The sequence below is a fragment of the Phragmites australis genome, chromosome 6 (genome assembly GCF_958298935.1).
Source record: "Phragmites australis chromosome 6, lpPhrAust1.1, whole genome shotgun sequence".
Lineage (NCBI taxonomy): Eukaryota > Viridiplantae > Streptophyta > Magnoliopsida > Poales > Poaceae > Phragmites > Phragmites australis.
The window spans coordinates 33,906,958-34,051,136 of record NC_084926.1 but is presented as its reverse complement, the minus strand read 5'-3'; the positions used below and the strand labels follow the sequence as shown (position 1 = coordinate 34,051,136).

General features: G+C 44.5%; 5 protein-coding genes, 1 long non-coding RNA gene and 1 pseudogene across 10 annotated transcripts; 3 read left to right on the top strand and 4 right to left on the bottom strand.

Moving 5' to 3' along the window:
• Positions 1 to 88,932: 88,932 nt before the first annotated feature.
• On the bottom strand, positions 88,933 to 92,602 carry LOC133922275 (uncharacterized). 2 transcript variants are annotated; one of them, XR_009910430.1, is made up of 6 exons: positions 92,412 to 92,602; positions 91,326 to 92,275; positions 89,720 to 91,248; positions 89,474 to 89,611; positions 89,337 to 89,402; positions 88,933 to 89,265 (listed from the first exon to the last, which is right to left on the bottom strand). It is a non-coding gene; the product is annotated as an uncharacterized LOC133922275 (long non-coding RNA). The 2 variants fall into 2 exon arrangements; XR_009910431.1 differs by having other exon boundaries at positions 91,332 to 92,275.
• Positions 92,603 to 92,950: 348 nt separating this feature from the next.
• LOC133923147 (uncharacterized) lies at positions 92,951 to 96,303 on the top strand. The gene is made up of 7 exons (XM_062368587.1): positions 92,951 to 92,974; positions 94,618 to 94,770; positions 94,935 to 95,162; positions 95,209 to 95,283; positions 95,751 to 95,903; positions 96,010 to 96,135; positions 96,256 to 96,303. The coding sequence occupies exons 1-7, from the start codon at positions 92,951 to 92,953 to the stop codon at positions 96,301 to 96,303; spliced, it is 807 nt and encodes a 268-aa protein (XP_062224571.1).
• A 4,896-nt stretch (positions 96,304 to 101,199) lies between these two features.
• On the bottom strand, positions 101,200 to 101,919 carry LOC133922274 (large ribosomal subunit protein eL27x-like). Its single transcript, XM_062367523.1, has one exon. The coding sequence runs from the start codon at positions 101,784 to 101,786 to the stop codon at positions 101,376 to 101,378; it is 411 nt and encodes a 136-aa protein (XP_062223507.1). The 5' UTR covers positions 101,787 to 101,919; the 3' UTR covers positions 101,200 to 101,375.
• A 6,422-nt stretch (positions 101,920 to 108,341) lies between these two features.
• LOC133920595 (plasma membrane-associated cation-binding protein 1-like) lies at positions 108,342 to 109,792 on the bottom strand. Its single transcript, XM_062365200.1, has 4 exons — positions 109,571 to 109,792; positions 109,380 to 109,469; positions 109,116 to 109,203; positions 108,342 to 109,025 (listed from the first exon to the last, which is right to left on the bottom strand). The coding sequence occupies exons 1-4, from the start codon at positions 109,679 to 109,681 to the stop codon at positions 108,610 to 108,612; spliced, it is 705 nt and encodes a 234-aa protein (XP_062221184.1). The 5' UTR covers positions 109,682 to 109,792; the 3' UTR covers positions 108,342 to 108,609.
• Positions 109,793 to 123,406: 13,614 nt separating this feature from the next.
• Positions 123,407 to 125,582, top strand: LOC133920594 (serine/threonine-protein kinase AGC1-5-like). 2 transcript variants are annotated; one of them, XM_062365199.1, is made up of 3 exons: positions 123,407 to 123,438; positions 123,731 to 124,478; positions 124,638 to 125,582. In XM_062365199.1, the coding sequence occupies exons 2-3, from the start codon at positions 123,766 to 123,768 to the stop codon at positions 125,494 to 125,496; spliced, it is 1,572 nt and encodes a 523-aa protein (XP_062221183.1). In that variant the 5' UTR covers positions 123,407 to 123,438; positions 123,731 to 123,765; the 3' UTR covers positions 125,497 to 125,582. The 2 variants fall into 2 exon arrangements, with proteins under 2 accessions (XP_062221183.1, XP_062221182.1); XM_062365198.1 differs by lacking the exon at positions 123,407 to 123,438 and having other exon boundaries at positions 123,549 to 124,478.
• An 800-nt stretch (positions 125,583 to 126,382) lies between these two features.
• On the bottom strand, positions 126,383 to 133,824 carry LOC133923146 (L-gulonolactone oxidase 3-like; annotated as a pseudogene).
• A 637-nt stretch (positions 133,825 to 134,461) lies between these two features.
• Positions 134,462 to 143,112, top strand: LOC133922273 (inactive poly [ADP-ribose] polymerase RCD1-like). 3 transcript variants are annotated; one of them, XM_062367520.1, is made up of 9 exons: positions 134,462 to 134,907; positions 138,812 to 139,879; positions 139,965 to 140,206; positions 140,294 to 140,373; positions 140,583 to 140,711; positions 140,802 to 140,897; positions 141,590 to 142,358; positions 142,462 to 142,634; positions 142,753 to 142,891. In XM_062367520.1, exons 2-9 carry the CDS (start codon positions 138,927 to 138,929, stop codon positions 142,753 to 142,755), a joined length of 2,445 nt encoding a protein of 814 aa, XP_062223504.1. In that variant the 5' UTR covers positions 134,462 to 134,907; positions 138,812 to 138,926; the 3' UTR covers positions 142,756 to 142,891. The 3 variants fall into 3 exon arrangements, with proteins under 3 accessions (XP_062223504.1, XP_062223503.1, XP_062223505.1); XM_062367519.1 differs by having other exon boundaries at positions 134,463 to 134,907; positions 142,462 to 142,656; positions 142,753 to 143,112; XM_062367521.1 differs by lacking the exon at positions 134,462 to 134,907 and having other exon boundaries at positions 139,197 to 139,332; positions 139,422 to 139,879; positions 142,462 to 142,656; positions 142,753 to 143,112.
• The last annotated feature ends 1,067 nt before the right edge of the window (positions 143,113 to 144,179 follow it).

Sequence of the window (144,179 nt, the reverse complement as noted above, 5' to 3'; positions counted from 1 at the left end):
TACAGTTCAGCAATACATCTTTAAAATCAGGATCAAGCACATATTGTTCTTTTATTGAGTCAAGTCCAAAAATTCTATAATCAAGTTGGGACAACAAAGCATATCGTCTAGACAAAGCATCAGCAATTATATTATCCTTCCCTTTCTTGTGTTTGATAACATAAGGAAAAGATTCAATAAATTCAACCCACTTAGCATGTCTACGATTCAGATTATTTTGAGAACGAAGATACTTAAGCGATTCATGATCTGAATGTATAACAAATTCTTTAGGCCACAAATAATGACGCCACGTCTCTAAAGAACGTACAAGTGCATACAATTCCTTATCATACGTAGAGTAATTAAGAACAGGGCCATGCAATTTTTCGCTAAAGTATGCAACGGGCTTACCTTCTTGCATCAAAACACCTCCAATGCCAACTCCACTAGCATCACATTCTAGCTCAAAGGTCTTACCAAAATTTGGAAGTTGCAGCAATGGCGCATGCGTAAGCTTGTCCTTCAAAGTGTCAAAGGATTCCTCTTGTGCCTTACCCCAATGGAACACCACACCTTTCTTTGTCAACTCGTGTAAGGGGGCAGCAATGGCGCTGAAATCCTTCACGAAACGACGATAAAAACCTGCAAGTCCAAGAAAACTTCTCACCCGTTTGATGTTTTGGGGCACCGGCCAACTCTTTATGGCTTCAATTTTCATCTCATCCACCTCAATTCCATGTGGAGTAATAACATAGCCAAGAAAAGAGACTCGATCCGTGCAAAAGATGCACTTCTCAAGGTTACCAAATAAACGTGCATCACGTAAAGCATTAAAAACAACACGTAAGTGATCCATATGTTCATCCAAAGACTTGCTATAAATCAATATGTCATCAAAGTAAACCACCACAAATCGTCCAATAAAAGTTCTTAAAACCTCATTCATCAAACGCATGAAAGTGCTAGGTGCATTAGTTAAACCAAAAGGCATTACTAACCACTCATATAATCCGAATTTAGTTTTGAAAGCTGTTTTCCATTCATCTCCAAGTTTCATTCTAATTTGGTGGTAACCACTACGCAAGTCGATCTTTGTAAAAATTACAGAGCCACACAACTCATCAAGCATATCATCAAGTCTAGGAATAGGATGGCGATATCGAATAGTAATGTTATTGATGGCTCTACAATCAACACACATACGCCAAGTACCATCTTTCTTAGGAACCAAAATCACAGGAACAGCACAAGGACTAAGGCTCTCACGTACATACCCGCGGTCCAAAAGCTCTTGGACTTGCCGCTGAATTTCCTTGGTCTCCTCGGGATTGGCTCGATACGCAGCACGATTTGGCAATGTTGCTCCCGGGATCAAATCGATTTGATGCTCTATCCCTCTCATAGGTGGCAGTCCTGGGGGTATCTCAGCTGGAAAAACATCCTCATACTCCTGCAAAACGTTAGTGACAGCAGGAGGTATCGAACTAATAACATCATCAAGCGAATACAAAACTCGTTTGCAAACCAAGGTGTAGCAAATATCATTATTAGAAATTTCAGCAAGGTCACTTTTTAGTGCAAGCATAACACCACCCTTCAATTTTATGCCCTGTACCTTAGAACTAGGTGCAGACTTATCCTTTTTAGGTGGGTAAAGAGAATTAGCAACTTGCTGATTTTCAGATTTAGTATCACGCAAATTAGCAGCTCATTCTTTATCAGCTTGTACAATTTCAGCAGGGGTCATAGGAACCAAAGTAATTTTCTTTCCTTTATGCATAAAAGTATATGTATTACTTCTACCATGGTGTATAGCATCATTATCAAATTTCCAAGGTCGACCCAATAAAAGTGAGCAAGCTTCCATAGGTACCACATCACAGTCAACATAATCAGCATAGGAACCAATGGAAAAAGAAACTCTGCAAGTTTGTGTTACCTTAGCTTTTCCAGCATCATTAAACCACTGAAGATTATATGGATGGGGGTGTTGGCGTGTGGTCAAGCCAAGCTTCTTGACCAAATCTGAACTCACCAAATTATTACAACTACCTCCATCGATGATGACACGTGCTCGCCGATTTTGGATGACGAAGAAAATCTGGAACAAGTTATGGCGTTGCAGCTTCTCTGGTTGTTGTACCTTTGTGCTGAGCGCCCGCTGCACAATGATGCTCCTATAGGTCGCTGTGTCATCACTGCCCAAGATTTCGTTGCTCTCCTCAACAACTGGTTCTTCTTCTTCTTCAATGTCAGAGGCGCTGATGTACCCATCTTCCGTTGCAATGTATGCCCGCTGACTTGGGCAATCCTTCTGCACATGACCGAATCCATGGCAGTGACGGCATTGAATGCCAGAGGTGCGTCCCGTTGATGCAACAGAGGAAGCACTCTTGGAAGGTCCCTGCAAAACAGAATTTTTACCTGAGCCCGAAGGTCGTGTAGTGACAGGATTTGGTGCCGTAGCTGCTTGTTGCTTGCTCGCTGGTGAGGGAGCCCTGTAAGTGGATGGTTTGGACAGCCCAAATGATGGTCCTGTGCGCGGCGTGTATGTGGTGCTGGCCTTGTACTTGCCCTGCTGCTCACGCCCCTGCAACTCCTTCTCTGCAAGCATAGCAAACTGAAACAACTGGTTGACATTGTTAAATTCTTTATAATCAATAATATCCTGGATTTCACGTCTCAAACCCGAATAAAATCGACAAATAGAATCTTCGTTTCCCTCTACTATGCCACAACGCATCAAGCCCTTTTGAAGCTCACCATAATAATCCTGCACAGATTTATCTCCCTGTTCTAAGCGCATCAATTTCTTACGCAAGTCTCTATGATAAGATGGGGGAACAAATCTATCACGCATAGCAACCTTAAGCTCTTCCCATGTACGAGGTGTGGCACCATCTGCAGCTAAACCAGTCCACCAAATAATAGCAAAATCTTTAAACTCACTAGTGGCTTGTCTAACTCTATGTTGTTCAGGTACTTGATGGGCACTAAATTTTTGCTCTACTGTCATCTCCCAATCAAGATATCCCTCAGCATCATAATGTCCCGAAAAAAAAGGTATAGTAAATTTAACCTTAGCATAAGGATCTTCAGGAGCTCGATTATACATACCTCGATGGTGGTGGTGATGTGGAACGCCACCCATACCTGTGGTGTTAGTGCGAAGACGACGCCGTAATCTGTTTTGCAATGTCGCCGCTGGATCAACATTAACATCGTCATCATACAACTCATCACCGGTGTTGCTTCCATTCACATCTTCGTTGTACACAGGACGGTTTTCCAAAGCATTTACCCTGTCGGTGAGCTCGGATAACCGTTTGTCCACCCGCTCAACCGCGTTTGCGAGTTTCATCTCAATTATCGCTTCAGTGACAGCCTTGATGACTGTCTCCCTCATCTCCTTCTGAGCATTGTCTACAACAGCTTGTAGCTGCTCTTGGCTGACACACTCCTTGAAGTCATTTGGCGTTTTATCTCCTTCAACTGACATTGTGGAAACAAACACAACAACAAACAGTGAAGGTTATCCCTAATAATCGTACTACAAAGATGGAGTGGTGCCTCTCAATCAAGATCAGCAAAGGTAGACACCTTACCAAGCTCTTACCAGGGTTCTTACCAGCAAAGCAAAGGATACCTGGAAGGCGTGCGAGCGATTGCAGGGATGCAAACCAGTGCTGTTCAGAAGAATCTGTGGGGCTTGGAAGGCACACAAAGAGAACAAATATGTATATGTGGAACACAAATCAGAAACAGATAGTAATGCTGAATTATAGTCCCAAGTACTTGTTCTCGTTGCTGGCCTAAAGTGTTGCAAGTACCAAGTATGTGTGTTAAACAAGGTGGAGAAACAAGTATGATGGATAGCAAGAGCAACAGAAACAAAGAACTAAACAGCACACGCTAACACAGCTCACTTTGCCCTTCTCTATGTGCTCCTCTAGATATTGTTCCTCTTTTGCCCCTCTCTTTTTTCTATTTTTTTGGGCTGTCGTTGTTTTTTTGGGAAAATTCAACTTTTTCTTTTTATTTTTTTGATATTTTTTTTCACTTAGGAGCACACAAGAGGGAACCACAGAAAATTTGAGCTTAAACAAGTGAAAGACGTGACCTGTAGAATTTTCTGAAGTTCAGCCGTAAAATGAGAAAAATATTTGGAAATTGAAAACTCAAACTTCGGAGGCGAATTTGGGAATTCTGATTTCGCCGAACCCAGCAAAGCGGGGGACGAACGGATCCGAAACGCTGTTTCGATGCGAAAAACTCTATGACTTTTCTGAAAACGGAGTTCGTATGCGAAAGTTATGCCCGATTTGAGAAACGACTCCGAATTAGAGGACAAAACGGGAAGAAAGTGGGGAAAATATGTGACGGAGGCTAGGGTTTGATGGAAACGGTGGGGGAAAATACACGAACTGGACTCTAACACGACCTAACCAGCAACAAGACCTTGACCAGGACACAAACTCAACACGACGAACTCTGAAACTGAAATATGCAAAAGCTAAAGGCGCGGAAGGGTTGTAGGACAGGAAAAAAAAACGATATGGCAGTGGACTATGGAACGAAGGCGAAAACACTCGAAACTAAGGGTAGATATGAACCTGACGGTATACCTGAAGCTCTGAATACCACTTAATATGAACAAGGGTTCCCGATCTTCCGAAAGGTTCTGGTAACTCTCGATTTGATGGAAACGAGACACAAGTCGATCCGGCTTCCGAACAACACGATCCGAAACCCCGCAATCGCAGCACCACGTCTCCTCTGGTTATCAACCGGCGTTGCACGGTTGACCTCGCCAAGAAGGCTAAAATCCTTGCCTGCGAATCGAAGAACACAAGCAAGAACAAGGAAGAATGCAACCAAATTGCAGATGAATGATTAATCTAACGAGTTGGGGTCTCACAAACCGACGAAACGGCGAAACTGTTCTTGATAGAATAATCTAAGCAAAACCCAACCCTAATTAGGGCGGCGGCTACTGTATATAAAGGATTAGGGTCGGCCAAGGACCCCTGGACGTGTCCCTAATGGACTCCAACACGATACATGGCCCAACGGACCAAAAACGGTGACGCAGCACCGGGACAGATTCTGGACGCTGACTTGTTTCGACGTTTTCCGTTGACTCAGAAGGAATTTGGACCTCAAACCAACGCCATTGGTTTCCTTATGAAATTATCTTTCCAACCATATGTGAATCGTCGAAAACGGAGTCCGGATGCGTCCTGGACGTCCGTTTTACTGCTCGCTGGTCCTGGAGGTCGAGGCTGATTCGGACTCGAGTTGGACTGGACCTCCTGCTGTTGTTGGACGTCCTAGCTGCTCCTCCACGCCTCCAAGCCTTCCTCTATGTGTCTCCTTGTCCTCTCCATGATTCCTAACCAACACATAATCATTAGGTAGTAATCTATTCTCAAAATTATATAAAGAGTTGCTTAGGAACGAGCTCACCTCTAAATTTAATTGTCGTGCGCGAGCTCTTGTGATTGGACCTTGAAAGTTCAATGGAGGATCATTGTATGTATCCGAGGGAGTGATGTCCTCATCACAAGGAGCAAGGCAGAGGGTTCTGGAAAGAAGAAAGAAGAGGAAAAAGAAGGAAGAAAGGAAGGGGGAAGAAGAAAGGGAGGAGAACATAGGAGGAAGAATAGGAGGAGAAGAAGTGGAAAAGGAGATTTCACGGGATTCACTAAAATCCGTCATCAATCTGTGATCCCTACGTCGAGGGTAATTTCCGTGTTGATAAATATACGGGAGTAACTGTGATGTCTATCACTAATAGAACTTTGTCTGTAGAGCGTCTCTGAGCATTCATTTATGAAGGGCAAAAGCAACTTATGGTCATCTCTAGCTAATAGAATGCATTTGAAATTGCCAGTGTCATGTTGTGAAGCCATTTGGGACTAAACCGGTGGACTTATTTAGCTTATTGCAAGTCACTGGGAAGTGGGGTGCTTAATGAAAGATGTCTAAAATGGTTTATGTTTTCAATGTATAGCTCAAGAGTTATAGCTAGTTTACGAACTGGAGCCTAAAAGCAAAGTCATAGTTCTGTGTATGCGGGATTTTCAGGCGTAGGAAGCATGTAGTTGTTTTGTGTGTTATTGTTGTGTCTGTGGCATGGAGAGTGTGCTTGTGCTGGTAGTAGTACTTCTAACCGTGCTTAGGCAAGCTTCATTCACCTTCTTCGGGAAAAAGCAAATAACATAGGGGTGTGATCGATGCTATATTTATATTTATGTCTTAAATCTTTAATGTATAAAATAGAGTACACACCAGCCAGAATAATAACATGGTTTACCTTCAAGCTTGCCCATATTACGTTTTGTTGAATGTTAAGCTTTATGATGAGTTATGCTTTTGTTTATGTCTATGGTGAAGACATCCGATGTGGATGAATGTGGTGAGACAATAGCCTTGGACGCGCTGCCACCACCACTCGCATCCACTGCTAGAGCGTGTACGAGCTTGATAGATAGGTCCCCTCGCCCTCGCCCTGGCGTGTCTCTCCCACCGCTGCGGGAGGCGAAGCGGTGGTGGTGCTGGTGCGGCACGGGCAGAGCACGCGGAACGTGGAGGGCCGCATCCTGGGGAGCTCCGACATCTCCGTGCTCACGCACAAGGGCGAGTCCCAGGCCGAGACCTCCCGCCAAATGCTCCACTCTGACTCCTTCGACGCCTGCTTCACCAGCCCACTCGCTCACTCCCGCCACACCGCTGAGATCATCTGGGAAGGACGTAATGAGGACCTCATCTCGGACTCCGATCTTCGCGAGATCGATCTCTACTCTTTCCAAGTCGGACTTTGATATGCATATTGGGTAATCTATGCAATGCTTGGAGGGTGTTTTGGGGAATGCCTGACCAGTTTTGTCATTCGCTTGCTGCTTCCTTGTTGGATGCTTGGAAAATGCTTGTGGAAATGCCTTAGTGTAACGAGCAAGATTTGTGGAAGGTGCTCCTGATATAGTCTTTGCTTTCTCATGATCAGGTGTATGCGCTGCTTTTAGTAGAGGTATGTTTGCCTTCTTGCAGCCCATTTTTGTCATTTGGCTATACTGAGATTGTCTTCTTATATTTTCAGAGACAAATCAGAGAATATGCTTTCTGAATGGGAGTCCTGATGAAGTTATCCGCAATTTATTTTACAACAAGAATACTGAATCGCTCATTACCGTGTCAGTATATTGTTTGGAAAATTTCAGTGCTCTGCGATGCAGGATAACTCGAATAGAGTAAGATTTTGGTTCCATATGTTTTGTTAATGCAGATTTTTTGATCCTGTCATCTTTCTTGAACTCCCTTTGTACCTTGTACCATATATAGCTCTCAGGGCTCTCTGAATAATCCAAACCCGAGATCATTCCCCTACTTCTAGTTCTTTCATGAAGTTTGAACAGCTGAAATAATGTGGACAAATAACAGCAGAACGTTAGTGGGCTGTGCTTTTACAATCCATCCATACTATCAATGGCCCGTCCAAAATTGGGTGTACATAGCTAAAAAAATTGTTCAATAACCGCGATAGCACAACCCCGCCGAGCCGTGCCCTACTGCACTGGCGCCACCGCGGTCCCCCAAGCTATCGTTCGTGCCCGCGCCTTTGCCACGCTTGCACTCTGCCGCGACCGTGCCTGTCGCGCTCGCCTCGCCTCGCCTCTGCCCACCATCTCCATTCTCAACTCGTCACTCGTGTAATCGTGCATTCATTTACCATTTGGGGCTTTAGGCATTGGATTGGATCAATGGATTGACGATTTTGCCGGTGGCCACTCCATACAGGACATAGGAGCCGATTGGACCGGTCGCCGACGGTTGGGAGTTGGGCTACGTCGGTTAGGCTGTCAGGAGTTGAGCTTGGCTACCAGAGAATACATATAGTTAATTTTATTTGCAAAAAAATTATTGTACATCTGTAGACCCTTGACCTTTAATGGGCGTGCCCCTACATACTATATATGTATATCTCAATATTTGAGTTCCTTCTCTCATTGTGTGCACACGCGTGTGTGCATGTTTATATAAACTGAGGGGTCAAAAAGCTATTGAACTAATCATTATTCATTAACATTGATCCAACTGTCATTAATCAGATACATCTAATTCATTTCTCCATCTCATGCTCTCATTAATCTTAACGAGGGTTTAACAAAACCACGGGACTTACAAGTAACTAAACAAATGAAAATATTCCTCTGAATTGTTTTTCAACACCTATTCATGCATAATCAGATGAGAAATGGTTAGATGGATCTTCCCAGCCGTAAAGTAATCTTGTGGCCCCCAACATCGCAAGTTTTGAGCATTAATCAGATAAGAGATGAATGATGCTCGCTTTCTGATGTAACTGATGGATGCACGTTTCAAGAAACAAAAAGATAAATATAGCCGCTGCCTGCTGGATGCATCCAGTCTCCATGAATGTTTCAACAAATCAATGACAAGTGCCATGTTACATTTCCAGCGACAATTTATGAATATGTCAATTTGGAAATAAGATCCGCTAGGGCCTAGGGGTGGCAAGAACGAATTACCAATTTCTTAGAAAGTAGAAACTCGGACCAAAGTTGCACAGATAAGATGAATAAATTTTGCCTTCACCTGGGCACATTCCATTGCGACAATGAATATGCTATGACATTGATCCGATGCATGTAATCATATCCCATGTACAAACTGTGGCTTGCATACTGCCATTTCACTATCTGTAATCCATGTCACAACATTTATGTACTGTCTAGTCTATTTGGGATGAATTATCCAGGAGAAATAGAACCATCCTACTGCATAAAAGTCAACCACGTCATTTCTTGAATGAAACCATGATGTTTCTGCAGAACAAGGTAATGGGGTTTCTTTTTTTTTTTGTTTATCTTCCATATGGCACAGGATGGCACTGTTTCAGGGATTTAGAATGCTGAGACATACCATCCCCATATTTTCTAAGTATTTCTAGCTCTAATAAAAATTATACAATTGAACTGGCATTGTTTTTTTAGTTTTCAGCGAAAACTGGCCATTCATTTTTTTAGTTCTTGAACCACATGCTGCAGTTACAGTCTCTATGACTCCAAGTTATGCTGAAAACTGCATGGGCACCTTGAGACTCTGTTAACGTTATTTATGAGAGCAACGCTTTCGGAGGATGTACTCCCTCAATTGTGTACAAGCTAGCGCATAGCTCGGTGGAAGAGCAATCATCGCTAAAAGTGGCAGGCCAAGATTTGAAACATATAGGGTCTATTTGATTATCTGTATGGCTCAGCTTGGTTTGTATATAGTGAGACAGGCTAAGTTGAGATAGGTTAGAGAGATGTAATAGAGTTTATTTAGTTTGTATGTGCTCAGTCTGATCGAGAAAAGAGTGTGTTTGGTTGGCTGTATGGGTATATGTTGTATGAGATTGAAATAAAAAATAAATGTTAATATGATGTTTATTTTACATAAATACACTATATAGTACTTAATTTATCATATTAAAACTTAATCCAATTTAAAATATATTAATATGAGCTAATACTCGCTAATTACATGCTAATCACGTCACTGTGCTGGTTTGGCCCGGGAGAAACGGCGGATTCCGGCGTTTCCCAAGCGAGGCCGCAACAGTGTTTTGCCCACGCGTCCGCCCAGAAAACCAAACAGCCGGGCGCCTGCAGGCGGTGCAGCTAACCAAACACGTCATTAGTGTCTAAAATAAAGCTAGAAGTACCTATGGATTCTATTAACTTGCAACTGAATTTTTTCGCAGTGTAATCCTTGCAATGCATCAAAGCCATAGTTGCAGCTGTTAACTTACTCCTTATCTGAATGACTTCATTTTTCACTCTGATGTGTGTTGAGATAGCAACCTTGCCAAATATGAATGAATGAGTCAAGCATGTTACATAAATGCAGAGGCAGTAAAATACGTCAAGCAAGAGATGTGTTGAGGTGTGGTAACATGAATTCGAAATAAATTGGATGATGCACAAAACTTCACCTATGCGAATAACGCTGCTCTCTCTTTCCCTGTATATATAAATACAAGTTGGCAGCAAGGTCCATGGCTCCATTCACCCACATATCATCGGTATCACCACTCCATACAATAGGCAGTGAACATCTAACGAAAGGAAACAATGAGAGATGGACTGTAGAGATAAAATAACATGCGGGAATAGGAGAAATCAGGAAAGACACAACAACTGCAATGTAAATCTGGGCAGCCAAGTAATCTGTAGAATCTGTGAGACTCCTAATCCTGAGGCACGAGCATTCGTTGCACTTCAACTGTGATCTTTTGAATGTGGCGTGCCCTTGTGCTGACGGTCACTTGTAGTGTCACAGAGGTTCGTGAATTGGTAGCCGTGCAGCGCTATTCCGCTAGTATATTTGTCACCTCTAGTGTCACAGTGATCTGGCACCTTGTTGCTTTAAGCCTTTAAATAGTTAATCACTGTAAGAACTTCGGCACGGTGTAAAGACACTCGCTTAAATTCAAAAGATCATTTACGATTTCATATGTAGCTCAGCACCAGTAACAAGAGCTGAAAATCTTCACTTGCGTCGTCCATCTCTTAACCAAATTAACTACGCTTGTGAATCCGTAATTTTTGTATGCTATAACTGCAAGCCATGCATTTTTTTTATGCTATACTGACTTTTAGATGTAGCACTATGTCTCCAAAAATTTCAAGCAAATTGAAATAGGTTAATTTTCGACTAAAAGCTTCAGAGGTCCTGTCAACGGTCTTCTGAGTCTTTTTGATCAAGAAAGGACATCGGTATTTTTTTCAAATACGGCTCCTCGTTAGCTTTGAAAGTATAGATAAAATGTCGAAATATGACTTCATATGTATAAGTTATGACTGTTTTATCAAATAGTGCACGAAAAACTATTTTGATGTACAATTTCGAAAATTTATAACCTTTTCAAATGGAGTCAGATGGAGACAAATTGTAACACTTGATGAGATTTACAACTTTGCAGTTGTCAACTTTTCATTTGAAATAATTTTGATGTCTAAATAATAGTCAAAACTTTCAATTAACCAGGGTTAAAAGAAAAAAAATATCACATTGCTCTCAGTAATCAGTGATAGATGAGATGGTATGAAGACTACGTGCAAGATGAGATATCATGGGTTCAACTATCAGAACAACATGTGGGCATAGTTCGCGTGAAAACACTTGTAACTTGTGTGACTTATGAGTTGTGACTGTGTAGTCTAGAGGGGCTGATGGGGGGGGGGGGATATTATTTTAAATTTTTTCATTTCCAAATATATTCGACTATCACTGCCGGTTTGTAACCTAAACCGGAAGTGATAATTCTATTACTTTCGGTTCCAAAACCAGCAGTAATACTACCGAGTATCACTGTCATTTAATCACTGTTTTTAAATCGGTAGTAATGATATTTTCTGTAATAGTGTCGAGCAAGCAACAAGAACTGTGTGTGGATAATGCTCCATATTTCCTATGTAATTGCTTGCTTGAACAATGTAATCCTGCTATACCTATATAATTGAAAGCTCCTGCTCTCTCTCTCTCAAAAAATAAAGTTAGATCGACTGGGTCCTGGCCAAAGATTTAGAGTATCATAATCGTGACAGACTTTCACTGTGTACTAAAAGGCAAATCACAAAATCTGATGAGCTGATCCATAGTGCAAATATAAGCACGTGACCATGGCAAAATGGCCCTTGTCCCTATCTTTAAATAGCCTGGCTCCATGTTCGTTGCAGAAACAAGCACCCTCCCAGCAACCATATGATATGGGATAAAAGAGATTGCCATTTGCAAGCGAAGCTCGCGTCCACAATGCCTCGCCGTTCTTCATAGCACGATAAATGAGATGGCCATTTGCATGCTAAGTTCGCTTCCACAATGCCACACCGCACGCACGCATCGTCTATTCCTTGCCATGCGTAGTACTAGGAATTACTAATGGTTTAGGACTAGGAGGCATTGGGAATTTAGCTACTACTTCAGTTGTTTTTGTTCGAATGAGAAGCAGCCACATAGGTGAACATTTTTCAATTTGGTGTGTTGAACATCCGTGATACTGCTGGCTTCATGGGGCTATGGATACCATTGCTCTATGGGTCACGACAACGGCCACGCCTGCAACACTCACCATTCACGCATGGTGCTTAGCAGCGGCAAAGAGGCTTAGGATCATCATCCCCGGAGAATCTTTTCTGACCTTTTCTTTTTTTCCTGTGCTTATGTGCTTATGAGATAGAAGCAAATCTCATGATGGTTGGGTTAAAAAAAACTGTTTACATTAGAGTATACTTGGAACAGGGGAATCACCTTCCATTGTGGCTCTTGGAACGGCAGTGGTCGACTGGTTTTCCTTCAGTACTTTCACTTGCAAATTATCGATTGCAGACAAAATTTATCTGGTTAGAAGAAAATTGCAGGATATTTGTATAACCAGGAACATGTAGTGCTTCTTTTTGGCCTTGGTCCTCTGTACATCACCGTGAGCACGCGGTTCTGCAGGAACATGAGTTCTGCATACGAGCCCTGCTGTAAATCATCATAAGATGCATCTTGCAGATGGCAGAGATGTTGAATGATGTTGAATGCATAAGAAACATGGGAGATGAGTTGGTCCCTGAACTCACCGAAGTCAGGCGCCACAACGGATCGGCCATACTAATCCATCTATGTTATTCCACTAATCATCAATATATGCAGCTAATTAAAAACGAGCGCTCGATTGAAACGCCGTTTTCAGAGCTCACAATGCAGTCCGCCGACCGGAGCAGGTCATACTTGGCCCGGACGGCGTCGAGGAGGCCCGTCCTCTCGGCGTCAAACCGGTCTCATGGCTTCCCCTGCTTGCCGCTCCAGTGCAGCAGGCTAACGGCGCGGCCACCGCGATCCGGCCGGCGAGGCCGAGCTGGTTCCACTTCCGCGATCCGGCCGATGAGCACGAACAGGAACGGCGGCAACGATATGATCAGCTAGTAGATGCGCACCAGATTCTGCAGCTCCGTCCACTCCTCGATCAGCGCCGTACGTGTACACCATGCGAGGTAACAATCAAGTGGGCACGAGGGTTTGGAGCGGTGGTGGCAGGACACAACGGTGGACAGGAGGCGGCGTCGTCGTCAGGGAGGCTAGCTGTATCCGGATAGGGATGCATGCCGCGTCAATCCTTCACTTGTGAAAAAAACCCTTCCCCAATTTATATATGCTCAAAAAACAAAGACTCAAAGAAACTACGCGTCTACGTCCCGTTGTTCAATCAGGGATTAAAATTTCGTCAAAATTTCGGTGAAATTTTGTGAATTTTAGAGGATAACAAAATATCTAATTCCGATTTTTTTCACTGACATGTAGGACCCACAGAGCATAGAAAAAAATAACAAAAATTTTGGTGAAATTTCGCGAATTTCAGTCTTTTTACCGGTGAATAAAAAAATTATAAAACGAAATTGAACTCCCTAGTTCCATCAGTACACTGTTCTATATCACCAACCCTTGCATAAATTGAACATGTCCGGTCGCTATCACCTATAAGTAGGAAAGACAATTAGATATTGATAAACTAAATAGATATGTGGTTAAGTTATGTCGTAATCTATAAATGTAAGACACGTGATATGTGTATGCAGACTCGCCCCATGTGAGGGCTAAGTTATAAGCGGATTTTGCACGTTAGGTGTTACACTCTTCTCTTAATTTGTTACAACCCTTGGCTAGTGAGGATCACCAAGACGTGAGCTAGCAATTCGGAGCAAGAAGCTTGACGTGAGGAGTGTCAGCCGTCGCTATCATCCGGTGTTTAGTGGGAGTCCCCCCTGCCACTTAATCCAGTGTACAGTGGGAGCGAACGAACGCACGCAAACATGGTAGCACACGAGAGCGAGAGCGATGTTGTTGCACTGCCTCAACTCAACAACTTTTCTGGGATTACTTGATGCTATTTAACAAACAAACAAAGCAACTAACTCCTAACTAATCAGGCCACGAAGTCGTTGCACGATCCGGAGATGAAGCGTGTCATCCCACGCTCGCCACAGCCTAGAACTCGTGGTGACCACGCCTTGAACTCGGACTCGACGTGGACGCAGCACGTCTCAAATCCTCCACACGTGCACGACTCGTACAATCGCAAGATCGTGCCCCTCTAATGAACAAGATTTATTTGCAACAATTCACTCCCTAAGCTTATGCATCACTTTGGTGTCGATCATCCCAATCTTGGAGCGGAGCTCCATGAACTTGGCCTGCTCGAGCGCTTTGGTTAGGATGTCGACCAGCTGACCATCGGTGCTGACGAACTCAACCGCGAGCTTCCCGTTCTCCCTGCACTCCCTAATGTAGTGAAAGCGAGTGTCTATATGTTTACTCCGATCATGAAAAACAGGGTTCCTGATCATAGAGATGGTCGACTTGTTGTCGATCCGTAGCTCGACAGCCTGCGGTGCTTCACCCTTGAGTTCGCCGAGTAGTCGTGCGAGCCATACCCCCTAGCAAGCAGCAGTAGCATCCACAATGTATTCAGCCTTGCACATTGAGAGCGCGATGACCTTTTGCTTCTAGGATTGGAAGCTGATCAGGCTCTCGCCAAGGTAGAAGAGCACACCTGTTGTGCTCTTCCGGGTGTCCACATCGTCGGCCATGTCTGAGTCGCTGTAGCTGATCAACCGCACCTCCGCCGTGGTCCTCGCAAACTGGCAGCCGTAATGCACAGTTCCAACGAGATATCGGAGCACTCTCTTCACCGCAGCCAGATGCTCGGTCGTGGGTGTCTCCATGAATCGACTCACATAGTTGATAGAGAATGCTAGATCAGGGCGAGTATGGATGAGGTACCTGATGATGCTGTGAAACTTCATGGCATCCACCGGGGGCGCCGAGCTCATCTTGCTCAGCTTGGAGCGCGGTTCCATGGGGACACACCATAGATTGCATATGTCCATGGTCGCCTTGCTAAGAATCCGTTCCGCATACACTAATTGGTTCGGTGTGATCTTGTCGCCGCTCTGCATCACCTTAATTCCGAGGTAAAAGCTAAGCAGCTCGAGGTCAGACATCTTGAATTGCTCCTTCATTTTGAACTTGAAGCAGTTGATCTCCTCGCCTTGGCTCCCGGTGATGATGAGGTCATTAACGTACACGCCCACCAACAGATGTGTTGAGCCATGACCGTGCACGTACATGACGTGCTCCGAAGTGCTCCGTTTGAACCCGAGAGCAAGCAAGATGCTGTTAAGCTTTGTGTTCCAAGTTCTGGGTGTCTGATGAAGCCCGTACATTGCCTTGTCGAGCCTCAAGACCTTGCGTTCTTGCCCGTCGACGACGAAGCCTAGAGGTTGCGCTACGTATACCTCCTCCTGCAGCTCCCCATTGAGGAAAGCAGACTTAACGTCCATGTGATGGACAGCCCACCCTTCATGAGCAGCGATGGAGATCAGCATACGCACTATTTCCAACCGCACCACCAGGGCGAACACTTCATCGAAGTCGATACCCTGTCACTGCACATACCCCTTCACCACCAGACATGCTTTATGCTTGATGATGGCACCGGAGGAGTCCTTCTTCAGCTTGTATACCCACTTCAATCCGATGGGACGATGACTCGGTGGGAGATCGACGAGGTGCCACATTCGGTTCTCCTCCACCACGCTTATCTCCTCTAGCATTGCCCTGTGCCATGCTTGATCGCTCTCGGCCTCGGTGAAGTTTGATGGCTCCTCAACGGCAAGCAGGTACAGCTCATCATTGTCGAGTGAGCGTTTAGCTTGCCCGATTAGCGATTTTGCTCCATCGCCCAGCATGTTGTCGACGGTCCGGAACCGCAGGGGTATAGAGTCATCATGATCCTTTTCGATAGCGTTAGTGTAGCCCGTTGGTGGCATGACGTACATGATGCCATCCATATGCACTGGGTCTGGAGCGTGACCTACAACTGGTTGTGTGGTGGCCACCGTGTCGTGGTCTTCAGGCAATGCGCTCCTTGTTTGAACGGAGCCTAGCGCCGCATAGGGTGGAGAATCGGGCACAACGTAGTCCGTGTACTCCACCACAAACTCGCTTAGTGCCGCTGATGATTCCTTGTGCTAGTGCCCCAATTCCACCACGTGCCCTCGTTGAACACCATGTCCTTGGTGATTTGCACGCGCATTGTGTTCAGATCAACCACACGGTACGCCTTTGCACCCTCCTCATAGCCGATGAAGACCATCATCTTGCTTTGATCATCCAGCTTGCGCAGATGCGGCTTGACCTCCCTAACGTGAGCGACGCATCCGAACACACACAGGATGTGCATGTCTAGCTTCCGCCCATGCCACACCTCAAATGGAGTTCGCCCATCCACGCTCTTAGTGGGTGCCCAGTTCAGCAGGAAGACCGCGGTCATGACCGCCTCTCCCCAAAATTCTGGTGGCATTCCCTTTGCTTTTAGAAGACACCACCATGGCCACCATCGTTTGATTCTGTCGTTCCATGATGCCATTTTGCGGCGGCGAATAGGGAACGGAGTGATGTCGCTAGACGCCATGCTGTGTGCAGTGCTATGCGAATTCAACCGAAGTGAACTCGCCTCCATGATCCGTGAGGAGCACCCACAACCTCCACCCTATCTCGACCTCCACTCTCGCCTGGAATTTGATGATTGCCGCTGGCACCTCTGATTTGGCGGCGAGAAGATGAAGCCACATTTACTTACTGTGATCATCAACCAACAGTAAGAAATAATCCTTCCCTCCATATGACGGTGGCGAGATCGGCCCGAAGAGGTCCCCATGGACGAGGTCGAGCAATCTGTCAGCCTGGTACTTTGCCTGACGTGGAAACGACGCTCATTGCTGCTTCGAGGTGAGACAACTATCGCAAAGTTGATCCACCTGCTTAACTATGGGCATCCTGTGCACCATGCCATCCCACGCCAGCTTACGGAGGGTGTCGAAATTGAGGTGTCCATAGTGCGCGTGCTAGCGCCACGCCTCATCGTCATGATAAGCCGAGAGACATACAGGCTTGGCGATGGTGAGCTTGTTGGTGTACAAGCGGTTGCACGCATGGTTCACCTTGGCGAGCAGACGACGTTGCTGATCACGTACACGCAGAACCTCGCTGTCCATGAGCACCTGAAAACCATTCTCGTCCAGCAGTCTAAGGCTGACAATGATGTTTTGCAGCCTCAGAATGTTGTAGACACCCGTCAATGCCCGGTGGCGTCAGTTCTGGCACACGATCAACACTGTACCATACCCACGGATCTCGACCACACTCCCGTTGCCAAACTTGACCGAGCTTGTGATGTTGGTGTCGAGCTCGGAGAATACGTCGCAGCGCCTGGTTATGTGGTTGCTTGCGCCTGTCTCAAGGTACCAAATGTCATCATGTGGATCCTCATCGTGCCCAAGGTATGCCTGTGCCTGTATTTCCACGAGCTCGATGCCCTCGCCAATGACCTATGTGCTCTCAATCAAGGCACACACCTGCGCCATGAGCAACGATGGTTCATCGTCATCAGCTTGGGCAAGATTGGCATGGTCGGTGTGCTTTGGTTGGCGGCAGTCCCAAGCCCAGTACCCTGTCTTGCTGCAATTACGGAACTTGTCGCTGGCACCGTCCTTGCCATTGCGCGCGCCATCCTTGGACTACCGAGAGGACTTGCCTTGATGGTAGTTGTTGCCCGCGGACTTCACCCCACCGCCACTGGAGCCCTCCCCGGCCTGACGCTGCTTGTAGCGAGCCAGTCATTCCTCCTCACTAAGGTACAGCTTGCCGCCGTTGCTCGCACTCCCCGACGATGGAGCCTCGAGCTTGTCACGTTCTTCCACAGCCCTTAGTCTCCCGGCGAGCTCCTCAACCGACAACGTCGAGAAGGGTCTCGATCGAGAGAGCTATCTAGGAGAGCCGCGGTGGTATGCTCTGCAGAAACTTCCTCACCACCGTCTCCTCATTGCGCGGCGCACCCAGAGTGTTGAGCTCATTGGCGAGGCTGGTGATGCGGATCGTGAACTCATCGATAGAGTCCCTGTCATGGAACTAGAGCGCATCGAATTCGCGGTGCAGCGTCGCCGCCTTCGCCTTGTACACACGGTCAACTCCGACATGCTGGGTCTTGAGTGCGTCCCACACGCGCTTGGCTGAGCCCTTTGCCGCGAGAGTGCTCATCATCTCCGATGGCACAGGTCACAGAATTGCCTCAAGAGCTTTCCGGTCCTCCTGGAAGTCAACGTTGCCGACGCTGACAGCTTCTCAAAGCCCTCTAGCCTCGAGCATTACCTGCATCAACACGACCCAATCGCCATAGTTTGTGCACGTCAGTGTTGGGTAGTTCGCCGTGCCGCCCACTTCCTTCACCACCCGCTGATGTGCCACAAGATCTCGCGTTTTGTTGTTACGGCGACAGGGTATTTGTGGTGAAGGCGATGGTGAGTGGCGGCGTCCACTGCGTGGGGGTGTCTTTGACCCCGTTCCATGAGTGGACGTTGACATCACGGCCCCTTCGGCAACCGGCTCTAATGCCAATTGTCAGCCATCGCTATCGTCTGGTGTTCAGCGGGAGTCCCCCTCCCCCCCCCCCGGTCGGTTATCCAGTGTATAGCGGGAGCGGACGAACGCACGCGAACACGGTAGCACACGAGAGTGAGAGCGATGTTTTTGCGCTGCCTCCACTCAACAACTTTTTTGGGATTACTTGACGCTATTTAACAAACAAACAAAGCAACTAACTCCTAACTAATCGGGCCACGAAGTCGCTGCATGATCCGGAGACGAAGCATGCCATCCCACGCTCGCCACAGCCTGGAACTCGCGGTGACCATGCCCTGGACTCGGACTCGATGTGGATGCAGCATGTCTCAAGTCCTCCACACGCGCACGACTCGCACAATTGCAAGACCGTGCCCCTCTAACAACTAAAGGAGTAAACACACTGATGCACAAGATTTATTTGCAACAAGGAGGAAGAAGAAATGGGGAAAAATTCACTGTTACTTTTTCCATACTGTGAACAGGAATACAACGTCCGGTTATAAACCCCTAAACACTCACACCGCCCTGTGGTCTCCACACACGCCAACAGCAGCCAATCCTCAAACGACAGCTACGCCCCTATAGCGCCAGCCTCTTCTCTTCCTCTGTTCTCCCTCTGCCACTGCAGCCACCGGCTTCCCGCGCCTGACATAATTTCATTTATGTTCATAGATAAAAATTAATCAGTCACGCTGCAACATTGCATTTTTCTTTGAGCAAATCTATGGTATTGTTCGCTAGTGGTTTTCGCCGGTGCTTTAAAGTCAAGCACGGTTAAAGGCATCTGTAACAAATTCTACGCCATACTTGATTCCATGGGAAAAAAAATCCTTTACATGGACGTAACAAGAAAATGAATCCTCTCTTGATTCAACCCGAATGAATACAACCACGCCTGAGAGCTTTTAGTGATTATATATGGTATGCAACAACTCAAAGCCATTAAGCGTGGAGAGGCTACAAGCAAAGAATAGGAAAACACGCATAGCAAGGGGTCTGAGTTCCACAGGCATACGTCCGGAGTGCCTAGAGGCCTCGTGATGTGCGTGTTGGGAACTGCAGTGCTAACAATGGATCAACTATGATTCAAGTTGGTTAAAAAAGTTAGAATTTGACCTGAACTATATATGATCATTATCACAGAGTTGAATACATACCCTTTTCAAATTCTGGCCATGGAGAACACTTTAGATGAAGAGCTTATACAAGACTTCAAGAATTTTGTTGTCACTTCTTTTTTTTTTGAGAAAAAAAAGATTGTTATCGTTAAATATTTTTCTTGATAGGGTTATAGGGCAGATTGTACTGTTTGCTTTGGCTCCATGCGAAGGAACAAATTGACTTTCTGGTCACCAAATTTGAAGTGAAGTCTGTGAACTTTTAGCTTCCTTACATGCTGCACTTGCATTTTTAAAAATTATAGGCATGTGAAATAAAACTAATTGAATGCTGAAAAGAACTTTTCCTGTGCAAATAATGCTTTATATATACGAGGAGGCAGGGAGCTTCATTGTTCCATTCACCCACACTTCAATATCAGTACTCCTTGTATGGAAGATGTTAGAACATCAAATGGATGGGGAACAACTAAACACAGGAAACAATGAGAAACGGACCATAGAGAAGTAATAACACGCGGGAATAGGAGACATCAGGAAAGAAGCAAAAATAGCCCTGTATGATTTTCCTGCTGAATTTGTTCCTGAGGCTCAAACAGCCGTTGTACTTCAGCTATGCTGAGTCTCAGGTCGCCTCTAACCCGTACGGCAACCCGTGGAACTCCAACGGCGGCATTGTGGCTCCCGACTGAGTCCACTCACCTATGAGATGGCATCTACAGCACCGGTGCGTGGCATGCAGCCGCACGTACAACTCCAAGCTCACGTGGGTGAAGGTACGTAACCAGTGACGGAGCTTGGAGCCAAATCTAGGGGGGCCAACTGCTACAGTGCTCCGGCAGGAGGTGGTTCAGCGAGCGCGGAGGCTCTGGAAGGCGGCGGAGAGGTGCCCAGAAGGTGGCGAGCTCCAGCGGGAGGTGCCGGAAGGCGGTGAGCTCCAGCAGAGAGGTGCCCAGAAGGCCAAACTGCCCAACTGCCGCACTACCTCTGCCATGCTCGGCCGGTGGAGGACATGCTGAACCGCCTGAACGCGAGGAGGAGGGCATCAGGACGAGATCGGAGGGGGGCCAAACTGGACCAAAGGGGCTGTCGGTGGGCAGGAGGGCCGAAGGGCTGGGGGGCCACGGCCCCCCTTGGTCCCCAAGAAGCTCCGTCCCTGTACATAACATTGCAAATGTTCATCACGAAGCAGTTGAGATTCCCATACCGGTTAGGTACAAACCAGCATTGATGAAGTATTAGTGTCGGTTCATAACATTTCAAGCTCAATCAACGATTAAGTCGAGTTGAAGCTGCACTGATACTAATTATTAGTGCCGATACTAGTTACTAACCGACACTGTTACTTCAGAGCCAGTTCGTAAACTTAAACCGGCATTGATATGGGATCCGAACCCAAAATTTCACTTCAATAAACTTTTTTATGTGCGCTTGCCCGATCTTCCGAGAGATAATATGATAAGTCGATTTGGTAAAGCTTCGACGTTGATGATCCAAAGGCTCCGACCAGAACAGATCGAGAACTCTCGCAACCACTACTCTGTGGTTATCAACCGTGCCAAGACGCGATTGACCTCGCCAAGAATGTTTTTCCTGCAAGCGAATCGAGAACACAAGCAAGAACAGGAAGATGCAATCTGAATATTACTGATTACCAATAAAGTGCTCGAGTTTGGGGTTCTACAAACTGATATATAGTGAAACTGTCTAAAACAGAATAATCTAAGTAAAATCCGAGTCTAAACTACGATGGCTACTGTGTATATATAGGGAAACTGAGGAGGTCAACCTAGAGTTATGCAACCCTAGGAACAGGCGTACACAACCTAGACTTCGATCTCGACACAGTTACAAGACCTGACAAGGTCCACAACGGTGACGTAGCACCTTATTTCTTTGACTCTGACTAAATTATAAGGAATATTTGTTTGAGCACAGATCCATTGGAAATGACGCATCATAAGCTTTCAAGTAAGTCTAAGATCGTCTCAATTGGACTTCGTTTGCATGAGTGATGTCCGTTTTACTGACGTATTATCTTGGGACCCTGAGTAGACTTTGGAGTTCGACCAGGACTCAACTTTGACGCTTAGTAGACTTGGACTTCAAGTGATGACATTCAAGTGAGGTTGTGGTGCTTCTCCCAGGTTCCGAAACAACAAAATGACACAAGAATTTAGTAGTAATCCATACAAGAAGGCATGAACAATGAGGAACGAGTTCACCTGGTGGTTTAATTCTAGCGCATGTGCTCTTGTAATTGTCCCTAGTATGATTTGAGGATTATTCGCTCGTATCTGTCACGTCCTGAAATCCGTAATTGTGTGTTTTAATCCTAAAACATGCAATTTCAGCTTCATGTTCCAGTTTGGGTCACTGGAGCACCTCACTTTGAATCAATGAGGTGGGAGAAGGAAAAACTAAGAGAAATAAAAGAGCTAAAAGCAAGTCTGGACTTTCCTCTAGGTAAATGGGGTCCACTTGGGTGGAAAATATCTCTCTATAGGTAGGCAACAACACTCTCTCTCCCCCTAAAAAGCTTGCCCATACGTACTACTCACCCACTCCACCAGATAAGGCTTTTTGAGGAAGCAAGTTGGAGTTGGCTGTCTCTCACTCTTTCTCTTAGGCTCCCTTTTTCCCCTTTGGATCCCTACCTCTGGGAGCAAGATCAAGGTACGTATGTGGTACTCACGTGACCACCAGCTCAAGGACTACTCGTCCATCCAATTCGTTTTCAGTTTCCCCGAAGGAATTCGAGCTGGTTCTGAACTTGTTTGGTGTTCTTTGGGTGAAGCAAGGAAGCAGCAGTTTTTCCTCTCTTCTCCAAGCCATTTTCCGTCGTTTCCTCCTTCAACTGGCGGTCACCAATCTCAGCAAAGGACCTTGGGTGAGTCTGCTAGGCTTCCATGGCAAGTATGCTCATTTTTGGTTGGATAGATCTTGAATCTGGAACTAGGGTTGCAAAGTTCTTCAGTCTGGGAACAAATAAGGATTTATGTGGATTGAGTTAGGAATCATGTTGCTAGACGGTTGAGCAAAGTCTAGACCCTGTACACCCTTCTAGGCATTTTTACCTTTGATTTAGAGAGACTCCCAGGTTAGTTTAGCCTAGTTTTTCCCTTCGTAATAGCTGCTATTCTAGAGCTGCACGAGGCTGATTTTACTGTAGCGCCCAAGTACTGTTCACCCGAGCACCCGGGGTACTGTTCACCCGAGCACTCCGGGTACTGTTTATCCCGAGTACCCGCGAGTACTGTTCATCCCGGGCACCCCGAGCACGTTTATCAGGCTTCGTGATAGCTGATAGCTTGTAAAATTCGTAGTTAATTCGTACGAACTCCAAACTTTATGAGACCACTTGAAAAATTCTGGTTTGGATAGTGTGATCTGGGAAAAGTATTGTCATGTATTGTGGAGCATATTTTTCTTATATGGTCGCATTTCATACTTGCTCATTACATTGCACGCGTTGCTCTCTATAGTGAACGCCGATCCGTCGATCCCGGAGGCCGTGGGCAATCGGGAGGCGTCCCACCTTTCTGATCCAGGGCAGCAAGGCAAGCATCGTTCATATTGCACCGTGTCTACTTGAAAATTTAATATATTATCTACGCTTATGTATACATTGCATGTGTCGGGTACTGAGTTGGGTAGAACCTATGCCAATGCATTATCCCATTTCGGTCACGTGTCATGTGTTGTTCCTAGGAGCCTAGTGGTGTCATCGAGGTCTAATTTTAGTTCGCTATGCTTAGTGGTACTTAGGCTTTCCGGTAGAAGTCGACGACGGCGTCCACCGTTGTCGCGAGCCTAGGACTTATTACTTGTTCACACTTATAGTTGTGTTGATGATGAGTCGGTTTGGTGAGTGGTGAGTTGAGACGAGGTGTGGGCGGTGTTAGGGGTGTCATCTGCTCACGAGGAGTCCTCAGGCAGTTCGGGGAGGAAACCCGGACACCGTAGACCGCTTGCACCGGTTAAGCACCGATCATCGGTGTAGTCGGCTTTAGCACATACCTTACTCACCACATGCTGATATAATGGTAGGTGAGCTGATTACCTTCGCAGACGTGGTCATGTGGGCCTCGTCATAGACGGTGTGAGTCCGGTTTGAGTCCGGGCTTTTAGCGGTATTAGTTTGCTCGGGGAGTAGTTCTAATACCGCCTCGCCGAGCTATGGTTGATCCATATGGTTGGGCCTGGTTGGGAAAGGTTGTCACGGGTACCCCTTGTGTGCATCTTAGCGGGTGGCACAAGTCGTATGGTCCCTGTGTCGTGTGGGTCCAGGAGTATCCCCCTGCAGGGTGTATAACCAGTTCGAACTGTCGCGCTCTCGGTCATGAGCATCGCTATCGCTTATCTCCACCGAGCGACCATGTTTTGGTCGTAGAGTTTCGATGTGGGTTGTGGCATGGTTGGATTGGGTTGGTTTGGTCGGTATGTGGTTGGTGGTTTGGTGGGAATGGTTTGCTTTTATACACTTGTTGTTCATATATCTGTTCTGATCAGTTGGTTGGCAGGGTTTGAGTCGGTGGTTGGTTAAGTCAGTTGCTTACACCTAGAGTCTAGGTTACTTACCGCTTAATGAACTTAAACATGTCTTAATCCTTGCTACATCTTTAAATGCATGATCCTTGGAGTCGAGAATATATATACTCATACTGTGTAAGACTTGCTAGTACCTTCATACTAAGGGGTGCTGCCCTTAAGTTGCTTTCAGGTTCGCAGGTTGGCGAGGAAGAGGCAGTGTTCGGCTACTTTGTGCCTGCCGATCAGGGTGGCAGGCAGGAGTAGCACCTTCTACTCCGAACTCTGGCGCTTGTGGTATGGAGCCTAAGGGCATACGGCTCCATATTCTTTTGTTGTATAGGTTTATCTTCCGCTGCGTAGTTGTTGTTGTTCCTCTTTTGTTGTAAATTGTGGAAGCAGTTGCATGTTTAATAATTGTAATCCAGTTTAATTTTTTGCTCTCTATTAAACTGTGTTGTGATATTTGAGTTGGAAGGCATGTGTTCCGATCCTGGGCACAAAACACGTGCCGGGACTACCGGAATGGTATTCTGGTTAATCGTCGAGGTTGTGATTATGAATAATGATCCTCCTAATGATTAATTAGAATACTATTTGGACGGTTCCTCACAGTATCCGAAGGAGACATATCCTCGTCATCCTCCCCCTCTTGAATTGGAGTCGTTCTCGACTCAAGCTCATCTTTTTCTCCCAAGTATGGTCTCAAATATGAAATGTTAAATGTGGGACTAACCCCAAAATTGACAGGTAGGTCTAATTTGTATGCATTGTCATTTATTTTCTCAATTACCTTAAATGGACCATCCTCTAGGCATCAACTTTGATTTTCTTAATTCTGAAAACCTATCCCTTCTCAAATGCAACAAAACTAAATCACCTAGTTTAAATTTTACTTATTTCCTACATTTATTTCCAGTAATCCTATATTTTTCAGTCATGTGCTCTATATTCTCTTTAGTTGTTTTATACAACTTAAGAATAAATCCAGCACGCTTCTTAGCATTCAAATTAAGTTTTTTAGAAGTAGGCAAATGTAGTAAATCAATAAGAGCACGGGGATTAAGTCCATACACTACCTGAAATGGACTTGCCTTAGTGGTTGAGTATACCGACCTATTGTAAGCAAATTCAATATGTGGTAAACATTCTTCCCACATCTTCAAATTATTCTTTAAGATAGCATGTAACATGGTCGATAATGTGCGATTGACGATCTCTGTTTGTCCATTAGTTTGGGGATGACATATAGTAGAGAATAGCAGCTTTGTCCCTAATTTGTTCCAAAGGGATCTCCAAAAGTGGCTCAAAACTTTGTCACGATCAGAGATGATAGTATTAGGCATTCCATGTAGTCGAACGATTTTTCTGAAAAACAAATCAACTATGTTTGTAGCATTATCAGTCTTGTGACAAGGTATAAAATGTGCCATTTTAAAAAATTAATCCACAACTACAAATATGTTATCCCTCCCTCTCTTTGTCCTAGGCAAACCTAACACAAAATCCATAGAAATATCCTCTCATGGTATACTAGGAACAGAAAGAGGTAGGTAAAAGCCATATGGATTTAAGCGAGACTTAACTTTATTGCAAGTAGTGTAGCGCGACACGTAGCACTCGACGTCATGTCTTATCTTTGGTCAAAAGAAGTGAGTGGCCAACACATCTTCAGTCTTCCTTGCTCCAAAATATGCCATCAATCCTTCTCCATGAGCCTCCTGTAACAAAAAAAACGATTGGAGCTAGCTGGAATGCATAGCTTGTTAGTACAATAAAGCAATCCTTCAATTAGTATATATTTATTCCATGTTTTTCCTTTTTTACAATGTTCAAGCACTTAAGTCTAAATCAGTAGCATACAAGTCCTTAATGGTTTCTAAACTAAAAATCTTATGATCTAGTTGAGATAACATGGTATATCACCTAGAAAACACATCAGCAATCACATTATCCTTTCCTTTCTTATGCTTTATGATATAAGGAAAAGACTCAATAAATTCTACCCATTTAGCATGCCGTTTATTCAGTTTAGCTTGACTTCTAATATGTTTTAGCGATTCATGATTAGAGTGTATAACAAATTCTTTGGCCCATAAATAATGTTGCTAAGTTTCAAGCACACGAACTAAAACATACAATTCTTTGTCATAGGTAGAATAATTCAGACTTGGTCCACTTAATTTCTCACTTAAATAAGCAATATGTTTAACTTCTTGAATTAGCACACCTCCAATTTCAATCCTATTAGCATCACATTCTAGTTCAAAAGTCTTACCGAAATCTAGGAGTTGGAGCAATGGAGCATGGGTGAGCTTTTCTTTTAACAACTTGAATGTTTTTTTCTTGTGGAGGTCCCTATTTGAAAACCACTCCTTTCTTTGTCAACTTGTTCAATGGAGCAGCAATGATGCTGAAATCCCGCACAAATCACCGATAGAAACCCGCAAGGCCATGAAAACTTCTCACCTGTGTGACAGTCTCAGGGGTCAGCCAACTCTTTATGGCCTCGATTTTTGCTTCATCCACCTCTATCCCTATGGAGTAACAACATAGCAAATAAAGAGATTCGATTTGTGCAAAGGTACACTTTTCGAGGTTACCAAACAAACGGTCATCTCTCAAAGCATTAAAAACAGCACATAGATGATCATAATGTAGTTCATGTGACTTGCTGGTGGTTTAATTGTCACGCACGTGCTCTTGTAATTGGCCCTCGTATGATTTGAGGATTATTAGCAGTGTTGCTTGTATCCAAAGGAGTCATGTCCTCATCACTTTTAGCTAGCAAGCCTCATGTCTGCTCTTTCCTATCTCCTCTGCGCCGTGTGCCCATCTCTCCTCATCCTCTCTCTCACTCTGATCCCCTTTGTCCCCTCCCTCTCTCAAACTCCCCTCCTCTCATCTCGTCTCTTCCCATGCCAAATCGCTACCAGGCCGAGCAAGCCACCGCCAAGGTCGCCCTCACTCTAATCCCCTTTTCTCCTCCCTCTCTCGAATTCTCCTCCTCTCATCTGCTCTCTCCCTAGGTCGAATCACTGCCAGGCCGAGCACGCCGCCACTAAGGGCAAGGTCGTCATCTTCCACGGTGACTCGGGGGCGAGGTCGTCAACCACGACGGTGTCTTCTACTAATAAGCAGGCAAAGAAGAATGCTCCATGTCCACGGAAGACATCGTCCAGGCCTCCCGCCTCCTAGACAACGAGATCCATGTCCTCAAGGTATGAAACCCTAGATCAGATCCACCGCGGTTTACCTCTAGGATTCTATAATCTTATCCTGTGTTAGCGTCTGGGTCTGATTCGTTGGGGTTCTCTATTTGTGGTGGCACGCGGGATGAGCTGCATCGGATGAACCTGGATCTAGAGTCATTGAAGGAGAAGATTAAGGAGATCCAGGAGAAGATTAAGCTTAACAAGCAACTGCCCTACCTCGTCGGCAACATCGTTGAGGCGGGATGTCCTGCAGTGCCCTCGATTTCCTCCTATCTTGTTAGATTGCTTGCTTTGGTCTGCATACTTGTTTCTCTAGTTAATATAGGATCATGGAAGTGAATGAGTGAAAAGGATCAATTTTCTTATGCATGTTACTACTCTAGTATCACGTGATTTGGTATGAACTTGCGCATGCTAGCACTTCTGCTTCTGACCTAATTTATTGGTAATTTACTCAACTTTTTGTTCTTATTCATGTGATATTCTTATGTGTTGAAGGACAATTCTTCTGTCAGAAACACTTGTTCCCGTTGTTCCCCTGTATGGACTTAGTTTCTTCAAATATCTAGGGGTAGCTCGTCTTTGCAGTAGTAATTATATAATTTGAGTCACTATGATGGGTGACAACTGATTTGGAGAGTATGTGTTGTTCTGAAGACCTCCGCGAGACAAGTGAAAAATATTTTTCTCTGTTCATTTGATTCCTATCATTGACATCATACCCCTTTCATTTGGTTTTATTCCCACATTATTTTAGTTGATGATTGTACCCTATGGTGAAGGTATTAATTTTCTAAAGACTACCGAAGCTAGAATTCTTTTTTATTGTTCAATGTAGTTTAAGCGGAAGGTTCTTGTTGGAAACAAGAATTTATAACCAGAAGTTTGTTTTGTATCATTGTAGTGAAGTTAGTAGTAATTTGTAACATGTATCGGTGCGGTAATATGTATCGGTGGCTTTTTTTGGACCTGTTATATGTATTAGTGCTGAGTAATCATGATTATCCATGATTTTACTTTTTTTTTGGAAAATGGCAACACTGTTGGCTCATGAATGAAACCGGCACTGGTAGTCTGAGTTTTAGTGCCAGTTCTTTGTTATGGACCAGCACTGATACTCATTATCAGTGCCGGTTCACAAACCGGCACTGATAGTCATGGACTACCAGTGCTAGCTCAAAAACACCACTGATGGCATTTTTGAGCCAGCACTGATGACCCTTTCTGTAGTAGTGCTACATGGAACTTGCTAATTGCTATGTATTTGTTTGACTATCTATCAAATCATCAACGTAATGATTGTCACTATATCGTCTACTCAAGTCTCACTAAGGCACTGTTGGGTGAAAATAGACCAGCCTGCGGACAGCGGTTAAGGATTCTTATCAAAGGTCCCTCCAGGAGCCTTTGGTCTCTAGACTCTCACCAGGAGGCCTGGTCTCCGAAGGCTGTACACCCTTTCGGACCCACCCCTCCGGTGGCCATGTCGCCCTCCCGAAGCTCGAAGATGCAGAAGGTCTTCAGAGATAATATTAGGGAAGAAGGGACACTCCCTGCCACCGACCTGACATGAAGTGACAGACGATTAATGCTAGTGCAAGTAGTGCTTATCCTGACACTCCAGTGCATGGAGGTCATCCTGACACTCCGGGGAGTGCGGTGTCGGGCCGCAATTGACAACCAGCTCACCCCCAGGGTTGCTTGTACCACAATAGTTGCTATGGTAGATATTTATCTTCTATGTAGGGTTAAAAGTAGTTATTCAGAATAAGGCCATGTAATTCAGCCAGGTCGTAGATATTTGTACATGGTGATAACTTTTACACTAAGCTACGTAGAATCGGCCATGGACCTCAGAGGCAAGACGGGGCGGGGGGGCGGGCAGAGGCAGAGAGGCACACACACACAGAAATACAAGAACACAAAGACACATAGTGATACACCCTCTACCCCGATTCAGGCTACTATCAATACATTTTTGGGGTGTCCTTTCCTCTCAAACTTCATCTCCAAGCCTGAGTCTCCTCCTTAGAAGAAACTCTCATTGTACTTGTTAGTGCAAGATGATCTCTTGCGCCAACAGCGCGCTGTCCATGGGGTCTCGAACACCGAAGTGCTAAGAGAGGTTAGGACATCACCAGAAAAACCACCAAAACATTAGCTGTAGTAGCCATATCCACCATTGCAACCATATGCATGGCTGCCACAGCCAGGAACAACATGCGCACCCGCCAGGCCCGTAACTGTGTGGGATGGCGTTCCTCCAGCCTTTGCCAACCCAGAACCTTGGGTTGGTATGGAGGCTCAAGACGGCACGGAGGCATTCCAACATCTGCATGGTCAAGACCTCACCACGCCAGGAGAGGTCATGACCGAAGCTGCAGCCAAGCAGGCGGCCTTCCAGTGGTTTTGGACGGTCGAACCCAGGGGTATTCCTGTTAGGGCTTGGTCCCAAAGTATCTCTTTCGACAGCACCAGGGATGCCCCAGGTGAGCCAACATCTTCGGAGAGTCTGTCCGCCCAGTGTCCTCCTTGGGCCCCTCAGGCGAAAAAAGGTTCCGAGGAGGCACAGGGCTCTGGAGTGCGTAGACCCCGCCAGCGCCCCCGACATAGTCCTCGTGACACCAAGTGCACAGGAGACCCCAAGTCCACCCCATCCAAAGAGGCGTAGTCGGAGCCACTCTAGTCCTGAGAACTGGTTCACAGGACGACCTCTTCAATCTCCCCCAAAGGGAAAGATGCCCTGGTGAACCCACGGGCCCCAGGGCACGCAGCCCTCATTAACGACCTCAACGTCAGCTACAAGCTCCGGTACCCCCAGAGGCATATTGATGCATCCAGCACGGATTGAGGCGTGGTCACAAAAACAACGACTGCCGAACCCTCACAACCTTCCAGGAGGAATACTTTGGAAGACAAGCAGGATACCTAGCCATAGAGGGAGCCAGCGAAGGACGGCGTAGGGGTCATAAGCCTAAGGCTGTCTCCCAGGCAAATCTCTGGCCCTCTGACCCCGCTCCGTCACCACCAACTCTGCCACTGACAGTACAATATCGCAGCGACAAGGACTGAGTTGGAGAATGCCTCTCTCAACCTAGCTAAGGGCCGAGGGGGTCGAGGACCGCCTCTCCCGGTCTAGCTTTTAGCTTCGCCTCTGACATGCCGTTGCCAGGCTCCGGATCGATTGCCTTCGGAGTCGGCCAGCGGCTAAGGGCCAAGGGAGTTGAGGACCGCCTCTCCCGGCCTAGCTTTCAGCTTCGCCTCTGACATGTTGTCACCAGGCTCTAGACGGATTTCCTCCGAAGCCGGGCAACGGCTAAGGGCTGAGAGGGTCGAGTACCGCCTCTCCCGGCCTAGCTTTCAGCTTTGCCTTCGACATGCCATCGCCAGGCTCCATACGGATTGCCTCCGGAGCCGGGCAGCGGCTATGGTCTCAGCCAGGAGTTTAGTCTAGTCAATTGAGATGACTGGCTGTGACCATCATACTACGCTTCAAAAACCAACCTTCTGCTATCCTTCGGACATGTCAACTTCAGTTGTGTCGAGGGCATTGAAGGCCACCGGGCGATCGTTCACCACCAACTACTGGTGTAAACATGGCCGTGAGCTCGCCCTTCGAGAGGCAGAAATCAAGCGCCAATGAGTACATTTTTTAAGCTCTACTTTTGAGATTTTTGCCACCTGCGTATTCATGGACCCTTTGTTTTGTAGGCAAAAGCGAAGGATGACCCTTCCGCCAGAGCAATGACCAAGGAAGCCAAAGAAAATGAGAAGGTGTGGAGAGTGCGCGAAGCGTTGTTTTGGGTTTTGAATGTTTGGTTACCAACTAAAATATATTGTAATATATACGCTTTTATTTATTGTTAAATGTTTTGACTATCTACGCTCCCTGCGCAGGTCCTCCCTTCGGACACTGCGCAGGGAGCCAAAGATGTTGTTCCCATACTGTGATGCGGGAAATTTTTTATGTCTTGGTCTTGCTGGGATTCCTTCCATCGTCACCACCCATCTATTGATTTTGGGAGGTACTGGAGAGCGAAGTGTAGGTCCTATGATGTAAGGAATGCCAACTCCAAAGCGTTCTGGAAGTCGTTTAGCCCTTCGGTTTTGGAGATCTGGAAGCCTGAGTGTGAGGTCCATAGGATTGCGCGCGGAGACTTCGAGCCTCCGCATATGTTCGTCGACCCGAAGCCTGAGCCGAAAGACGATAATCATGGATTCCTGCCCTATCAGTTTCAATTTTTCTACCGCCAAGGGCCTTATTCTTTGCAAATAGTGCGACATATCGAAGGCAGGAGCGTTTCACCTACATCTTCATCTACCACTTCTTCATCAAATTATATTGGATCCCTATTGGATCAAACACTGCCTTTTCATGCCAGTCAAGGCATAGCCTTTCAATTTGGCTTTAGCCGATGGTATAAAGATTTTGTAGATCCTGACGTTGATGAATTTGCAAAATAAAGTCGTTAACGTTGAAACAATTATTATCTTCGGCCATTATATATTGAGCTTATCTACTCGGTCTTTCACCATTTTGGACCTTCAGTATCGTGTCCAAATTGCGATCCGAAAAATGCCTTCTCCCCTGACTTTGAAGCCGTAGGGACCTTCAGTAGAAATGCACGTGAAGTGTCATTTGGAAAACGCCCCCCCCCCCCAACTTTGAAGTCGTAGGGACCTTCGGCAGCACCGTGCGCAAAGCGTCATTTGTTGATGACTACTTCTGATGTTGCCTTGACAAATTTACCTTTTGTTTAATCGCTTATTCGTGCTCCAAGGCCTAGTATCTACGATTGATTCCTTAAGGGCAATGTATCTCCCTTCTTGGTTTCGCTTCGTAGTTGCTATTAATTATAAATGCGATTGCACATTTTGTGGCGATGGTTGTCCAGGCTTCGACTTTTATTTTGCCGAATCTTCATTTTGTTTTGTAGACATTGTCCATGTTTCGGGATTAACATTAGGCTTCTTTGTTCGCTGCCCTTTTTTTTGTTACCAAAGGTATCTTGTGCCTTCGGCGTGGGGGCAGGCACTCTTAGCCTCCGACTTTGAGTTGAGAGTTGCGCCGCCTTCTTTTAAGGCCAAGTAGCACTTTGCCCTTTTCTTGCGAAGGTATGTTTTGCCTTTGGTGCGGGGGCAAGCACTCTTAGCCCCCGACTTTTAGTCGATAGGTGCGTCGCCTTCTTAGAGGTCAAACAACACTTCGGCTTTTGCTCCCGAAGGTATGTTTTGCCTTCGGTGCGGGGGCAGGCACACTTAGCCCCCAACTTTATCGAGAGGTGTGCCGCCTTTGAGGTCAAGTAGCAATTCCATTTTTTCTCCCGAAGGTATGTTTTACCTTCGGTGCGGGGGCAGGCACTCTTACCCCCGACTTTTAGTCAAGAGGTGCGCCGCCTTCTTTGAGGTCAAGCAGCACTTCGACTTTTTTTTAAAGGTATGTTTTGCCTTCGGTGTGGGGGCAAGCACTCTTAGCCCCCGACTTAGTCGAGAGGTACACCGCCTTCTTTGAGGTCAAGCAGAAATTCGGCTTTTTCTCCCAATGGTATGTTTTACCTTTGGTGCAGGGGCTGGCACTCTTAGCCCTCGACTTTTAGTCCAGAAGGACGTCGCCTTCTTTGAGGTCAAGCAGCACTTCAATTTTTTCTCCCGAAGGTATGTTTTGCCTTTGGTGCGAGGGTAGGCACTCTTAGCCCCCGACTTTTAGCCGAGAGGTGCGCCATCTTCTTTGAGGTCAAGCAGCACTTCAACTTTTTTTCCCGAAAGTATGTTTTTCCTTCGGTGCGGGGGCAGGCACTCTTAGCCCCCGACTTTTAGCCGAGAGGTGCGCCATCTTCTTTGAGGTCAAGCAGCACTTCAACTTTTTTTCCTGAAGGTATGTTTTGCCTTCGGTGTAGGGGCAGGCACTATTAGCCCCTGAATTTTAGTCGTGAGGTGCGCCATCTTCTTTGAGGTTAAGCAGCACTTTAACTTTTGTTTCCTGAAGGTATGTTTTGCCTTCGGTGTGGGGGCAGGCACTCTTAGCCCCCGACTTTTAGTCGAGAGGTGCACCGTCTTCTTTGAGGTTAAGCAGCACTTCAACTTTTTTTTCCCGAATGTATGTTTTGCTTTTAGTGCGGGGGCATGCACTCTTAGCCCACGACTTTTAGTCGAGAGGTGCGCCATCTTCTTTGAGGTTAAGCACCACTTTGACTTTTTTTGACCATTACACAGATATTCATGTGTGTAACTGAATCATAATTACTTTTCCATAAGGGCGAAGATGCTGCAGAAAGATAGATGCTTTAAAATATGGACAAAGTCAAAAGGTAAGATGTCTTTCTTTGACATTCCATACCTTGACTTTTATGACGAGTTCTTAGCCTGCCTCTTGTCGATTGATGTGCTTCCTTTTTTCGACGGCCTGCAACACTTTCAACGATGAATTATGCATAAATTCAATAAAAGTACACGCTTTCTTGGGGGTAATTCCATATATATTAGAGGGTTTACAAAGGCCGCTGCCTCATTAAAAACCTCACACCCTGATGAAGGGTTCCCCCTGTGAGGAAAAGAGTACAACACCCGAACATTGTTCTGATTGAATTGCAGAAAGAAATTGCAAAAATGCTGCATTGATTCATGTACTTTGCCCACCAATGTGAAGACATCTTCTATGGTTACTACACATAAAACTTGCAAAGGTTGTCAGCATTCCAAGAGTGCGGAAGCTCTTCCCCTTCGACAGTAGCCAGGTTAAAAGACCCGAGCCTTAACAACCTCTTCACCAAGAAAGGTCTGTCCCACCTAATTTGCAATTTTCCCACGGCCGAAGTATTGGTGAGCCTCCGCAGTACCAAGTCTCCAGGAGTGAACTCCTTTGGGGACACTTTCTTGTCTCTCCATCTCCTAGTTTCCTCCTGATATTTGGTCAGGTTTTCGACGGCCTGCATTCTCACCTCCTCCAGTGCATCTTTTGATATTGATTCTTCATTTTGGGCTTATTTAGCCGTGACTCAAAATGATTTATTTTTACATTCCTCTAGAGTCATTGCTTCTCCAAAGAGCAAACGAAATGGCATGAACCGTGTCGGTCTTGTTACCGTTGTTATTGCTTCTTCTCCAAAGAGCAAACGCCACAAGATTTTTTTGGACACTTTTTGATGTTATGTTCACCAGCGGCATCACCTCCACCCATTTTGAGAAGTGGTCGAATGTGACAATGGCATAACGTAAGTTTCCCGGGGTGACTGGTAACTATCCGATAATGTCTATTCCCCACCGCATTAATGGCCAGACTGGCGGTATGAGCTGCGTCTTTGTCAAAGGCCTGCTTGAACCCTTGGCCAAGTATTGGCACTTCACGCAACTTCATACTATGTACTCCGCATCAGAGATAGCCTTCAGCCAAAAGAATCCTTGCCTGAATACTTTTCTAACGAGTGCTCGAGTGCCGATATGCGAGCCACATAGTCCTTCATGTATTTCTCTGAGAAAGTTTTTCCCCTTTGCTTGGGATATGCATCAAAGCATCGGTGCACAAACTCCCATCTTGTACAATTCAGCTCTCATAATTTTGTAGTATTTGCCTCTTTGCGACATGCGCTTCGCCTCAACATTATGTTCGGGCTTGTAGTAACTACGAAGGTATGCCATTATAGGGGAGCGCCAACCTTTGCTCTCAATTATAGTTAACGAGTGTGCCGCCTGCAAAGGGGACTTAACGACTGGCACCTTCAACCTCTGATAAAACACAACTGGCGGTATTGGTAGATTTTACGCTGCGGCCTTTGCAAGGTCATCAGCGTCGAAGTTGGCATTCCATGATATGCTCTTGACTGTAAACCCTAGGAAATGCTTTTCCATGCTTTGCATCGCTGCCATATACTTGACCAGTTATGCTCCTTCGCCTGAAATGTCATTTCAATTTGGCTTGCGACCATTTTAGAGTTTTTCTTGACTAGGACCCTTCGGATGCCCAATGCCCGTGCCTTACAAAGCCTGAGAAGAACTGCTTCGTACTCTGCAATGTTGTTTGTCGATCAAAACTTGAGCCACGCTAGCACCTGAAGCCCCCAGGCTCTGTCACAATACACGGTCCAAACTGGGTCTAACGGTACTTCTTCTGGAGCTTCAACCTGCGGCGTCCAGTCCGTCACGAACTTCGCTACTGCTGAAACTTTATTGTTGTTCTTGCAATGAAAGCTAACATGAATGGTGCAATCTCAGCAACCTATTTTGCAATCCTCCCTATAGCTTCATGATTTTCAAACATGTCGCGAAGTGATAAGGAGGTTGGCACTGTTATCTTGTGAGCTGTAAAATAATGGCGAAGCTTTCGCGATGCCATTACTAGCGCATAGGCCATCTTCTCCATTTCAGAGTAGAACCTCTTCGGGCCTGTCAAAGCCTGCGATACACATTATACCAGAAATTGTTGCAAATAGTCATTTTCTTGCCTTTCTTTCACAAGTACGGCACTTACTGCCGAAGGGGATGCTGCTATGTACAGCAACAACTCAGCCTCAGGATCAGGGCTGGACAGGGCCGTGAGCTTCACCATATATTTCTTCAACTCGTCGAAGGCTTCCTGCTGCTCCGCACCCCATTTGAAAGGGTCGGAGCCTTTTAGCGTTTTGAAGAAAGGAAGGCTTCGCTCAGCTGATTTTGTGGTGAACCAGTTCAGATCTACCAATCTCCCTGCCAGGCGCTGTGCTTGTTTCCTACTCTGGGGAGGTCTCATGTCAATCATTTCTTGAATTTTTTGGGATCTACGTTGATGCCCCTTCTTGAGACCAAGAAGCTCAGCAACCTTCCAGATCGCACACCAAACGCATATTTTTCTAGGTTTTGCTTTAGACCTGTACTTCACAGGTTTTCAAAAGGTTCTCGAAGGTCATCGAGGTGTTTGTCCTCTATGATGCTTTCGACCACTATGTTGTCAACTTATGCTGAGACATTTTGCCCCAGCCGTGACTTCAGCACTGTCTGTAGCAACCTGGCAAAGGTGGCACCAGCATTCCGAAGGCTGAAGGCCATCCTTACGAAACAATATATACTGAAGGAGGTTCTAAAACTTGTTTTTTCCTCATCCTCCTTTGCCATCCAAATTTGGTGCTACCCAGAATATGCATCCAGAAAACTCAACATCTCACAACCAGCAGTGGAGTCCACCAGCTAATCAATTCATGACAGCGGAAAGTCATCCTTTGGACAAGCTCTGTTTAGGTCAGTGAAATCTACACACATCCTCCACTTCCCATTACTTTTATTGACTAGCATTGGGTTGGCCAGCCACTCAAAATGCAATACTTCGCGCACCACTCTAGCATCAAGCAACTTCTGCACCTCAGCCTTCACTGCCTCTTCCCTCTCTTTTGAAGCCTTTCGAAGCTTTTGCTTCTTGGGCTTCGCATTCGGGTCTACATTTAGAGTATGTTGAATTATTTCTCTGCTATCTCCTTGCAAATCCTTCGGAGACTAGGCGAAGATATCTTCTTTGTTGCGAAGGAACAATATCAACCTTCGCTCAGCTTCTTCTGTGATTTCCGCCCTGATGACAACTTTTTTTGTCTGGCCTATCTTGACACAGCAGCACTTTCTTGCTCTGGTCTTATGGTCTATCCTTCGGCATCCTCTATACCTACGGTTGCTCTTCACGTTCTTCAGGAATCACCGAAGGTCCAACCACTACATGGTCATTTTGCCAGCCCGAAGTATTTCCCACTTCAATCCTACGGGCCACTTGTTGATCTCCAAGCACCGTTATGACACCTCCGAGACCAAGCATCTTCGTGCACAAATATACATGGTGTGGTATTACTCCGAATGTATCCAGGACTCCCCGTCCGAAAATTGCATTATAGGGATAGTTGATATCAACCACATCAAAGGTGATGTCCTCCGTTTGGAAGTTCGACTCTTTGCCAAATGACACTGGGATTGCTATCTTTCCCAAAGCATTGATTGCTTTCCCCCAAAGCTTAGCTGTGGGGACTCAACCTGCTGAAGGTCACTTCATTGCAAGATCGTCCTATCTAAAGCATCGACAAAGATGATAACTGCCAAGCTTCCGCCATCTATGAGGATTATGTGCACTTCATTTCCTAAAATATTTGTAGTAATGATGAAGGCGTCCGTATACAGGTAATCTAGAACCCTCATATCTTCCTGTGAGAAGGTAATGGGCACATAGGACCATTTCGAATGGACATAAGTAGGCCCAACACCAACATGGTTAACCCTTCGCACATATTCTTTTCGTTGCCTCTTCGATTCAGTTTCCTGATTAGATCCTCCGGTGATTGCTAACATAACATTGTATGCATGGTTTACTGTGCCCACCGATCTATTGGTTTCTGGAGGGGCTTCAATTTCTGGTGTTGGCGGAGGTGGTGGGAGTTCTCCTTGGAAAGTCATCAGCTGACCAAAGGTCTGGTCCAGTGGAGCCGAAGGCACATGAATATATTGCTATGTCGGCATAGCCATTGGTCGCCACTGGTTAGCGAACATTATGTTTGGGCCACGGGTCTAATTGGATTCCCATGCTACGTCCTGTCTGGAATGTGTGGCATGATGCACAATTATTGCAGGATTGAAGGGTTGTTTCACTAAGCTTTCCTTCATGGCCATGACTTGTGGACACTGCTTATTCCTATGACTAGCACCTTCGCCTTGCAACTCACAGTACAATGTGACCGGGTCCCGCGAAGCCCGTCCTTCTCGACCCCCTTGGCCTCCACGGCCTCTGCCACTCCGACCTCCTCAAGCACCCCCACCTTGTGCTTCGGTGAACTCTTAACTGACCTCGATAGATCTGGAGTCTATCTAGTTTATTTCTTTTTGTTTCGATGTGTATTCAAATGCTTCGGCTTTTTTGACATGCTTCGGTCTGTCTCCGGACTGGCCAACGTTTGTGTCTCTGGTTGATGCATTTGTCTTTAGCGTTTTTTATGCTGCCATCTCACTCTTTCTTCGAAGGTGGTCCAACTCAGGCCTTGCATACTCTTCCATCTTATTGAAGAACTCCTACACACTCTTCGGCCTCTTGCGTGTAAGCTTTCCTACCAAAAGCCCTCCTCTGATGCCCTGGATAGTGGCATCGATGATGGTGTCTTCGCTCAAGCCCTTCGCCTGGCAGCGAACATGTACGAAGAGGTCACTTGAGTGCGAAGAGGTCACTGGCGGTAACCTTCTCTGCTCGATTTCCTTGAAAATTACTATATAGGGCATTGCGCAACTGCTCCCATGATTAAATGGATCTTGGAGGCAACACGGAGTACCACGACCTCGCTATCCCCTTAACCGCTAACACAAAGGCCTTTGCCAGTGTTGTGTCATCTCCTCAAGCGGATTCAACTGCTCTCGAAACTCATAACGAACTCTTTTGGATCTAACTCTCCATCAAACATTACCACCCTAGGCATCTTGAAGCTCAAAGGCCATGGTCGGTTCTGCAAGCCAACAGAGAGGGGTGATCTGCGGTGATTCTGGATCACCCGAGCATGACCTATGCCAAAGGTCCTACGCCAGTAATGCTGCAACTGCTGACGGAGGAGTCATGTGGCAAGTCAGTTCATCTGAATGCTGCAACATGTCAATCTCTTCTTGAATTTTCTCTAGTGTTCTTCTGGCCTCGTCGGCTCGCCGGTGATACTATGTGGCGTTCTGACTCGCTACCAAGCTATCCAGCGTGCGCTTTTTCTACACAATCTGCCTATCCAATTCTTCAGCTTCTAGCCTGGCTGCTCTTTTCTCTTCTGTCTCATCTTCGTCTTCGTATTCTTGAAGTTACCAAGGTCATCCAACTCTTCGACAACATGTGACTTTCCCCTTTCTCCTACCGAAGGCTCGAAGCAGGCCCGAAGGTTAGCTTCTACCCTTTGCACTGCTGCCGCTGCGTCTTCCTGGAGAGCTACTTCATGACGATCTCCGTCCTCTAGGGACACCACATTCACATCATCTTATCCTTGCTGGTTGCTGTCAGCTCCACTGGTCGAAGTGTTGACCGACTCCGACACCACCAAAGGGAGTGTTTTGGCTGAAGCCCTTGCTGGAATCAGCTACTCTGGTAATGTTGACGATGTACCGAGTGGCTTTGTCTTCTTTTTAGTGGCTTGGCTTCGGATTGTTCGATCCCCATGGTTGGCGCCAACTGTTGGTCACTAAGTCACCAAACCAGGGGAAGTCTTCGGCCAAGAGAGAGAGAGCCGATGGCAGCGAGATGCGACACGTGTTTATGGGGAGATGTGTAGTTTCATTAATACGTCACATCAGTTACAGTGCCAGCCTATTTATAGCCCTACTCAACCACTCCACGCCATAATTTACAGCATTACCTCCTAACTGTCACATTCCTGACATATTCGGGGATATTTTGGTACCATTAAGTAAATTTGCACATTTACAGTTATACCCTAGACCGCTACATGGGCTTCGACGGACACCGCGCCTTCGCCTAAGCCCCCATAAGGCCAGTCGCAGACGGGCCTTCAGGGTACCTTCGACCAACCTTGACGCTACATGCCGAGTCACCATTCGGTCTCCGTCCGAAGGCCCGCCATAGACTTCGCGTGCGCTGTTACTTGGCGCCGCAGGTCGACCTTCAGTCTTCGTCCAAAGGGCCGTCTGAGGCTTCACCTGCGCTGATACTTGGCGCCGCAGGTCAATCTTCGGCCTCCGTTCGAAGGCCAGCCAGATGCTTCGCCTGCGCTTCCTGAAACACAACTGCATTATTCGTTAGTGTACGGCCACCAGTGGACTTCGACTCACCGTCCGAAGGAGCATGTGAGACCATTCCCCAACAAGGAGTTAGGAGTCTGGGCCTACGATTTATATTATTGCTAGGCCAAACTTTCACCAAATGATAAAAGTTAAGTCGCAAAAGCTGACAAGTTGATTCAAATTGCAAATAGGCACATGAGAGTATGTGACCGTGGCAATATGGCCTCTTGTCTGTCTCTTTAAATTTTCCATGTCTCTACGTTCCCTGCAGCAAAAAGCACCCACCCAGACACATTATGCCACAGTGAGAATGCGAGCTAAGCTCTCAAGTCGCTTCTTTCATAGAGCGCTCGCATGGTAGAAATTACTGATTTCGGAATGAGAGACATTAGGAAATTAGTCTATACCTTAACTACTGCAATTGGAAGGAACAAAGCCGGGTTCAGGGGAGCAGGGCCGCAGGATGGTTCCGTCGGTGGTGACGGCGGCGTGAGCAGACCGCATCTTCTTGGGGACTCTCGTGGAACATACAAAGACTAGGAGCAGATGAATGCTATTCCTGCTCTTGTGTATACCTTGTATCTTTTCGTGACAAAACAAAAAGTAGAAACTGAGCTGAACTCTCACCAACAATCAAATCGTCTGAGATGTTGATTTATTTTCCGAGAACGCCTGAGACGTTGATATATGCAGGGATGGCGTAGAGTGAAGATCCGTGAATGTATCAATACTCGCCTGCAAGAAATAACACGGCCGAGGCCACGGACAAAATTCCCGGGGCACTACTGAATTCCGTAGGCACGAAAACGTCAAGATGTATTCCACGCACTGCTGATGCTAACATGATGTGCAACTTCGCTGCCGAATCCACAGGCGCAGGCTGGATTGAAGTACGCCTTCGTAAAGAGAGGACATTCCGACGTGTGCCACTTCGATTGCCATAAGCTATGCATCGCCTCCAGGCATTAGGAATTTGGGCATTCATCCATGCATGCCATTTTTAAATATCCAACAACTAAACCGCATTAGTAGTTTAGCAAAAGCACTAGGCGCATAATCTTCATTTCTTTTGCAATTATACACACGTGCTCAGGAAGACAGGAAATCAAGGGAAATACTTCACATGAATTTTGTAACATTTGGCATACAACCACTATGTGAAAAACAAACATGGGTGATGAGTGATGACATTCATGGGTGATAGGTATTCATCACTCCGAACACGTCACTGATGAGTAGTCATTGGTGACGGGTACGAACCCGTCACCAATAATATTCAAAGGTGACGGATAATTTGCTTTCTCTTTGGACTGTTTATTGTCCGGGACGTATCCTCCTCTGATCACCGAACCATCCGATAGATTGTTCAATTTTACTTTCTGAGCAGAAACACTTTGGTGAATGCATTGGTCTCAACACCGGACTATCCGGTGCCTTCTTTCTTCTCTGCTGAGAATACTCCGATGAGTTCAACACGTAGAGCACCGGACCATCCGGTGAGAACAAATCTCCTAGAATTTCTCTAATACAACCAAACTTTTTCCCGGCTGCGATGATTTCTTCATGTACTGCATCCATGAGACCTACTAACATAAATTCTTGATAAATATATTAATCCTATTAATTATACTATAATTAATCACTAAAATCATAATCATAATTTAATAGGATCATTTTCGCTACAGCTTCCAACTGTAATACAACTATTTTTCATATTACAAATGTTCGTAGAAAAAAGGCTGTACGTATAGAAAAAGGAGGCCGGTTTGCCATGATGCAGCCACGACAGTTGATAAAAAGGCAAGGCAGTGAAGTGAACTACATCCATACCCACCATGTCTAGTACGTTCATCACATGTTTACCTTAGCTTTTGGCTACCCTCTGTGCAAGGAGCAGTTTCGCTATTCATTGTGCCCTTTTTTAGAGAAAAGGAAAACAAGAATAGTTTATTTTTCTAAAAAAATCAAATTGGATTAGAATGAGGTTGTTCATCTACCCACGATGACTTTACACTGCTACTGCAGAAATATCAATCCGCACCCGCAATTATAGTCTATTCTTAAAGAACCGATATTAATAATCAAATATTAAAGTATTTGCATATCATTGTAAGATAATCGTCTTTTAAAAAGATAATAATGATAATACAACCGAACAGGGCCGCATATTAGCAGGTTTAGGCTGGACGACCGAACAGGGGCAAAAAATAGGGGCCCCCAAATTTTGCTTAAGTACATACTAAGTAGCAGCTAATTACCATATTAGGTGGGAGAAAACAGTACAGCAGTTAAACAACCTTCATTCGTTTCCTTACACAGGCAGCAAAGCACCTTCCCTGTCCCACCTCTTACTCTCTCTCTAGTTTCCTCACTTCTCTCCCTTCCTCTTTCTCTCTCTGCTCAAGATTGAATCCCGATTGTCTTTAGGTCTGCAACTCGATATCGGATCAAGGTTCCAGCAAAAGCATGTCTTTTCATTTCTGGCTGAACATGAACTTCCATGTGCCGATATCTGAATCTTTATTTTTTTTCTATTTTTGAAGTAGGGAGGCGTGAAGACTACCTTTACTCTTTTAGCATGAACATATAATGTAACTCTAATATAATTTTTGAGCTAGTCATCTCTGTTTTTAATTTTTTTAGTTGGAGCTGTGGAAAATAAGGGTGTTTAGTTTATGCATCTTGTTTTTAATTTAGATTGAAAATAGATATTTAAACTATTTTATTTTATTATATAAACTCTAAATTCTGCATGAATCTCAGAGCTGGAGGTTTGCCAAATATTTTTTAGTATTTGAAAGAAACATGTTGCAGTTATATAATGAAAAAGAAATATATTTTAGTTATCGGTATTTCTCAAATGTAGGGTCTCATTTTTACGATTAGCACTGGGGCCTCAAATTCTTAGGTACGGCGCTGATAGTTGCCACAGTGATAGTTTGGAAGTTGTTCAGGTCCACCTGCCGTGATAGTTTGTTTGGTGCCCAGTATAAAAGATATGGATAGATGAAAGATGGGAATCCTGATACCTTACCATTCCTGTAAGTGTGCACGTATGACTGATATTGTTTTTGAAACACACCCGGCAAGAGAGACGCCTGTTATGTATTAATAAGAGAGTATGTCCGACAGAAAAAGGCACAAGACTTAAAAACAAAGCCAACAAAATGATAGGAAGGGGGCTGATCCGATCTTCCGATAGGTATGGATAAACTCGATTTGGTGGAGTGAACACGACCAGCAACCTGCAATCGCTACACTATAATCTCTAAGTTGTTATCAACCATACCAAGAACACGCCTGACCTGAACACGAAGTTTTTGTCCCTGCAAGCAATCGAAGAACAAGCAAGAATAAACAAGAAGCAATTTGAAATTGCAAATGAGATCAATACAACACAAAGGAGAGGTTTAGTAAACAACAAGTGGTTGATCTAGTTGACACAAGCACGTTGTAGTAGTCTCAACATATGAGGAGAACTAAACTTAACTAAACTTAGATTAGAAAATGGCTGTTACAACCCTATATATGGAGGAGAGCAAAGGGAGGCAGCCACCAGGAGTGAGGAGGTATCCTAAGATTTCCTTCCACCAGGGGAGGGCACCTACAACCTGGACTTGGCCCCCTCTAACTTTTAAGGCTTGAGTTGGTCTAAATAGGTGATATAGCACATCTCTTTTACATATGTGACTTGTAAACTTTGATTCTAGAGATGGGGCTAAATCAGTGGGGAATGTCTCATTATAAGTTTTCTAACAAGTGCTCATACTCCTCCAATGTACTCAGTATGCGAGAGTTATTCATATTTTAAGTTGATGTTGTCAGGCGACCGACAAACGTTACTCTTGTAACCTAAAATTTAACAAAAAAAAAACGTTGCAAATGTGACCAGAAAAAGTTACTCCTGAAAACAGAAAATTTTGCTCTAGTTACCGAAAAACTAGACATGAAACTTGATAGGAAAATATTATTAATATGATAAAAAAGTTACTCCTAGTAACGGAAAATGTTGCACATTTAAATGGAAAACGTTGAACTAGTTACCAAAACATTGACGGAGAATTGTTGCAAATGGGATCGAAAAAGGATACTCCTGATAATAGAACACCTTATTTGCTGAGAAGAATAATATCACGGGACTTAGATAGTAACCCATCCTCAATTGTCAAGTGATAAACTCCTAGAAACGAACTCACTTGCTAATTCAATTGTCGTGTACGAGCTCTAGTAATTGGACATTCCAATGGTGTTGGTGAAGGATTAATTTGTATATCCGATTAAGTGATGTCCCTATCACAAAAGGCAACGAAAGGCAAGAAAAGAGAAAAGACAGAAAACAAGATAGACAGGTAGACCTATTCTCACCGTATGAAGTACCCTAGATGGTGCGCCCCGCAAGGGCCTGAGTCATATGTGAACACAACGTGGTCTCTCAGTTACTAGATAAGAGAAGAATATAATGGTGATAGGATAGGTCTTTATAAGAGATGGATGGCGATAGGTTAACTCTTTATAAATGGCTAAGCCAAGCACTATGCAGCCAGTCGCCATCAATGTATCAGCAAACAAAATGAGATGATCAGTTATGTTTTCCAGTAAAACTTTCGAACGGTATGTTTGGGAATGAAACAAATCAAATGGTGAAAAAAGGAATAACTGAATTTTTTAAAACAGAAATGAAAGGCACACAAATGATCTAGCTTTCACTTGAATAATTTTAAATTTTGATATTCAAATGGCACATTCTTATGTTACAAATATACATATGTACATTGATTTGAGACATGTTTGTTTCCCAAATAAAAGTTCAGTTTGTATCTTGCTTTCTCACTATTTATAATATATTATTTATCAGTTATGTGGTGTTTATCTCGTATAAATATCCATTTTTTCAAGAGAATTACTGGATAGGTATTTCTTTTGAGTCACGATTTGACAAAATAATTGCGAAGAAAGTCTTTAGCCATGATCAAAGAGCTGTGGGGCGTCCTACCAGCACTAGCACCTGCACCTAAAGAGAGTGGCAGGAACAAGACTGTAAGTACAGGAATTTTATTTAACCTTTTTTAATCTAGCATTTTAATAATAACACGTATCGGGTTCATTTTTCATCTTCTAACTTTTTTTTTTTTTTTGACGCCAATGGTCTTGACGTGACCCAACACTACTGTCATGCCGATGCATGTAACGTGACCAGCTTTGCCACGCAGTGTCAAAGGCAAGTCAGTCGACATGGCTGAGGCATTGCCACGCCACATGCTCCAACATGACAGGCGTGGAAAAGGCTAATACACAGGTCACGGGTGACCTCTCCTTTCTACCCGAGCAATTATCAACTTAGTTCTCGCTTGCAGCACTGGAAGTAAGGTGTATAGGTTAAGCCCTTGGAGCAGACGATGCAATTCGGATGGAACACCATAATGGCACAAGGGTGGGTTTGCTACACGCCTAGCGCTAGCTTCCTCCTCCATATGGGGTATAAGATGGCATTGTGTTTCAGTGATTCAGAATGCTGAGATATACCATTCCTACATTTTGTACTGTATTTCTAGCTCATAAAAGTTATGCCTTGAATTAGCAATGTTTTTATTTGGAAAGCCCAACCTTTTTTGAAGTATTGAGTGAAAACTGGCTATTCGTTTTTTATTGAATTCTTGAAACCTGCTGCAAATACCAACTATGAACCTTTTTTGAAGTATTGAGTGAAAACTGGCCATTCGTTTTTTATTGAATTCTTGAAACCTGCTGCAAATACCAACTATGATTCCATGGTATATGCTGAAAACTGTATATGCACCTTGCGACTACCGTCAACTTTATTCATGTGAGAAACACTTTTGAAGGATATTATAAGCACAGAGGTTGCCTGAAGAGCAATCATCCCCAACAGTGGCAAGCCAAGATTTTAAACATGTAGGGTCTACGTTATAGGTAGAAGTATTTTCTTGCGGTTCTTGCTTGCCTTGTATAAGGATTTTTCGTAGTTCTACCTTTTGTTTCCATAAGAAGACTATAGATATAAAACTAACGACCATACTGGGATGATTTGTGTTTCGTCATCCTGATACCTCTTGTCCCATTGATCCTCCCTTCTCATTCATCTAACTACTTGGACAAATGAATTAAAAACTCAAATGAATTAAAAACCACCTAATAATACAAGCTAGCAACTATACTTCATATGTCTAATACCTCTTAACATGGTATGCCAAGCATCGGATGTGGTAGCTATGGAGCTATTCGCCAAGAATGAGTGACAGTTTAGTACTAAACTGTATGATCGATGATTTATATTTATATGATCTTTTATGCTTGTAGTTCCTTCAACATTGAACTGAGATGATATAATGAACTAGAGTTATATGTATCACACGATTCAAACGACCGAGACTTTTCCCCATTGTCTAAAAACTATCTAATACCTCTTATCTTTCTGACTTCCATTATTCTCTTGGCTTCCAGATGTGAGACTATTTATAGCTTTAGGATGCAAGCAGTATATGTTGACCCCATAGAAGTCATCTTAACCATGAACATAAGCTGTCAGGTTGTCTTTGGTGAGGAATCGTTCAGATAGTATTCTAATTAATCACTAAGTTGATCATTTACGTAATCACGACTACAATGATTAACCAGAATACCATCCCAGTCCCGACATGTATTTACTTCCAAGATCAGAACACATGCCTTTACAACAAGCACATCATCACAAGACATAATAAAAAGCGAGTAATTAAATTAAGTTACAAGTCTTTAAATAGATTAAACTTTACAAAAAAATACATAATAAAATATTTACTAGAGTAACTACACAGCGGAATAAGTTACATAACGATAAAAGATGAGTAGCGTCATTTGCCCTAAGGCGGCACCTAAAATATCCACACACGAGTAGAATTGCACTACTCCTGCCCATCGCCAACATCGGCGGGCGTAAAATAGTCAAAAACTAAGTCTTCCTCGCCTGAAAAGCAAACAAAGCACGTAAGTACGAATGTACTCGCAAGACTTAATCCATAGTGAGCACTTATAGATAGCCCGACTCTAAGGAAAATGCGATTTTGATAAAGTAGCAAGGACTCGACCATAAGGTTAAGTGACTTCATATGCAAAAGCTATTTGGACTCAAGTGTAAGCATCTAACCTAACCCAACAACCTTCTATCCTGAGATCATTACCATACCATAATTATAACTTGAATCGTATCAAAACTTCAACCACATCACCATACATTTCCCAACATACCAACACAATCATCCCGATATTGAAAACTCTACGATTGATGCAAATGGACAATAGCATGCTCATAACTGAGAGCGTGACAATTCGAATTATTCTTACACCCTGCAGGGGGTACTCCATTACCCACACGACTTGAAGACCATACGGCTTGCATGACCACACAGGTCCACACAAGAGAGTAGTCATGTCAACCTTTCCCAAATAAGCTCCAACCGTTTGAACATGCACCTCGGCATGCGAGGGTCATCTAGAACTACTCTTAGAGAAAACTAGATACCCCTTCCAAGCCTATTATGCCGACAACACCCGAGACTAGCATGCCAAAATATCACAGCTACATAAGGTATTTGGCTCATCCGTCACATATACGGATACATAGTAAGTACGGACAAGTGATAAAGCCAACTACAACAATGGACGGTGCTTAATCGATTCAAGCGAGTCTATAGCATCCGAGACTCCCTTTTCGAGCCACCTCTATTGCTTGCACGAATCTCATCTCATTCTCACTAACTTACACATCCCATCATCATCATTATCCTTGCGAAATCAAAGTAAGCCCTAAGCTGGAGAACGATGGTCGAACCATTGCTCGACTTCTACTATGACATAAACCTTGCTAAGCATAACGTATTCATTTTAAGTTAGACCATTACGTGATATGAACAACCCAGGTTACAAAGGATCAAGCGATAAACAATGTCAAGGGAGGGTAATGCAACAAATAGGATCTAACCCAAAACCCGATATACGACTCATTGATATGCAAACATACATAGAGTATAACTTATCAATTGACACCATATATGATCCAAAGTAATGGGATGAGAATGCTTAGATGCTTGCCTTGGTGATCAGCTTCATCACAATCCACAACAACGAAATCTGGATTGCCCTCGATCATGCCCGTATTACCCTCTGGTCCTTCGTTCACTAAAGAAAAACATATGCAATGTGATGAGCATGAATGAGGTGTGAAAATATATCCTAAAAGATGCACAATGAATGAGGATGCAGTACAACAAGTTAAGAATACAACAACACACAAACGAACAAAGAAGTTTTGCAATCTGGGTAACATCGGAACTTCCGACTTAATGTCGGAACTTCCGACTGGAATCGGAACTTCCGGCCTAGAAGTAGGAACTTCCGGTCCATCGGACCTTCCGAACCTTTGAAGTTATGGATGTCGGTTAGAAAAATGTTTAATCGGAAGTTCCAGTGCTAGGGTCGGAACATCTGACACTTTACGAAAATGGTGTTCTCGGCTAGAAAAAGGTTTAATCGGAAGTTCCGGTACTAAGGTCGGAACGTCTGGCACTCTAAGAAAAATAGGCTCTCGGGTTGCAACTCTATTCAATCGGAAGTTCCGGTCCCAAGGTCGGAACTTCCGATCGGGTCAAAAATTTTGGATTTATACAAGGCCGTCACTTGGGTTAACTCAAGTGTAAACCGAAACTTCCGATATAAAAATTGGAACTTCCGATATCTTCCAGAATACAACGTTTTGCGAAGAGCTTAGGTCGTTTCGATTTGCATGTTGAATCCTAACCCCTATACACATGCATTGGTACTAACACATTGGTTCTAGACCTCATTTACTCACTCTACAAGCTCAAATCACTAGCTCTACTCATCCAAACATCTCATACTAGCTCCATTTCATCAAGAACAAAATGGTGTTTCACAAAAGCAAGAATACTGCTGAAAAACCTATCCAAAGCCAAACTAAATCGTCCATTCTCACCATGGGAAACCCAGAGAACTTACCCAATGTTCTTGTTGCGATTGGTGACCTTTGGTTGGGGAAGAAATGGAGGAAATGGTTTGGAGAAAAGAAACCAAGGTGCAGAAATTTCAGAAAAAACAAGGTGTGACGAAATTGATTTGCAACTCCCTCAAATCATCATGCATGAGAGAAACTCTTGGATGGATAGAGAGATAAAGAGGTGGGGGTGTAATGGCAATACATGCATACCTTGCTCTTGGATGGATTTGGGGAGAGAAGAGAGAGTTTGAGAGGAGGGAAGAGAGCTGTCCTTTGCTCTGTCCAGCTGAGAGAGAGAGCGAGTGAGGGAGGAGTGGGCTGCTGCTGGTGGCGCCCAAGGGAGAGAGAGGAGGGTGAGGTGTGAGGCCGGCTAGTGGGTCTCACATGTTAGAGAGACATGATGTTCAGCTGTAAAAACATTTCTTTCTCCCCTCATTATCCTTCTCCCTTTGATTTACCTAAAAGACTACGTAAGACCGAAACTAAACGAAAAGTCTAATGTTAATTATTTTCAAAATACCTAACAAATATCAAAACACCAATTAAGATAGCAAGCAATGCACAATGCTTAACAGTTAAACATAATGATTATGAGGTAATGATATGATTAAAGAATTTAGGACGTGACACCTGCTAACTCCTGCACTTTGGTGTAGACTGAGGCAGGAACAAGAGTTTAATTAAAATGAAATGGAGGTAATTCTACCAACTCTCTGCAGTATGTAGTACTATTTCATTCATCTGTTTAGCATGGAAACGGATTCTATGACATTGGGAACAAAAGTCACGAGAGAACGGTAAGTGTGACTTTCCTTCTGCTACAGTAATTAATAGTAGCTATAGTATAGCTGCTATACTACATGCTATGGTGATACATGTTCATTTGGGACTTTTAATCTCCAAGTGACAGGATCCGTTTCCGTCTTGCATATACTACATGCTATGCTCTTGCCGACTGACAACACATTGTACATGCATGCTTTCATTTTCTGCTCCATCATGACAAACAGAAGTTTTACCTTGTCAAGGACTATAAGTGTTAAATTGATCAGTTATTGTACTTGTAACGAATAACAACGTATTGTACTTCTACTGAACTAATTCACCAACATTTGGATCTCAAAATATCTAGAAGTGTAAATAGTGCAGCGAAGAGTCTGTACTTGTCACATTGAGTCCTGGTAGAACAACCTTCGATGGTTGCATTGACAACTCCATCAGGGGTAATAAAGAGAAATATTAGAAAGAAAGTGAATGTGACAAATTCTACCCTATTGAACTCCAAAGGTTAACCCGACTCACACATATTGCATAAAAAAGCTATATACAACAGAAATGCTATTGATATGTTAAGAAACACTATTATTTTACCATCTGTAGTAACATATTGTTGTGTAGTATACCGAAATGATGCCAAGACGGTAGATCAGAAAATGAACAGGTGGTAGAAAGCTTGCAGCTGTTCTCCAGAAGGATTCAACTGTGCTTGTTTTCCAGCACTATACCAGGGTAATTATAGTATGACCCTAAATGTTGGGGTATAAATGGAAAGGGATCAAAGACTAGAAGTTTATAATGGTATGCATATGTACCGGTTATCTATATCTATACTCTACAAAATGGACGAGTTATGGCAGATTTGAATGATCTCTACCGTACATCTTACACGATCAAACGGTAAACAATCAAAATTGGTGCCTTGTCTATCCCCTCTCCTATAATATGGAAAGTCGCAATCAATTAGCTGATAACAATCAACCTACTTTCCACTTGTCATCCTTGATCGTCTTCCTTGATTGCAGCATACTTTCTTTCCTTCTGTCACTATATTTTCAAAACTTAAGTCAAGATAAATAATCATCACATAATGAAAGGCCAAGGTCAATCAATGGTGTTTCCTTTTTTTTCTCTTTCAAAACTATGATAAAATCTCTAACGATTATGCTCTTCTTCCTTCTCTTAGTCTATTTCTAAAATCTGGTCACAGTCTCTGGTCCCTACTACCGTCAACATGGATCAACAAGCAACAACCTCAACTCCAGTCATGCGCCAATCACGTCCTCGGATGGGCATCAGCTACCTCCGCTCATCGGCTCGCACCCACCTCATCAACGTCGGCCACCTCCGTTGATCGATGACGACCATCTCCTCAACACCATCCATCTCCGTATCACATGGCCACCTAGATTCAATCATCGTGTATACAAATCCTTCATTTTTATGCTACATCCTTTTATTTCTTTGGATTGCTACATCATTGATTGATTCCACGTGTGTGAAGCACATGTGCAATTGCTAGTTTGTTAAATTAGAGGCACTACTATAGAAATAGTTTCCAGAGGCAGGTGGTAATCCATTTTCACAGACGTTTAGCCATCCGCCTCTGGTCGAAGGCCTGTGAAAATTGACGTTTTTCACAGGCGCAAAAGAGACCGCCCATGAAAACCTATTACCAGAGGCAGTTTACTTAAGGAACTACCTGTGGTAATAGGTTTCCACAAGCGGTCCTTAAGCGGACCACCTCTAGTAATCGGTTCCCGAATGTTCCAAAATAATCCATATTAGACTAGTCGCTGTTACCCACGCCCTATACATACATATTGTAACCCGTATGGGAAGTTGAGAGGGTTATTGTAATTTTCTTATTTTGTACATAACTCCTCGTATAATCAAGATCGCTATTTAGTGCCTATAGTTTTTTCCCACAAGAGATTTTTACATAAAAATCGTATTTTGTATTCGATCTATCGTTCTTAATTTCTAATAGGCGAGGTCAGCATGCAGGCGACGGTGTGACCGTAGGGTGCGGGCAAGGTCGGTGACATCCTCGTGTGACGCCACGCGCCGGCGAGATCCATGTGTGGGCGACGATGTGAGTGTGGCAGCGTGTGTGCAATGGCGCAAGGGCTTCGCCTTGGATTTGCCTTGAGTCTGGAGTGTGTGGATCTTCTCCTTCGCTGCTGCCTCCTTCTCGACCTTGTATGTCGGTGACACAGGAATCAGGGGTCCCCGAGTCCCAAAGCCAGATCAGCAGGTTGCCACGTGGTGCCCTCTTGCAGGGATCGTCTCCCCGAGGCGCGAGAAGACTAAGTCCCAGGAGAGGGTGCTTGGGGCCATGAACAGTGGCCTCCGAGCACCCGAGTTCCCCGATGACCCGAGAAGACCAAATGCCGAGAAGAGAGCGCTCGGGACCGCGAACAGTAACCCCTGAGCACTCAAATCCCCTGAGGACCCGAACAGCCAATTCCGGGAGAGAGTGCTCGGGGTCGTGAATAGTGGCCCCTGAGCACTCGGCTCCTCGAGGACCAAGAAAGGGCATATCCGGGAGAGAGTGCTCGGGGCTATAAACAGTGACCCCCGAGCACTCGGTTCCCCGACGGCTTTAGAAGTCCTTTGCCGGTGGCCCCCACAGAGGTCCAGCGGTGAGGTGTCAACCAGTGAAAGGCCCGATGCTGCATTTAAGAGGGTGTGTGGCCTGTCACCTCCAACTGCTCCTCCACGCTTGCTGTCAGTCCCTGCTACGGCCCAGCAGAGAGGTGTGGGGATATTTAATGCATGGGTCCCATCCCGCGTCATCCGGCGCGTCTTGGGATAACATCACGAGGCCCAAGGCACCCCGCCTGCCACCCTGCTGTGTCAGACCCGCTTTGACAGAACGGGCACGCCGGGCTGCTCAGTGGCTGCCCGGTGGGCCCTCCCCGCGACGCCCGTTGCAGAACGACATGATGACGAACAGACCGGACAGGGGCGCGTTTTCAACCCTCCCCGTCACTTCGCGCAGCAGCCCATAATGGTTGCTTTCCATTTATGGCGTCTTAGAACTCGCGTCCTCCCTCTCTGGGCACGCCACCGCCCGGCGAATATTTAAGGCGGGGCGGGCTCCCCAGAGAAAGGGGGATTATCTCAGACAAGGAGGAAGCCGAGGAAGAAGACAGAGGTCCAGTACAAGCACAGAAGCTGAGATCACCGAAGAACAAGGAGCCCGAAGCTCTAGGCTAGACAAATATTCTTGTAACCATCGACATCTCTGAGAGATATTCTCATAGCATTTATAGCATACACACAGGAGTAGGGTGTTACGCTCAGTGCGGCCCGAACCTGTCTAAAAACCTCCTGAGTATTTACCGCATTCGGCATTCGATCCTTCCATCTCACCTGCATCGCATTTACGCCCATTTATTTCACTCGCAAAACAGATTCAAAATCATCCCCCGGCCGAATCTCAAAGGGGGTCCCTCCGGATCCCTGCTTGATGAGTTCACCCTCCGACAGCGTCCATGCGCATCTCCAAGAACCACGGTGCTGACTTATGCTGGACACATCCCTTACTGGTAAGCCCTCCTCCCTTTGACGTGATTCTTGTTTCTTTCGGTTCATGTTACTGGAGGAGGTCAGGAAGAGGAGGAGTTCGCATGGCAGACGGTGCTGTTTAGTGGGTAAAAATTTTAGATCTAGTTTTTCAAATATAAAATTTATAATAATTTTTTGGTTATCTAAACTGATTTAAATCGAAAAAGTATTTGACTAAAAAGTTGTAGATATCATCAATAAGTAAATATTTATATAAAGATTATCCCCACCCGAGATCATATAAAAAGTTATGAATTTTTCTTTCAATATCGTCTGCGGGACACGGAAACTGTCAGCACGCAGAGTGCTGACATGCCCTAGGGCCCACTGCCACGTAGTATGTCGGCACATGGTGTGCCAACATATCCCTAGTCAGCGCACCACATACCGATAGGCACCTATTTATACAAATATCAAAAAAATTTATTAGTTTTGTAATTTTTGAATAAAATAATATCTACTATCTACTACTACTACTTAAAATGTTTCTAGTGAATTCGTTCGTCCGCCCCCACCTTCCACCACCTCAATTTTCGTCCGCCCCGCTCCGGCACCTTTGTCCTCTCGCGCCCCGCTTGTCAGTCTCTGCGTCATTGTCCGCCCACACGCTCGCCGTGTCCTTCAACCGCCCGCTCGTGTAGGCCCACATCGCTCCTTCGTCAATCCTTCATCCGCCCGACCGCATCCAACGACCCTTCATCGAAACCCTAGCGCTACGTCTGCCCACTCGCCCAACGCCCCTTCTCCCTATACCTGCGCCCCATCCCCTCCCCGCCGCATCCCCCTCCCCACTCCTACCGGTGCACCATGGCCACAGACGTCAAGAACCGTTGTGGCCGCGCCCCACCGCCGGAGTCCGTGGCTAAGCAGATGTGGATCGGAGGTGACGCGGGCTTCATGGCTGGTGGCGGCACCATACCACCGTGCACCCATGCTCCATGCCGTGAGCTATGAGCGCTATGCCTAATGAGTATGATCGGTCTTCTGATCTATCGGCCGCAACCGGCGCTGTCGATCGAAATGTGGGTCAGCTCACCATCAACCTGCTGATATCCTCGGCGAGGGCGAGACGGGTGGCCTACCTCGACGAACCCTCCGTGCTGCCCTATGCTGGCAACAACGCCTTCAGCCCTGACGCCATCAGCGACCTCGCGCTTGCCCTCGCGCTCGAAGGTTTGGTGGTCGATTCCAATTGAATCCTCTGTGCTGTGCCCTCCGCCTGTTTGATAAATTGTTTTAGTGGCGTTGCTCGCCTGGCTGTTCTGTTAGAACTTGTACTGTGCACACCAACTGTTCGATTAAATATGTTGCCATGCTGCAAGTGTTGTAATTCTTTCGTGGATGTGCACACGGACTGTATGATGAATCAACTTGTTACGGTCTAGAAGAGGGAGAAGGATCATTTAATTCTTCTAAAAAGAATTTACACCTTAAGATAGGAACACACATACGAGCAGTGCGTGAAATGTTGATATGCAATTCAGACTGACCATCTTTCTCTATTTCTCTTGGCAGCTTATGAATCTGCATTTCATAGGCTGGCATTCATTCAGCAAAGATCTCCAGTTATTACAGTATGTTGATCTTAGCCTTTTGTTCTGTCTTGGTAGGACTTAAGAATATGCAGTAGTAATTAGATGTTGTTCACTTTGCTCTTAGCATATGCAGGTTTTCTTGTCAAAACACATTTTGGTTGGGACAAGGAAACTAGATGCAACACCAATGTCACTGTATTTGAGAGCTTTATTCTGTCTTGCTTTGTTCAATTACATGAAGCAAAAAATTGTGTTTTGCTTCTGTTCCTTTTGGAAACATCTTGTTTGGAATTTTTTTATACTTGTGAACCGAAAGGTACATGGAACCTTTTTGCTAATCTGTCTCACTGAAATAAATTAAATAAATTTAGCATCGTTATGTTGATCCATTTTCCCTTTTTTATGTTGGCGAAAACATAAAGAAGTAGTGGGGAAAACTTAAAAAATCACCATGATGTGAGCTATGAGCACGATCCCAAGGTGAAATGCAAGGAACAGATCTAGAGGGGAACTAGAGAGGGTTGGGCCTCACGTCCGTCGGAAGGGTTTATGCCTTGAGCTCAAGGAGGGCTTGGCGACGGAGGGCTTCTTTTGGTTGTCTCCTGTAAAGTCATCAGTGCTTTATTATAGTTACGGGCAAGCACACTTGACTCAACTATATTATGTCATGCAAAATATCTTTGCTTCCGATGCAACGCACGTGCAATTCGCTATTCAATAAAAACAAATATAAATCATATGGTTTGAAACCACTGAAAATTGTGTTGCTTTATGGAAAACAAAAGTATATGAACTGCCAACAATTTAACATATGACTGATAACAACGGTTGTTTCACATTTCGCCTATACATGGACAGATTCCTACTATGAGAAGTTGTTTTGCAGTGATATCCTTCAGGATAACTTAGCCTGTCATGGGCCTTAATACAGGGCCAATATAGTCAAAAGAATCGTCATGCTGGTATCGTGGAGTTAGAAAGAATCCGCTAAATAAATTTTTTGGCTTACTAAATAATGTTTTTGGTAGTCAAAAGAATCCTCATGCTAATTTCTTCTTCACTTACAGGCAATCACTAAATAATGTTTTTCGTTTATTTCTTATGGTTTGCAACAACATCCAACTTGAACTCGCAACTTTCATGTTACCCTGTGCATTGTTTGTGTTTCCGTTACAACTTTCCCTGGGATGTTTCCTACTTACATCGGTATTAAATGCCGGTCACTTCCTTGCAAGTGGAGGACGGTTGCTGTGCTCCCTCTAGCTGATCTTTCTCTAATCTTGATGACTCACTCCTCGCGCTTTGCGGAGCCTACCCAGGCTCCAGGAGGTTGGATCTCTAGGAGGCTGGGACTCCGCCGAAGCCTTGAGATCTAAGAGGCCTTTCATGGGCCCGAAATCCACAAGCACAAGCTGGCTGGGCTAGGGGCGTCAGGGGTCCTCAGTGATGACCCCTCCAACAGTAGCCACTCCAACATCACTAATACAACTCGCATTTTTTCCTAATGCGAGTGTGAATACTGAAGCAATGGTCGATGCTCTAGCGCCGTGATGGATCTATTCCTTATGAAATTATTGTAGAAGTTGGCAGGGCCTCTGGCGGTTCCTAGCTCCGTAGCTGATGGTATGTGGTCCTTTGTTTTGCTTGAATGGTTGTGCAAGGTCCAGTCCAAACGAATTGAATTGACCGTTCGACGTGAGGGGCGACATTAACTGCGACCTGCGATTGATGGTGTGGTTACGCTGTGTGGAGCGATCGTGGGGAGCGGTTGTGCTCTCCCATGATCGTGGGCTCGTGGGCGAGGGAATCGGGGTGTGCGCGTGTTTCCCAGGGGGGAATAACTCATCCCTTATCTTTATAAGGAGAGGGTCTCGGCCAAGCGGCGACTTTTCTATGCAGCTTGTTCTTATCTGCCTCTGCTTTCGGCTGCCCCTACCTTAGCACGTGCACACGTCCATCGGTCACTGTTCTCTCATCTTCTTTGCTGCCTAGCGCCTTTCGCCGCCTCCCAGAGATCCGGATGGATAGTTCTGGTGCCCAGGGTGGAGCCGATATGTTGGTGACGAGTGGGGACCAATGATGCGCGCAGAGCGGCGGACACCCAGGTGGCGTCGATTCTTCTGTCGCTGCCCAAGCCGTCGGTGGGCATGGAGCTCCACCATGCTAGCAGGAAATATTCCCAACAGACTGTCATACTGGGAGGATCCACCATTGGCAACGCTGAGCTCGGTCGGATGGTCGAGGAGGAGAAGATCCCCATCAGATCTGTTGCCCGGGCTCTGTGGGGAAAGGAGGTTCTGAAGCCTCTGGGCCATGAGGCTGTGGTGTTCGAAGCCTTTTTCGACGCGGGTCCGGGCTTCCCAGCCATGTCGCTGCTTGAAGGGGTGCTCCACTACTTCTACATTGAGCTCCCACGGTTCCATGCCAATGCCATCGTCCGCCTAGCCATCTTCAAGTGGGCTATGCGAGCAGAGGGGTGCGAAGGGAGGGTAGACCATTTCGCCGGCCTCCAATATGCGAGTTGTCAACCGAAGACCCAGACAGAAGATGGAGTGATGAAGGCCCTCAGCTTCGGAAGTGTGAACTTCCAGCTCTGGTCGGAGTACTAGGATGCGTTTTTGGCGAAGGCCAACAATAGCCAGTGGTACACCGGGTGGTCAGAGCGATAGTTTTACTATGATGTTGGCTTCTGATCCCCCTCCACTGTACAAACCTCGACATTGAGTACATCCAGACCCCGGTGCCAGATATCTTGGACGCCCAGCTTGCTTCACGGATGATGCTCCTCCAAAGGGTGGCCAAAAGGATGAGCATGCATGATCTCATGGAGGAGTTCACTATGCTGCGCTTCCGACCCCTCCGGGCGGACTGGAATCATGTCTTTCAGCAAGGTGGGGAAGAAGAACCAAATGTGTACTCCGGGCCCACCAATAGTCCTAGTGAGGCCTCTTCATTGTCTAGTTTTGAATCCACAGATATGAAACGTCTTATCCTTTCAGAGAACTGCCTCCTGTTGTAGTGAGCGGTAGAGATCGTGGAGGAGTTCTTGGGCCCGGCTACCGCCGCGGAGCGGAACCAACGCATAAGCATGGTTGGGAGCTGGGAGTAGCACAACTGCATATGCCTTCATCTCGGGGTGAAGGCCCCACTGTGGCCCAACCCGCAGGAGCCAAGGTTGCCGGGAAGCAGAGGCGCAGGATTTCTGGAGCCACGGCCTCCGTGACTTCCACTAGCCCACTCTGAGCTCAGCCCCATTGACCTCTGAAGGCTCGCAAGCCAGCTCGGTGGCCGAGCCATCCAAGACATCGTTGGACGGAGCAAAGAGTTGGAGGCGGGTAAGTTTCACCGGAAGCATAAGCGACCTGACCAAAGATGAGGCCCATCTTGGAGGAGGTGATTGTGGAAAGGGCCTAGCCCTTCTGAACCTTGCTGGCAATGGCCAGACTGGAGGGGGAGGTGGTGAAGCCTCCCTGGATTTCCACGTAAGGTGGGGCCTGATACTCTCTGACAACGAGGAGGTCACATGTCCTTCGTGCCAAAGAGACTGGAGGCATTGGAAAGGCATGTTTCGACCTGTAGGCTTCTATTCTATCATGGTGATGCACAAGGAGTCTTGACTTCCATAACTTCCTGGTGTTTCTAGGAGGCATGGGTGTATACGGGTCCTCAGCCTCCATTTCCGAGGTTACGGGGCCTCAGGAGGAATCAATGATTCCTCCAGAGGTGTCCCAGGTAGTCACTCCAGAGGGTGTGATTTCACCACCATGGTAAGCCGAGCTGATCCACGACCTGATTTTGGTGACCGGTGCAGGTGGCACCGAACCCTCTGCAAGGGCTGCCTCTGTACCTGTTGAGGGGGCCCGGCCTTGATGTCTTCACCCCAGATGACTTCGTGTTACGCTCGGAGGCGTTGAAGGCTTTTGACTCGGCCTCGTCTCTCCTCAAGAGTGGAGAGATTGAGCAGTCAGTGTCCTGGGGTCCTCTGGAGGAAGTGGAGGCGCGATTGGAGGTGGCAGCGCTGCAGGTAGGCAGTTCACCAAAGTTTCTTGGATCCAGCATCTATATTTATCTTTGTAGCTCATCCTATCGTTCCTACACTATGTACTATAGCAACTGATTTTGACGAGAGTGTTGGGGTGTGTGCAGCACCAGGCCCTTGCCGCAACCTGTGACGAGGCTCGAGATGAGGTGGCAGGGCTCCGTCAAGCCCTGGAGGAGGCCAAGAAGCAGGTAGAGTCTATGGAGGGTCGCCTACGGGAGGAGATGGTGCTTCACGAGCGTGAGGAGGGCCTTCGATGGGAAGAGGTAGTGTGGCAGGAACGTGCTGAGGCCACGACACTGAAGACCACTGGAGCCCTCTAGGCTACGGAGGAGTCTCTCGAGGAGGCCGCTACAGCTCGAATGGCTGCGGAGGATAGTGCCCGGGGCTTCGGATCATGGTGGCTGAAGTTCGAGGTGCGTTGGAGATGGCCCGAGCAGCAAATGAGGCACATCGCGTGGAGCGCCAAGTGCTATACGAGCGCTCGTTGGAGGCGGCCCAGGTCACCCATGGTGCATTGAGCGGACTTGGAGCAGAGGCACCGCTCGTACCCTCCGGCCCAGAGGTGCTAGCCTAGATGTTGCGTTGGCTCCAAACGACCGCGGAGGTGACAACCAATGTTTCTAAGGCCTACACGACGTCCGGCTCACGTGTGGCCTCGGAGCTCCAGCTGGTGTTGTTGTACCAAACAGGGATCCATCAATTCGATGCATTGAGGCAGCCATTTCCAGACTCCATGGCCAATGACTTTCGGTCAGAGACACTTCCAGTGGAGATCCGTGCAGCCTCAGAGAGCTTCCACTGGGGTATGGACGAGGCTCGGTTGAGGTGCTACACTGCGGTATATGGCGGCTTGAGTGAAACTGGGTGCCAAAGGGACTTCCCACCTGGGCTCTTCTGCAGGGGTTCAGGATCCCCGCCAAAACTCTCCGTACGTACGGCTGTCATCTGGACATCCTTCTGCTCCGGTCATCGTCCCGCAGGAGTAGTCTTCACGTGCGGATGACGCCTCTCGAGCTCCAAAGTTGGAGGTGTAGTTCTGAGTAGGCTACTTTTTGTTTTCCTTTTCTTCTTACGGGGGGTTGGATACTTAGTGTGCTGACTGCCCTCTCCTGCTTCATGTATTTTGACCTTGTTCACCAAATGGAGCCATGTCGGCCTCCTGCTTGTGATTGTTCATGCTTATGCTGTTCTCGAATGCTCGTGCCCTATGGCTGTCTTGAGTAGGATTTGCAAATAATGGTACGGCAACCCGAGACCAAAAGGGGCTTCACCCACTCTCGGGATGTCGCCTTCGAGGAGGGGTCCAGTGCGTCTAGAGTGTTTAGGGAGCAGCGGCAGGAACACTTTTTTTGCCTCACGACTCCCAGGGGCGCGTGGATTTGGAGGTGGCTGTCAATGTCTTGGTTAAGGAGGAACCGGAGGACCCCCATTGCTTCTATTTCTGCTCCTGCTTTGGAGGTGTGTTTCGTTGAGAAGAACGACTGGTGGATAGCCTGGGAGGCTGCTGGTCCGCCTGACTCTAGGTGTTTCGTTCTTCCACAAGGTCCTGATGGAAAGGTGCCTTCGGAAATCCTCGAGTTTGTCATGGCCGAAGTAAAGGCAAAGGATATGCAAGCTGTGGAGGCTTCGCAGAAGGAGGTGGAGGAGCTGGACTTTTCTGCCTTTGATACGTACCCCTTCCTAGCAAAACCTTTGTCTTCTTAAGCTCGGGGGGACTCTATTTTTGATAGGAGGTCTTCGCGTGGGGGCCCACGCCGCCACTCGCACCACTACACGAGTTGATCTCTAGATCCCAAGGCACCTCAGGGAGGCATGGTGATACAGAGCCCTCCACATCCCGAAGTGCTCCGGGGAGGTGGAACATGCTATCGATTTTGTTAGGCATGGATTCAATGTATGACAGCTAGCGGAGCGCAACATTTGTATGTGAATAAACATGCACTATGTTAACTTTGCTCTTTGCGTTTATAATTTTGATCGTATCGATGCTTTGTTAGTCTCCCCTTACCCAGCCCCCTCGCATTCTGTGGCTGCTAGCGGCCAGGGGTGCAATTTTTTTGGGGATACTTAGTTGCGTTAGGTGCGAGCAGAGCGAAACTCTTCGTTGGTTAGTGATTTTGTGTGTCACGCCTTTCTAGTGCAGAGGCTAGGCCTTCAAGATACCGAAGGGTTCAGACGACTCTGGCACGAAGGCTTTAAGCCCTTAAGATGCCAGAGGATTCAGACCTTTTCAACGCCGAGGCTAGGCCTTCAAGATGCTAGAGGTTTTTCCCCCTCCGCCATGGAGGCTAGCTAGGCCTTCAAGGTGATGGAGGGTCCGTACCTCTCTGGCGCAGAGGTAGTGCTTTCAAGATGCCGGAGGGTTCTGCCGCTCCGCCACGAAGGCTAGCTAGGCCTTCAAGATGGCGGAGGGTCTATAACTCTCCGGCACCGAGGCAATACCTTCAAGATGCCGGAGGGTTCTGTTACTCTTCCACGGAGGTAATGCCTTCAAGATGGTGGAGAGTGTATACCCCTCTGGCACGGAGGCATTGCCTTCAAGCTGCCGAAGGGTTTTGCCACTCCGCCACAGAGGAAATGCCTTTAAGATTATGGAGGGTCTATACCCCTCCGGCACGTAGGCAATGCCTTCAAGATGCCACAGAGTTCTACCACTCTGTAACAGAGGCAATGCCTTCAAGATGGTAGAGGGTCTATGCCCCTCCGGCATGGAGGCAACGCCTTCAAGATGTTGGAGGGTTCTGCCACTCCGCCACGGAGGAAATGCCTTCAAGATAGTGGAGGTTCTATTCCCCTCTGGCATGGAGGCAATGCCTTCAAGATGCCAGAGGGTTCTGCCACTCAGCCACGGAGGCAATGCCTTCAAGATGGTGGAGGGTCTCTACCCCTCCAGCATGGAGGCAATACCTTCAAGATGCCGAAGGGTTTTATACTCCTCCGGCACATAGGCAATGCCTTCAAGATGTCAGAGGGTTTGTACCCCTCCAGCACGGAGGCAATGCCTTCAAGATGCCAGGGGGTTCTGCCTCTCTTTTTTTACATCTCCACGTGCGAAGAGTTTTGATGTCTATGAAACTAAGTTTTCTTGGCTACTGTTTCCAGCGAAAAGCTAGTTGCAGCATAAGTTATGACTAGGTCGGACGACTATGCGGAGGGCTTCTACACATAGTACTTGCAGAGGGTCTCCGCGTTCCAACTATACATATATGCCGCGGAAAGACCCTTCGGTCTTGCGAATGGCCTCGAGGTATCTTCCCTGGTCTGGATGTCAAACTTGGAAGATCTTGTCCACATGTCCAACGACGACATGGGAGTCGGTCTTGATGATGACTCTGGTGGCTCCTAAGGTCCGGGCCTTCCGGAGGCCTAGGAGGACAGCTTCATACTCGGCGATGTTGTTGGTCGTGTTGAACTCCAGGGGGCTGCGAACTTGGCCTGCTGGCCTGTGGGGCGTGGGGAAGATAAGGACCACACCGGCCCCTAAGCCAGCGGCATCGTAAGCTCCATCGGTGTATATCATACATACATCTGGAGGAGGGGTTGTGGGGGGTCCTGTAGGTTCCAGGGTCCATTCGGTGATGAAGTCGGCCAAGACCTGCAACTTGATGGTTGTACGGGCCACAAATTTTATCTCGAAAGGGGCTAGTTCCACTGCCCATTTGCTGATGCGTCCGATCAGCTCTCAATTGCAAAACCATTGGCCAAGCGGGTATGAGGTTGGTACGGTGATGTCGTGGGCGAGGATGTAGTGTCGAAGCCTGCGCGAGGCCATAAAGAGGGCGTAAACTATCTCCTCGAGCTCGGTGTAGCGAGTCCTAGCCTCGGCTAGGGCCTCTGATACATAGTATACAACCCTTTGTGCTGGATGACCCTGACCCTTACTCTCCTCTTCCCGTATTAGGGCAGCACTGAAAGCGGAGGCAGAGGCGGATAGGTACAGGAGGAGCCCTTCACCAGGGAGGCGTATTACGAGCGTTTTGAGGTCAGAAAGGTGGGCTTTGAGGGCCTCGAATGCGGCCTGGTACTCTAGAGTCTACCTGAAAGGTTCGGAGCCCCTCATCGCTTTGAAAAATGCAAGGTTATGCTCAGTTGATTTGGCGAGAGAATGGCTAAGTGCTGCATGGTGGCCCGGCCAAACACTAGACATCCTTCGGATTGGTGGGGGTTGACATCTCTGTGATGGCATGGATCTTGCCAGGGTTAGCCTCAATGCCCCTTCGGGAGATGAGGTATCCCAGCAGCTTGCCCGCCTTGGCACCAAATATGCACTTCTCCAAGTTAAGACGCACACTTGGTGCCCGGAGGTTGTCAAATATTTCTTGGAGGTCGGCGACATGGTCGGTCTTGAGCTTGCTCTTCACAACGATGTTGTCGATGTAGGCCTCGATGTTGTGGCCCAACCATTGTTCCAGGATTTTGTGTACTAAATGGGAGAAGGTGGCCCCAGTATTCCGAAGGCCGAAGGGCATCCGGACATAGTAGTATACCCTGAAAGGGGTAATTAAACTAGTTTTGTTCTGATCTTCCGTAGCCATACATACTTGGTGGTATCCAGAATATGCGTCCAGGAAGCTCAGCAACTCACAGCCAGCGGTGGAGTCCACTAGCTGGTCGATACGTGGAAGGGGGTATGGATCTCAGGGACAGGCTTTGTTTAGCAATGTGTCGATGCACATACGCAACTTCCCATTGTGTTTCTTGACCAGGACAGTGTTGGAGAGCCACTCGGAGTGAATGACCTCTCGGATGATGTCAGCCACCACCAGCTTCTGGACTTCCTCCTTTGTGGCCTTCGCTCACTCATGGGAGAGCTTGCTGAGCCCCTGGCGTACAGGCCTGGCCTTTGGAGCGACCCGAAGGGAGTGTTCGATGATGCAACGGTCAACTTCAAGAAGGTCCTACGGGGACCACGCAAAGACATCGAGGTTGCTCCGCAGGATGGTCAAGAGCTGGGCCTCCTATTCTAGGGCGAGGTCTGCCCTAATTTGGAAAGTCCGATCAAGCTAGTCCGAATGTGTTGGGACATGCTTTACATCGCCCTCCAGTTGTGGCTTCGGATGGCCGTGGTGTTCGGGATGCGCCGAAGGGGGGGTCTTCGAAGATATCTTGGGCAACAATGTGGATGTGGTGGCCATGGAGAGGACTGGGGTGTCCATACTCGATGCGTCTTGCCAAGTCTTGGTCACCGTGCATGGATATCAGCCCCTCGGGTTCGGGCATCCTCAGGCAGAGGTAGTTGTGATGGGGGATGTCTCCGAATCTATTCAGAGTCCACCAACCCAGGATGACATTATAGGCATAGGGTATATCTTCGACGTCAAAGGCAATTACCTCGGTCCACGTTGTAGAGCCTTCACCGACGTCAACCGAAAGCTCTATCTGGCCTAGGGTGTCTAGAGGGGCCCCATTGAACCCCTGTAAGGGCCTGTGGGCTAGAGAGAGCTGGCTCCGTGGAATGCGGAGTTGGTTGAAGGTGTGTATGAAAAGGAGGTCTGCCGAGCTGCCTCCATCGACCAACACCCTCCGGACTTCAACCTAGGCGATGTTGACTGAGATGACCAAAGCATCCAAGTGAGGGAACTTCACATCTTTAGAGTAGTCGGAGGTGAACATTACGGGGGTGTCAGCCCATTCGGGGGCCTAGCGATGAATGCTGGTTGCCCCAACGTGGTTCACCCCATGTGCGTAGTCCCACCGTTGCCATTTCAAGGAGCAGCCAAATTTCCCTCCTCCTATTATGACGAGGACCACTTACCTGGCCCATGGTCCCTCGCCGTTGTATTGCTCCGTCAATGGTGGAGGCAGAGGAGGTAGAGCTAGCTGGGGAGGGTTCTGCAAGGACAGGTGATTAATCTGGCAGCCGTCATTGGTCTGCGGCCTTTGGGCCTCTCGTTACTGGCCCCCTCCGCCACGGTGTGGGTTGACTGCCTCCTAAGGTACTCCTCTCGAAGGTTTATGAGGGTTCGGCAATCTTCGGTGCTATGCCCACATCCTGCCCCGTGCAGACTGCACCAGTTTCCCCCGACCATGGCCCCTAGGACGGGTTGGGTTCAAAGCCCTACAACCTTGGTTGATTGTGGACGCCATGCCTCTATCGTTGCCACCCCTTTTGGACTCCGGAACCAGCAACCTTCTCGAAGCCCCTTTTTGCTGATGGGGGAGGAGGGGCATGTGAGGACCCTGCCAACGAGTGCGACTTCTCGGGCCCGACGCTAGGGGCTGTGGTAACTTGTGAGAGCCTTCAGCGGAGCTTTTCTTCCTCTACACGTGCGTATTCCTCGAATTTGCACATGAAGGCCTCCACCGACCGTATAGGACATCGGTTCAATCGGTCGTACATGGGCCCTTCGGCCAGACCCTGGGTTGCAGCGTCGATGACCAATGAATTCGATATGCCTCTAAGTTGGGCCTTGGTTTGGGAAAACCTCCGAAAGTAATCTGGGAGGGTTTCGTCTGGCTATTGCCTGATGTTGAATAGGCTTCTGAAGGTTAGTGGCTCGACGAAGGTGCCCTGAAAATTAATGCAGAAGAGGTCTCAGAGCTAGGCCCATGTGTAAACAGTCCCAGGCTCTAGTGCCCAGAACCATCGAATGGCTATCCCCTCTAGAGTGAGGGGGAAGCACTTAGCCATGACGGTCGGTCCGCCTCCGCTAGCTTCTATACTAAGGGCGTAAGAACGGATGAATTCATCAGGGTCTGAGTCACCCCTGAATTTAGGTAGCTTCGGGGTCTAGAATCCCTTCGGGAAAGGCACGGCATGCAGGTCTCTCTGCAGGGGGGAGTCATGGTCTTGTAACGGGGCCTCGCGGGTTTGTCGTCGGTGTTGCGGCCCTGGTGGTCTTTTTCTTGGGTGGCATCCTACCTCTCATAGTACTTCTATGCTCGACTCCCCACGGACGACGCGTTGTTGGTGGAAGAAAATATCTTCCACGAACAAGTACGGTGAGGGCACACTCACACGAATGGCTCAAGCTTGGAGAAGAAGTGGAGAGGAAGGAACACCAAATGTGTTGATCGCCAAAAGATTGGTCCCTTGGCTTGACGACCAAGGGTCTGTACTTATAGTGCCATCCAAGGTGTAAATATGCAAGTATACCCTTATAGAGATAGCGATACAAACCATCGCTATCCCACATACACCTAGCCCATTTGAATCGCACGGCATAGGTCTAGGTAGGATGTATTTACCCCTAATCAAAAGATATTATTTATTATGGCAAATACATGGGTGCAGGTGGTCCAAAAGGCGTGGTGCTCGGCCGGTTGCCTATTACGGCGCCGCGCTGCCAAGGTGTCAGGCCGGTTCTCACTCGCCCTGGGATGTCAGGATGGCTCCTACTTACATCGGTATTAAATGCCGGTCACTTCACTACAAGTGGAGGACCGTTGGTGGACCCCCTCTGGCTATTCTTTCTCTAATCTTGATGACTCACTCATCGCGCTTTGCGGAGCCTACCCAGACTCCGGAAGGCTGGATCTCCGAGAGGCTGGGACTCCGCCGAAGCCCGGAGATCCGAGAGGCCTTTGGGGGTCCACAGCCTACAGGCACAAGCTGGCTGGGCCAGGGGACGTCAGGGGTCCTCAATGATGAACCACCATTGTTGTTGAGATCCAAAGCTTAAACGACCTTATGCTTATTTCCATGAAAATCTATATACAACTGAGGCTATTGGTAGATTAAGAAACATTGTTGTTTTAGCATATATAGCAACATATTATTGTGTAGTATACATCTGCAGCAAGGTGCTCATATGGGCCAAGACATCCTCGGTGACCTCTGTTTGAATCCTCTAAGAATGCTACTCAATATTCACGGGCTTGTTCCTCTTCCTCCTCCTATACAACTCACAGTGTTCAGGCCATCCATACTTGCAACCCCCGTAATTGGAAAGTCCTCAAACCCGACCTAGATGCTCAGGGTTTCTGAGGGCAGTGGAGAGGATGTACTTCTCCCTAACATTGGTGAAGGATCCTTGGCTAGCTTCTAGCTGCTTCTCTTTATTTATTTTTTTATAGAACTCTTGGGTCTCACTACTCTTGAAGCTAATCTCGTCACTAGGCGCCATGGTTGCCTTGCCTCGCAACCAATTCCTGGCACGGCCCACAGGAATGATACCAAATGACATTGATCAACCTTCCTTCTCAGCTTTCTCGTCCTCCTTCTACCATCGAACGATTTTCCCCTCATACCCACATGTGCCCAACCTGTGATTGTGTTTGTTACAAACCCGAATATCGTTGTGTTTGATGCTTTCTGCTTTGAACTCTTCTGAACTCTTCAATTCCATAAAGGCAGCCCAATCCTCCTGTGTTATGAACTTTTAGTCCCCAAGCAGCTCCCGATTGCGATCAATGTACTCCCTAACAAGTTAGCTCTTGAATGTCCCTCAAGACTTGTTGATCACACCCCAAAGCTTTCCTCATCACAAGGTTCCTTATATTCTACCGTATCTCCAAATAATTCTCAAGGAATGCAAACAATAGCCTCCGCCTCTGAATGACCGAGGAGCTTCCACTTCTTAAGGAACAAGGGCACCCACTCCCTAGCAATCAGGCCACATACGCGTCAAAAACTGTTCTTCACCATAAGAGGGGTCGTAGGTAGCCCCGTGGTATTGATCCCCGTGACATTGATCTCTGTGATGGCAATTTTGTCTGTAGGCCACTTGGTGTTTGTTCTAGCATGCTGAGCTCGACCCCCTGAGGTGGTTGTATCTCCATGACATCCGTCATCTGAGCGGGGCTATTCTTGAGAGGATGACGACGAAGATTGACCACTTGATTCCATCTAGTTGAACTACATTAGCAAAAGGAGAGAAATAATATGAAGGTAAGCACAATACTGATTTATTTACTAAAAATGTATTGCAACTGAAAATCTATAGCAACTGAAGAATTACAGTGACTAAATAATATGAAGGCAAGCACAATATTGATTTATTTTTCTCTTTTAACCTTACATTCTTGTATTCTGACTAGATAATATACTGTAAAATTATACGTAAGTATTCACCACGTTTAACATATAATGTATCCATAACTACACTATATATATATATATATATATATATATATATATATATATATATATATATGTTCTTTCACCACTTTTTTACTGAACTTTAACTGTAAATTTTTCAACATTTTTATCCATGCACCAAGTAGAATTCATATGCAGACGTATGACACCTTGTAATGTTGTATTTGTATGAGTCTACTTTAATTCCTATTGATATAGAAATGTTTTTTTCCTTGTAGCATGTAGACATGCCCACTAGTAGCAGATATCCAAGCAATTTTGGTGTTCAGACTGGGGCTCTTGTGCAATTTGGCAGCAATATATTTTTACATAACCAACATTCAGTACCAACATTTAGTACCAACTCAGAATGGGATAACGAATTAGAAGCAATAACCAACATTCAGTACCAAGTAACAAGCAATAACCAACTCGGGAATAATTCTACACAAAAAATAGGATAACGAATTAGAAGGCAAACATTTTATCTTTACTGACCGAGAAGAATGGGATAACTCTGAGATTGTAAGTAACCCAAAAACTAATGATGTCTACAGGGTAATATTTTCAACTAGCAAACCCTAGCACTGCAGTGGTGAGGAGGGTCAGAGCAATACCTGACGAGTGTCGAAGGAGGACTATAGTGCCACCAGAGGGGAGGAGGAGGGATAGATCGCCGATGCAGTGGCAGAGGAGGACCTGAGCACCACGGTAGTTGAGAGGACGACGATGAGGATGAGTGCTCGAGCATCGACGCAGTGGAGAGGAGGAGGAGGAGGAGGAGGGCCTGACCGCCGCCACAGTGGAGAGCACGAGGAGGAGTGCTTTGATTTCCGGATTTCTCGGCTAGGGAGAGTCTTTGGAGATGATTTTTCTGAGTCTTTTGGTTCTTCTCAATGCTTAATTTCCCAACCCTCTTATGAGATTTGGATGTGGCATAGGAGACTAGAGCATATGAGTTTTGATTTATTTTCTTGATTGAATGCCCTAGACTTAATCTGAGGATTGCCCAAGCTAAAGTTTGAGAAAAATATTGTTTGTGCTCCATGTCGGCATGGCAAGATGGTTGCCGCCTCCCACTCATCAGTCAATTTGGTGATGACTGAATGACCAGAAGAACTTCTTCATATGGACACTATTGGTACTTCCCGGGTTCGTTCAGCAGGTGGGAAGTAGTATGTACTTGTCATTGTTGATGACTACTCTCGCTACACTTGGGTGTTCTTTCTTATGAGCAAGGATGAAGTGTTCTCACACTTTCGGAGCTTAGCTTTGAGATAGTTCAAGGAACTCCTGGTGCATTGAAAGCAATTCGTGGTGACAATTTGAGATGTCGATGATGAGCAAGCTCAGTTTCTTCCTTGGACCGCAAATTAAGCAATGCAAGCAAGGTACATTCGTCCACCAGATGAAGTACACCAAGGACTTGCTGAAGAAGTTCAACATGAGCGATGCGAAGCCCCTGGCAACACCGATGGCTACCTCGATTGTGCTTGATCCGGATGAAGATGGCGAGGACATAGACCAGCGTGAGTACAGGAGCATGATTGGCTCTCTCCTATACCTGACACCGATAAGACCCAAGACTCACTTTACCGTCTGCTTATGTGATCGCTTCCAAGCGTCACCAAGGACATCTCACCGCCAAGCGATGAAGCACATATTGAGGTATCTCAAACACACCCTTGAGTATGATCTTTGGTTTTCTGCATCTTCTTCTCTCTCTCTTCATGGTTTTTCGGATGCGGATTTTGCTGGTTGTAGAATTGACAGGAAGAGTGCATCTTGTACTTGTCATTTTCTGGTTACTTCTCTTGTGTGTTGGTCTTCTCGTAAATAGTTTAGTATTGCACAGTCAACTACTGAAGCTGAATATGTTGTCGCCGCTAGCTGTTGTTCTCAAATTTTGTGGATGGTTGCTGCTTTGAGAGACTTTAGGTTAAACTTCAAGAGTGTGCCACTCCTATGTGACAACACCAGTGTTATAAGCCTAGCCAATAACCCAGTTCAGCATTCCAGAACCAAACACATAGATGTGATATTCCACTTTTTGAGAGACTACAATGAGAAGGGAAACATTGAGCTAAAATACATATATACCCAAAATCAACTTACCAATATCTTCAAGCCTCTCGATGCTTCCAGATTTGCTTTCCTGAGGGGAGAGCTTGGAGTTTATCATCCCTATTGCATTATGTGAGAGGAAGTTGCAATTGTACATACTCTATCTTTCTTTCGTTGCATTTGCATTGCATCTCATCCTGTAAGATAATCATAGTAGTTGAGCTTTAACTTGTATATATTTAGCATTTTCAGTTGCTAAACTTGAATTTAGACTAAATTGAGTAGTTGTGCGGAGCAATCTTTTAAACATAGGCTCCTCTTGATGCTTTGACATGAATCATTCCAAGCAAGCTAGCGTTCCTAAAGATAAACTTGGCAATTTTTGAATCATGACGACTATGAAATGCAACATTCTTGAGTACCATGTTTGTAATTACTTTGGCTTAGTCAATGCTTGTGTTAAGACTAGTTTGATGAATATCTTGCTATAGGCTTCGTAGATTAAGATAGTAGATTGGGGAACATTGCACTATATTTTCTGTCTTTGTCAAATGTTTAGCTCATGATAGAACCTTAGGGGAACATGTGTTCCTGGTGTCTCAAAGGCACTACTTGACTTGATCTAAGTGAAAACTTGATAATTTGCGCAATTTGATTAATCTTAAGCAATCAAGTCTCTTGTGCTCAAATGAGATCCAATACAGTTGTTTTGAAGCCTCGAGGTGTTCACCGTACCCTGTCGCTTGACACTTCGCTTGGATAACAAACAACTTGAGGATAAAAAGTATAATAATGAAAAATGTGACAAAATGATCAACTCTGTTTTAATCACTTAATCAAACTAAGTTTTGGTTTCATATATGTAAGCGTTTGCAAAGCCTTCTGTCCTGAATGCTTGTTTGCCCAGTTTGAGATTGAAGTTTGCAAGTTCTTAATGCTTGTATTGCCTCGGCACGAGTGGATGCTTATGTGATGATCTAATTTAACATGATTCGGCTATGTGAACCAAAATGAGCCAACAATTCTTAAGTTTAGCTTGTGTAGCTTCATGTTCTTGTGTAACTGTATCTTTTCGAGCATTTGTGCAATTAGGAGCTCCTCATTCCACTCTTCATAGCCCTTTGAAGTTTCTAGCACTTGCATTCATCAATGGGGAGCATTTGAGTTTCCATTGCGACTTTTGGGCTTTTGTGATCTTCTTATGCCAAGTGACATCTTTTTTTGCTCTTTCTTGAGTTCTTGGTCACTTGGATGAGCTTCTTGGGTTTTCTTCAAACCAATTCTTTGTGCTTTGTGAAGTTATCAATGCACTCATCAAGGGGGAGATTGAGAAACCAAGTTGAATTGTGCCTTGGTTCATATGTGATGAGTGATTGACAATGGTGTTGGTTTGGTTTCATGATTTTGAGATTGCATCGGCATGGTTATGTACTACAAATATGATCATAACTAACCAAAGATGCAAAGAAAATGGATTTACCGTGTTTAAACTCTGAGTCCAAGAAAATTTAACACGTCGGATGATCCAGCACTGAAGAAAATGAACTCACTAGATGATGCGGTGTTCATATGCACTACACACCGGAGCATTTCAACGAAGAAGCAAAAATTGAAGTACACACCAGATGGTTCGGCGTTGGCAATCAGTGAACGCTGAAGCTTTTCTTGCAGAGGGGTTGCAAACTGGCTCTAGCAAACTTGTATACGCCGAATGGTCCAGCACTGGGCAATGTGTACGCCGGATACTTCGCCAGAGTAATTTTTCAGAGAGGGTGCAAAACGGGTTCTGGCAAGAATGGATACACTCGATGGTCCGACGATGGGCATGAATACACCTCAAACTATTTGTTGTAGAAAGGATTTCAAGCAGCCTGGTCTGCTGAGTTGAACACATCAGATGGTCTGGCGCTCAAGAGGAGTGAACACCGGATCATCCGGCATTCACGATTTTTTAGAGATGTGTCATTCCTGCAGGGATTTTGAATTCGACTAACTTGTGATGGAGTTAAATGGTGTTGGAAGTTCATGTTTTCTTATCTCATGATGTGTAGGTGGTGGATACATCTTGGTGGTCGACGGTGGGAAGATCGGGGCTAAGCGGGGAGCTTGGTGCCGAACGATCAAGGGAGCCAGGCAGAGTCAAGGGTGATCCTAGCTATACACATGACATGAGATGGAGGATGAAGATAGGGTGTTGACAAAGTCAAGCAAAAGGGATGCTGGTGCAAGTGACAAGGCGGCCCGAGGGATCAGGAGTTGGAGAGACTTGCCGGCGGTCAAGATCACAAGATAGAGTACACGTGTCGTCATTAGAGATGCTTGCATAAGGTGTATGCAAGTGGTTGTGAGTCATGCTTTGAGAGCGTGCAAGGTGGTTTACTGGTTTTGGCGCAAAACCGCAGGAGGATGGAGTGCATGTGGCATCATTGCGAAGCTTGCGTTGAGGCGAAACTAAGTCATGAAGGCATCACGGCCATCAAATGGACGGAGAGAAATTCGGATGAAACTACCCCCCGGTGGTAGGTGGGAGTGCATTGTAAGGGAAGAGCAGTTTAGGGATAGTATTGCTTAAGGGTTAAGCAAGCCTCCTAGGCCTATAAATAGAGGGGTATGGCTGATGAAAACACAAGGACCTTGTAGAGTTTTTGAAGAGTTTTGAGAGCCTTCCACTTGTGATGTGTAGAGAGGGAGAGATGAGTGCTTAGCCTATGTTTAGGTAAGAGCTTTTGTGAGAAAAATACTTTATAATCTGCCATAAGAGGGCGTTCCTCTAAGCTTAATGAAGAGAGTATTTTTGCATATGCTTGAGTTCATCTCCTTCTAGTCTCCTGCTTTTAGATCTCGTGTTTTCTTACAAGTTCTTAGTGTTTTCTAGTTTATTTTCTTTCTCCTAGAGAGCTGCCCGTTTTAGGTTATGGAAGAGGTGTTGTTCTTGTTGCTAGAAGATTAATCATCTCATTTGAGTTGGTCTTGAACCATCTGAACCCTTTAGATCCATCAACTTGAAGATTCCCTCCTTCTGGTGGCTAGTTCTCTTGTGTTAAGAGTTTTTCATTAAGTTTTTGCTTGATTCCTTGTGATATGCCTCTTAATATGGTCTTAACCGGAACCTAGAGATCACATTCATCTAAGAGGAGCGTTGTTTTTGGAATTTTTGTAATTTTCTCTCGTCGCTCTTGCTTCCGCATGTGGTTTTGATTTGCGTTGGGTTGAGAAATAGTAGAAGGCCACCAATTTTAAAATAAATTTATTAAGGCGTCTATCCACCCCTGCCCCCTCTAGTCACCTATCTCAGTCCTACACAATTCTTCATCTTCCAAGGAAGCCTCATTAACAGAGGCCAACGCATGTAGCTGGGCTGTTAGACTGCTCGTGCGGCCGTTGAGGTTACCCGCCAGCTGGAGTCCATCGACGTTTGTGGGCCCTAGTTGATCCTTCACTAGGATGCGAGGAGCGCCACTCCCACCAAGGCCCTTGCTGGCCGCCGAGCCACTGCATGGAGGGCGGTCCAGGGAGGGAGCATTGCCGTGCCGCTATCGTCTATCATCGTCGCTTTCATCATTGCCATCTAAAGGCAACGTCCATGATGATGATGTCAACCAAATACACCAATGATGTCTTCACAAGCGGACCTTCCTCGGCCCTAGTTATCGGCGACTCCGCAATAATGAGGTCTTTGCACGGTGGAAAAGACTCCGGTCGAAAGGTCTAGGCCGAGATCTGGAAGGAAGACAAGTCCTCTCAGGCCGCCATGGAGGGATGCAGCCTCTGAACCCAGCAATACGGGTTAAGGAGCTGTTTTGCAGTTGACAAATCCCAAGCGTGTGCTTGAATGCTGCAGAGCTCCAGCTCAACCAGGAACGGTTGGGAGCGACCAACAGCATGGGCCTACCGGGACCACCATTTCATGAGAAGCCTGAAGAAGGGGGTGCATATCAGCTGGCCACCATTGATGACGCGCTCTGTCGTTGATGCATCCAGCAGAATGAGAAGATAGTCCTCAAAACTTGTACGATGGATCACCATAGCTTCAGCATCGAGATGAAACTAGGCTGCAATCTCCATTGTCACTTCACATGAGGAGGTAGCTGGCCTATTGCCAACGACTGAAATGAATACCGCACGGCTCAGGTTCGCCTCTGCCCAAGCAATGCTCTTGGAGCGGTCGATCACATAGTAAATCCATGGGGTACGGTCCTCAGCGGCTGCGGCAGGCTCTTCAATAATTCAGCATGCCAGAGGAGGGTCTCAGTAGTCTCGACCGTCACCACCCGGGTTAGGCAGGGAAGCGAAGGCACCAGCTCTAGAAGAAGAACGATGGCAGCGAGACCGATGTCTAGGGCGGCCACCACCCTAGGCATTGCTAAACGAAGAAACGCCATTTGCGGGCCCTCCTCCACCCACCTTGTGGATTGTAGCACGTTGGCATGAGCAGAGGGCAGCACCGATGGCATCAAGCGATGCCACACGGGATGCCAGGATCAATGCTGAGGCGCTCGCACCAAGGCCGACCCCAAAGCGCCGCTCGGGCACACGTAGGACCAATGTCCAAGCGACTGGCAACGAAAACATCAGGTGCGCCGCCGACACTCCGCTGCGTGGTGGGATGATGAGAAACAATTGAAGCACTTCCCCCGCAAGTCTTCTGGAATGTGACCACGGACCCTACGAGATGGCCGGAGTTGTCAACATCGGGAGCTTTGGTACTCCACCACTTGCCATCCGCCTGCAACCGGACCATGCCTCGACACAGAGGCGTAGTGTCTCTCAGAGCGTACAGAGGGACGGGAGCCAAGAGGCCATGATGTCCCACATCTAGAGGTGCAGCGCTTCGTTTCCTAGATCGCAGGTAGCCACACGGGAGCTGGAAGGGCCAGCTCAACTAGCGTCGCATCCTGAGGAGAGGACACCATCAAAATTTTCCAATAGGAACACGGGCTGACAGACTTGGGAGGGGAAGGGCTCGAATCACTCCAGCGCAGTTCCTTCGAGCGCCCCGCCACCGGACGCTTTGCCACTTGGGAGAAAGTTTCCGCCAGTGGTGACAAGGGAGAGGGGGAAACTACCGCCTGGGAGGAAGGGAAGGCTAGCTTCAGCAGAAGCACGATTTTGGTGGTGGCTGCCGAGCCTGGAGTAGACGCCGACGTGGGGCTAGTGGAGGTGGTGGCACTAGGAGGCCAAGAGTTGGGAGGGTCCGTCTTTACTATGATTCAAGCCTTGATTAAAATTGACATCATAAGGTACTTTCTCTTCTGACATAGCCAAGGAGGAATATTGTATATGCACAGAACTACTGGCCAAGTGCTATGTCTGTTGTTCATGTTACCAAAAGGATTCATTTCATCCATGCTCAAAGCAAACCTAATGTTCCTCAGTTCTATGGTAAACTCCCCGAATTTCATATCGATGTTTCACCACTACACACAATCAATAGGGTGCCGCAAGTTTGAATCATTCTTACAGCCTCTTTGTGCCAACGAAGCAATTTGGCCTCCTTTTTGTTGGCAAACAAATGCTTCAACTAAGGAATTATAGGAAGATATCACATCACCTTTGCAGTAGGTCATTTGTTTCTATGGGCATCCACCCCATCGTTATGCTGCTTGTATCGAGGGGTTCTACATACTTGGCACGCATGCAAGTCTGCATACTCTCCACGATAAATAATACAGTCTTGCTTGCAAGCATAGATTCTTTCCAATTCCAATCCCAAGGGAAAAATTATCTTATTTGCTTCATATGTGGATGTGGGTAGCAGATTCACATTGGGAAGCAGTTCTGCTAACAGCTGAACATAGCAATGAAACTCTTATCAAACCATCCATTGATTGCCTTCAATTTCAAAAGTAGGAGTACCATATGCAACAACGTGTATTGCTCCTCACAGCCCGGATATAAAGGTTCCTTCGACTGCCACATAAATTCTTGAAATCTAGCAAACTCTCTATCACTGTATTCATCATTCCCCTCGGCATTACGAACCATCTGCTCCAAATTTTCAAGAATATCATCACATCGGTTCATGTAGTCATCAACAATCTCTTCAACATCCCTGTCTGGAATAACTTCATACACATCACACGCAGGCTCCTGCTTCATGCATATCGCCATCAAGGACATTCACGCCTTCTTCTCCATGCTTGGTCCAACATGTATAATTCGGTGTAAATCCACGTATAATCAAATGTGCATGTATATTATGTGTCTTTGGAAACTTTCTCTCATTTCTACAATCAATGTATGGATAGGATATAAATTTCTCATTCATGTTCAACATATTTGCCTCGGAAACACACATGAACCCAGATATGCCATTAAGGAACTCATCACATGTATGATTCTCTAGGTACATCCAACTTCGATCAGCCATCTGCAATTTCCAAAAGTTAGCAATTATTGAATTTTCAACCTAAAGAATTATTTTAAGTGCAAATTTTGGAGGTAATATAATGTAACACCCAGTTTTAAAGGAACTAAAACCGGGCACAACACATGTATGCCAGGAACAACTTTCATACATGCGCTTACATCATTAGTGTTATCATCACAGTGCCAAAGATGCATCGTACTTAACCTTATTACAAAATGACCCGAGGGTCTGAAAGAAAACACAACGGGAGACAAGAGGGGTCTTCAGCGCCAGCGGCTCCAGCTTCCACAGGCGAAGACGTCAACCGGGGGCTCCACAGCCTAGAACAGCAGCTCGGGATCGAAGTCATCGAGGTCGAAGGTACCAGCTTCAAAGACAGCTTCTGATTGGCGGAAGAATGCAGGGGAGAATAACAAGGGTGAGTACAAAAGGTTGTACTCCGCAAGTGCAGGGAAAGTAGGGTATGAGGCTTTAGACAAGAAAAAGGCTTGACAGGGGTTATTAGCACTAAGCAACTAAAACGATGACTTAACCTATACTTCCAACAACAGGCATTCTATTTACTAGGTGCGAAGACACTTGTTATAACCAAAGGGGTTTGACTCGGTATCCCATATCCGGTTACCCAAAGCTCACCAGATAATCCCATTACCTGGCTACCCGACCAACCATACCAAAACCCAGATCCAACTAATCTTGAAGAGGTCCAAGCTCGCTCTTGACCGTGAGCACGGCTGATCGACCAGTTTAATACTCTGCAGAGTTTGCACAGATCCACGAGTCATGATTCCCTTGTTACTCCATACTTCTGGGGTAAGGAGTCGGGGTCTCACTACAAGGCCTTTACAAAACTCCCGCCGATTTGTAGGCACCCACTAAGGTTTCACCGCTAACAGCCGATCGAGTCGCTGCAGAAGCCCCCTCTTGTGCCACATACTCGACCAGTGATGCCCACAGAATCGGTGGTCGCTAATTATTTGGCCAGGCCGTACCCATATAGGCCTCGTGGTTGTACGGATATAACTTGGTTACATGCCCAAGAACCGGTCCTTAGGACCCCAAACAGATACATACACAAACTTGCCATAGGCACCACCACAATCCATCCATTCTGTTGGGGAAGACCTATACCATGTTGCTACAAAAGAATTACCATTTTTCCACCTGGACAGCGTTACATAGTTCATTAATCAATATTAACCATTTTTCCCGCCCGGACAGCGCTAGCATGATCTACCCACCTTTTTAACCCGATACATCAACGGCGACAAGGAAAATATCAAGACAAAACTAGTAAACCCTAGCATGGGATATCATTTTGGACAGCATGCATATTGAAGGATAAAAACTACACCTGCAAGTCCTAAAACTGGTATAGAAATGCTCAAGGGCACTTGCCTTCACCGGGTTGCTGCTCAAAGTCCTCGAAAACTTGGTCTTGGAGGTTGCCGAACTGCTCAGCTCCTAAACGACGGACCGGAAAAACACAAACCAAACAAAACTCTAAGAACAGTATACCAAACAGTACTGAAACTATTCAAAAACTCTACAAAAAGATTCTACACAACGCTACGAACGATTTGACGCAAAAATCGCCAAAATCGGAGCTACGAGCAAAAAGTTATAAGCTTTTGAAGATGTAGGGACTTTACTGCAAATTTTACATGTTTTCCAGAGAGTAAACCGAAATAATTTTATACTGAAAATTGGATTATGACGCAATAAAACAATTACTGAATTATTTCTTAATTGGAAATGACATGGAATTGGTCTACGGGCTTGTGGACCACTGAAAGAGCATCGGTCCACCGGTCCATGGTGGACCGAAGGGGTATAAAAATTGGCCGGTCTAATCCGGGCTGAAGAACCGGGATCCGACGGCCGGGAATCAAAAAGGGGGTGGCGCCGGCGGTTTCAACGGTGGGAGCGGCGGCCGGCGACGACGGGGACAGCGACAGGCTCGCCGGCGATGCGCAAAAGGCGCATCCGGCCACGGATTACATCGGGACTTGGCGCATAGCAACGAGGAGCTCGCGGGGAAACTTACTGCGGGCTTGCCGGCGGCGGAAGAGGTCCGGAGGTGGCCGGTGATGGAGAACGGCGGGCGGAGGTGAGGCGGCTCGGCGGGAACGGTGTCCGACGGCGGGAGAAGCTCCAAGAAGCGCCGGAGTGAGCTCCTAGAGGTCCGGCGGCACCAAAAGAGCGAAGAACGAGCTTAATCGCGGTTCGGTTGAGGAGAAAGAGAGTGGCGACTGAGCTCCTTACCGGCGGCAATGGAGGTGACGGCGGCGGCTTGAATCCGTGCACAAGAGAGAGGGGAAACGGGTATTCGGGTGCGGAACCGAACAAGGATGCCGATGGAGCCCTTAAATACCCGAGAGGAGGAGTGGAACGGCCGGATTTGAGGAGATTCGGCCGGCGGCTCGAATGCACTAAAAACTTCGGTTTCCATGCAAACGAGTGGGAATTCAAGGGGGAAACGGCTCAAATGGAGGGAATAGGGGGCGGCGATCACGGTGGTGTGGTTTGATTGGAGAGTTAAAGCACGGGGAGGCTTCGATTTGAAACGGTCGCGGCGATTGGGGGCGTCGGTGTCCGGTGGCGGGATGAGGAAGAAGGTGAGCCGGTGGCTCGGCGGCTCGGGCGGGAGGGCGGCTCGGCTCGGAGCCGGGCCCACTTGGCAGCGAGGTGGGCGGAGGTGAGGCGGCTCGGTGGGCGCGGCAGGCCGGCTCGGCCTGCGGGCCGGCGAGGGAAAAGGAGGGGCGCGGCCCACGGCGGGAGAGAAAAGGGAGGGGGAAAGAGACGGGTTGGGCCGGCGCGGGGAAGACGGCCCAGGAAGGGTTTTCTATTTTAGAAATCTTTTTCTTTGCTTTAGGTTTCAAACTTATTTTCCAAAATAGATTTTAACTGAGCGAACTCTAGCGAATTTTAGCAAAAATTTCCCACACGATAAAACCTTATTGCAACTACAACGGCATGAATGCGACAAACATTCAACCTACTCCAAATTAAATTTAGAAATTAATTTCCTATAGAGCTAAAATGAAATCCACTTATTTAATTTCTAGCAAAATTTTAAATTATTGCAAATTTTGAAGTTTTGGGTGTTACATATAATGGTCCTGAACTAAAAAAAATACAACATATGTATTTTTCACATAAGCTTGAACAGAAACTCAAATTTGTTTAAGCTATGGTTTTGTGAATCTACCAATTTGGAGTTAAAGAAAATAAATCCTAACATCTACGAATTCCAACAAAGGAAGCTTACACTGCAGAGGATGTTCCAAACAAATCACCCCGCAGAGGAAGCTCAAGATGTGGAGTTTAACAGAAACTCAAATATTTGGACACAATGGTTCTGTGAATCTGCTAGCTACCAATTTGGAGCCAAAGAAGGTAAATACTAACCTCTAGATATTCGAACAAAGGAAGCTCGCTCGCTGCAATGGCAGCTCCAATGAAATCGCCCCGCAACAGAAGTTCAGTCTGCTGTCTAAAGACTCGCGCACGCATCTGTCTGGAAAACTCGCGCCAAAGGGTTGAGACCAATAATTAAGGGACATAGACGGTTATTACAATGAACCATCTATATGTTCACCGTCGTGAAGACAACTGTTAAGTCTAGACGGTTTGTCATTTTCAACCGTATGTGACTACCAAAAAGACACAGACGGATTTTAAAAGAAACTATCTGGGACAAAGTTACAGATAGGTTTTATTAAAACCTATATGTATGTATCCGAGAGACATAGACGGATTTGTAAAAGTCATCTGTGGATGCTAGCACACCCAGACGGCGGGGATGTTACAACCTCATCTATCTTAGCAATCGTCTATGGCTATTTTGTTACTGATATGTCCTAATAAACCATCTATGACACTCCGTCTGCTTTCACTATTTCTGTCACTACTACAGAAAAAGTCATCACTACCGGTTCAAAAATGGCATCACTAGTGGTTTTTGAACCAGCAGGAATAGAGTTATCACTGCCAGTTTGTGTTACGAATTGGTAGTGATAATTGGTCCCAAATCCGATATTTTTGGATGAAAAAATAGTTGCACTCGACGAACGAACCCCCGCACACACGCACACACACACACACTACAGCTATTGTGGTCACTCTTTTTTTGTGAAGGTGGTCACTCTTATTTGAATATAGCAAATTGCGCACCCGTGCATTTTGTTTGATTCAAACCGGTAACCTCCCCTCTTGCGCGGAAGCTTCCTTACCATCTCACCTCACAGTCTTATCTGACGGCTATGTTGAAATTTATTCTGTTGACATTTCCTGCTCAAATCTTTGGACAATTATTTAGGCATCTATATGGCTTTAAATGAAAAAATTATCAACTACAAATTATACATCTCATTGAGATCTACAATATTCGTATAAAGTTTGTCTCCATCCAACTTAGTACGAAAAAGTTTGTCTCCAATCCGTGCACTATTCAGTAAAACGGGCATAACTTTTGCATACTGAATCCGATTTTGACATTCGACCTTTGCTTTCGAAGCTAACGAGGAGGCACATCTAAAAAATTCAGGTTAAACACATGTACCTTTCTTGAGCCCCCAAAAAAGGCTTAGAAGACCCTCAACAGGACCTTTGAAGTTTTTGGTGAACAATTGACCTTCTCCAATTTGGCTGAAATTTTCTGGAAATATAGTGCTACATCTGAAAGTCAGTATTGTGTATATATTTCATCAATCCGAGATACCAAACTTATGATAAAAATCTTTCAAGTTGCAATTTTCAATTTTGTGGCACCGTGTGTGACTTTTTCAATCATTCATACTAGTTTTACATCAAATACAACAATTTACTTTGTGGTCAAGTGCGTGGTTTTCCTTCAATAGTCTTGAAAGATTTTTGGATTTTTGGATTTGGTCCTAATAAACTAGTATGATAATCAAATGCAACATATCTTTGTGGTCAAGTAATATATATAGTTTCAAATAAAAAATATATCAACTACAAAGCTGTAGATCTCATCAAGAGCTACAATTTTTATATAAAGTTTGTCTCTATCCGACTCAGTATGAAAATGTTATAAATTTCCAAAGATATGTAGTATTTAATTATCACTGCTAGTTAATATAACAAACCGGCAATGATAATGCCTCCATTATCATTGTCAGTTCATAGCTAGAACCGGCAATGATAGTATCACTACCGGTTTTTACCAGATGGGCTATTACTGTCATGTTTTTTTAAGAACCGTTAGTGATACTTTATCACTGTCGGTTATTTTCGAACCAACAATGAAAGTAGGGTATGAATGACATTTTCTGTAGTAGTGTGTGGTAATAAACTTCTCCAATAGCACAATTATAGCATTGTCTATAAAACTAATGTAGCCGCACATGTAATAGTATTTAATGAGTTGACTATCTATGGATAAGTAGCTATATTTTCTCTCTCTTCATTCATTTTGTAGGATCAAGAATGATGACTAAAAGGGGGTGAATAGGCACTCAATAAATTTCTTTCGAAATCAATGATCTTCTCCTATTTTAATCACCTAACACACCTCAAAAACTCAAGTAAAAGCAAATAGAAAGAAACAAAGAAAAGAACCAAAAACTTATGACTCTATGGATGGGATAAAAACACAAGGTTCCATTTAAGACCATTCCATGACCATAGTCATAAAAAGCTCACAACTTTGAAAGAAACTCGAGAAGATGACCACCGGATGAAGAAACTCTCCAAGTTGATGACTTAGAAGCAAGGGAATGCGAGACCCAAATTTTACTATTATACGTGCATTTTATGCCCCTAGAAACAAGAAAAATCACTTCACAAAGGTGAAAAAACTGCAGGTCAAAAAGGAAAATGAAATTCACAACAACAAAAAACTTACAAACTTACAAGAGAACCAATAGAGAGAAACTAGAAGGAGATGAATTCAAACACAAGAGTAAAAAAGAACTTCATTTCTTGCAGAGGTCAGCCCTATTTTAAACATATTACAAAGGTTTACATACAAAAACTCATACCTAATACATAGACTAAGCTATCATATGGATGGCATAAGGGGCTCAAAATAGCTAGTTCAAATCCTCACAGAGCCCTACCCCTCTATTTATAGACTTAGAAAATTTAACCCCTAAGTTTCCTAGTTTGTTACCAAAACACCCCTCTCTTGTAGTACACTCCTACTTACCATCAAGGGTATTTTAGTCCATTTCTTGCTCCATCCATCGAACGGCCGTGTCGCCTTCATAACTTAGCTTCACCTCGGCGCAAACTTCTCGATGGTGCCACATACTCCTCCAGTCCTCCAATAGTTTTAAAGCACAACCGTGAAACCCTCTACACACTTCTCAAAGCATGACTCGCCACTTGCTCACACCTTAAGCAAGAGCTTTGATGTCGACATGTGTACTCCGTCTTACGATCCTAACCGTCGGCAAATCTATCCCGCTCCCGATCCCTCGGGTCACCTTGTCACTTGCACCGGCATCCTCTTCACTTGACTTTGTCAACACGCCGTCTTCATCCTCCGTTTCATGCTTTGCTTGACCTACATGTGTACAGCTAGGATCACCTTTGACTTCACCCGACCTCCTTGATCGTCCAATACCAAGCACTCACTTAACCCTGATCACCTATCGTCGACTGTCAAGTTGCATCTGTCACCTACACACTATGAGACAACCAAATATGTTTCTCCCAACTCCAAAACATCTCCAGGTTAGCACAGAATCAAAAACTTCAACTCAGAGCACATCCTGTAGAAAATGTGAACACCGGATATTCTGATGTGTTCTGTTCCTGAATACCGGACCATCCGGTGAGTTCAACTTCATTTCGCACTCAGAGAATTTGCTCTCTTCAAGAAAAGATATGGTGCATTGCTCCCGTGCTCACTCAGCTCATCACCAAACTGTCCGGTGAGTACAACTTATCAGAACCCAGTTTGCATCCTTCTCTGCTGGAAATAGTCCAGTGCACATAAGTAGCCAACACCGGACCATCCGGTGCCCCTTTCAAATTTTACCGCCAAACTGAAAACCTCTGGCATCAGCATCAGCACCACACCAGATTATCCGGTGAAGTCAATTTTTCAGGCACCGGATATTCTGATGAGAACAAATCATCTAGACTCAGAGAAAATCATTCTAATTTCATTCTTCTCCGACTCGAGTTAGTCCATAATCAAAATGCTCAAACCAAGCTCAAGCAATCCAAAACTCAACAAATCAAATTGATAACTTTATCAATCACTCATCATATATAAACCAAGACACATTTTAACTTAATTTCTCACATTCTTTCCTCTACCTACACAAAAATTGGATGTAGTCTCTCTTATAATTAGTTCATATATAAACAGAGGCGGATGCAAGGGGTTAGAGGGCTCTGAAGAAGAGGAAAAGGAAGAAGAGAGAGAGGGGTGAATATGCCCCCTTGACTAACTCATATGCATCTGCCATTGCGCCTTAAGGAAGGATGTGCTAGTTGTTCCGAGCCACCGGAGGGTTGCCATAGAGTGTTTTGGCGTCCTGATACCTACTATTCTCATACGATTGAACACTCACTAAATTCATGCCTGCTTGGTCTTTCACCTACTTGCTAGCACAAGGTAATAGTTACCTCAACAGCTCTTCTCTTCCCTAGTGGCATTTCTCTTTGCGCTTTATTTCTCGGGTCTCAACTTGAGAGAACCCTAGCCTTAAATAGGTCAAAGAGGAGTGAAGTTTTGGCACCTACTGGCTACTACTGCACTTGATTAAATTCCCATTTGTCCTGTGAACCCGTCATTTTTCAGAAATATGTATAAGGGTCCGCCATGCACGTGATTACTACTCTGCTAACAATGTGCATAAATGCATCGCAGAGTCATCAGTTTTTTGTTTGTTTTTTTGGTGATCGGTTTCATCAGGTTGGCATGCCCAAAAGTTGTAAGACAGCCTCCATGCCTCCCAAGTGATTTATTTTTAATCTGACTTTAGAGATGCCCCATGTAATGGGCTACATAACTAAGACAAAAGGAATTCATTATGAATGCATGTTATTTACACATTTATCCCCAAGCATCTGAACGGCTGTAGAGCCCTTGTAGATTGCAAGAAGAAGATATAGCAAACGATTTCAAAGAACTCGAGTGTTATTTTGAGCCAGCTCTCATCCTATGTTGTTCATGTGAAACATTTTATTCTCTCAGTGAATTGATGTCGATGATGCTTCTGACATGAAAATGAAGCCTTTGAATTTAATATGAGAGCAATATGCTTAGGTAGTGATCTTTCTTTTCTTTATGGCTAATTAAATTTTTTTAGAACTTGTGTGTGCCAAACATATATATTAAATATTTTTTGTGATGCAGTTTTTATTCTTTTAAAGAGAAAAGAATATTTTATGCTTGGAAAGATGTGGCCTTTTTATCCTCACAATTGATTGTGCCAGTGGATTTGCTGGGCAGTTCCCGTTTGCTGGCTTACCCCTGGAACAATATTGTTTCAATGCAACAAGAAAAGCACTCTATTCAACACAAATTCAGGCTATTTAAGAATATGGATAATAAGATCATGTTTGGTAGAGCTCTAGCTACAATAATTTTTAAAAGTGGCTATTTCTAGCTTAGGAATTTATAGAGCTGGAGCGTTAGGTACAATAAAAATATTTAGATGAGCTATCTTATTTCTATTTTAGACTAAAAATATAGATTTAAATCACTTTATTTTAATCTACAATCTTAAAATTTGGTGTAGAGTTGAAAACGAGAACTCTGCCAAATATGATCTGAGATCAACCATCACCCAATCATAAAAATTACATCCCACTTTCAGTAGAAGATTACAGATAATTGTTTATCATTGAATAATTAGGGGAACAAGCAGCAGCGAAATTGTGAAATTCAAATAGCATATTCTGCAAACATACGTATATACAAGGAAAAAAATTATTTTACCTCTTGAACTATCGATGGAGTCCGATTTTCCTCCTCAAACTACAGTACCATACATTCAGCACCTTCAAGTATCAAAACCTGTTAAAGTACCCCTAGCCCACTCAAAAGTGGTTTTGCCCCACAGTGGCACTGACGTGGAAGTTGTTTTTACACGTGGGTTTTTCTTTTTTTTTCTGACATGGCAACATCAAAATAAAACTAACAAAAACCAACATATTAAAAGATGGTGGGTCCCACACGTCGTTCACTGCGCCTTTCTTCTTCCTCCCCTGTCGGCCTCTCCCTAAAACAAGAAGGCCACGCACATTAATGGTGAGCTTCGGCATGGACTCAACAAGAGAACCGACCAAGCAAGCTACGTTTACTTACCCACAAAAGAAGGATTCAATCAATGTCCAGATGGACGGATCTACAATCCATGATGGGAGTGATAGATCTAGACGAGAGTTTGTGGATTTTGCTGTGGGAGTGGAGCCCATGGAAATGGCCTCGTTGACATCCCCGCACTGCTCATGGGTCTCAGGGACAGCCTTGGCCATGAAGGAGGATGAGCAGGTATTCCGCTGGAGCGCTGTCGATAAACGTAGTGCCGGCGTAGCTGTGCGCCATCCAGGCCAAGCGGAAGCTGGCGGCAGGTGCTGCGGGGCGGCCGCCACAAGCGCGGCTGGGTGCGCGGTGGCAGCATTGGTCAAGGCAGTGGAGGCCCTCCAGGGCGCGGCGGCCGGGGGGGTGTGGGGATGGACTTTGTAGGCAGCCTACAGAGCACGCCTGCAAGGTAGTAGGAGCAGCTAGCAAACCGTGTGTGCGATCATGGCAGCCATTGGCGCACAAGAGAGTAGAAAATTTTCTTTTTCTTTTGGATTTTGGTGTGCTTTGCTGAACAACTTCCAATTGGGGAGGGGTTCTTGAATGGATTAGGAGGATTGTTAGTAGGTTTTGGACTTCTGTTGATGTTAGGATATGGCATGGAAACAGCTGGGCTCGAAGCCCAATCAGTGGCTGCCATGCATGACTGCACAGGAAGAAGGAAGAACCGGATAGCTTCAGCAGAAGATGTAGAAGAAAGCAAAGACAGTGACACGTGGGTCCCATTATATTTTCTTGATTTAATAGCTAATTTTGTTGGCTGGATTGACAGATGGAAGAAAAACCAATGACGCGGCTGCTTAGACGTCGAAACCACTACCACGTCAGCGCCACCTTCCATCAAAACCATTTCTAAATGAGCTAGGTGTGATTTATCCGGTTTTAATAGTTGAAGGGTGTTAGATATCTGGTATTGTAATTTGAGGAGAAAAATCGAACTCGAATATAGTTCAAAGAGCTAAAATAGACTTTTTCCTTTGGACACATTTAAAAACTGCATGTGTATACTTTAGACTTATGACATGCACATATATTTTTAGTTAAAAAAATATTTGAATATAAGTATTTTATTCTATTTTCGATTTTTTTGCATCTTGACATGCAATACTTATTTATGACCCACTTAAATGTGTGGTAAAAATAGATAAAGCGTTTGATAAAAAAATACATTTATTCGTCCGCACTTAAATGCAGTTATATAAGCAATTTTGTAAATAATCGTAAGCAAATTAGAATGGATCCGTAAGAAATTTAAGAAACAGATTAAGATAATTTAAATCGGATGTTCAACAAATTTTGTGAACAAATTAGAACAATTTGAAGACAATATTAGATCTAGTTGCTACATATTTTCAATAAAAAAATGAGAAAAAATTGTAAACAATTTTACTGCAAGCAAATTTCAAAAAGAAAATTGGTTCAAACTTGCAAGTAATTTACATACTTTCAACAGCAAAACAAGTGTGAAGCATGCACGTGCAGTTTTTATATTTTACCTTTTCCTATATGCAACGGTTCAAATCACTCGAATTATAGGTCATTTCGGTTTGGATCGGACCAGAAATCAACCAAGCTTTGGCCCTTCTCCTTCAACAGATGCAGCTGATGTGCAGTCCATTGAGCCACTGTGACTGGCTCTGCTAGTCATCCCTCTGAGCAGTGGCGGTGTCTCCTCCTCTTCTCAGCCGCCCGCTACCGCTTGCCAGCTGTGGACGGCCATACGCCCGCCTACATCATTGGCCCGCACGTCACGTCTCTTAGATATATATATATATATATATATATATCAAGACAATTAGGGGTCGTTTCTTCTCCCAAACTGATACCTAATCAGCCTCTCTTGTTCCATTTGTTGTGCGATTCGGGAAATTTATTTATTTGCCACTCAATTGGAGGGCCTCTTTCAGGTTGCCATTATTTAGGTATGTAATTATTTTCTTGCCACCCATTCCTCAAATTGATTCTGACATTCTGGCTCTTTAATTCGATTTTGTTGATATTAATATATTTTTCTTTGGATTGGCCTCCATGTAGTGACCAAAATACCCATCTACGCCGGACTACATGTTCTGGTCGAGCCCGTTGGCACAAGACGCAATCTGTTGGTCCGCTTCCAAGTAATCTTCTTCCTCCTTGCTCGCCGTCGCCCTGCCAGAGCTGTGCTGCTGCGATGACCACGCTCCTGTTATGCCACCACAAGCGCTGCAGTACTGCTACGCTTTGTGAAGGACATGTCGCATTTGTCCACTAGCGCACAAAGCTAAGCTTCCAGATCGACGATGCGGTCGAAAGGAGCGGTGACCGGGCTACTGCTGATCCAATGCACGGAGTGCAAGTCGGCTGAAGTGATTCAACTCACGGCAAGGTCCGGCCCTAACAATGGGAGGCTCTTCTTCAAGTGTCCTCATAACCAAAAAGGAGTGAGTATGAAGAATTTGGAAATTTTGTGTTCTTGGGTGGGTTGAGCTAATTTTGTCCTAATTTGACATATTTGTTCTTCATTTGGGTTGGCAGATGCCAAACAAGTGCAATTTTTACATGTGGCAAGAGGAGTACGAAAAATTCATCGCTAAGATGGATGCTTCTAGAGATGCCATGGCAGATCTCGTTGAAGCCAGTGCAGCGACGAAGGAAGCCACTAATTTAGTGAAGGAGGAGGTTTCATCTATTGGTCAAATGCTTGGAGGCCTGATGGAAAACGCGGATGCGATGAAGAAAGAAGCTGAATTAGTGAAGGAGGTCTCAAAGTTTGGTCTGATGCTGGAATCGGAGAAACCATTGTTTGTGCCAGGAATGCTCAATTTTGTGCTCCTATTGTTGATCCTTGTCATTTTCTTAGTCAAGTAGAGCAGCAGTAGAAGTTAAGCAGCAGCAGTAGAGGTAGAGTAGCAGAAGGAGGTCTCAAAGTTTGGTCTGATACTAAATGTATTAGCCTTAGCTTTTAGATGCAATATGCAATGAACTAGCAGTGCTAAATGTATTAGTCAATTTGACATGTGTTTATGGCTGTTTATGGGACAGGAATGTTCTGATAGTGTTGTCTTTCTTCTTGTATACAGTTCAAACCTTTCTTCTATAATGCAAAGGCAGAGCACCTGCCATTTCACACTAAAAAAAAAATGGGCATGGACATGTATGTAACCAAAACAATGACAATTTATAGATTCAGAGATGAGCACAATATAACCACTTAGATAACAAACCATAAAGATCCATCCATTTTGACTTAACATCCAGGTTTTTAGATAAGCTTCCATCCAGGTTCACAATTTCCTGAGAATTAAGCATTACAACACAAATGACATGGTGCCCTCCAGGTCACAGTTTCCTGGGAATTGAGGATTACAAAAGATTACATCCAGGTCACAGTTTCATGGGAATTTAGGATTAAAAAGATTACATCCAAAATCATGCATTCATTTTTTTCCCCTTCTTTGGAGTCATCTTCTTCCTTGCTGGTGTTATGGCTACTGTAGAAGGGGCTGCCATCTGCTGATTTATTCCTTCTCCACTCATTACTAACTGCCTACAAACACATTGCACAAGTTATGAGTCAAGTACATTGAGACTTTTAACTGCGGGGATATGTTTGTTTACCTTCTTGCGATAGGGCCAGGACTATGCTAACTTGTTCCTTCTCCACTCATTGTCAATGTCAATTGCCTGCAAATACATTGATCGAATTATGTGTCATATAAACTATGACTTTGCATTGGTTGGACTGATTTGTTCACCTTCTTATGACAGGGCAATGACTCTGATGGATTGTTCCTTCTTGCGTCTGAGCCAATTTCTACCTTTTGGGTGTTCTAGTACCTACACCCTTTGCGCCTTTCTTTCGACCTATCTGCTGCTCCTTGGCATTACTCTTCCTGCAATTATAACATACAATTCAATTACATGTACACATGGAACTTTAAAGCTGAAATGCAAGTACAATGGAAACTGAAACATGCTAGAATTATATCTCTTCTTTATACCATTATAAGGACACTTTGGTGATGACTCCCTATGCCCCCATGCCTCCACACCTTGGGCACTGCACCTGCCACTTGCCATTGCTCCTCGACTTCCCTTTCTCCAAGCATCCTACAAACCTTTTTTTTTCTGTCTCCCAACTGATCTCTTTGTGAGAAGTGGAAAGACCTTGAAATCAAGATCAATTGTAGGCCATTGTGACTTGTCTGTCAGGGGTTGAATAACTCCAACATATGCATACCTGAACCTGGTTAGTGAGTAGCATGGATCCATATAGTCCTCCATCCTAAGGTTTCTGGATGCGGTTATCAATGCTAATGCATGTGGGCATGGCTTCCTAGAAATTTGCCACTCCCTGCATGTGCACTCATGCTTCTCAAGGTGCACTACATGTCTAACCATTCTTTGCTCCACAATGGTCTCTGCCACCTTTGCAGTGTCTTTAGCACCCTTTGTGACCCTCACGTGCCCTAATCCCCTAGTCATTGCATTCAATTGTGATATCGACACAGAAAGCATGGTACCTTGTAATCTCTCAGCTATCCTTCTCCTTTTCTCAAACTGTTGCATTATCATAGCCCTCAATGTGTCAGCAAGCTCACATATTGGGAGGTTCTTGATGTCCTTCACCCACTTATTCCAACACTCTGCTAGGTTGTTGTTGATATAATCACATTTGATTGCTTCTGAGAATCTGCACCTTATCCAAATGAGGTTGTGGTGCTTAGCTAACCATGGTCCTACAGATGGCTCAGCTTCTAGTATGACACTCATGTAATGATGAAACATGTCAGCTCTCCAAGCCCTAGCTGCAGGATACATGTTCCCAAAAACTGGTCATTGGAACCTCTTAATGAAGTTTTGCATCAAGTGTCTAAAACACTCTCTATGCTCTGCCCAAGGGTACACTTTCTTCACAACATTCTCTAAACCCTTGCGTGCATTAGAGCTTATTTCTAGATCAGGTGGATTGAATATGGCCTGCTGCAGCTGCTTCATAAACCAAGTCCAATTCTCCTGTTGTTTTTTAGTCAAAAAAAGCCAAATGCAACTAGAAACATCCAGTTGTGTCCATCTAGAGCTGTAGCTGAAGCAAGATGTCCATTCCATCTGCCATTAAGGGTTGTGGAATCAATATTCAAATAAAGTCTACAACCATTAAGGAAACCATCAATGCATGGTTTGAAGCAACAAAAGAATTTATCCAAGTAAACCTCGTCATCAACTTGCTTTACAGCTATTCCAAGACTTCTGAGCTCAACCTCTACCTTGAACCTATACAACATTTCAAAACTCTCTTCCCATGATCCAAAAAGCCTCTCTGCAGCCATCTGTCTACCAAACCATATAGTTTCATATGATAGAATAAATGTGTACTTCTCCTCCGATCTTCCTTTAGTTCCTTAGCTCCAAGGTTTGGGTGCTTCTTTAGTATAGGGCCAACCTTCTCTGCAACCTAATGCTTAGATGCCACCTTGGCATGTATCCTGCCAGTTGATGCACATGTATAACCCTTATTATTCAGTGTAACCTGCAAGTGGCAAGAGTGACACATTAGTACATAAAAAATCAAATATTACATTTAAAGTAAGAATTAGCAGTTAGTACCCTCACTGGCTTCCCATCATGCATCAACCTTGCCACAATAACCCATGGACAACCCTCAGCTGTGCAATAACCCCTAAACCTACTAGTGTCAGATTTCTCAGTCCCAAGCTCAAATTCCCCCTTAATAGTGTGTTGCCTAACCGTCATCCTAAATTCATCCATGCAAGGATATATGCTACCTTCCTTCATTGGTGGATCTTCTCTGTCATAATACACTAATGGCTCACCATGAATGACATCATCAGCTGGTATTGCAGCTCCTTCAAGGTCAACAGGAAGAGCAGGTTCTGGAGGAGCAGTTTGAACTGCAACCTTGGCTTTCTCTGCTCTTTCATGCTCAGCTCTCGCTCCAAGCAACATATATAACTCATCTTCCTCCATCACAGGCACTAAACTACCTATTTCAGCTTCTGGTATTGTATCAAGCTGCAAACTGTCCCAATCAATTTGTGATAGAGGTACTCCATCATCAACTGCAACATTACATGCACTACCTTGGTGGCTGCTTGATGCTGCTGCTACAGCTGGTGGTCGTGCAAATATTGTTGCTGCTGCTTCAGAAAATACCTCTAGCATAGATCCCTAACCACCTCAGTGGCCTGAGTAACACTTGACCAACTCACTTGCCTCTTAGGTTTGTCTTGCACAGTAACAAACAAAGGAAGAAATCTTTGCTCAAACCTGTCACCCAACGCAATCATCATATCCATATTGTTCTGAATCCCCATTTCCTCACCTTTCCCCTTCTCAATGGTAGTGACCACTGGCTCTTGGCCCCCAAACTGACCCTTTCAATCAAGTCACTAATCAACATTCCTCATATATACTTGTAATAGTCTACCATCCATTCATCATCCATCTTTAGCATAGTAAAGCAGTGCCCATCATCTGCCTTAGCAACGAACTCATCTATTCAAACAAATAACTTAAATGTAGCGTCTGGATGAATCCTAACAAAAATAGAAGAGATAAAACAAGGAAGTATGCTGTTAGATTGCGGTCTAGCTAATTATTTGTGCTCCCTAGCCCAACTTTCCCCAATCCCGATCTACATCTATGGGGGAAGGGGATGGATGGCACACTTACCCGTCGGGGATCTGGCTTGGATCCATAGAGCCCGCACACGGGCTCACGTGTGTGCCTCAATCAACGTCGCGAGCACCCCTTGATCGTCAGAACTGGAGGAGAAGCTGTCGTCGTCTCTAAGCTACGGTAGATGGATCTAAGCCCTGGCGATGCGTTCCTACCTCAAAGACATGTGGTTCCAGCCGTTTTGTTCAACGATAGAGGGGAGGGTATTTTCGTCAACCACATTGCTGGAAAAAAGAAACTATATAATGTCATGGAAAAAATCAATTCGAGGAATGGGTGGCAAGAAAATAATTACATACCTAAATAATGGCAACCTGAAAGATTTCAGGCCCTCTAATTGAGTGACAGATAAATAAATTTCTCGTTCAATTCGAACGGGAGACTGACAGTCCCTACCCATCCTTCTATTCCTCTTCTTTTGCTTGCCGCCGCCTCAAGCTCAAGAGTTAAGACTAAGACCAACATAAACCACCAACAGACGTCGTTTTGATTGAGTTTCAGATTGTGCCAATTTCTCCTCCTGATGTTGTCTCATGGCGTCCCCATTGCACATCAATGTAAGTCTCTCCCTCCCTCCCTCTCTCTCTTCAATTTTTTTACCTAGGGTCAGTTTCGCGTTGGTCTGCTATGTTTCAGAATCTAATTAAGTAGCTTTTCAAAAACTGCGTATGTGTTGCAGCTCTAAAAAGAAGTTATCTGTTAGTTCAGAGTAAATCTTACAAAATTACAGGTTCTGTGGTGATAGTTGGCCAGTGTTCCTTAACTAACTCTTCAAAAAACCTCACTGGAAAAAGGCCTTGCCTTAAGCCATCCTTGCCGCCATCAAGTCTCTGAGGAGCAGATCCGTTGCAAAATTCTGCCTCGTTGACATATTAGCAACTTTTATCATGACATCGGCGCGCTTCGATTGGTTAATGTGGGATTTTATGACCATAAAACTTAGGATTAATTGCAGTAACCATAAATTTATTACAATTCTGACTATAAGATCTATGGTTTGATTAATTTTTCTTCAGTTTATATACTCACCAGTTGAAGGCAAGGAGCACAATGTTGCGAGGAATTACCAAAATAAAAATAAAAGGATCCTAATCTGCCAATCAAAATATTCCTTTTTTTGTTATTTCATCTACATTATTGACAAAAAATTTATACAACAGTGAGTCTCTGGATGCTTTTTAATAGGAGGAACTTAGATGAGTGATTCTAATTATTGACATAATTAATCGATGTGCTATTAAATGCTAAGCATATTTGGGGGAACAGTCTCTAACTTGGAAATAAATTCTATGCAGTAGCGTTCCATACGTCTCTCATGCAGCACCACCTCGATATCAGTCATTTGTCCTCAATGTGAATCTCAAAATGATAGATATCACCTAAATAGAAAAATATCCTGTATGCTTATTATTTGACAATATGATTAGTGTTGAGTGGATTTCACCACCGCTTTGAGATCCACATTGATGACAAGTGGTGGCCATCAGGTGGTGGTGCACAAGGAGGTGTATGCAGCACCACAGCATAGAATTTACTTCCTTTTAATTTCTAGTTACAATCTTCCAATTTGTTGGATAGATGGTATTAGCGAGAACATATCAAGTGCTCCGACCCTTCCATGGGCTCCAGTGCTCCCACTCTTTAAAAAGTGGTGAAAGGGGTCATAATAAATTCTGAGAAAATGTTGTTAGATATTGGATGACGTGATTAAATACCATCCAAAAGTTCAACTTCAAACAAAATGTATTTTAGGAGAAACCAAAAAGACATATGTTAGTGAACACTAGTATTTCTCCTTTACTTTTTATTTTCAGGTTTCATTTTCAGAAGAATTTGTTCTTTTTGTTTTTTAGTATATACATCGAGTTTAGGATTGGTTTTTGTGTCACGGTACATCGAACTTGGATCAATGTTGTCTATTTTTTTCAAAAAAGAATTCTGATCATTTTTCTCCACTTTTTAAAGAGTGGGGGCATGGGAGCGCACAAAGGGTGGGAGCACTGGTGTTAGTATAAAGTAGTATAAAACAGCAAAAAACTGCAGCTAAAAGGCTACAGCAATACAAAGAAAATCTATATCTTTGTCCCAACCTCCAATGTACTTGTTTTGTTGGTATATCAAGTAGTCCTTTCTCCACCTATTACTGTTTTTTCCAACTCTTTTCCTAATTGAATTTTGTTGTCCATCTTTGCATTGTTAGGAAAGGGAAGCTGAAGATAGACTCAGCGCACTTGCTGATGGCATTCTCCTCAATATCCTGCATCGCCTTGACTTGCAAACTCAAATTCTGACTAGCACCCTCTCGACGCGATGGAGGCTCCTCCCTTCTTTGCTCACCGATCTCATCACTGATGTCACTGAATTCATGCCACGAACGGGGACTTCAGCAAGCAGCTAACTAAAGAAACTAATGGATGTGTACAGTGAAACAACACAGAGATTGTTGGCTTCCACGAGCAAGCGTGCCATCAAGGTCTTGAGCCTCAGTTTCTACCTGACAGATCCTCACCTGTGCAGCTGTGCTCCATCGGCGATGGGGTCGGCAGTGTTGCTGAGCGTGGGAGCACCAAGTTCCTAGAGTTCGTCGTAATGACGGAAAAGCATGACCTGCAATGCAGTGAGGAGGAGAACGTGCAGTTTGGACAGCGCTTCATGGGCTTTTTCAGCTCCTGTCCCTCTGCGTTCAGGTGGCTCACAAACCTCTTCATTCAGAACTTCAGATTCGACGAACAGGACGTGCCGAACCTACTGAATAAGTTCATGCGATTCTGGCAAGCAGTCCATTCTGAAGATTAATGCGCCTCGCTCGCAGTTGATGGAACTGGTCTTTGACATCTGTAGCTATATACGAGTTGAGCTCATCCGGGTCCCTAAACTCGTGCGTGTTGTTTATGATACTTGGGTTAGTAAAAGCCCCCCAATTGTTTTCGGTCACGTCCCGCTCCTTCGATGAATGGGCAACCACCATTCATGCTGAGCAGCTGGCTCTCTAAACAAGGAAATTCTATAGAATCTTTTACCGAAAGATTTATGTGAAACCTGATCTATGTCACATTTTCTCTGATACCTAATCCATATCGTACTTTCTTTGATTTAACAGTTGGCATGTACAGGAGAGAGAGTGATGAGGACATATATCATATTAGAAGAGAAGATCTTTTGAATGACTGATCCTATAGAATTTCCTTTCTCAGAAGCCTGTTAACTGTGACCTTGGACTTCGATGATTGGACGGTATGAATGAACCTTTTTTTTTAGTTTCACCGATTCAGTGGGATGGGTGCCCATGCATAATGACTTTCTGTGATTTTTCTTTTGATTTACTTTATACAGATTTGGATTAAACCTGAAGATCCCAAACAACTCTCTCGTATTTTCAGCAATCTGAGGGATTTATACCTATGCGACGTCTTTTCTGAATGCAACCTCGAGTGGATTCTCTATATCCTTGAAGCCGCACCTTCTCTGAAGAATTTCTTTCTCACAGTAAACTAACCTTTTTGCAGCAATATATAGTATGTCCCTGTAGTAAGCACTAGATTTGTGTGCGCTTTCATAGATTATCTTCAGCATTGTTAATAATTTCTTGCAGGTATCACGTCATGTATGCGGAATGAACATCTATGAAGGCAATCTTCAGAGGACCAATCTTCAGTGGGAAGCATCATCTAATTTTAAGCATCGCAGCTTAAATTTATTGGACATCGAAGGTTTTGAGGTACACTGTAAGCTGATGCAATACATAAGGCGTGTCATTTAGCGTACTGTGCGGTTAAAGATGATCCGCTTGCAGCATAAAGAGACATGCGATGATTGTGATGCCATGCTTGATCTTCAGGCTCCTTTAGTGTCTAATTTTCCAGGGAGGAGATTGATACGGATCTAAGAGCATCTTCAACAACTTATTTATTTAGCTCTCTATAGCCAAATTTAAGGATTTATGAGCCAAAAATATTCTTCAACAGACTCTGTATCTGCCTCCCTAATTTTACCAACTCTCTATCCATCCCCTTCCACTCTCTACTTCTGGGGAGGGGGAGTCTACTCCCTATCCTCCATCCCGCTCCCACGTCCGTCTTCCCGCGCCAGCCTGCCCACCTGCCCTCCCGCGCTAGACCTCCCGCCTTCCCGCGCCTACCCTCCTCCACCTACGCCCCAACTCGTGCCTTCCTCTCCTTCCCATTGCCTGGACAGAGCCAAGTCACCGTGTGGCCACCGTGGCCTGGCCACCACCCATGCCAGCCAACCACAGCCCGACGCCCATCAGCCTTATCCTCTCCGAGCCTCCCCTCTCTCTCCCTTCAGTCTCTCCCTCCCATTTCCCTCTGTCGAGTCAGACACAATGACCGAGCAGAGCGTCGCCACCATGGGAGCTGATTTGCCGCCGCCTGATTTCGAGCTGCCAAGCATGGATTTGTGAGGGCAAGCCACTTCAAGCCTTTCCTTGTGCGATTTTACCGTCTCCCGCCTGACCGAGCACTTTGTTGCTCCTTTTCCCCAAGTTCGGTGACCACCACCACCCCTCACTGTCGCGTTTGATAGTGAGGTGAGCTGCACAGTGTCCCTTAGGGTCTTTCGCGCGCACCGCCTAGGGTCCGGCCCGACGCCGACACGGAGGCCTTCGCATGCCGTGCGTCGTCGCCTCTGTACTCACGCCGTCGGCCATGCTCCGGCTGGCGCACCGCCCAAGAACCCCGCCATCGAGTTCGAGTTGACGCGTTGAAGCTGCTGCTGCTGACAACCTGATGGGTTTCTCCGCCGTTCACCACCAGTTGGACTGCACAGTGCTGCCACCATGGTTGTCACTGTGCTACCCGGCCGGTCAAAGTAACGAGGAGAGGAAAAAGAAGATGAACGGATACTGCAGCACATGGGTCAACCTATAGATGGGTTGTCTTGGACTAGTTGCAACTCAGGTGCAATGTCAAATGCCATCCCGTTAGAGTATATGGGGTAAGAAATAGAGTCTGTTGGAGAACGAGGAAATTTAGAGAGAATCTTTTATATGAGGATATAGGAGGTGTGTTTTAGAGTCTCTTGGAGATGCTCTAATAAGGGTGTTACTAACAGCAGGATTCTTTTCTGCCATCGAAATAATTATCGTATGGTTTCAAGATGGTCTGGTCCAGTCTAATAAGAGTTGTATGCTCTCCTGTTATCGTTGGAAATCATCATTTCAAAGCACATCAGAATAAGAAGTCAATTCTTCTGCAAGCCTATTCCAGCTCCACCTGCTGCTGGAGTGTTGTTAGAATGCTTGGCACATTGTCAGTTAGGCCCGTGCACTTGTCATTTTATTCTTATTTATTTAGTGAAAGTAAGGGCATGGTTTTAGAAGTCATGTAGGACTGGAGACACCCCTAAACATAGGCCTCTCTAGCTGTTTTGTATGTTTGATTTTATCGTGAGCTGTTTCATAGAAGATGATCAAATTCTGATAAATGAAGTTGTTGATATGTACAAGAAGTTTCTTTTGTTCCTTGGGAATGTATTAAGGCTGAAGTGAGATCTAGGCATACGGGACTTAGCTTTCTGTTGTACAATGTGTGTGACAATCACCACCTGTGCTTCCTTCTGAGTGTGGTGCTTTCTCTGATAATGTTGCTGCTGCTGTGGGATGCTGTAATAGGTTTGCTGGCTCACAAGGTCACATCGAGAATGTTTCTCTCATTTTCTATCATGTTCTTCGCCTCCCAGTTTGAGGCGGCCCAACATTACAGTCGAATGGAGTTGATTTTCACATGTGCCGGCGCAGCCGGGAGAACTTCCAGGCCATACAGGAACGAAATCCCACACATACATTATACATGTGATCCAGTGCAAACATAGTAACGTGATGAGATGAAATAAGTCAATCACAAACTTGCACACCAAACAACTTCAACTCACAATCTGGACAAAATACTGAAAGCTTGTATGACCATCCTCTAATACAGGATGCCAGAATAAAGGTTTCTAGTGTCCAAAAATGCACTCCTGCTTGTTCCAAGAAAAGCAAGCCAAAGTACATCACCCAGACCTCCACCACCGCCACTCCCGTCCGTGAGTCCGTCGATCCTGCTGGCTGCTGCACTCACGGGCCACAGCGCCACTAGCCTTGCCTCACCCTCCCGCCTGCCCTCGCCAATCTGTCCTGCCCGGCTGCCCCCATGACGCGTCGACTCCGCCAGCCCGCCCTCACCGTCTCGCCTCCTCCGCTTGTTCGGTCGTCCTGCGCCACGGAGCCGTCGACGACCGACGAACGCCATCAGCCCGCTCTCGCCGTCTCGCCTCCTTGGCTCGTCTGGCCGTCCTGCGCTTGGAAGTGAGCTTTCTTAATCTTTGGCACAACGATATGATGCTCTGGTCTTTGCGGAAAGATTTTGCATATTCTCCTTGTAACAAGGAGTAGCTTTCTTAATACTACAGTGTTGTCTATATGCAATTTCTTGTTGCTAGTTGTTAGCACTTGATAACAACATCCTAACGATTGTTAGATTCTGCAGGTGCACTTTCATAATTGTGTTCCTTCTCCGAGAGCTGCACTGAATGATAGCTGAGGAGAATATGTACTTCAGTAGCTTCTGCTATGTTGCGAAGCCAATTTGTGCCCCCACAACAGAGCAGCGAATGAGCGTTTGTCCATGAGGACACTTGTAATATGCAAACTGAGTTTTTACTTCAGTTTCTGGAACTCCCATATCTGCTGGACTCATCTAACTCTGAGAGTATATCTCTCATAAATGGTCAATATCTTTTCTGATGATATTAGGCATTTGAATTTGGTATATGCAAAGAACTGGCGAAAGTTTTGCTATGGTTGGTCTCAACCATTTTTCCTTCCAAAATAGTAGTTGAAACTGTCACTTATGCTTGTAGATTTTGATAGTTTGTGATCTCTCAACTTTGTTTCTAAGTGCGACTTTGATGATGCTCCTATGTTTGGTTTGTATAGCTTGCAGGTTAGAACAATAGTAGCAGGTTAGAATCGTTATTGCAACTTAGCTGTGTTGATGTTTGGTCTTCCTCATTTTAATCACCGGTTTCCGTCCGGTACCGATATATTTTTGTTCGGATTTGTTCGTTTCTGTATAACCGATAATCTTGTGTTCCTTTTCGTTTCCATCCGGTTGAAAAAAATAAAAGTAAAAATAATTATAAAGTTTTCCTGGCCGTTCCTATCCATTTTTTATCTCTAGTACTCCCTTGCGAGCGGGCATGAGACTGGATTGGCTTGGCTCAAGGCAAGTGGGTACCGAGCAGTGGCGAGTTGCATACTGGGCTAGTAGGCTATTGAATACTAGGTTGGGCCCTGTTTTAACTCCAAAACGGGATAAAAACAGGTTTGTCTCGAATAAAAACAGGATTTCAAGAAAACAAGTAGGATGAGACCTCTCCCATTTTCGGCCTCATTCCCTGACATAACCGTCCTGTTTTCGTCTGTTCCCACGTAAGAACCGGAAAAACGGAAACTGTCGAGAAAAAACGGAAAACGGGATTTTTTTTTTTCTGTACCGTTTTCATCCATCCCTAGTGAGTACCATAACAAATCACACAGACCAGCGAGAACACGGAGCTTCTGGCATCACATCATGTATCTTGGCAAGTTCTTCAATGCAGCAATCACGTTCGTACTAGTATCTTACGGCATAATGTGCCACAATAAATAATATGTGCTCGATCAAATTACATCTTTAAACGTAACTAGCAAAAAGAAAACATCCACCCAGCAGCAATGAGGCTGGCAACCAGACATTATTTCCCAGACAAAACTTATGCAAAATCCAAAAATAATCTATCAATGATTTACCATGTAGGCTTGAAACACATTTAACACAGCAACTACCTCAAAAACAGTGCAATTACATTACTACATACATCATACATAGTTATTAGCACCATGGGTATAAACAGAGTTCATGATTGGACTTATCGCACACAAACCCAAACCAAAAAAAGAAGTTTTACTGATGTGTTCCAATACAAATTATTTATCAAATTCCAACAATGTAAACATATAAACAAGCTCTATTCAACAAACTAGTAACAACACACATGCATCAAAATGCTTTGTGTTGCATGTAAACAAAATAATGATTAGTCACTAATTTCGCAATCTTACACAATTACCTACAAAGCGTACCAAATCAACATGGAAGTTTCATAGCACACTGAATAACATGTACATCTTTCGCAAAAGAAAATAATAACATGTTTGTACCAGTGCATTGTCAAATTCAATCGGCAACAAGGACAAGACTACATTTTGTAAAAATAACTGCAACACAAGTCTGTAGCTTTGAAACGTCAAATTCATAGACTATATCTCAAAATGTGCACTAACACTGCTTCCATGGTTACAAAAGGACAATTGAGAAATAATTTCATAAGGGTGGGGGACCCGAGCGCATCATAAAAGAACTACATAAAGTAGTGCAAGGATCTTAATGCATAAACTGGCTCCAACAGAACTAAAGAACTGAAGAGTTTTACCTATCTAATTAGGTGACAAAGTTATCCATCTTTACAAAAGTGTGTAAAGATGCTAATCTATTGAACATTAATATTCAATATCTTGAAGCTGTACAGCAAGCTCAACATTGCATCGAAACAACCAAATGAAAAGACATGTCAAATCACTAATCTTGCACAGTCCACCGACAAATCAATCCCAATCAACAATCAAGAAATACATGCAAAATTTGTACCACACTACCAATACCATGATGAAATCCGAACTAGAACTAGACGAAGACAACTATTTGAACGATGGGTTAATCAGATGCAAAATACACACAAGATGTGTCTCAATAATATGCTTCATTGCCAGATCCATACTAACATCAAGATCCCTCACAAGCATAGCAATAGTTAGTGCCATTACATCAGGATACTTTGGATACAACAAAATCCCACGAACTGCTACTCATAAAGAAAAAAGCTTTGGAAAGAAATGACCATCTCGTCGCCATGGGACGCTCAGAAGCGGAGCTTGGTGAAGAACCACCTGTTCTTGCCGGTCTTGAACCTCTCCTCGAGGCGCGCCTTGGCGGCCTTGCAGGCGGCGACCTTCTTGTCCCTGGTGGCGAGCGCGTCGGGCCCGGCGGCGACGTCCTTGAGGTCGACGTCGAGCGTGTAGCGGGTGGGCATGAGGTGGGTGAAGTTGACGAGTTTGATGAAGCACTTGACGCGCGACTTCTTGGCCGTCTTCTTGGCCGAGTCCTTGCGGATTACCTTCTTTGGGTACTTGGCGAGACCGGCGACGAGGCAGTGGCCGTAGGGGCGGTCGCGGGTGCCCTCCTCGAACACGCGCACGATCACCGCCTTCCGGCCGGCGAAGCGGCCCTGCAGCAGGATCACCGCCTTCCCGGGCTTCAGAAACTTCACCATCGCTGACGCCGCCGCCGCCGCCGCTGCTCCTCCTCCTTCGCAGCCGGTATGCTCGGGTGGGTCGCCCTTCTCCTGCTCTGCTGCGCCGCCACCGGATGGGGTTAGGGTTTTGTGCAGAGGACAAGTTTATAGTGGAGGCGGCGGTGTGGGGATGATGGGAGCTTAGGGTTTGACGGAATGAATGACGGATCCCTTGCAGTTGGAATCGTCAGATGCGAATCGGACGGATCAGCGATTATGTGTGCACTATGGAGCCGGGATGTCAGAGAGTAGCTCCCGTTATGCTCGGGGTGGGGCCAAAACGGGTAGGAGGAACTGATAATGGATTGGGCCCATGAGCGGTAGGCGTTGAAGGGCCAGCCAAGCCCAGCCCGGCCTATGAGTCAGAATCAGTTAATCAGTTGCACAATTTTCATATAAAGATCATTTTTATTTAGTATCATATAAAAAAAGTTATAAACTTTTATTTGAATATCGTCTGCGGGATATAAGGGTCTGTCGGCACGTGAAGTGTCGACAGACCTCCGGGCACATTGCAAAGTAGTATATCGGCACGTGAAGTGCCGACATGTACTTACTTCTATAAATATAGAATTTTAATTATTATTTTTACAATTTTTTAATAAAATAATATTATTTTAAAAAATTCTCCCATGCCTTGGTGCGACGCAAAAGTATGAGACGCTCATTTCCTCTGTGTGATGTGCAACCTCAGGTCCAACACAGCTTTTGAGACCTATATATGGAGTTGTAATCTCAAGAATGTAATTGGAATACATGTTGGCAGACGTATACAGGTGCTGCAATTTAAAACTAATGCAAGTAGCCGGCAAGAATGACGCAAAATTGCAACCATATGTCCAAGGACGCAGGCAACACTAGAGCGAAGTAATAGTACGAAGATTCGGGAAGAAAAATATCCAAGTAACAGAGTTCGTCCCAAGCAACCGGTAAAATGCATAGGCATGTCCACTGTCACGTACTCATACAGCAAACATATCCTACTAAAACAAAAGGAACTATATTTATTCATTAATGGGATAATACGCAATGAGAAAGCGCAAGGCTTGTAGAGACGCTGGCAGACCATCTTCTTCAATTTGCTAACGACGCTTTGCTACAACATATGCACAGTGAAAAGACTACAGAGTTTTTGCTGCAACACATGCACAGTGGTTGGTACTGTAAACAGTTCAATGCACAGTACCTCGCTGTTCGAGTCACAAGACACGAATCACAGTTTAAACTGCGCTTCTCTGCCCTACTACAGAGGATCCGGATCCGAGGGTGCAGGTGTGGTGTGCTAGATCCATGTGAGCAGTGACACGTTAGTGGTAACAACAATGCAGTCTTATGCATCAAGCCAAAATACGCAGCCAGCTTCATTCTTTTGCATAAAGAATATGATGCGAATGGTTAGCAAAAAAAAATATCCTGTACTTCTATAGCCAGAATTATGTTCATAGCTTCTCTATTGCCGTATCAGACTGACCAAATGGCAACAATGAGAATCAAGAAATACTCGAAGGACACAGCATTTCAATCAGGAACGGCGGTAACAAATTACATCGAACTGGGAAAAAAAATCATCGTAAACAGTGAAAAGAAAAGTAAAAATAGAGTAGCAAAGATGCAACTAGTCATTAACAGATAAAGCACCAAGCGTACTGACAAGATCTATTCTTTATGTGCCATCTTCATATTAACTGTCAATTTTTTAAATTAGCTCATCAAACCTATCACAACCGTTCTCTTTTACCCGGGCTTAGGACCAGCTAAGTTGAGACAACATAGCTGGAGTTAATTACCTCATATTTTCAAAAATGACCTAAACACCCTTTTGGATATTTCTATCTCCTTATTGTGTTTCTCTTGCCTATTGTACTGCATCGCGCAGCCCATCACAAGAATTGGTGAAATTAGAACCAATGCATGCAAATTGCATAATAATAAATACTCGGGCATATTTACAGAGTACTGCAAAACCCTTAATATTTAGTTTAATTGCAACTAAATCCTAAAGTTCTTGAGTTAATTCCTTCTTCCACGTAAGGGCATCTCAGGCGGTTGAATGGGACCATGAGGCACGCGCCAGCCAAAGAAAAAAAAAAAGAAAAACTTTATCTCCCCCACATTCATGGCCACGATGCAGCCATAACGCCATGTGGCCATGAACACAGGTGAAAATATATTTTTTTTCTCTTGCACCTAACCTAGAAGTTGGTTCAACTCTTCCCTTTCCTATGTTTGGTTTTGGTTGCAGTGGGTTGGTTGTTTGAAATTATTTAAAGCCATTGTTGGATGAGGGTTCCCACTCTGGAGATGTTTTAAATCGTACGTTTAGTTAGAGAATAAGGATGTATGAGATATGAGCATCCTTGTTTTCTTTAATATGTCTATTTAAATTATTCGTTTGGTTGGTAGGTAGAATAAGATAGTTTTTTATTTAGTTTGAGAGATGAGAGTGGTTAGCACGAGAATAATTAATTAAATTATATCTTTTAATTTTAAATAATAATAGTTAATCATATACTAATCAACACACAGTAGCATTTATTAATACTAATATTATCATAGTAATTACTAATTAACAACAAAAGTATGCTAATTATCATTAATCGTACTCTAATCAACACACTAATAAACACACTAACACTTAACAACCATAATATTATAATAATAAATACTAATTAGCAATACAATATGCTAATTACCACTAATTATTTTTACTAATGACCGTAATTAGTCAAGATGAATGATATCATCGGGTCAAAATGAATAGATCACTCCATCTAACAAATTTGAGAAATATTCTCAAAAATCAGATGATCACATCCACTTGTCCTTCAACGAAACATCTCAAAAATATAAATAATCATCTTCTATCCAACCTCGTTCCACCAACCAAACACATCTTAGCCCTTAGCTCCAATTTATGGGTGAGAAGCCTGGCACAACTCAGTGATTGGGTCGTGTTCGGCACAAGATTTCACTTATCGATTGGGGTTCGGTTACCGAGCCCGTCCGATAACTGAAAAATTACGATTATCGCGATAACCGCTCGAAATTTGGATAAAATTCATTTGCTAAAATTTAAAATTTGGTCAAAAATTTATCAGAATCGCCTCTTGGTAACCAGTCAAATCGGACCGATTTCCGAACAATTTTCTCTATTTATCAAGCGGTTTTCTCAAATTTTCCGCATTATCGGCAACCCTCGGTTTTCTTGATTTATCGAGTGGTTTTCTCGATTTTCAGTGAAGTTCAACAAAAAAAAACCAAAAAATTGGCTTAATCTTGTAAAATCAGTAACTAATTCATCTGAGCTTCAAATTAAGTGAAACAAATTTTATTGGTTTTCTGGTAACATGATCTACATGATCAAAGTATTTATACTTATAAAAAAGTTGAAAATTTTCCGTGAGAAAATGTATTTGTTAAACCAAGTTAAATGTATAGTTTACTCTTTGCTAATTCAAAAATTATGAAACTAATTTTGTTAGTCTTCTTACATGATTCTATATCTTTTAAAATACATGAACTCAAGAATTAGTTATTGTAACATGCAGAATTGTGTAATATATTACGACTAGATTAATTCATAACTGACCCATCGCACCTTCAAAATTAGTGAAACCACTTTTTTAGTTTATTTATACTATATTTTATGTAATAAAAATAATGGTAGACATGAAAAAGTTAATTACAGTGCAGTTTCTTAACATATTCACTTGTGAACTTTGTAAAAATTATGGAAAAATTAATAAAAATCTAAATGAAGTGAAATCAATTTTAAAGATCCTCTTAAGATACGTCCTACATAAGAAAAATATGTGTTTGCATGTTAAACTTTTTCTTAATATGAGTTAATAACTTAGCCGCACGCTTCAACTTTTTTTTTCAAACTTTCTCCCTATAGAATATGATGCAAACGATATTATTTTTTAAAAAAAATTCACAGAAGGTCTTAGAATTATCTTTAGTTTTTTTTTAATTTTTAATTTTTTAAATTTTTTGAATTTAAATTCAGTTACAGTTCAGTTTCTCAAATCGAACCGAAACGGTAAACTCTGTATCCGTGAATTTCGATCGATTAACATCGATAAATTAAACTCTATCCGGCATAGGTCCAAGGTACGGAGCAACTAAGGCAGTCAAGGAGGAGGATGCCACGACAGCAATCGATGTTTCCGGAGTAGCATTCGGTTTAGTTGGGCAACGGCTACACGGGCCTATTCTGGAAAGACCGTTGGAGCAACATCAAATTGATCAATTGAGTCAAGCACCCCAAACCTGTCCTCGGCTGTGGAGAGACGGGCTCGAAATGTTCCACAGTCAGCCGCGACAGACGGTCCAGGTGCTTACGGAGTACCTACGACTCTAGGACATCATTGACGACGTCGAGTTGCGGCCTGATACGCCGAACAGGTTCCATGGGATTCCTCGGTGAGTTCAACCTGCCGTGTGTTCTTCATTGGGCAGACGACCATTGAAGGCGCGTGTCAACAGTGGAAAGTGTCGATTTTTCGCCTGGCTTGTCCTTCATGGACATCCAAGAGGATGCAACGCCACGACCTTCCAAACCATTGGACGGTTCATCCCTATCGCTGAGGATACCTTTGTGGTAGATGCTGGTTGCGCCGTAGAAAGGGGGGAGCAAAGCTCATCGGAAAGCGTTGGACTCCATCGTCATCCTAGTAATCTTGGAGGAGTTGAGCCGGACTCTTGGTCGTGTCGGATTTAACTTCGTAATGTCAGACTATAATAGTTTGGTAGCTAAGTCCTTTCGAGCCACTTCGCGTTGCCTAAGTTGGCGGTGTGAAAAGATTATTGTACTCTCTTCTTCTTAACGCAATGCAATACAATACGTGCAAGCATGTTGAGAAAAAAAAAGAGAGACAGACTTCCTCTAAAAAAAACTAAGGCAAGACTGGATGCAGTTGGTGGAGGGGCATGTTCAGGGCCGCATGGGCTACATGCAGCCGCCCGCCGCATGCCCTTTCCCACCTTCCAGGCTGCCAACAAAATGAATCTTGCACGACCAATGAACACTCCCAGCGGCCCAGTTCGGGATAGAACTCCACCTCTCGCTACCATCATTGTTGCAACTCACCCCGGCACCCCAGTCGCTCCGACATGGCTGGCGCCGGCGAGCTCCTCCGAGGAGCCCCTGAAGCCATGAGTAAATGTTTCAACCATTCAAAACAAACTGTTCAAAACACCAAAATCAATGTCCTGGCCTTAAAAATAAATTGTGCGCAGGATCAAGCACGTCGGGGAGGCATATAAATGACGAGAAGAACAGGAGGAACAACGGACAGGAACTGAGAGGAGGGGAGGGCCCGGACCACAGTGGTGGCACGCGCCAACGGTCAGAATGGGAAGCAACAACGATCAGCTTCCTAGATCAAGAATGCTGACGAGAATATAATCATTATTATATATTCTATAAATATCATATATCTATAAGAGGTGTATGACGATCGTACGTATCCTACTTGATTCTGAGTTAGTCGTAGCCGCCACGGAGTAAGGATATAAGGATGAAATATATATAAAAAAAAAAAGTAATCATATTGGATAGAGAAGCTACCTCTCGGTTGGGATTCTAGATATTTAGAAGTCTACCAATCTGAAAGGATTACATCCGGAGTGTCGTAATCCTCCAAAGCAGATCTAGTCGGATAGAACAAATACAGTGGGCCTTGGCCATCAGTCTCCAATCCATCTCTCTGCTTTTTCATCTTTTTCTTTTCACTCCTTCCTGTTTTAGCGTTTTCTATTCATTGCTTATGGAGAAACAATTTACTCTCCATCTTTAGCCTGACATATATGCAAGAATTTCAGAGAAATTTTCTCATTTTTTAAGAATAGTATTTTTCTTACGTCCATATGACGATTTGGCATTCCAGGTGGGGTGTCAAGAACTTAAATTACCTCTTCTTTTGCAGAACAGAATGTTAACAAGCAGTCTTCAATGATTCATGACAAAAGTTCATATTCCAAGGCCTAGCAACTAGAACATGTAACTATCGATACCTGAACTGCGGAAATTGTTCACACCACTCAAGTGCCATAAAGGAAAAGAACTGAATTAGAGATTTTTGTAGAATCTTGTCAAGTCTCTGTGATCTAAATAATCAGATTTGGCCAACTATTTCATAAAATTCCACAGGAGTGCTGCCCCACTTACAACTTACATACCATCTGTCTTTTCCAACCTTTCTTTGGGGTACATTTCATTTCATTTCCAGCTTTGGGTTGGACAGCAAGATCCATTGCATAGCAGGTAGGTATCCAATGCACCACATGCAGATGTACTGCAAAGTGGGCCTGGCTAAACTGGCACACAGGGCCCAGTTTTGCAGCAGAGCACAAACGATATAACACAAACCAGGCCGGAAAAGAACAATATATGGCCATGCACATGGTGTACTACTGAACTAATTTGTCCATTTGTCTATTGAAATGTACATAGCACAAAGAATTTTATACACGAAATGATTGAAGCAACTACTGATTCACGAGCACATATTGCTGAAATTTCTTGGTGTGTTGATCAATCATGATGAAACAAAGAATTAAGTCCAAACCAAAACTGGCAATAATATACAGACGCCGATACATATTCTCACACTGAATATGAATAAGTACATACAAAATTTATAGGATTACATACATATCTAACCGTAATCCATAGGAACAGATGGAGAGACAAAACATTTTGCATATATGCAAGAACAATGAATGGTGATAGAGCATAGTTTGTGCGAAGCCGATCTCTCTAGCAAGCTAGCGGCTGCAAAATGAACCTGAACCCAAGCTAAGCCTTGGGTGTCTCCTCCTCGGCCTTCGCAGGCTCCGCCTCAGCTGGCGCGGCAGCTTCTGCCACTTGCTCTGCCGGCGCTGCCTCGGCAGCTGGCTCAGCAGCAGCAGAGGCTTCAACAGGGGTAGCAGTCCCGGCGGCGGCAGCCTCCTCGGCCGTGGCAGGGGCCTCTTCTTTCTTCTCCTCGTCTGCTTCCTCTTTCTTCCCACCGGCCGCTTCCTCTTTCTTCTCCTCGGCAGCAGCTTCCTTCTCCGCTGCCTCCTCAGTGGCGGCCGGAGCCTCTTTGGGCGCCTCCTCGGCGGCGACGGGGAGCAGCGTGGAGACCTTCTGGAATGCAGCGAAGATGGGGCCGGACAGCAGGGCCGGGCCGACCTTGGTGATGCCCTCGCTCACTTGCTTGGCTCCAGGGAATTCTGATCATATGGATGTTATCAGTAAATGTATATGGCAGTATGCGAGTGATCATCAATCACTCAATCAGGCCCTGTGGATGTCCTGCTTACCGATCTTGGCGAGATCTTCAAAGAACTTGGTGATGGCGGCCGAGTTCTTCTTGATCCCGGAAACCTTGCTCCTCTCCTTGATCAGAACCTGTAATCAGACACGTACGTACGAAAAGTTTCAGTCCCTTGGCTGTAACCTCAAGAGACACGAGTCCATGCATCTTGATCCCAGCTAGATCACATTACTTTGGCACCACGCACGAAATGCGTACGTGCGGCCAAGATTTCACGGGAAATTTTATTTTCAAGAGATCATATGATTACCTTGAGTGGGGCAGGAGCAGACTCGTAGATCTCGACGACCTTAGGCTGGAGATCTGCCTTCTTCTCCTCGAACTCGCCATCGATCGCCTCCTGAGAAAATGCATTTCGGCCCCTCATCTCATAATCCAATATAATCCACCTCGCATTTGCAACCTGTAAACATATCGAAGTAGTAGCAATGTGCAACCGACCTTTGATTCATCGAATGACTTGATGAGCTCGGCGGCGGCGGCGGCCTTCTTGCCGCCGGTCTTGAAGGCGAGCCTGATCTTGGGCAGCACCTTGGACTTCCAGTAATCCATGGCGCCTCGAGCTCGCTTCTTGAGTAGCTTCCTCTCTGTTCTTCTCTCTCCTCGCAATCAGGCAGTCGACCGAAGAACAGCTACGGCAGAGCAGCAGCAGAGGCTAGCTAGATAGGCGTGGCTCCAAATCGAGGAATTTTTTATTTTAGCCTTTTAAAAACTAATATTTTATTAATAGTACATGAAGAACTAAATTTTTAATAATTAGTCTCTTTTATCACGTCAAAATCTTTCACGTGACTCATAATTTGATCAAGCCAATATATATGACATGACTAATTTAACCACACAAGCATCTATCATAACACCTTTACACGTGGGGTCAATATGGTAAGCTGAGTCATGCCAAGTTGATTGACATAACTCTGGATGAACAGTACTGTTAGATTCTAATTTTTTATTTCCTCTTTCTCTATTTAGACAGTGAGAATGCCGTACTCCAAAATTGACAAAACTTTTTTTATAGATCCTATAATTCATGATGAATCCATTTTAAAAGAATTCACCTCAATATCCCTTGTAGATTTTAAAATAAAAAAACTCCAAAAAGACCACTTTTAGAGTTATAGCATTTTTAAGGCCTCAAATAAATTCCCAAAAATTTGAAAAAATTCACTAATATTCCTCTCATGTGACATAATTTTTTCTTAAAATTATTCAACCTTATATTACTTGGTGAAAAAATAAGTTCCTTTACAATGCACTATTTATATATTTTTTTATCATTTCATACTATTTAGCCTTGTAAACACACTCTAAATAATTAGCAATTTTCTTCAATTTTTCTCCAAATTTTACTAGCGCTTAATGCAACATGTACAAGTCCTATTTGTAAGCATGCACATCCAATAGAGTCGTAGAATTTGAATTATTAAATTTTGAATGTTGGTATATGTTACAATTTGTACTATAACAGTAATACTTAGGTGATTTTGAAGAAAAAGAATTGTCATTGCGGTCTAAACCTTGCCAAATTTATTGTATGGACATTTTAGAATATGTTTTAGCTGAACTATACACATGATTTTTATGAAGACTAATACACTTCAAATTGTGCATGTTCAGACATGGCTAAACGTTAAGGCTACCAACAACCTTTGAGACTGCATATTAGGCATTTTGAAATATACATTTAGATTAGCACATAATTTCTAATTCTGTCAACAATTAGCAATTGATAATATTAATATCCTTATGTTCAAACCATAAGATATGTTCATCAGAAAGCTCTACACAATTTAGGTTACATTAACAAATCAGTGATAACCATTATCTATAACAGTAGTAATTTAACTGTGGATTCAGAGGAGCCATCCAATGGTGATTACACATGAATGTTGGCAGCAACCCCTCTCGGTCCTTGAGCTGTACGGCCGCTGTGCAGCATCATTCCGTGGGCTGCAGCCGGTTGATGCCACGCGCTCCCCTGCGGCGGACGGACACGCGTGCATCGCCCTCCTGCCGTTTGGCACCTCCTAAGTCCTCCCTCTGCCTCCTCCCTGGACTGGCGACCGATCAGTCGCTTCCGTCGCTCCGCGCTTCGCCATCAGTTTGGCTCTCCCTCCCTCCCTATCGGGGCGCTTACAGGTGCTGGTTTTTCCCCGACACTTCCCGTTCTTCTCTGTATCGTTTCCCCAACACTTCCCATTTTTTATTAGTCTTGACTCTTGATATTTTGCTCATCCTACTTTACCCTATATCGCAAAGTCCCAGAACAAAGTGTAGTTTTACACATCTTATTTCTGTCAATTAGTCTGAAATCTGAACTCCACCTAAGTTGTCCTTTTGTAATCCTAATCACATTTCAGTATTTTATACAGTAGGCGAGACTCGATCATAGGATGAGTGATTCTTGTGAAAGATGCAGAGTAAGGGATTTTTGGGATATGGGGGATGTGGACAAGTATTTCTTCATCTTTCTTCAAGGTTATGCTAGGTGATTTTCGACGTTGAATGGTAAACCATTTTAAAATTTCATTGATTCTAACTAATATAGGATTACATCTCAAGTAGAATTCTCAGTTGCGCCTAATTTAATACATGAGAGGCTGATATTCAGTATTTAAGTTTCATTGTTTCACTGTAATATGGATGTTCATTTCTTGTGAACACAATAAATTCTGAACAAATTTGCTAAAAGCCTAAAACATTTTAATACTTGTGTAGCAATACCTTGATCTAGCAAAAATTTCCTGTGCATCCTAGTTGTAATATTATTATTTCCTGACGTCATGCAAGTCATGGATAATGGTTACCACTGTTTCATTCAATATAACCTAAATTGTGTATAGCTTCTTGATGAACATATATCATGATTTAAACCTAAGAACATTAAAGTTATGAATTGACAACTTTCGACAAAATTGAAAATTATTTGCTAATATAAATGTACATTTCAAAGTACCTAAGTTACCCTATAGTCTCAAATGTTGTGGGTATCCTTAACACTTAGCTATGTCTGAACATGCGCAATTTAAAGTGTAGTAATCTTCTGAAAGGACAATGATGTCACCTAGAGGGGAAGTGAATAGGCGTTTTTATAAAATTTCATCCCCTTTTACCGTTGGTCTAAACTTACAACAGAAAATAAACTAACAGATTTTTCACAAGTGAAAATCATAAATATGCTAAGCTCAACTAATGCACAATAACTCTAAATAAGTGTGAAATTTACAATCCTAGGGTGACAAAAATTATTCAATTCTAGCAAAAGATGTGTAAGCAAACTCTAATTGAAAATACTGAAAACACTGTTTACCGGAGTCTCCGGGTCAACTCGGAGTATCTGGATGAATCACTTAGGCCCTAACAGACCACTCGGCTCGGAACCTCACTCGGAGACTCCAGACAACCCGGTATATCCGAGTCAACCCGGAGTATCCGAGTTCAATACAGCTGGCACTCTGAAAAACGGCGATAACTTTTTATCCCGAAATACGATTTCAACGATTTTGAACTCTATGGAAAGCTTATTTAAAGATCTACACATCCCAACTAAATTCATGGCCTCAAACATATTAGATTAAACTAAGAACACTCCGAAACCAAATTCAGATACTTTCACACTTTCCATACTGGGCTCCTTAAGCTAACTCTCACTTTGGGTTGGTTAGAAAAATCTTAAGCACTGAGACACAATAAATGGCTCACGTTGCATCCCTCTTAATAGTGCGATATACCTATACTAAATTTTAAATATAAAATACGTTTGAATCACATTGAGCCTTTGAATACCTTCAAGTACCGCTTCTTTCCTTCAAACTTAGAGGTTTGCCAACTTTTATATCATTGTCACTCCATCTCTTCTTGATTCTTCATATGATTGATTTGAAACACCGGTAGCTTCACATAATCTCGCACTATATAGGCACAAAGCCTTCACTCACTCTTCATCACCGTCTTGGTCTTTCGGCGTTAAGCCATTTGCTTGCCCTTCACCACTGGATGCTCCATCGTAGCCGAGTCTTGCTTGTCCTTCACCGTCTTGCCATAGAAAACCACTTTGTATCGACATATTTAACAAATTCACTTTATCATATATGGAGTCCAATCTTGTTCTTCACTCTTGGCATATAGAATTTCCCAACTCAACTCATACCTTCTTATAGATCATAACCTCAACTCACTCTTAAGCACAAAGCACATGGGTTAGTCCATAAAACTACATTGATAACTTTTATACCTTAAGTTACTTGATCTCCATAAGTAACTTATTAGTATTCATGCATATTATCAATTTTATTGAGCTCCTCCTTCTCCTTATGAGCATCACCTAGTATTACTAAGAGCTTATTTATCTTGATGCACTTTCAATTTCCCCATTTATCTAGAGCTCATGCATATATATCCTCCATGCATCACCTATGGAATAACCTACTAATAATTCTCAATAATATTGTTAGTCCATATATATTATTATTAATTATCAAAACCACACATAAGGGCTAGATGCGCTTTCACTTCCTAAAAATCATATGTGTAATTCAGCTAAAACATATTTTGAACTGTCCATACAACAAATTTGGTAAGATTTAGACTGCAAATGACAATTCTTTTTGACTCCTCAAGTCACTTAAGTATTACTGTTATAGTATAAATTGTAACAAATACCAATATTCAAAATTGAATAATTCAAATTCTACGATTCTATTGGATGTGCATGTTCACAAATAGGACTTGTACATGTTGTGATGAGAGGATTAGGCCCGATCTTCCGTTAGGTAATGGTAAGTCGATCCGTGGAGAGTCGACGTTGATGATCCAAGGCTTCCGATCAGGACAGAATGCAACCCTTGCAATCGCTACACCACTGCTCCGTTGGTTATCAACCGCACGTAGCATGATTGACCTCGCCAAGAAGGCTAATTCCTACAAGCGAATCGAGAACACAAGTAAGAACACGAAAGAATACAATCTAAAATTGCAAATATGATTAAGCTCATGAGTTGGGGTTTCACAAACTGAACGACGGCGAAACTGTTCAATGACAGATTAATCTAAGAAAAAACCAAAAATTCTTTGACGACAGCTGCTAGATATATGAAGAGGGACATGCTAGGGTTTTGGGCGACCAGAGGGGGCGTTCACAACTTGGGCTTAGACCCGAACACGTTTACAAGGCCCGATATGGTCCAAAATTATGATACATCATATTTTTTTGATGACACAAAATAATTCACCATGATTCTAGAGCTGGGACTAGTACCAAAACAAAGCTATCGTCCTTAGCTTTCGAACGCATCAAAGAACACCTTATTTGGACTCCATATGAAGAAGTTATGGCCATTTTAGTGCGGCACTGTATGCTGAATCCAGACCGAGTTCTGACTCTGACTTGAAGTTGGCTTGAGCCCCGTCCTACTTGGCTGTTCCATAGGTGCTTCTTCCATATTCCTAAGCATAAAAAATTCACAAAAACTGAGTAGCATTCTATCCTTATAATTAGTAGTATGGATAGCGAGTAACGAATTCACCTCATGAGTTAAACGACGTGCACGAGCCCGTGTAATCGGTCCTTGTAATGAATCAATCACCGGAGGATCACTTGTAGCGCATGTATCTAAATGAGTGATGTCCTCATCATGTTGCATTAAGCACTGGCAAAATTTGGAGAAAATTTGAAGACAATTGCTAATTATTTAGAGGGTGTTTACTAGGCTAAATAGTATGAAATGATAAAAATGCATATAAATGAAGCACTACAAAGGAATTTACTTTTTCACCCAGTAACGTAGGGTTAAAAATAATTTTAAAAATTACTACGTCACATGAGAGAAATATTAGTAAATTTTTTCAGATTTTTGAGAATTTATTTGAGGCCTTAAAAATTACTAGAAGTTCTAAAAATAGTTTTTTTTTTGAAGTTTTTTTATTTTAAAATGTACATGGGGTATTGAGATGAATTCTTTTAAAATAGATCTATAATGAATTATAGGAAAAAAATTCGTTAATTTTGAAAGATGGCAACCCCACTCTTTTAGAAAAATAGAAAAATTAGAATCTAATAGATACTGTTCATCCATGGGCACTGTTCATCCGGAGTCAGGTCAATTAACTTGAAATGATTCAGCATACCATGTCGGCTCCACATATAAGGGCGTCGGGACAAACGTCAGTATTATCAAATTGGTCATATCATATATATTAGCGTGATCAAATTAAGAGTCACATCAAAGATTTTAGCATGATAAAAGGGTTAGTTACTAAAACTTCAGTTTTCCATATTATTAATAAAATATTAATTTAAAAAGACTAAAATAAAAAAAATCCCAAATCTATCAGACGTACGTGAGGTGGACGCGCTGCTGTTGCTGTGATTAATTGTGGCCAAGTACCCTCTCCAGTTAGAGCTCGCTGCCACCACAGGAGCTCTGGCGTTGCTAGGAATTGCGGGAATGCCACTGGCTGCTTAATAGTAGTACTGTACAGCATTTCCAGACACGGCCAGCAGAGCTGCATGATGATCGCATAACGCATCATGCATGTTTTAAGAGTATGTTTATTTGAGCTTGTAGATCATATATTATAATTATAATATATAAATTAAAAGAAATAAATTGAATTATACATCTAATCTACAGATTGTAACACTTCAGTAGTATATTTTTTACAACTTCTACAAATTGTACAATTTAATTTTCCACAATTCATAGATAAGACACACAGAACCTAAGACTACTGGATTATTCATAGACTAAATATATTTTATTTCTTATTATATCAGCTAGTTCAACTATACTGATAGTGATACCAGTATAGTTGAATTTATTATTGTCTCAAGCAAGCGACATGGCGAGTGACTTTGAAAGTGTCATCTTCCTTTATCAAACAACTGGACACTAGAAAGATTGACACGATGACGATCGAAGTGGTCTTAGGACGAGTGGCACGGGAGTGTGAATAGTTGGAAACACAGGGGAGGGCTGTGACCTAGTGGCAGGCACCGTTGGCGTTGTGCTGCCAGTTGCCGTTGGTAGGTGGGTCCTCACCGGGCCCACGCCACGGTGTCCCAAGATTTACGCAAGCCGTTCACTCGTGCTCAACGGCGAATCACGCCGAATTGTGGGCCTCCACATAGTTTGGACCCACACGCCAGTGGGAGATGACTGGTCTAGGAGCGGTGGCGCTAGACGGAGCGGTGAGAGCCTGCTGATCTCGTGGCCTCGCTGGCGTGGCCAATGTGGCACAGCTGCCGTGTGCCTCCGTGGTTTGAATCCTCAACTGTATTTCTTTCACGGTTTGTTTGGATGTCTCAAACCTCGTTGGAATCTCAACCTATTTCTTGGGTACATCTGGCTCATGATTTTTCCTTCCACTTCCATCCCCTACTGCCATTTGAATCTCACACGGGCTAAAAAATCTCTCTCTTAATCCACTTCGATACCACCCCGACATCGAAAATCTTCTCCCCGTCGCTTTCTTGCTCTCTCCCGATTCTTCGTCTCTGCCGCCTATCTATTCAACACCTCCACATCCACGTACACATGCAAGTCCCCACCAGCGACCTCGGCTTGTCACGACACGCCCTCCAAGCGGGGCACCTCCTTCCCCCACTGCTCCCCTTGAAGCATCTGCCCATGCCTCACCCCACCTCCCCCATCGCCTCTGTACACTACCATCGGGTCCCTCTCCTGTCACTCTATCCCCTCTCCTCACGCCAGATGCAGGGGTCAGCCACTGTCATCCATGCCGAGAGGAGAAGCTGCTTGCACCGAAGGAACGAAACACTGAGAGTGCAGAGTCCGTGTCCGATTGGCTGAGCTCCTGGCTAATTGGAATCGCAGTTGACCTGGTGGTGGAAGCCCAAGCTACCTACCGCTCTACGCCAGATCTATAAATTTGTGTGAGAAAAATAATTCAAAATTTTATTTTACTTTCAGAGTCAGATTGGAATGCATGTTCCTTTTGTTCTGTCCTCTACCACATATGATCGCCGGTACAAATGGATCAGATGAATGTAGTACCTATGTGGATTTGATGAATGTTTATATAGCGTTTATACATTTCTGAATTTTTCTCCACCATTTCTGAATTCTTTGATTTTTCTGTCTTTTGTGAATTTATTTTCTGGTAAGTATTTTTCATCCCTTGTCTTGTCTCCCAAATGACTACCGTTGATCTCCCCGTGGATTGACATGGATGTCATGTGCCCATAAAAAATCCTCTCCAGGTTTTCATTTCCTGTTTTTTTTTTCTTCATAGCATCCAAACGAGCCCTCAGGGCCGCATCGCCACGCCTCAATCAGACCGTATCAAACTAGTTCTCTGATCTCAACTAGTATCAAACGGTGTATCGGTCTGCTCGTTTCGTGCTCTATACAAACCTTTGTAAATGTGTTTAAATTTGTGTTTTGGAATTTCCAAATGTTAATCGTATTGTTGGCTTAAGTTCGTGTCAGATTTTGAAAAGAAGACGAACTGAAGGGACGTCGAAAATGAAAACTAGCGTATCTCGAATGTTTGATTTAAGTCAGCTCGAGTGGTGCATCTGGCCTGCTGGAATCAACCTCACACAAACAGAGGTGATTGGATCTTGGCCAAAAAAGAAGGTGAAATTTGTCATAGGGTAAAGTTATATTTGCTTGTATTTGTCATTTCATACTGAATTTATCATATTTAGCCGACGAATACTTACAAAATTATGCATTTTTACCACAAGACACTACTGGTATTAAAATATAATTTTTATGAATATGGAGAGATAGATATTTTAAAATCCCCCGATTGCCCCTACCATCGAAATGGTGGCAATGAACTATTGTGCTTGTGTGTATTTGTGAGAATAGAAAGGAGGATGAGGAAGAAAGAGGAAGAGAATTGCAAGTGGGTCCTAGTAGTAAGAAATAAAGAGAATAATTAACATTGGGCGGGCTGAACTAGGTAGGAAAAATAGACTTTTCATATCATTTATCTCTCCTCTCTTAGTTAGATATTGTATTTTAATGTTGCTAGTGTCATGTGACAAACGCCCATAATTTTGTAGTGTCCATAAACTAAATACGATAGGTTTAGTATGAAATACGAAAATGCCAAATGCCTGTAAAGTTCAATGTCCTGTAGCAAATTTTCCCAAGAGAAAAAGCCTAGTCAGTGCATAAAACCGATGCCAAACTACGGTTGTCAACCTATCAATTGAAGATGGAGCTATGAAGGGAGACGGTGTTACAAGCTTTCATCCCACTATTGGCTGGCTATGCTAGCTAGAATTTATTGATAACTTACTACCGAAGCCATAGATGGCCTTTTCATGGTCGATTGCAAGTGACATCTAAAGGTTACCACGACGACATGAATCGACCGCGAGCAGTGGTAAGGAAGGAGGGAACTGGAGGAGAAATGGGAGGAAGTAGCAGTGCTAAGACGGCGTGAATCGACCGTTTGCAATATTGCAGAAGCTAATTATGAGTAGTTACCTACACTAATGAGTGGATTAGCGCATCATTAGGTTGTTGGAGAACTGCTAATGATTTATTTCTTTAATTACCAATATAATTTGTAGACACACGAACATACTCACACAACACTTACCGGAGACTGGACATGCTGAGCTTAAAAATTAACGAAATCACCTTAGACGTCTCGCTGTCGATGGGCACATCGCCTACTGCTGGAAAAAAAATCCATCTTAATAAAACACACAAGAAACAAAACTGAGATTTAATTTCTAATGGATATGAAGTACAATAATCTCCACTAATTATGTAAGCCAAGGCTTAGTTCTTGGCCGATGATTTACTTAACCCCGTACAAACAACAGTTGGCATGCATCTCTGAAGGGTAGCTAGGATTTTTGGGGATTTTGCAGGAGAGCCAGTTAGCTATTCCATCGATGGCGAAACTGAACTGGATCATTGGCGGGTTGGGAAGCGAACCCTTGGCAGGATGTTGGTTGGTCTGGACTCTATATACGCTGAGAATATACCGTAGTGTTTTGTTGTTAATACTCCCTCTCTAATGAATGTTTAGAAAAAGTATGTACATTTTAAAATGTAGTATAGATATATTAGAAAATAATATATACATATTAGAAAGTAGTATATGCATATAAAAAGTAGTATATACTTTAGTTATAACAGGATCAAGTATGGATCGAATCAAAAATATGTACTTTCGAGAGTACATACTCCTGGCTCGAGGCTTGATCCTAATTCATAGTTGATTCTATTATAATAGAAATATATATTACTTTTTGAGATATACATACTCTATCAATTTCAAAATATATGACGTATTAGGATTTAGAAAAGTCTTTAAAGCTATACTTTGATCATTTAATTTATTTTATAATATATTATCAATTATTACAAAATTAATATTCTATTAAAAGATCTATAAAATACGGATCTATTGATATAATTTTTGTACATTAAAATATACGTATAATTTGATTAATTATTGATCAAATTTTACAAAGTTTAACTTTTCTAAATCCTAATACGCCCTATATTTTAGGACGGAAGGAGTACTTCTTTATAAGTGATATATTTTTTTCCTGGGACATATATGGTATTTTTTAAGATGTACATACTCTTTTCTAAACACCTATTACAGGAGAAATTCTACAGTGTAACCGTTACACAAATCAGTTTGTGTAATTGTTACAGAAATCAGTTTGTATAACCAACCAAAAACACTATGTTAGAAGTTGTAAAAAATTCTAACAAAAATATGATAATATAGAGCATGCTATCATCTGTCATCTTATAAATTTTGAGTTTAAACAACAACTTGTATAAGAAGAAACAAAAAGGAGAATTTTCTCCCGGTACAAGTTGTTGTTTTAGCTCCAATTACATGGGATAGTAGATAATAGGATGCTCTATACTATCATATTTTTATTAGAATTTTTTACAATTCAGCGATTGGTTACACAAATTGATTAGTGTAATGGTTACATAATAGAAAATTTTCTATTAGAGGAAGATTATGTACACCAGGAGTGAAAAAAACTTTCTCTCTCTATACATGTTATGTTTCATTTTGTTTCATGGAAGTAGAGTCGAGTATCTTTGAGATGAGGGCGTATCCGCACTCTGATGAGGCATTTTCCTCTCGCATTTTGTTTCATATGTGTATTTCGTACCCCACGTGAACATTCATTATGATATGTTATTACTTAAAGTTAAACTGGCCGGTCTTGACAGTGGACATCCTAAATGTGTACTTCTTTTTTACTAGTGGGAATATATTACATCAAAATAATAGATTTGAAGGAGGCGGCAAAGTAACGTCTGCTCAAAAAAGACGACCTTTAATTTGCTCGAATGAATTCTGATCAGGTAATATTCATCAGGCGGACGTCATCTATTTTTCCAACTCTGAAATGCATCTAGCACTTGCTTGATCATCTCTTTATAGACTTTGTTGGGGGTTCCTGTTGGACTATCTGTGTACTAGACTATTTTGTAACTCTGAGCTGGAATATGTGGATTCAGGAGACGACAGAAAAAGAACCAGCCATTGTTGTCAGCCCTCCCCGAGACTAGGCCCATGTTGAGAGCAAATCGTAAAAGGGCCCAGGTGCGTCGGCCCATCTAAATTATAGGGAGCTAGAGCAAGTTTCGGCCGGGTAAGTTCAGATTGGTTCAGATAACTGGACCCAATGGGTCGGGCTCGGGGATCAGACAATTGCTAGGAATCATCCTATCAGCCCACGCGTTGTCCGATGGGGAACTTGGGCTGTCCGACGGGAAGTTAGCTTCGGTTGCCCTATGAATAGGGGCTCCTGTCGCCCCCTCGGTCAGGCGAGGCTCATGCTCCATCCTCCTCCTCCGTTCCTGGGACCGTGCTCCATCCTCCTCCTTCTTCTCGGTTGGCGACTCCTTCTTCCACCGTTGCACGATTTGAGCTACCTCAAATCCGCTTCTCACTTTTTGCACCCATCGTCGTGGCCATGCTACCCATATGCCTCGTGGCCTCTCCTGGCCACCGATCTCCGCCATTATTGCCCTTCTTCCTCAACGTGGTCATCGTTGCTCCTTGTGCTCCACGGTGGAACATTTGATTTTTATCCTTGGAACATTCAGACGTGAATAAATTTATAAATGTGTTGGAACATTTTCCTTAGAGGCAAGAGAAATTGCCTGTGAGAACCAAGGGGACAGGTGATAGGAGGGGGCAGTGGCGGCGCCAATATGGTACTAGTGAGTGAGCCATGCTTCTCATCACGAGTGGACCGCTCGTGGGCTAGGAGGGGGTGGGCTTCATGCAACAAACCCACGTAAACTCTATCATCCCTTGTTAGTTGCTTGTCAACTAGAAAAGTATGGACAAGAACCCATGACCGAAAAAGAAAATAGAAGAAAAGAAAGAAGATGCAATATATCGGATAAGTGTAAGTATTACATACTCACTTATACGTAATACATAATTGGACTTGTAAGTACGTCGGTCTAATTTGTAAGGGCAACAACAATATATCTAGGCCAAGTGATCCATATGGGTGGGACTCACTGCAGTGGTAGTAGTTATGGTAAAGAGTACAATGTTTGAGTACAGGGTAGAAAATAAGGCGGATCTCACGGGTAAAAAAATCACTCCTTCTCAACCTTCCTGTGACCCTTCGCGCGCAAGAAGGTTCCAATGTATACTGTGACACAACAAAATAATATAGTTTATTAGCTTATAGGTTGTTCAGTAATAGATAACTTTTATATTTATTGTGATACGGACTGGTTCCACACTGACTATGGTAAGATAGTAAGGTCACACTTATTGCACATGGACTATTTTTTTCCACATTGTGATTGCTCTAAGTAGGGTAAATAAACTTGTACGATGTGCAACTTGTATGATCAGCATGTAACTATAATCTAACTAAATTGAAAAAAAAATCTTACTTACTTGTAAGTGCATCATATGTCTCAGTTCTAAATACGAGCTTGTTTTCCCAGACTTGCAAGTCAGATAAATTACAAGTTTATTTATTCACAACTCACAAAGTCAGTAAGTTGTACTTACAAGTTACAACTGCCCAATTCACCCTACATCCTATAGCTACCAAAAAATAACTAAGCACGAATTTTCAATTGATTGGTCGACAGACGAGAACTAATATACACCACATAATAATTTGTCCGGCCACAAAAAAAAGTGTATGATGTCTTACAAAACAGTCAAATTATTTAAATTGCAGCCACTGAAGTATACTCGTCTCGAAAAGTAATTCCCAATACTTCGTGTAGTCACAGATAGGAGACGTTCTGGGTTCTGTGCAGTAAAATTATTTAGATTTTGACCACCATTATCTATTTACATATTGAGGCTGAATATTTGAAAATGATATGAGTAGAATTCTTATGAAGTAGTTTCATAATATTATAATTTTTCTATACTGTATAAACATATTACCATAAAGATCATTGTCAAGGATACATTTTGGTGACCTGTCAACGCCCAAATTGAGCTGAAAAATAAGGAGTAATTATTTTGGTGACTGCGTGGGTGCAAAAAAGTGAGCTGAGAAACGAATCGTACTAACATTTTGTTACGAAGTAAAAATATTCGGGATCAATAAAAACAATTAGGGATCATGGGAGGGAGAGCACTCCTACATCTTTACTTTCTAATTCCATGTCATGCTTGCTGAAATCAGCTCTTCTTTCCGTATGAAAGACCCGACCGTTAAAAAGTCGCCACAAGTCCAAACGACCGGTTTGAAATCCGATCCAAGGCGACGTTTCTCCTTGTAGCCAACGATCAGATCAATCATCCATCTGGCTCGGAGACGAGAAACAACGACTGACCAGGTTTTTTTTAGCATAACTAAAATTTAATGAAAGTCACCAGTAAATATAATTTATCGGATATAACGGATAATATTCAAACAAGTTCAAATAATATTAAAATAAAATACCGATAAATATGGTAAATTTTTTCTATTGAGACTCACCAGTAGACTCAGTAAACCGGATATATCGGGCTGATTTTTTTTTCTACCACCGAACAGGCGATCAGCAGCCGGTTGACATTCGTTCCTCTCTCTTCCATTTCCATGCACGCATCCATCCTTTCCTGCCTCGCACGACCAACGTCTTCTCTCTCCGTATAATTCATTCACTCCTGCACGTCGTGCCCCTCTATGTGGATCATTGGCGTATCAGTGGCAGCCACGAACATGAGGGCAGGCGTGTCCGCTGCCTGATGCTCCTCCTCCCGTCCTCTCCCGTCCTTAACTTCAGAGGCAGAGCTCAGGCTTCTCGTCTTCTTCGTCATCCCTGCGATCGAGTTCGTTTGCTTAGCCTGCGAGCAGGCAGCTGGTATGGACGTCCCTCACCTGTTCTTTGACTTCTCTCTGCACTTTCCATGGAGGTTTAGTTTTCTTCTACATGTCCTACCTATTCATTACCTACTGCATGATCACAGCACTACCAGTTATTAGGATGATCACATCCTGAGATGTTTGCTACAACGTCGCGTGATCAGCAAATAGTTGTGCTTCCAGCCGGGGCCATGGTTTAGTTCAATTGTGCACGTTTATGCAGCAATCCCAGCTATTAAATCTGCTGAACGGTCAATTGATTCAGTTCCTTAATTGTGCATTCACTGTAGCAGCGCGTCATGCATGGAGTAGCACCGATGAGGGCATGACTACCACCATCAGTGGCATCATGGAAGACGTCAGGATCGGGAGCTTCGACGCCGCCGGTGCGTACCCGACGACGCTGCCCAGCCCGAGGATGCTCGGTGAGCAAAACCATTCGCCGCGCGAGCCGTCGGGCTTCAGGAAGAGCCTGAACCCAATCTACACCGACCACGACACGGCCAGTTCCGCTTCCATTTCCATTTCCACGGCGGCGGTGGCGTCGTCGAGCTCATCCTCGGCCGCAGGAAATAATCCTGCATCAGCGGCGGCGGCACGGAGCAGCGACGGGAGCGGGGGCAGCCCTGCCCCAGAGGTGACGGTGCTCGCGCGGCGGCACACAGGCACCGGGGACGGCCGGTGGGAGGCCATCAGCGCGGCGGAGCCCCCGCTGAGCCTGGGCCACTTCCGGCTCCTGAAGCGGCTCGGCTACGGCGACATCGGCAGCGTGTACCTCGTCGAGCTTCGCGGCCGCGGCGCGCTGTTCGCGATGAAGGTGATGGACAAGGGGTCCCTCGCCGGCCGGAACAAGTTGGCCCGCGCGCAGACGGAGCGCGAGATCCTCGGCCTGCTCGATCACCCCTTCCTACCCACGCTCTACTCCCACTTCGAGACCGACAAGTTCTGCTGCCTCCTCATGGAGTACTGCAGCGGCGGCAACCTCCACTCGCTCCGGCAGAAGCAGCCCAACAAGCGCTTCACCGAGGACGCCGCAAGGTAAAATGTTATCAGTGAGACAGCTTTCAACTTTTGATTGCATTCAAATTCAGGGATTGGAAAAGATGTGATTTTGAGATCAGAATTACAAAGTAATCTAGAAAGGTGCTTGCCATTCGTATTCATGTTGCCCAATGGCGATGCATCTATCTTATGCAGGTTTTACGCGTCTGAAGTGCTGCTTGCGCTGGAGTACCTGCACATGCTGGGCGTCGTGTACCGTGACCTCAAGCCGGAGAACGTGCTGGTCAGGGAGGAAGGCCACATCATGCTCTCCGACTTCGACCTCTCCCTGCGGTGCTCCGTCAGCCCGGCGCTCGTCCGGTCCCCGTCCGGCCGTGTCGGCGGCGGTCTCGCCCACGGCTGCATGCTTCCGCGCATCCTCCCGACCAAGAGGAGCAAGAAGAAGGGGAGTAAGGATAAGGACAAGGCCAAGCTGGACGAGCCGGTGACCAGCGGCGGCAAGAAGCTGCCGCCGACGTCGCTGGAGTTCACGGCCGAGCCGACGGGCGCGCGGTCGATGTCGTTCGTGGGCACGCACGAGTACCTGGCGCCGGAGATCATACGCGGCGAGGGCCACGGCAGCGCCGTCGACTGGTGGACCTTCGGCGTCTTCCTGTACGAGCTGCTGCACGGCGCCACGCCGTTCAAGGGATCCGGGAACCGCGCCACGCTCTTCAACGTCGTCGCGCAGCCGCTGCGGTTCCCCGACGCGCCGGCGGTCAGCGCCGCGGCCAGGGACCTCATCCGGGGCCTGCTGGCCAAGGAGCCGCAGAACCGGCTCGCGTGCCGGCGCGGCGCCGCGGAGGTCAAGCAGCACCCCTTCTTCGAGGGCGTGAACTGGGCGCTGGTCAGGAGCGCCAAGCCACCCTTCATCCCCGACGCCACCGTTGACCACGGCTCCCAGTTCGACGGCGACGCCATGGCGGCGGTGCAAGGCGGCACGCCGAAAAGCGCCGGCCGGAAAACCAGCTCGCGTCACACTGATTCGTCGCATATTGATTTTGAGTACTTTTAGGAGGTGATCACATAAGATGTGTTGATTGCTCCATTTGTATCTTGTCCTTGCAAGTTGCATTTTCTGAATCCTGATATGTATTCCTAGTGAAGTAAATAAAAAATTGGCTGCCTTCAGTCCATCATTTTTCAAACTTCCCCCATGGGCTTTCAATCTCAACTAGAGTCTAGAGATATGAAGTTTTGCTGTAAATCGCAAAATTTAAACTGCGTGCAGCCAGCCAGCTGATGCCATGTCAGCACTGACACAACGGGATCTCAGCTAAACTACGTGCAAGCATTTTTCTCTCCCGCGCTAAGGTCATGGGCTTTCCCAAAATTTGGTGGCGAACTAAGTCAAGGCTAAATTAGAATTTCATTAGCATTACCAAATTTTGGTTTTGTTCATTTTGTAACAAAACCAAACAGCCTTTCGGTCTTCCAAAATCCCTTCAAATTTGGTCCATTCAAAATACGCCCCTAATCATGCTGATCTCTTTAAACATTAGGACTCAGTAGCATATATATACTCCATCTAGCAAAAAATACTTTGACATTTTAGACATTGCACAGTCTTCCATACTAACTTTGCTCACTATTTTTAATTTGAATATATTTATAAAATCCAATAAATTTATGATATTATGAAAGCATTTTTCAACATAAAACAATATATGCATATTTTTATGTTACGAAGCTAATGTTTTAAAAATTATTGATAGTCAAAATTTTAAAAGTTTGATTAAATTTTATTCAAAAAATCATATATTTATGATTGAGGGAGTACTAGCTATAGCATACCATGCTGCACAATTGCGTGGGATGACCAATGTATTTAAAACAAACAGGGCTAAAAAGATACCTTTCTTTTTTATAAAATGAGAATTTAACTATATAGGTCTGTAACATCTTCATGTACATTGTTTTTGAAAATACCAACATTACATAAAATTTTTAAGTGCGATGTATACCTTGCAGCACTCTTTAAATCAGAAAATATATTATCCAATCGGCATAAAGTTTTCTCTAAACCAAAGAATTAGTGTAATAATCACCGTTGGTAAATTAATTTTCACTGATCCTGCAACCCCGAGTACCTGCAGACCCTGGCCTCTGTAAACACAAGCCCGGGCCGGCAGTAGTACCCTGGCTGGGGCTGCAGTGCCTGTCCTCGGAGCACACGCACCGGCCGTCGAGCGCGCACCCGTCGCCCTTGCTCAGCTCCACCCCACCGGCAACCTCGTCGGACCACGGGCTTGACGAACGCCAGCTGCTCCACCTCCTCCCACACGTCCTCGCTCAGACGCGGCGTCGCCGGGTCGGACGCGCGGTAGTAGTTGAAGTCCACCGCCACGGAGTCCTCCGGCTGGCCGAGGTGCGCCGCCGAGGCCTTCACGAACCGGACCAGCAGGCCTTGTAGACGTCCACGCCGCAGAGGCTTTCTGCCCGGCCAGGTCGCGCAGGCGCTTGACGTCGAGGATGAAGTCCCGGAACTGCGCCGGCGAGAAGAACGCCGTGGTCTCGTAGAAGAAGAGGCCGTGGAACCTGGGGTCCCAAGCGCACGCGCCGAGCAGGTCGGCTGCCGACGAGTGCGCGCAGGAGCCCGACGTCTCCATCCGCCCCTGGAACCCCACCACGGGGTACCCCGTGAACAGGAGGGCGTTGTTCTTCAGCCCACTGCCGGCCAGCCGCTTTGCCACGATCTCGGTCGCCGCCATCGCGCACTTGCCCTTGACGTTCTTGGACCTCTCAAGTGAGGTTTCTAGCGCTCTGATTCCGGCGGAGACCACGACGGACGTGGACTGGAACCCGATGAAGTCGTTGACGCCGTCGCCGGACGCGTTGAGCGGCGCGCGGTCGTCGACCCGGTACACGGCCGTGTGCTGGGATGGGTACCAGGCATGTCGGCGAACTGGTGGCGCGCCGCGTGGGCGGAGAAGTCGTCCTGGAAGGTGGAGTCGTCCCGGTAGTCGTAGGTGATGCTCCTCTTGAACCTGGGCTCCAGTGACAGCGTGATCTGCAACCACCTCGGTTCGAGTATGAACGATGCATTGGAACTTGGAGAAAAAAATAGCTCGAAGAACTTCACTTCACAACTACTGCTGTATTGGTGTTAAAATTTCAATGCCTTCTGTTGCTCTGGCCGAATACATGCTGGTGCTGGGCCTTCATCCGACTGGGCCCATGTGAGTGTGCCCTAGAAAACGTCGGGTGACCAGACGAGGAGAAAAAGAAGGAAAAAATCCCCTTCGGGGGAAGGCGGCTGCGACGGCTGAACCAACCTCTCCGTTCTTCTCGCGATGCAGCTCGGCTGGGAGATCCCGGGCGTGTGTTGGCCTTCTGATCGCTCGGATAGGGATGGGCTCGCGGAGGTTTCGGGGAGGTGGATCTTCACTGTGAGTTTCTTGCTACCTTCTCCTCTTTATCTACCGAGCAGTGGCGTGGATTAAGCAAGAGGGAGACAATGGATATCTCACACCTTGGGGCTTTCCTCTCCTCTCCTCTCTGTGGTTTGAGCTTGGGGTTGTGAGCTTGGACTCGGACCGAGGCTTTGGCCTGAGCTCTTGCAGCACTGGAGGTCCCGTGTTGGTGCTTGGAGTTGCGCTGCCGAGGCTCGCCCGCACTGCAATGGCCGTGCGGCTGAGGTATTGAATCTCCGTCATCCCACCATCCGACGGCAAAATTGGGTGATTGGATTTCTGGGTCTGCAACATTCTTGCTGTGCCTTACCTCACTCTCCAGTCTTCCAACAGATTCACTGTGAGTTTTCTCTTTTCCTCTGATCTGAATTGATAGATGCGGGATACATATGCTCTGTGATGATGAATGTCATTGAAATTGAGTTAGAATGTTGAGTACAATAGATGAACCCTTGATTCTCTGTCTACGAGTAGAATGGGTAGTGATATGATCCTTCAACGCTGATTTGAAGGAGTTTGATTTCCTGTATGCTGGTTTAGTCTGAGTATTCTGTCACTCCCTGTTAAGTTTATTCCTGGACATGAATAGCATGTATTCTTGAACTCAGCACATTGCAGGAGATTATCCAGCATTCAATAGCTTGAATTAGTTTCTAGATCTCTTTCTGTTCATTGAGCAGAAGGGATTTAAAGTGTTCCTAATTAATTTCTGAGAAAGCTTGATGCTGGCTAAGTTCTGAATTCTGTTTTTCCAATAAAAACTTGGTACGGGCTATGTGCTGAATTCTGAATATTTAGCAAGGATATACTTGCTGATCTGTCCAGGAAGTTGTAAAATTAAGAGAATTAGACATCAAGGTTGTCATCTAGGTGTGATCTCATATTCTAGCTTAATTAGTGATATGATTTAGTACCAGCTTGGGAGCAGATTTTAACAGATCTGGAGCCAGCTGATGTGAGTAGTCTGAGAGCCTATGTTGCACAGTACGGGGATACGGATACGAGGATACGGGGATACGACATTTTCAAAAAACAGCAATACGGGGATACGGTAAACCCCAAATCCAATACTATAACCATAGCCGAATTGTGCATCACATAACAATATAACATAATAATATCATAGAAATATAGGATAAAGAAACATGCTAAGCTCATTAAGAAGTGACAAGAACTCAATTTTCTCCTCCTAATATCTCCTCAAATTCAGAAGATCGAGAAGGAGGAATGAAGGAGCAGCAGCTGCTCCTTTCTTCCTCATTCTTGCTGTCGGCCTGAGCACAGCTGCTTATGGTGGCTCTTCCTCCATCCACCACTATTGCCACGACCACCTCAAATCGGTTCCCTGGGATGTGCTGCATCTTCTCCGCCCCTCCTCTGACTGAGCCCCACGGCCGCTCGTCGCCGGAGAGCATGAACAGGGTAGTGCCATTGCACAACACGCCTAGAGCTCTTCTACACCCATCACGGAGAGCTGCGCCATGATCTCCTGAAGCCGACGGAGTATCCCCGAAGTATCCATGGAGTATCCCCGAAGTATCCCATTTATTTTGTATTTATTTTAAATCGAAAATAAGGGATACACAGGGATACGCGTATCCCCGCCGTATCCCCGCATTTTGGATGGCGATACGGCACATCTGGGAAGTATCCGTGCAACATAGCTGAGAGCCATATAAATTTGTCATCTAGTTCAAATCAGACTTTATTTATGTTTCTCATTCTCGGTACTCATAGTGTAAATGACATATATTTCTCAGTCGTGTCTTTGTTACATTTGATCTACTAATATCTAAGAGGAATATATATATATATATATCGCTCAAATTTCAACAACTACTACTATACATGCAGAATCTGCTAAAGAATTCCACAATTCGCTGTGCAAAATATGCAACTTCTTGTCAAATATGTTTGTGTAACTATAGCTATCTGACAATTTAAATGTACTTTTACGTGGCGCTAAGTCATGCCATTTCATCTGTATTTGGTTTTTGACTGACACAACTCAAAAGTCAAGAGAAAAAACTGAATACTTGCAGGGAGGCTAAAGGAATCAAAACCTACACCTGCAGGGAGGCTAAAGAACTCATCGATGCAAATATTTTTGTTCTATCTAGTGTGAAAATGAAGGAACTAGTTACAGATTCTAAAAAACGTTTGCACATTTTAACTGTTTGTTTCCCATGATAACTCGTGATGAGAAGAAATAAGGGGTGAAGCAGCAGTTGAAGTGTGTACTTTCTAGAGGATCTTGTTCAGAAAACTGGAATCATGTGCCACCGACGTTTAGTACGACGAGAAACTAAAAATTACCTATCAATATACAGAACAGAAAGCAGCACTAATTATCTTGATTTGCTTGATGATTCAATCAGAGAAGCCAATGTATATCTATGCATCATGTGATTCACGTGAACTGCAGTTCTGTCATTTTTGGGAACACAGGTCCTTATGCTCCAGGTTTGAATAAAGAAACCAGACAATACAGGCAAGCATATGTTGGCCTTTTTCTCTATTCCAAACTCCCAAGCCTAGTTGTATTGCTTACATCATTCCAACATTGTCAAGAAAAGTATTGTGCTTTTTTTTTTTTGGTAAAAATAACGAGATCAACCTAGGAGGAAGAGGAACTTGGTTAAGAACTTGTGCTTTTTTATGCGAAGTACCGTGTTTTAGTCAGACAGAGTGTGTGTTTCATGCTTCATTCATGCTCCGCGATATATGATTATTAGTAACACTGAGAAACAATTGAAAAACCAGGAGTTGCACACCAGTGATCCATAAGGACAAAGTTGCTGAATGGCTATTTCATACATGGGTTCACTCCTGTGCAGTCTTGTAGTCTTTTAAATATTTTAAATTAATTTGTGTGCATATGATTAACTCAAAACTACAATTTGTTCTACGAGCCTATTGACTTATCTCTCTAGAAAGAAAAGAAAAGAATGTAGAGGCTCATCGGCAGCTCCCGGACGCAAAGCTAGAGATCATTGAGTACTTGGTTTGTCAAACTAGCAAGCTTGGATCAATAATTGAGGAGAAGCATAACCAGTTTAACAAGAGTTGATAAGTATTTACTCCATTCATCACTAAACAAAAGTCCAATAAAGACATTGACAACAAATGATAGTTTGACAACTAAGTTTAAGAATTTTCACAAAAGAGAATGTATAATATGAAAAGGTATTTCAACATGGAACTTGCCGCCAATCCCAACAATTTTGACATTCAAATGATCAAAATTAAGACTCTTTGATTGCACCTTTTTAAAATAAGCAAAAATTTAGTGACAAAGGAGCAAATGATTCTTATATGAACGGTATTATTTAAAGCATTAATACTATTAATTTTCGTTTGTGCATCGAATATGCTCACCAATATAATCAAATGATTCACTATGGTTCATCGTAGGACTGATATATTCTAGTTCTATGATCCAACGACAAATAAATCCTACTCATTTATTAGGCATGGCTCGCACACAAAGTAGATCCTGTACCTTCAGTCAAGTAATCTCATATGACGATCATAAATTGGGTAAGCGAAGTAGTCTAAAATTGAAAACCATCATGCTATGATACTATGGGTCGATCAGTAGTCAAACCAATCACACATTACATTTTTTTAGTAAACACATGACATGATTTTGGAACATGCTGTTCAGAGTGAGGCAAAAACGCTCTTAAACAGGTAGCCGGTTCTCAACGGTTTTCTACAACTATCGCAGGGCCAACATTTATTCATGTTGCCTCCATGGAGTGCGCTACTAAGAACAAAGGACAACTCTTGCTTACGCATTTGCTGCACTCAGCTTTCAGCGACCACATAGCTCACTTGTTAGGTAATAACCAAATCCTATAGTATGAAATATTTGTTAAGCCAATTAGTCTCGTATAAATGAGTTGCCAAAGTAGAGTTCTTTTTTGTGCTTTCTCATCAATCAATTTCAGAATATATTTTAACTTTGGTTTCTAATGTAAGGAATCCAGAAATATTTTGTCTTGATAGCTATAAAGCATGGAGGCGTGCATAGTTTTTATGCTCTTCTTGACTTTTATTTGCTTTGTTTATTTGTTTTTGCAATTTATTGCATAGGATGTTGATAATTTCCTTCGTACTTCATGAAAACGGTTCTTATCGTGACCCAATTTGACTAATTCAAATTGTACATTTTTATTGTTTGTTTAAATTATATTTAATTTTTACTTTTGCAATAGGCTTAAAAGTTGACAAAATTACCTTCTCAAACACAAATCAGTACGAAAGTGTCATCATAGCTTTCTGACAGGCCTCACAGGTACAGGTGGATAAATGCCTATTGAAACCTTACGCTCAAAGCTCAAATGAAGTCAAAATATGAAAAGAAGAATTTAAGCTATTTTAAATTTGAGACAAACATGTCCTTAAATCCTTAAGGTATGATGGCGTTTGATCAGTAACCTTGGAGACGACCCCAAGCAGGCCAAGGGAGACGAGAGCAGCGGGGAAGAGATCGTCGCCTTTCTGCAGCGCCAGGACCCTGGCCCAGCCGTCAGCCTTCCCGGCGGGCACGACGAGCTGGAGCCCCACCACGTGATCATGCACGGCACCGCCACGGCCCCACCACGAGCTGCCGTGGGAACCCGTGCTCACGAGCCCGCCGACGCTGACGCCCTCCCAGTATGGCGCCGCCGTCAGGCTCAGCCCGCGCGCCTCCGCCGCGTCGATGACGACCCGCAGCGGCGTGACGGCGTCCGCGGTCACCGTGCGCGCCGCCGCGTCGACCTGCACGCCGGCCAGCCGCGCCGTGCTGATGAGCAGGGTGCCGTTCCCGACGCCGCCGCCGCCGGGGCAGGCCAGCTTCGGGATGGTGTGCGCGAAGCCGAGGACCTTGACGCGGACGCTGTTGGCGCCGGCGCGCACCACGTGACCACGTCCTGTTCGGACGCCGTGTAGGCCACGGCGGACACGGGGCAGTCGGCGCGGTCGCTGGACCACGCGCCGTATGCGTTCCACAGCACGCACGCCGCGCCGCCATCGGCGCAACGCACCGGCGGGCGCGGCGGCAGCGCGCGCGACGGAGCCAGGGCTAGAGACGAAAGCGGCGAGCATTTTCTATGGTTTTCTATGTGGGTGCGGTACTGCGGTGTGCCTTTGCTTGGAGTGTTTCTTGGAGGATGGAGGCCCTGCTTTTTCGTGTTGCTGCCGCTCTGTCTCTCAAGCGACGCTCCGTTTGTTGGAAAGCTCTCTACAAGAGTTGCCTTTATGTGTTTGTTTAGAGAGTAAGAAGACGGATGCAATGATCTTATTCTATTTTTTAATGTATTTTGTCGGAGAGCGAGGTAGGATAGGATAGCTTCTAGAGGAGAATATTTTTTTAATGCTGGACGAGGGGATTTTATAAAATTTCTAGAACGTAATTATCACACTCGGAACGTAAGAATGACGATAGACTCGAGGTTCTAAAATGAGATGTTTCATCTTTCCTACCAAACAAGTATATGGAATCATTCCATCTTTAAATATATGGATGAGGTCATCCTATCCCACCTCGCTCTCCAATCAAACGCTAGATAAAGGATTAAGGATCGACATAAGGTTTATTGTTTAGGGACTGTCTAGTTATCTATCAACATGTTTTATGGTGCAAAATATGTCAATTTTCTATCTGTCGGATCTTGAATCAACAGAACAGATTGATCTGCATTTTGTATAAGAAACCTAACCCTATTCCTCTCTCTCACTCCCATTCCTATCTGCTCCCCACCCGCCCCCATGCGCCTCCTCCACCGCCACCCCACCCGCCTCACACGCCGCCACCCCGTCGCCTCATCGGCACCAAGGCTAGTGCCTGTGTGGCACACCCACCTCTGTTGTCCCTCCCTCCTCCGTGTTGCTCCTCTTATTCTTCCTCCAAGCAGGTTGCCGTTCACCCCCGCCTCCACCATCGCCCCGCCTTGCTCCAGCGGCGCCGTCGTAGTTGTCGCCCCCGCGACCGCTCCCTCACTAACTCATCGGCTATGCTCACCCCCGTCGCCACCGCAGCCCAACCGGCGGTCCACCACCGCACCCTCACCGCCTCGCCGTCCCGCTCGCCGCTTGCCACCACCGCCGGCCACCAACCTCCCTGGGCCACCCTCTACCGCCGGCAGCCACAAATCCCTCCCCAAAAATCCGAACGCAACCCCTAACCCTAAAACTCGTCGGAATTCATGGAGTTCGCCGGAGTTCGTCGAAGATAGGGGAAGATATGTCCTGCACGAATCTTGTTGCCGATCGTAAGGTGAGTAATTCGACAAATTTCTCCTCAAGAAATCTATCGACAGTTAACTAACAAAATTCTATTGTTTATATGTGGAACTTTTACGACCTAGGTTGATCCACATATATGCATAGAAGATTGCTCTGCAGTTGTCACTCCGGAATACTTATAATTACCAGTATTCAATTCAATATGAACCATAAAAAATCAAAAGGAACAGCTAAAGATCTATAAAATATGAAGAATTTCCGAAAATAAAATGGACCGGCCAGCAGCGGGAATATACGTGATATGTTGGACGAGGGCGTCCGACGAAAGAGCCGGACCGAACCGTCACCTTCGCTCGTCTCTCACGTGAGTTGCACGCGATGTATGCGCTCACCGTTTCCTGACCTACCCACTCCATCGCACATCTCACCCCTCACCTGGCCTCGCTCTGGCGGCGGCCCCTGCGACCCCTCCGGCCCCTCCGACCCGGCGAGCAACCGACCGAGGCGTTTCATCCGGCGACCTCTCCGACCCGGCGAGCAGCCGACCGAGTCGTTTTCTCCGGTGACCGAGCAGGCGGCCTCTCCGGCGACCTCTCCAACCCGGCGAGCAGCCGGCCCCTCCGGCGACCTCTGCGGCCTGGCGAGCAGCAGCCCCCTTCTGCGAGCAGGCAGATCCTCCGAATCGACTCCAGCGCCCCCCACTCCTCTGTCCTCCTGCGACCCGGCGACTCCTCCGACCCGGCCCTCTCGCCCAGCGCGGAAGAGAAGCTCCAGCCGAGGTGAACATCAAAGCTTTATCTGATTCAAGGTTTAAGGCTCTTCTTTTGGGTTTATTAGGATCAAAAGATGGGTTTTGTTGGGTAAATTTTTTTTGTCACCTCATCAGCTCTTGTAGGAGGAACAGAGACCCATAGAGATTTGGACATAGCCGGCAAGCTCCCAATATCGATAATTGTAGGATGAATTTAACCGAGTACTATAGTATGTATTTTCACATTTGGTTGGTTATGCAAATTTGTGAAGTGCCAAATCATTCTACCTGCAGCTGATGCTGATGTGGATACGTAAAGGTACCATTAGGTTCTTGGGAAAAGAAAGAGCTGATTTAACTTACACAGTTACACTGCAGCACCATGCTTAGGCTATTGCTTGCTGCCATATTGACTTCTTTTTGTTATAATGGATATTGAATGCCCATGTTATCTGTATCATTATTTGCGTACATAGATCTATTTCTAAAAGTAGTTTAATAACATTTAAACCATCATACTGCAAAAGTGTTGGGAGGTGGTGTGAGCCTAGGTGCCATAGGATTTCCTTATAACAGGTAGTGTGGCTTCAACAGTAGGGATTTCCTCACAGAAAAGGATGAGTTACAATTTGCAAATCTGAACAATTTGGTTTGCAAGGAGTAAATATGCCAGCACTTGTAATTATTCTTCCTTGTGTTACTCTTACTCCCAAATATTAGATGTCTTTCACACTTCTAGTAATTACTTTATCTAAACTAGACCTACAACAGATTTTTTTGTTCTTAAATATATCAAATGCATTGTTTTTAGATTAATAAAGCAAGACATGTTATGCTGCCTTTGAAGTTCAGTCCATGTGTTATGCGCTTTGTTTTTGTACGAATGGATGGTTATATTTCTCATATTTGTGATGTGTGCTTGATTGTGGTATTGTAGATGGACAAGATGACCAAGCTTTTAGTTTATGGGTCAGTAGTATATATGCTTCTTTCAATGATGGCCATGGTTATCGAGTCTAGGAAAATAAATCCTTTTCCATAGGTGCACAACACCAATCATCCAAATAATCAAAATTGGTCCACATCGATGACACTAACACGTGCAATAGCGAGTGGAACGCACGAATCAAATTGGAATTGGCAATAATAACACAGTACAACACATTAAACATTAAAAGAAAACAAATCTAGTGGTTCTAAACCATATCCATTGCACGTTTAAATAAAAATAGACACACAATTGAGCAAGAATTATTCCCATCGTCGTCCCTATCGAGACCCCACCCCTCTCTCGTCACTGCCGTAGCCCACCAGCCTCCGGTCACCGGAGCCCTCGCTGCCCAACTGCGCCATCACAACCCATCGCCTCGCCTCGCCTTCCCTTCCCTTCCCCTCCACGCCAGCTTGCTCCATGGTTAGATCGAAAACGGGTAACGCTAACCCTAGCATCTTGGATGCGGAAAGGCTGTAGAAGAGCACTGAGGCGTGAGAGAGGGAGTCACCAACCCTCGTGACCTCCCGCTTCTGCATACCGAAGCCCCGCTGCTTGCAATGGGGGAATCGAGAGAAATTCCAACTACTATCTCCCTTTGTAAGCATTTCTTCTTTCCGTGATCCCACCATAGCTAGTTCTATGGGATTTGCGACATACGTCTTCTTTTCTCAAGTAAATATGTTGTCTTTGTTTGGTGTAAAAATATGTAACTTTTTGTGGTAGAAATTTCAGCGAACGTTGAGTTTTGGTGTAGAAGTTTCAATAGTTCCAATTGTTTGGGTTCTTAGAAAGGATGTGCTGCTCTTTCTATTTGTTTTTTGGGTACTTGTTGGTGTGATTGAGCTCGATTTTTGGCAAAAAAAGTTTTTTTTCCCCACATGCATGTAAATGGAGGAACTTATGCTTGCTTGCACATGCATATTTTGTGTGTCTCCTTTTTGCCGCCTTTGTTGATTTTCTAGTCGAAGCCTAATTCAATGTCAAATTTCGCATTTAGATAAAGATTTTGCCCATCTCTGGGGATAAGTTGTTGATCCTTGGGATACGGTTATTTAGTCTTTAGATTGGGTTGGTGAAGGTGGCATGCCATTTAGAATTTCATGTATAAGAGTTGTTTGTACGGGGTGATGATTATTTTAGTGTTTGGATGCTTGCAATACTGAAAATTTGCTGCTTTGGGAATAATTCTTGCTCAATTGGTGTGTCTATTTTTATTGAAACGTGCAATGGATATGGTTGAGAACCACTAGATTCGTTTTCTTTTAATGTTTAATGTGTTGTACTGTGTTATTATTGCCAATTCCAATTTGAGTTGTGCGTTCAACTCGCTATTGCACGTGTTAGTGTCATCGATGTGGACCGAGTTTGATTATTTGGATGATTGGTGTTGTGCACCTATGGAAAAGGATTTCTTGCGCCACAAGTTGTTGCTTGAGGAATTATTTGGTCAAACTGAAAATGCCATGTAGTTATATTGTTGAAAATATTAATTTCTATAGATTGATATATTAGATAAAAGTTTACCCACTTGGCGCAAGCTACAACATTAGTTATCGATATTATTAAAATGCATTGGTATTTTCCTATTTGGTAGTGGTGTTATTTCCTTTAAAATTTCATGCGACTTGTTTGTGCACCATGAAATGAATGCGCATGAAAACTGCCACATCTGTTTCTTTCTAATGCCGAGTGTCTTGTACTATGTTGTTTCTGCATGCTACTTCTATCGATTCCAATTTAGGTCACGTGTTCCACTTAGTAAGTTGACAATACATGATGTAGCATCATCAGTGCGGATTTGATTCTTTGGGTGATTGGTGTTGAACTGCTTGTCGTGTTATGTTGAACACATGGAAAATGAATTATTGCTCCGAAAGTAGTTATTGGGCCGTGCAGCAAATAATTTTTATTGTTGTGTCTTAATATTGATACTTGTTGAAAATGTTTTCTTGGTTTGCAAGTAATCTTCATGTGATTTTTAATTTTTTATGCAAGAAATTACTCAAATTAAAATGCCATATGTTGTTATTATTTAGAATGCTATTAATTGTCATGGCTCTATATGGCATAAAAAGATTGAATCATCAAGTTTCTTACCTACTGGGTAAAGGCTATTTATGTTAGCATTAAGAGCATTTGACAATTATTTTGTACTTTTGTACTGTCGTATAGAGTCAAATGTTGAACTGGTTGTTGAGAAAGCATATTTGGTATCGAGAAATAAATCCTATGAGACCTCACCTTTGGACCCTTGATGATTAGACCTCCTTTAAATCATGACACGTGTTAGATAGAAGAGATAGTCTAAAGGTGATTTGGTCCCGTAGGATTTTATTCCCTTGGTCTTGGTCGATGATATGTTTATTTTTGAGCCGCGACTCCTACAAATTAAAATCTATTATATAAAATAAGTTTGATACTACTTTCCTCAGGGGTGAACTTTGAACCAGAGATGTAGCCATGTAAGATTTTATTGAGTAATTGTGCTGCTATGAGTTATTTGCCCAGCCTAATCGATTTGCTGACTGCAAGCCCAAATAAATAGTCTAGTTAATTTGGCTCCTAAATAGTGATGATTATGATTTATGAGCATCACTAGGCAGTGCATCTTTGATCTTTTGCTCCTAAAAAACACAAGAACACCCGCTAGAAACATGAAAGTTTGGTGCTGTTTATTTACACTGCTGTCCACACAGGCTGCCAGTCTAACCTTGCCTGTCTATTGATGTTTGTGAGATTATGTCCCACAACCGCAAGGTGCAAAACTGCAATTGCACTAAGTGTTTGTCTTCTGAAGGCTAGTGGTACTGTTCTACTAATATCCCATTATTAATTCACCAACTTCTTCTAGAATCCGACTCTGCCACTAACTTTCCATCATAAATTATTGAACTGTGTTTTCTATATTTGAGTGACATTCATTCATTACCTTATACAGGGTCATTCTGTACCACTGAGAGGTCAATGTGAAGGGGGACTTGTAATTCTATACATATTAGAGTTAGTTTTCTTTTTCTTTCTCCATTTATTCGGAGTGAGAAACAAAACTTCTCATGGCATCGCCGCAAGAATCCAATTCCCTGTGCTTGAAGCGAAAGCTCATCGATGGCTGCCTGTCGAAAGACTGCAAATCTCGTCGAGTCAAATCTGAGAATGGGCCTTCATTTGATTCATCTGCTAAACGCTGCAACTGTTGTTGCACGCGACCTAACCTTGCTAATGATTGTGTTAATTTCCTGAAGAGTGGAGTGCCCAGCCGTATCATGTATTACAAACAAGGTTCTTGGCACAATTTTCCTGAGCAAATAATGAAGTCCCTCATTGAAGAATTCAGAGGCAATAAATCGAGTGTTGTTGCTGTGATGGACGATGAGCCTCTTCTTGTTGATTTCTTGTCAATGACCCTCGTCAACCTAAAAACTAGAAAGCAGCGGTCTGTTGCATGGCTTGATGACACTGGCAAGTGTTTCTCTCCTTCTCTTTTCTTTGATGAGGAAAGTGATGAAATGACTAAAGGGGATTCTGGTAACGTTGACGGCACTGCACAGGGAATAATGTCAGATAAGGTTGCAAATTCTCCCCCTGAAGTGGTGAAGCAAGTTGTCCTTGAATCTAGTCCTCCAGTTTCTCAAAAACCTTCCACGGTAGATGTATTGCGCAAGAAAATCACATCTGTGGAAAGAGGCAGCGAAGGCTTTCTATTTGTCCAGGACCTTTTCCTCTCTGGTATGGGATCATTTGCAGCACCAAGTAGCATACTTCATGTCCACCGCCACTCTCCGAATGATATCACTGCACAGTGTAGACTTGAAGCTTTTGAAAGACAGATGAGGTCCACTAAAGAAGAACGTGGTGATGCAAATGTAAGATATGGATGGCTAGGATCGAGGAAGAATGACATAATTAGGATTCTGATTAATGGTTTGGGTACCACTGCAAAACCTGTTGAGAAGGCAAGTTTGAGTGCTGGTGTATATCTTTCGCCAGAAAACCGAGCCTTTACCAGGTGTGTTATTTTAAACTCAGTTGTTATGTTTGACTACAATTTTTTATTGTTTAACATATTATATTTCACATTTATTTTGTGTCAGTGTTGGTCTTTGTGATGTTGACGAAAAAGGAGTGCAGTATATGTTGCTCTGCCGAGTGATATTGGGCAACATGGAAGCTGTTGAGCCTGGATCACAAGAGTCTTTTCCAAGCAGCGAGATGTATGATTCTGGTGTAGATGATTGTTCAAACCCGAAGTGTTATGTGATGTGGCCATCACATCTAAGCACTCACATGCGTTTAGAATATCTTGTTAGTTTCAAGCTAGTCCCAAAAGTTCAAAGTAAGATGATTAATAAGAGTTAAAATCTTTATCATGTCATTTTGAAATAAATGGAGTGAGTCTTCTTTTTTGTGCACTTATTTTCAGATTATTTGCTTGGCTTGAAGGGTTTATGGTTTCACCCATCACCAAAGGATGTTGCAGTGGATATTTCTTCTCTTCAACCTGTGAGGCAACCTGAATCTTGTTACTTGTTGTTCACCATCGACACGCTGGTTTTCCTGTTAGATGCATGTCTACTGATCACAGTGGGAGAACAGAAGCTTTTCTTATAGATGTTCAGCTTTGCTGTCCAATGATTCCTCTTCTCTGCAAATAATTTTAGCTTTGGTGTACGGTAGTATTCCACTTATCTAACCAAACAATCTGCACGTAGGTAATGTGTGAAACAGGTGAAGGACCAACTTCCCCATGGATATCATTCAGAGTTCTCTTTGGGGTAATTCAAGACAATATATCATCTGTAGCAAGGGAGCTGCTCTTCCATCATTATGAAGAGCTGAAGGTACTATCTACTCAACAAGTTATATACCTTTTGGTATTTCTTGTTGTTTGTATGGTGGGCACTGAAACATTTCAAGTTTTCTCTTGACAGGAAAGCAAAATAACTCGCGCAGAAATGGTGAAGAAGATGATAATAATAGTTGGAGAAAAAATACTTTTGGAAGCCTTGAAGAAACTTCATTACTGTGTAAGTTCCTAGTAGCACACATTCCCTTGTTACATGTCAATACTAAGGAACCTTTCAAGGGTCATCCTGGTTCTTCCCTTCATACGTGCAAGCTTGTATAGGAAAGACTTAACGACACATTATGCTTGCTAATTCACCGAATGTAACCTTTTGGAGGTTCTTATACTCAATGTGCATCGCATATATAACAGAAAATCCAGTCTGTGATGATGCGACATCTAAGACATGAATCTGGCTGGATAGCAGAAGGTCCTTTTCAGTTTTTGAAGACCGGCACTAGTTATTTTTTCTGAAGCAAAGCGATAGATGTTCAACTCCTTTCTGTGAAAATTGATTTGTGTTTCTGGAATAATGTGGAATATGCACCTTTTAATGACAAATTAGGCATGTATATCATTTTGGATAGGATGACCTAAAATCAAAATAAGGCTATTCTGTGCTTAGTATCAGCTTTAACATTTTGATAGTTGAATTTTTTATGGTTCATGGTAAGGAAAATTGATAGGACATTATCAAGCAGCTTCACGACTCTTGAGCACCAGTGGTCATGTGCACAGAGAAATCATTATAATATTTTCTTTGCTCTTCTCAGGCATCTGGTTAAGCTTTTCGACTCAGTAATGTGTGCTACCTTTTTCTTAGCTGGCATGTTTACGTTTTTAGCATCACTTTGTTATTGGCTTCTATTGCAGCCATCATTATGGTACAAGCCTTCTGTCGAAGCTGTGTCTGGTGACCCTGCAAGTGCAACACCAGAACTGTTATCCTTGGACGAGACAGGCAATAATTGTTCATTAACTCTTAGTGTTAACCATTGTGATTCACATGCACCAAATGCCGCGGCTGAACACTCCGCAGTTCTTATCACCAAAGGATGTGATACCCTTGCAACAGATATGGTGCCCAAAGGTCATGTTGGTCTGGCACCGAGTGGTGTGCCAGAAACATCTAGTTCTGCCGGTGCCATATGCCAGGGTTCTCCAATTGTGGAACCCGAAGTTAGAAATTCTTTTAGACAAATCATGTCACCTGGAAACTCTGCTGCTGGATGTGCCAAAAACCAAGATTCTTTTGTAGCAAGAGTGGCACCTATAGTTCGTGATGGCCTTTTGAGGACGATTTCTGGAGGATCTGCATCTCCTGGTGTGGAAGTTTGCAATTCTGTTACACCAATCAAAGGACCTCCTGGTTATGCTTCTGTAGCACCAACTAATGCCTCAAAAACCCATGGAATTTTTACTCCAGTTTTCATTTCTAAGGACTGTAAATCTGTTGTACCAAGCTTGGCACTTGGAAATTCTAAGAGTACATGCGTGAAACGCCTCAATTCTGCACCAAGAGTGACACCTGAAGGCCAGGAATTTCTTTCACTAGGTATTACATCACAAAGCCCAGCACTTCATTCAGTAAATGGCCAGGCTAGTTCAACATCGGTTGCCATACCTCTAGTTCATGCTCCAGGTAATCCTCTCTGTACTGTCAAGTTTTACTCAGTCCATACATCATGTGTCCAAGACTGATTGTTTCCTACCAAATGTGGATCATCAAGTTCATTTCTTTGTAGGTGGAAATTCACCATCTATGAGTACTGACGGCCGTGACTCTCTGGCACTGAGTATCACACTCAAAGGCCATGATGGTCCAGCATCAAGTAAAACGCCAAAGTGCCTTGAATCTCCGAGAGCTGATACCTTGCCAAAAGGCGATCGCCCTCAAGCCCAGGATGCGACCACCAAGGTGTATAGTGCTCCAACACCGAGTACGGTGCCTGAAAACTCAATGGGATATAATAGTGCCTAGCATTTACTCGATTTTATTGCTTTCACTAACGCTAATGCTTCGGTGGTGACTGCAGTAACTGTGGAGCCAAAAAACCGCGGCTCCCAGAATAAATTATCTGGGCCAGTTCTTGATGCTAGCAGCCATGCCGCGGGGGCAGCTAATGCCCTCGTTGCCCTATCAACTCTGCGAGAGAAGGGCGGGCATTAGAGTAGTAGCAGCAGCAGCAGTGTTAAGATCGCGCCATTTCCGTTGTATCTCCTTGTTCTGTACATGTGATGTTACCCGTTTCCATGTACATGTGGGTGTAAACCGGTGGGATGGACTAGTTTGTTTATTTATTTCGTAGGACAGGAGTCACCCCGTCGACCTCTGAACATAAAATTCTCTTTGATCCGTGGTAGTGAGATGATCTTAAACAATGTTTCCCTGTGCGTGTGGCCGCTGTTGGTGTTCTCCCTTTAGGCCGTGCTTGCTATGGCCATGGCGGTTGTAGCAGTGGCCTGGTTCTTCTCGTGGCGGATGGATCATGTGCAGAAAATGCATAGAAACGTGTGGTAGTGCTGTGATCCCAGTACCCTTTAGAATAAAACAAGCAGGTTATAAAAAAAATCTTTTTATTATTATTTATCAACAAAGCAAAAAGGTTCTTATCAAACCCACATAAAATTGGAAAGATAAAAGGAGATCTGACCCCTCCGCTCTAATCATATAAAGGGGGTAAGAATCCGCTAAGCTTCTACTTTTTATGTTTACAATCTGGCTCCGATTACAATAGAGATGAACCTAATCTAAAATACGAAATGTAAAAGAAAACACCTATTAAATCAATTACAGTAATACCAGTTACAATACCTATCAGCCAAAGAGGAATTCTTCCGGTCATTCCCACTATATTCTTTCACATTTTCTCAAGTGGTCATGCTATTGACAAAAAATAGTCATGGATAGTTATAATTATAAGGATGGTATCTGTCGGTGTATCAAGAACCGGGGGTCCTTGAGTTCTGAGGTCAGACCAGCTATCTGCCACACGGCGCCATCCCGCGAGGTCCCTCCTGTGGGGTGAGAAAAGTTCAAGTCCTGGGAGAAGGTGCTCGGGGCCACAGTCACTGGTCCCCGAGCACCCTAGTTCCCCGATGATCCACGGAGTCTAAGTACCGGGAAGAAAGTGCTCGGGGAGGTGCCCGGTCACCCCCGAGCGCCCTAGTCCCCCGACGATCAGAAGAGCCAAGTTCCGGGAGAGAGTGCTCGGGACTGCTTGTGGCAGCTCCCGAGCGCTCGGTTCCCCGAGGATCCGTGTAAGAGTTCTCGGGAGAGAGTGCTCGGGGCTGCACGTGGCAGCCTCCGAGCACTCAGTTCCCCGAAGGATCGAGCAAGAGTGCTCGGGGTTGCACGTGGCAGCCCCCGAGCACTCGGTTCCCCGAAGGTTCGTGCAAGAGTGCTCGGGGAGGTGAACGGTACCCCCGAGCACCCGGTACCCCGAGGACAAGGATAGGTATT

Excerpts from the sequence above, each read along its gene's own strand:
- LOC133920595 (XM_062365200.1), bottom strand. The coding sequence starts at position 109,681 with ATGGATTACTGGAAGTCCAAGGTGCTGCCCAAGATCAGGCTCGCCTTC. Across the intron at positions 109,470-109,570 it reads AGTCATTCGATGAATCAAAG|GAGGCGATCGATGGCGAGTT; the intron begins GTCGGTTGCACA and ends GCATTTTCTCAG. Across the intron at positions 109,026-109,115 it reads TGAAGATCTCGCCAAGATCG|AATTCCCTGGAGCCAAGCAA; the intron begins GTAAGCAGGACA and ends CCATATGATCAG.
- LOC133923147 (XM_062368587.1), top strand. The coding sequence starts at position 92,951 with ATGGCGTCCCCATTGCACATCAAT. Across the intron at positions 92,975-94,617 it reads CGTCCCCATTGCACATCAAT|GAAAGGGAAGCTGAAGATAG; the intron begins GTAAGTCTCTCC and ends TTGCATTGTTAG. Across the intron at positions 95,163-95,208 it reads ACGAACAGGACGTGCCGAAC|ATTAATGCGCCTCGCTCGCA; the intron begins CTACTGAATAAG and ends TCCATTCTGAAG.
- LOC133922273 (XM_062367519.1), top strand. The coding sequence starts at position 138,927 with ATGGCATCGCCGCAAGAATCCAATTCCCTGTGCTTGAAGCGAAAGCTC. Across the intron at positions 140,207-140,293 it reads GCTAGTCCCAAAAGTTCAAA|ATTATTTGCTTGGCTTGAAG; the intron begins GTAAGATGATTA and ends ACTTATTTTCAG. Across the intron at positions 140,374-140,582 it reads ATATTTCTTCTCTTCAACCT|GTAATGTGTGAAACAGGTGA; the intron begins GTGAGGCAACCT and ends ATCTGCACGTAG.
- LOC133920594 (XM_062365198.1), top strand. The coding sequence starts at position 123,658 with ATGCAGCAATCCCAGCTATTAAATCTGCTGAACGGTCAATTGATTCAG. Across the intron at positions 124,479-124,637 it reads TTCACCGAGGACGCCGCAAG|GTTTTACGCGTCTGAAGTGC; the intron begins GTAAAATGTTAT and ends TATCTTATGCAG.
- LOC133922274 (XM_062367523.1), bottom strand. The coding sequence starts at position 101,786 with ATGGTGAAGTTTCTGAAGCCCGGGAAGGCGGTGATCCTGCTGCAGGGC.